The 144,179-nt window shown below is 34.1% G+C and overlaps 1 protein-coding gene and 3 long non-coding RNA genes across 7 annotated transcripts; 1 reads left to right on the top strand and 3 right to left on the bottom strand.

Annotated features, from left to right (window-relative positions):
* Window positions 1-16,787: 16,787 nt before the first annotated feature.
* Window positions 16,788-32,779, bottom strand: LOC112670891 (uncharacterized). Its single transcript, XR_003143277.2, has 4 exons — window positions 32,610-32,779; window positions 18,845-18,913; window positions 18,126-18,276; window positions 16,788-17,104 (listed from the first exon to the last, which is right to left on the bottom strand). It is a non-coding gene; the product is annotated as an uncharacterized LOC112670891 (long non-coding RNA).
* A 449-nt stretch (window positions 32,780-33,228) lies between these two features.
* On the top strand, window positions 33,229-33,607 carry LOC112670842 (ubiquitin-40S ribosomal protein S27a-like; the record flags this gene model as incomplete). Its single annotated transcript, XM_035698430.1, has 1 exon — window positions 33,229-33,607. A coding segment is annotated over one exon (333 nt), but the record flags the coding sequence as incomplete, so codon positions are not given.
* Window positions 33,608-36,018: 2,411 nt separating this feature from the next.
* On the bottom strand, window positions 36,019-38,703 carry LOC118350525 (uncharacterized). The gene is made up of 3 exons (XR_004804484.2): window positions 38,183-38,703; window positions 37,242-37,373; window positions 36,019-36,092 (listed from the first exon to the last, which is right to left on the bottom strand). It is a non-coding gene; the product is annotated as an uncharacterized LOC118350525 (long non-coding RNA).
* Window positions 38,704-78,855: 40,152 nt separating this feature from the next.
* Window positions 78,856-135,163, bottom strand: LOC112670742 (uncharacterized). 4 transcript variants are annotated; one of them, XR_003143180.2, is made up of 6 exons: window positions 135,030-135,163; window positions 124,160-124,213; window positions 122,148-122,199; window positions 97,450-97,553; window positions 81,995-82,191; window positions 78,856-79,064 (listed from the first exon to the last, which is right to left on the bottom strand). It is a non-coding gene; the product is annotated as an uncharacterized LOC112670742 (long non-coding RNA). The 4 variants fall into 4 exon arrangements; XR_003143181.2 differs by having other exon boundaries at window positions 81,995-82,188; XR_007402119.1 differs by lacking the exon at window positions 81,995-82,191.
* Between the last annotated feature and the right edge of the window lie 9,016 nt (window positions 135,164-144,179).

The following is a 144,179-nucleotide window of genomic DNA, read 5'->3' as shown; positions in this document are numbered from 1 at the left end:
CTTAAAGAAAATCTTTGTAAACTGAAAATCTGAAACTCTGAAACAAAGCTTTTGGGAAACAAATGAAGATGAGCAATCAAGTTAGATACAGAATCTAATGAATTATAAAAGCAGTGAAACAATAACAGGAATAAGTAACTCTAAGGGCTATGTCTTTGTTAAATAATTAAATAGACAAATAATACTCAGAAGTCAATAAAAAATGAGATAACATGAGTACATATAAACCCAAGGTAGAATAGATGATATTTTAAGAAATTATTATGTGCAATTCTAAAACAAACAAGAAACTGGAGCATAATTTTTCCATGAGAAAAAAAAAATGGTCTAAAAAAGAAAATTCTAAAGCTATAAAATTCAAACTATTACAAATAAGACTAATTCCATACAGTTTTATTCAGGCGCATTTTAAATTGTTCACCTCCATAGAAAGAGCTTTCTTACATACTTAACAATCCTTACATTGAAAACAGCCAAATAAAAATCAGAGCATTCAAAAACATTGGAATAAACTTAAAATGATCATTGATTTACAGAATAAAAGAATCAATTAAATTTTAATAAAAATTATGAAGGAGAATTGAATAAATGTAAAAAACCTGCACCCTTTCATATGCAATTCATTAATGATGTTATTTTTCCAAGTTGATGCATATAACCAAAGCTATTTCAGCTTTATAATTTTTGAGATATTTTAAAACTTAAAAGAATTTCTTTTAAATGAGTAACAAAATGCAGAAACAGAAATATAGCCATTAAAGACATTATAGTTCTTTTCTGATAAAGTTGGAATTTAAATCAGTAGAAAGTTATTATTAACAACTGTAATTGGTGGCAAATTTGGTTAAATATTTTTGGAAAAATCATTTGATCCACATTTCTCAAAAACCAGGCAAACAATTCCAAAATGAAATAGAAATAGGTTTGCCTGGTAAAATACAGTACACACAACTTAGAATTTCTGATAACAAAAGTTTTTAATATAATATGTCCTATGCAATATACACTAAAATTATCAGCTTTTTATCTGGAGACTTATTACTATTTTTATTTTCTAAATCTGGCAGCCATAGAGATAAGTTAAAAAAAACAGACATTATAAAAGAATCAGAATAAGAAAATTAAAGAATAAAAGCAAGAGAATAATGCATGAAAGTAATATATTTGACCACATAATCATTTGATAAGAAACATCTTTAAGAGGTATATCCTATATTTACTGAGCAGAAAAGTTAATAATTTCAATAATTTTTAATGTCACTCTTTCAAATCATTAAGAAAACATATCCAAATAGACAAAAGAGATGAGAAAGTAATTCATTAAAAATATTAAATGCTAATAAATATCTGTCTTCCATTTCACTCATACCTATAGAAATGAAAATTTATTTTTAATAAAATATTATTTTTAATACAATTGTATTAATGAGGTAAAATTTACATACATTAAAATTCATTGATTTAAAAAAAATTCACTGATTTTTAATCGTATAATTTAACTAATTCTGACACAGAGTTATGCAACCACCACTACAATCATGACATAGAGCAGTTACATCACCCAAAAATTTCCCTATGTCATTTTATAGTAAGTCTCACCCTCCAGCTCTGATTTCTGGTAATCACCGAACTGCTTTCTATCATTGTGGCTGTATCTTTTCTAGAAATTCATATGAATGGAATCATATTTCATGTAGAATTGTATTTTTGGGTTCTTTCACGTAGCATAATTCTTTTGTAATTTAAAACATTTTGGAATGTATGTCTGCATATCATTCTTTTTTACTTCTGAGTAGTAGTCCCTTGCATGTAGAACAAATATGTATTGTTCTTTTAATTAATACAGAGCAATGAATGTTACAGAATGACCATTTCTGGGAATAAATTGCTCAACTACTCTTTTCATGTATTATAAATAAGGAATAATATCATGTAGCATGGTAATAAACTGCTATACATCAATAGTAGTACTTAGTATATTTAATTTTGTTATTTAAATAACAAAACAAGTAATAAAAATAATTCTGTTTCATGTTAAATTTTAATGAAATTGGCAAATCTATTCTAATAATCTATGTTACTAATAAGCTTATTTCATTCTGATCTCCAAACTTAGTATCTCTTACTTTTAAAATGAAAGGTTAAATTTCAGATTACCAGATAAGCCACTGAAAAGTCTTAATCATTTTCAACTCTTCAATTTGTGAATTAGTAGTATTTGGGTGTTGGGCAACTTAATTAGCTATAGAAATATAAAGGTTGTTATACCAAAATGGGACCACAACAGTCAACCCAAATCTTCCTTCTTAAGTTTAGGTTTATCAAAATAGCCTCATTATTTGTGTAGGTAGAAATTATAATAAGGTTTATCTCTAAATAACATACTACTATCTGAATTTAATTTTTTAAATTTTTTTTAAAGATCTATTTGAGAGAGAGAGAGAGAGAGTGAGCATGCAAACATGGGGAGGGGGAAAGGTGGAGGGAGAGAATCTCCTAGTAGACTCCTGCTGAGGGCAGAGCCCAACAATGCAGCCTCAATCTCATGATCCTGAGACCATGACCTGAGCCAAAATCAAGAGTCCATGCTTAGCCAACTGAGCCACCCATGGGCCCCTTCTCTTCACATTTTAAACTTCAATAACTTTGCATAGGTTTTCTAACAATAGCAACAAAACCATTACCATATGTTATAATCTTAGGATCCAATGAATCCATTAAATCTTAGCGACTCATATCCTTGCTTAGCAGGATCCTGTCTACATTAGTATCTATTTCTAATTCTGCCTTTATCTTTTTTTAAAATACAAATTCTTGTAACCTGACCAAAGATGTTTGAAAATAGGCTTGTCATCTCATTCTGAGTTGCCTGACAACTACCAAGCTGAGATCTGAGTAGCCCATGTGGTGGGGAATGCACGTCTAAGCTTCCCACACCATGGTGGTTTCTTCTTCTCATCACAACAGAAACATACCATCAGTCAGAATGTGCTGGGCAGCTAGCTGGTCCTTGCACAGAACATCTTTAAAGTGCCTCTCAGATCCAGGCTGCCAGTCTATTACTCCATTGTCATGGGCCTATCCCATTTGCATTCCACAAAGGAGAGGATTTGTCACCAGAACAGATACCCACTCTGTGAGCCAGAAGCACCCTGGGGAGGATGGTGCGGTGGCACTTTTATAATGCAGATGCCTAGGGGCACCTGGGTGGGTCATTTGGTTAAGCATCTGCCTTAGGCTCAGATCATGATCCCAGGATCCTGGGATGGAGCTCCAAGTCAGGCTCCTTTTCCCTTTGCCTGCTGCTCCCTCTGCTTGTGCTATCTCTCTCTCAAATAAATAAATAAAATATTTTTTAAAAAATAAATAAAATGCAGATGCCTAATCCCTCTTAGACCAATTAAGTCAGGATATATGGGAATGGGACCAGTGTTTTTAAAATCTTTCCTAATAATCCTAATGTGCAGTCAGTGTTGAGCTTCTGACATATAAAGAAAAATATAAAAAACTTTCACAAGGTGCCTTATGAAACATCACATAACATGTATGAGAAAAAGAGTGATGGATGTGAGCATATGAAAATTGTCAAGTTTTATATTATAAAATATTCTGGAAAAATTTCTAGTGATCTACACTGTAGAAAGTGTTGAAAAAATATTTAAAGACAGGGGACTTGGGTGGCTCTGTCGGTTAAGCATCCAGCTCTTGATTTTAGTTCAGGTCATGATCTTAGGGTCGTGAGATCAAGTCCTTCATCGGGCTCCACGATGAACATGGAATAGGCTTTGTCTCTCTCTCTCTCTTCCTCTGCCCCTCTTCCCCACTCCCTCTCTCTAAAAAAGAAATATATATGTATATGTTTTTTGAATAATTATCTTAAAATAGTAAATATAAATATATATTTAAAGACAAAGGGTCAAGGATCTTACTTTGAAATAATTTCTATAACATTTTAAGTAGGAAAAGAAAAACAATTTAATAGAAAAACAGCAAATGGTCTGAATGAAAAATTTGCCAAACAAAATATGCCCAATGAACACCATATCTCAACAATAATTCAGAAAATGTAAATTAAAATGAGGAAAGTTTTTGCCTTATAAAGAGATTAATAATATTCAGGGTAAGTATCCTGAAATATTGTTAGTTAATGTATAAACTGTGTCTTTTCCAGGCGAATTTAACACTTTCTACACAGCTTAAATATTTGTACCAGTAGTTCATGTGTACAAAAACAAATATAGAGTGATAGTCACTGAAACAGTGCAAGAGTAAAAATTTGGAAATGAAATAAACGGCACACAAGAAATGCAATGACTGATAAACAACTACAGTTTTCATTGTGTCTGGCCAGGAAAGTCTATGGTGTAGTAAGAAACATCTCCAAACCTTAGTGGCTTTTATTTATTTATTTTTTAAAGAATTTTTTTTTTTTTTTTTTTTATGAGAGACACAGAAAGAAAGGCAGAGACACAGGCAGAGGGAGGAGAAGGAGGCTCCGAGCCCGATGTGGGACTTGATCCCGGAAATCTGGGATTAGGCCCTGAGCCAAAAGGTAGATGCTCAACCACTGAGCCACTCAGGTGTCCCAACTTAGTGGCTTTTAACACAAAGGTTTATTTCTTACTCATGCCTCATGTCTCCGTATCTCCTAGCTTCAGGGCCTTGCCTAATGGAGCACCTGTTATTTCGAACCTGCTAGTCTCTGAGACCTAGAGATCTGTCACCGGCAAATAAGTATCCTGGCTAGGGGTGCCTGGGTGGCTAACTGGCTTAAGCATCTGCTTTCAGCTCAGGTCATGATCAGGGTCCTGGGTTGGAACCCCATGTTGGGCTTCCTGCTCTGTGGGGAGTCTGGTTCTCCCTTTGTCTCTGCCCCTCCCCCTACGTGTGCTCTCTCTTTGTCTCTCTCAAAGAAATGGATAAAAATCTTTAAAAAAAATTATCTAGACCTATATCTAGATCTATCCTGGCTAGAAGGTGGCACATATTAATTCTACTAACAGAATGTGGTGGTATTTTATTTACAGTGAAGGAAACATTGATAAAATGTTAAACGATACCAATTTGTGCAACAAACAACAAAGTGGGAAGTAATATGCTATTGCACTTTGCATACCCCACTCAATGGGGGTGTGTCTGTGTGTGTCAATGTGTTTACATCTGTGGAACACTGTATTGGGTAGCTTGTTTCCTACTGCACCCCAAATGATGGCTAGGTCCAGACCCCTCTCTGAGGCTTACAAAGAGGAAAGAGAAAAATAACTCTGAAAATACTATCTCCTTTGAGCCATGCCACACCTGCTATAGAAGGAGCAGACCAGGGCTTTATGGGAAAGTTGGTTTTAGTGATGGGAGGTATTAGGAGTGAGAGGTTACTTTCTTCCCTCTTCATAGGGTGGGTGTTTGAGTCCTGCTTCCTTCACTCAAAGCCAAATGAAGGCATAGCTCTGAGAAACTGGCTGAGAGTGGTTTTCTACCCAACGAACACTTAACCTTCCTTCCCACCACATGCTTGCTCAGCTGCTGAAACAGGCCTCCCTGTTGTGGCAAAAACAGTAAAATGCGGTGACGAAGTTTTTACAAAAACTGGACCTCTGTTTCTGGAGTTTGGGATTAAGTATAGATTTTGAGACTGAAGACTACATTTTGTGTGAGGTGTCTGAAGGTAGAGGCTTTTGAAAGTAGCTATCAATAGGCTGAGAAACATCTTCAGGATAGTATGCCTGAGAGGACAACATACTCCCATGATCAATCTCTGTACTTCCTGGAGAAGAGGGTTTCATAAAAAAGCATGGAGTCTAATGTAGGATAAGAATTCTTCAAGTCCAGACACTGTAGAGAAGATACAGATGTTGGTCAGAGCCAGAAGGGACAGAGGTTGTTGGCCCTCAGGTGTTTCTACAGGACACTTATGACTGCAAGCGAAGTTAAAATTCATCCTAAGAATTTCTATGCATTGTAAACTCATAAGCCACAAACCAGTGGAGGCCACCAGTAAGGAGAAAACCTGAGGGAACAGGACAAACCAACATGAGCCTGGGGACCTCTCCTGCTACAGGTGGAGAGTTCCCATTCATAGGAAAAAATCCTAATTTCCACTTTTCCTCTTCCCAGTTCCATTCCCAGAGGGTCAAGACCCAGGCCACGATCTCTTTTCCTTCCAATTTTAAGTTATGCTCTGTATCTCTCTGCCCACTAAAAAAAGGGAAAGAAAATACAAGTGAGGAATGCTACAGAAAAGACGACTATTGAACTCGATATTAGAATCTTAATATGTACTAAATACTGACTTAAACTTTAATAAGTAAAAGCAGTCAGAAATTTAAGGGAAGAGGTACTTGACAGAGGGGATGTGAACACATTGTTTATGAAGGCAGAAGCCATAAAACTAAAACCACATTGTGTTTTATCAAATTAATTATGAGTCTTTCATAGGTTACCCATAGGTAAGATGATTACATGTTTATATGTTAATGAAAAATCTTTTGGCAAGTAATGTATTAAATTGTTAACAGTGGTTGGTCATCTCTAGGAAGCAAGACTGGAGAGAATGGTACTGTAAAGGGAAACTTCTGTATTTTCATATTGTAAGACTATTTTATAGACCTTTTTATAACAAAATATATTAATATTATAATTGAAGATTAATGGAAAATGACTTCACAAATTCAGTTGCATAATGTTCAAAACTATTATATGGCTATGGAGCGAATGGAATAAATTCTGTCCTACTTTTTTACAAATAATTGGCTTTCTTTACATTTAAATATTCATTAGTGTAGTAGAAAGAGGATAATTCTACAAACTAAAACTGGTCATGTCTTAGCTAATATATTTTGTTTCTATTGTTCGTAAAGCGTAAGGCTTTTTGCTTATAATTGCCTTGTCATGAATGGCCACTTCTCAATTATGTGTGGTAATGACAGACAAATATTGCATGGATGATTAAAAGCCACAAATAATACCCTAATGTAATTTTAGGTAGTATTTTCAATCTCTCTTTCCATGTAAGCTCTTAAAAGTACTATTAGCAATTACAAATACAAATTGGTTCAGGTTTTACAGCCTCTCTGTCATCCTCCTCCTGCACTGCGATGGACCTATTGACACGAAGTGAAAGGAGTGAAAGGTAGTCATCAACAGAAAGGAGGAGGAGAAGGGGGGTTTGCTCCAGGAGTCCAGTGCCATGTCGCCAGGATATGAAACCCAAAAGTGAAATCGGAAACGTTAATTGTCCTGAATTTATGTGACTCCATTTCTCATATAAATGGTATGCGGATGTCAATAGCTCACTTACCTTTTTTTACTGAGGAGGTCCTCTATTTATCCACAGCTTCTCAGATCCCTGTTGTCAATTATGGCATTATACTGCATGAAGATGTTTTAATGATGGCAAACTTGATAAATGGACACTATTTTTATTATTGTCTATTTCTTCCATCAGTTCAGTTATATCAATTCTGACCCATATAAAATCAACCATGGGGCTGTTAAAATAGCTTGTTGAGAGAGTGCCATATTCAGGGAAATGAAAACAGTGTCTTGATAATTGTCCCTTAGCACTAGGACATTCTTTTCTAGTGGTAGCAGCTGCTCTCTCCTTCTGTCTCTTATTGTGTTGACTGATTGGGCTTAACTATAGTGACTAATTCATCTATCCTCACTGGAATCTCTTCACCCCTTTCCAGTGCTGACTGGAATTCCCTGTCCTTTGTTTCTCATTCTCTTTTATCATGTCTTAGAAATATTGGAGTTCTATTTTCTTCAGTTCCTCATAGAAATAGTTAGAGTTCCTACTTTGGGTCTCCTTGGAACATATAAAAAGGCCACTCTCTTCCATTTGCTGTGCTTTCTTTTAGAAATCCCAGCCAACTAATTCTTATTCAACTCTCCAGTAAGGTTTTGATTCCCCTCACTGCAACCAAATGTCATTTTAAAAGATTATACTGCTGTCAGGATTAACTTAAAAGTCTTATCCTTAGATACTCTATGGAGCAAAATTTTAAAATACTGCTTTTCTCTTATTTCTTGTGCTGTCTTAAAAAATCTCAACCCCAACCTGAACTCTGTTGGTTCAAGGGTCCAATGTATTGCATTTTAATACCCTATCCCATTCAAATACCTTATACTTTCAAAAAATAACAAGTGACATTAAAAAATTACTGATATTTAAGGAATACATCTCTTATTATCCTATCAGTCACAAAATGAAATATTCTGATAAAGTGTGGTTTCCAGGAAGAGTGATCACCTGCTATAGTCCTTTCTAAATTTTGTTTTGTTTTATTTTTAATGACCTTTCTTGATCACCTGATGCATGAAACACAAGAGATAACTCTCCAAAGGTATATTTTATCCAAATAAACATTGGTGTAGCCATTTTGTTGAAAAAGTATACCCTATGGATGTAAACAAAACATAATTTTATTTTTAAATTTTATTCAGTAGAACGGCTTATTTTTCCACTGGATGAAAATGTGTGCTCTATGACTTTCGGGCTGAATCTAGAGTAATAAATTGTTCAAGATTTATCTCAAGTTATAAAACATGACCTCAATTTAGAGGTTAGAAGTGTTCAGTGTAAGATATTAATCAATATTTCAATCTTCATTCAAATCATGGCAAGAGTTCTTTATACACACACATGCATGCACACACAAACACACACACACACACCTTACAAAATTTTTTTGCCTTCTTCAAATCTGATACCTTTTTTTGCCCTTGCCTGAGGGGTTCCTGAGAATCCTGGATCCAAATCTTTTTTTTCATTCTGTTTGTAATAGTGACCTGATGCCTTCAGTGGCAATTACTGCTTCTTGAGAAGTGCATAAGTTGAAATTCCAGTTCTGACATCCTTTTACACTGACATTTATAATGGCTCAGAAAAACTCCCTCATAAGTGCACTGTTCATATCTCAAATATCAAGAGAAACTTTCCTTACCTTCCTTAATACAAATATATAACGCATGTCAACTTAGTAAAAGAGGTAAATGGTTTATGCAAGAAAATCTAAATTTTAATTCAGATATACCAAATCCTTCACAGATTGTTTAGAGTTATATTAGCTCCACATTCAAAAATGAAAACTACATATTTGGCCTGAGAACAAGCTGTAAAGAGGAAATGAACATCCAAATGTTGAAAGGAAGAAATTCAGATACATGGCTTATGGTACATCAAATATTAAATAAGAACATATAAGGAAAATTAGAGGGCTTGACTATCTAAAGTGTACAAAATATCCTCAAAACAGTCACAAATTCTAGGTGGACTACATTAATAAAAATGGTACAAAATTCAACTACCCTTTGAACTTGAAGTGCAGAGAAAATATAAAATAAATAATACATCCTTGAAATTAAAATAAAAATCAATGTTGATCAGTTGCAGATTAAATGAGATTTGCCTTACAACCAAGATTTAATAATCAATAACTCAGAAGTTTAGTAATGAGAAATATGTAGCTAAGAACTATGTAGATCAGTACAACTAAACCCAGATATATATTTTTCAGATGAAAATGAAGAGAATAACAATTTCCCAATTGTTACTGAAGCTTTTTTTTTTTTTTTAACATTAGATACTTGACAAACTGATGTGTTAATATTCTGGTACAAGATTGAAAACATTTTTAATGAATGAGCCTTTTTAGCCAAGGTCTTTTGGGTTGACAAAAAAAGAAATACCATCCAAAAAGGGTAAGGTAGTGTTTTTTAGTTTTATTTGTTTGTTTTAAGATAGAATCTCAGGGAATCTAGGAGGAGAAAGTTTGGGCTTCAATTAAACTAGAACTGAGGCATGGCAAGCCTGGTACCAAAGAATGACATAATAACTTGAATTTCTGATTTTCTTTTTAGGGGTGTGCCATTCTTCTTGCTCATCTAAATTACTGTCTTCTTTTGCCCTTTGCACATGGACCACTGTAACCACTGGTGCTGACGGTAAACTACTGTGCCTCTGCTGAGAGCCATTCGTCTCCCCTATAAACTATCTGGTAGGTTCATCCTAGCTCCTCTGGTCCCATCTGCTATTGGCAAAGAGACAGCTTTTGTGATACAGTTGTCCCTTCTAGGAATAGGTCTATTGCTTTGATTTTGAGCCAGAGGATATAGTAGTGTTTAATCAACTGTTATATTGACAGATTTGAGGAAGATCTTCCAATTTAATTATTTCAGTCCTTGTCTTTTACTACAATAGTCTGAGGATAACAGTTTCACAAATACATATTAAGGAATGGAAGACAAAAGACTTAACATGTCACTTGTTTTACCAATATCGCTCTCTGTTCTTTTCTAGAACAGCTCTGATTTTAAATGTGCATCACCTCTCACTCAGCTAGAGTTAACTAGGAAGACTACCTCTGGACACAGAAGTAGATTCTCCTTAATCCAAGAACTGTTCATGTAAAATAGTTCTTACAGAACCTATTGAAGGTATGAAAGGTTAGTCCTAATATGTTGTTACTTTTCTGCTCAAATTTAATACTTAGAATTCTCCTAGTTAAGTTGATATGGAAATGAGGAAATGCATAGGAGGGCCTCTACTACTTATATGGCTCATAATAGGTATTTAGAAGATGTAATTTGAATTAATATGCTTCTACATGACTTTGGACATATCTCACCTTCTCTTCAAACCTCAGTTTCTTAAATGATTTTTCCATATGGCCAATCCCCAGTATGTCCTTTTTTCCTGCTATCAATCTCTGTGTTTTTCCCTACGCGGCACGTTGGAATTTGAAGACACAATTCCATTTAGCTTCAGAGTCTATCTCTCTAGTCGGCATTGGGAAAAGATGAACTACTGGAGGAATAAAAAGAGAATTTATAAGTGCTAGGTCACTGAGCCTAGACCTCTCCCCTATCCCCTTCTATCTACTTTCCAAGCACCATGAACTTTCCTATAGACACCTGCACCCCAGTGTTTATAGCAGCAATGTCCACAATAGCCAAACTGTGAAGGGAGCCTCAATGTCCTTCGACAGATTAACGGATAAAGAAGATGTGGTCTGGGGCAGCCCAGGTGGCTCAGCAGTTTAGCGCCACCTTCAGCCCAGGGCCTGATCCTGGAGACCCAGGATTGAGTCCCACATCGGGCTCCCTGCATGGAGCCTGCTTCTCCCTCTGCCTGTGTCTCTACCTCTCTCTCATTTGCTCTCTGTCTCTCATGAATAAGTAAATAAAATCTTAAAAAAAAAAAAAAGATGTGGTCTATATATAAAATGGAATATTACTCAGCCATCAGAAAGGACAAATACCCACCATTTGCCTCAATGTGGATAGAACTGGAGGGTATCATGATGAGTGAAGTAAGTCAATCAGAGAAGGACAATCATCACATGGTTTCACTCATACGGGGAATATAATAAATAGTGAAAGGGATTATAAGGGAAAGGAGGAAAAACGAGTGGGAAAAATTAGAGAGGGTGACAAAATATGAGAGACTCCTAACTCTGGGAAACGAACAAAAGGGTAGTGGAAGGGGAGGTGGATGGGGGGATGGGGAGATGGGGAGATGGGGGGATGGGGTAACTGGGTGATGGGAACTGAGGAGGGCACGTGATGGAAGGAGCACTGGGTGTTATACCATATGTTGGCAAATTGAACTTCAATAAAAAAAAGGAACATCTGTTTTCTGGGTTCATTTCTCCTCTTTCACTCCCCTTCACTCACTTAGCAATAGTTCATGCCTCAAGCTCTGCAATTCTCCAATAATATCCCAATCACAGAGTCATAGCATTTCTAGAAATTATATTCAAGAGACTTTGATCCACTTAGGTTTTATTAAGTCTGTTTGTGTCATATGAAGGCTGAGAAGTATTGATTGATACTTCTAGAAACATATCTCCTCTCAAAACCATTCACTTATTATAAACAAAACACATCAGGCATCAGGACTTTGGGTTTAACAGACCAATGTTAATTTGCCCTCTTTTTTTGAGGGCTAAAGTTCCCATCATCTTAAAAGTTTCCAACAAAATATATTTATTCCTCTCTGTACTGATTCTGCCTTAAAAAATCCTACACTAATTAGGATCATTGATTCAACAAACATTTGAGTTTCTTGGAAGACCAGGGAGAAGGGAAAAATATGAGTAAAACATTTTCTCTGCATTCAAAAAATAGAGAGGACATGTAAACAAATAATGGCAATACAGAATAATATGTGCTAGAACAGAGTTTGTACTTGACAGTAAGTGGGAGTATAATGGATAAAGAGAAAGGTTCTATCCAAAGGCTTCTGATTAGAGTGTATAACAAGCAAATTAGATTACTCACAAGTACTTAAACTACTTTCTTTAAAATATGAGTTAAGTCTTCTCTGGATATGCTTTAATTACTTCAAGTCCCTGAGTAACAATCAATCATCAATTAAGTATTTATTATCTCCCACATGCATAGCATGGTTTTAGAAGCTATAGAAGACACAGAAAAATAAAGCACAATCTCTGTCCAAAAAAGCCTATATAGTCCAGCATGTTCAGTAAATCAAAATATAGTTCTATCAATTGAGAACAGGTTTTTCTAAATCTAATGTTTAGATTTCTTTGCTTAGGAAATGATTACAATAGGACATCATATTTAGATGATTTTAATTAGACTATTCCACTTAGCTTGCTGCCAGATACCTTGGCCATGCTTTACTTGAAGAACTTCCCCTGAAACCTCACAAATGCTTTTAAACCAAAGAAAAACCAAAAGAGGGCCAATAATCCAATGATCTAAACTACTCTGTACAATACCCAGCCCAAGCTAGTAAAGACTAAAGAACAGAGTGGTATACACAGAAAAATATCAGTAGAATTGCAGAATAAACTACAAAACAAGATGATTCCACTACTTTATGTGGGTAAGGATTTTTCAGTAATTTCAGGATATGGAGATTTAGAAAATTATATCTAAGACTCAAAGCATTTTATCTTTTATAATAATAGTAGTAGTCACAGCAACATTACTTACTAACTATGGAGTCCCTACTATATTGCAAACCCTGGGACTTAGCAGGCAGCTAATGTAATCAGAATCATGCTTTAGAAAGATCTGGTAGGAACCAGATTTCAGAAAGGCCAGGTTAAAGCCAGAAAAGTACATGAAGAACTTCTCATCAGTAAGAGCAAACAGTAGCATGGAGTAGAAGATAACTAACAGTTGAGTTGTAGGAAAGTGGACAAGTTCAAGAAATGGCTGAGAAGTAAAACTGAAAATATCTGAATTGATTAGTCACAGTTCCCCAGGGGATAGAAAGAGAAAAGATGGCCTTCCATACTTCTGTTTTGGGTAGCTGTGTAGATGACGGTGCTATGTCGTATTTTGGATATGTTAGGTATAAGGTTCTATGAGAAAGCTAAATGAGAAGTCAGCAGTTAGCTGGTACGTCCTCACCTCAGGACGTACTTTTGGAAAGGAGATGTGAAATTCCTCATTACTTAAATTATATTTGTTATTAGAAGAGTAGACCAGACCACTCAAGATGAAGATGCAAATAGAGTAAAAAGAGCTCATTTAATTTCATTTCATCTTTAAGGTAATATATAAAGTAGGTTTCTTAGACTTGCAGTTGACAAACCGAAGCTCTGTTAGATAGAGCTCATGAGTTAGTAAGTGGTTTGTCTGACTTGACCTCCATATATATTTGATTCCAAAGCTGACAATTTAATCCATAAATGGGACTATAATGCTTATAATTATGATTGTCAACTTACGGTGCATAACATGTATATCATCCTTATGTTATAGTTTACGGTCTATAAAGTTAGACTTGATTGTTTTCTTTTCACCACAAAGTTTTAAGTAACAACTCAGGTCTTATACAGCTAACTATTTGACCTGAGAATTTCTGCCTATTTCAAGAAAATTATTAGTGCTAAGATAGATATAACCACTATTACTTTAAAATGATTTATTCCATCTCTCTGTGTTGTACTCTACACATTAAGAATGTGCACACACACAGACACACACACACAGACACACACACCCCAACTCTGCTAAGATTAAAAAGAATGAAATATTTTTTGCGGAAGTCTTCACATAACTGGGAAGAAAGTGGTAACTCAAAGAAGTAGTGAGCAGACTCTAAAACAACTGACCAGAATGGTGTTAATGTTCCCCTCTGCCTGACAAAAGTTTATACAGAGGTTTCTTCCTGACTACAGGCCCCTGACTTCCCTTTTCTTAGTGCATTCACTTTATAAAAATGGCAATTGTGACATCTTTCTCTTCCTCTTTAAAATATATGTAGATCCTCTCCCAGGTTTTTTGACAGTTTTACAATCCACAAAATGTCTTTGTCAGGAACCTAGGAAACATCTAGGTTTAAACATCTGTTTAAAGCGTAAACACTGGGGGCACCGGAGCCACTCAGTCGGTTAAGCATCTGACTCTTGATTTTGGCTCAAGTCATGATCTCAGGGTCATGAGATAGAGACTTAGGTTGGGCTCCAATCTCAGTGTGGAGTCTGCTTGAGATCCTCTCCCTCTGCCTCTGCCCCTCCCTGCACTAGTATTCTCTCTCTCTCTCTCTCAAAATAAATAAAAAAATTTAAAAAATAAATAGAATAAAATAAAATAAAATGTAAACATTGAAGGAGAAAGCACCCCTCTCCTGTAGTCTCCTTGGATGGGTAGAATAGTAACTTTAATGGGTGCTAATTAGCGAATATAGATAACCTGATCACAGATAAAAACATTTACAAACTCAGGAGTAACTCAGTGTGCTCTACACCTCCCAACCACCACCCGCCCATCCTTGTCCAACTCCACTGCCTCAAGTATTTTTCTACTAGTTCATCCAGCACTTAACAACTCTTTTTCCTTTCATTTCAGTGGAATAAAATTTAGTTTCTCTTATTTCAATAATCTTGAATAAAGTCTTCTTACATGTTTAACTTTGGTGTAATTTTTACTTGGACTTGAAGTTGTAAACAGAAATGGAGACCAAGGATGACAGCCAGAAGAGTCACAGAAGCCCTAAAGGAGAGGGGAAGACTGCTACAGCCCTCAAATACCAGTTGAGATTTAGCTTCTCAAACAAAAATAGAAAGCACTTCCTAATTAATGAAAAAGATCAAAGTAAAAGTACAAAGGGATAAATGAGCAAGCCAAATCCATAGTACAGTGAAAAGAAAAGGTCTTCTGAAGTAGAGAGGAACATCTCCACTCACTAGATGTCAGTAGCACTCCCCCAGATGTGGAAATCAAAAATGTGTCCAGCCTGCCAAATATTCCTAGTGCAGCAAAATCACCCTGCTTGAGAATGCCTGGAATAGACAAAATAAAACCCATATATGTACATAATTATTGTGTTCCCTCCAAAGGTTCCAATTTTCATATTGAAATGTTTATACATCACAAAGCCTAGTATTCCTCCAAATGATCTATTTCTGTAAGTAATATATGGCCCATGGAACACATACGTGTGAAGTACAACAATAACTTAATTGAAGTTTATTAACCAGCTGGCACAGTCAAGAAAAACAGAGACCTGCCAGTTATTCCATTCACTCATCCCTGTGCTCATGAAAGCAGGTGACTGGGTCAAGTGAATATATTCACAAGTTCAATATGAACTGGGTTTTGTTTGATTCTGGGCCCACAGAGTTAGAAATACTTCCACATTTGAAATCTCATCAGAAAATATGTGTGTGCAAGAAGTGAGTTTATAGTTGTTGAAACTCTTCAAATTTTTTCATGGATTTTTAGTCACTTTTTCTGAGTCATTTTTACTTTTGAGATGTTCAGGCTCCATTCTTATCAAGTGTGGACTGATATTATTCCCCTAGGATACTTTCTTTCAAATTAGACAATCAGTCTGGTATACAGAGCATCCTAACAGTGATTTAACTTTGTCCATCATCTTTGTTGACCAGGATGGCTCAGAAAAGTCTCAATACCAAAAGGTTTGTCTCTGCTACTGTTTAATCTTCTTGCCCTGGAACACCGGTTTATCAGATAAAATATATCTATAAAATGGTTCTGTATTGCTTTAACAAAGTTTATCTGTAAACTTTTGAATGACATCAACATTTCAGTCAAGCTAGGAATATAAAACGTCAGATATCTGTAGTTCAAATTTCGATTTTAAAAGATCTCCTCTTGCTAAGTGTAGTCTACAATAATGTTTCACTCTGAATAATAGCCTAACCTTTGTCAGAAATTAATGTCGACGTCGTTAAATGGGCTGTACAGCTAACTGTGAAGGAGAACTGCTAATTATTACAAAAAAGGGGGAAGTAAATGCATAGAATATGGAAATGTTTGATCTCAGCTAGCAGAACTAAATATAATCCAACAGCCAAATAATACCACATCAGCAGCTCTTAGGATTGGTTTTTGGCTTCTACTACAAATGCACTTTGAAATTTTTCATATGTAGTTCATCGGATGATACAATTTCAGGACCTATAAGGTCCTTTGCACTTAGGGAAATGATAAGCTTTGAAAAATAACAAGTGCATTGTTTTGTTTCCTGCTACTTATGTATAAATTTTTTGTTACACTTCTTTTGAAAGAGAGCATTTAGGGATAGAATTGAGAGAGTACTGAACATTGTTTTTCAGGGAAAATGAAAATTCATGTCTGCCATAGTGGCCTCTTAAGTCTTCATATACCATAGCAGGAACAATTAGTCTTCTCCCATGCAATGGAAAAGGAAGTTTCCATGAAAAAAAAAAAAATCACTTATAGAGAGCAGGTTCATTGTGCATGTTCTGAAATGATTGACCTTGAATCCAATTTATTAAAATAATTGTAAAGAGAAGGTTTTATATTTTTAATTACTGGGGATATCATAGAAATGGATAAAATAGCACATAGCACATTTAATTATCAAAATTATATTCCTTAAGAATTCATGGGAAAAAGTCATATACCAAAAATATGAAAAGCCACTCAATCTTTCAATAATTAGAAAGACTGAGGTACCTGGGTGGCTCAGTTGTTTGAAAGTCTGACTCTTGGTTTTGGACCAGGTCGTGATCTCATGGGTTGTGGCACTGAGCCCCGTGCTCAGTGGGGAGTCTGCTTGAAGATTCTTTTCTTTTGTCCCTCCCTTTTGCAGTTGTGCACTCTCGTTTGCGCTCTTTCTCTAAGATAAATAAATCTTTAAAAAAAAATCAGAAAGGCAAATTAAAATTTCTCACCTCGAAGTGGAAAATACTTTAAAACTACTATGTGGGGCAGCCCCGGTGGCGCAGCGGTTTAGTGCCGCCTGCAGCCCAGGGCGTGATCCTGGAGACCCTGGATCCAGCCCCACGTCAGGCTCTCTGCATGGAGCCTGCTTCTACCTCTGCCTGTGTCTCTGCCTCTCATTCTCTCTCTGTGTCTCTATGAATAAATAAATAAATAATCTTTAAAAAAAAAACAAAACTACTATGTGGAGAATGTTCAGAGATGGCCTTTTCTTTTTGGCTTGCCATTGTAGAAATCTACACTAACCTCCTGATCAGAGATGCTATTTCATATACATTATTGGAAACCAATCAGGTTTAGGCAACAATTCTTATAAAAGATGATGGTGACAGCATTATTATTCACAGAATACTGAAATACATTTAGTTCATGTTTTGGTAGTTTATTAATTACCCATTAAAGTCATGCATTCAGAGTATACTTAGTAACATATGAAAATGTTAATGACATAAATTTAACTGAAAAACCTGAATAAAGGCCTATGAGTCCAAATTTTAAAAAGGAAATTCATTAACATTTTATGGACAATAACAACAAAGAAAATAAAAAGAAATACATTTGAATGCTAGCAGTATTTATATTTGGTTAATGAGATAAGAGGTGGTTTGTGGTTCTTGTACACTTAATTTCTAAAAGTTAGAAAATGGACTTATTTTTAAGGGTAAAACTAAACATTTGATAAGAAAATTGTGTCACTGAAAGTCTATTTTTTATGAAGTAAAATTATACAATTCTCTAGGAGAGGTTTAAACTTGTGTTTTTATAGCAGTTAATTTCAAAGTCTTTTGAGAATTGAAGGCTACATTCCTAAAAAGAGCAGTTTCCAAGAATAAACAAACAAAAATAACCACCTACTTGAATGTATACCAGTTTTTATTTATATATTTGTATCTATAAAATGTACCTGAGGAGTATATATAGAGTCTCCTTACCTGTGACATTTCCACGTCTAAAGCTGATATGCTGTTATTGCTTGTGCACATGTGCATGCTGAATAACACACCTTGCAAAAATAAGCAGTTGAAAACAGAAGACAGTGTTATAGTATTGTCATTCAGTTGCTGTCTATGACTTCTTAGTTGCCTGCCAAAAATTAGGTATTTTTCATGAAAAAAATGCTTTTAATGATCGATCAGCTAACAAATTGATTAAGCCTTTTCTTAATATTGCTAAACAAAGAATGAGAAGTCAGATAAATATAAACAACTGGATTGTCAAATTAGAGTTACCTGAATCACAGGTCTTATTCAATATCAAGTCTTCCGCATAATTTCAAGAACAGATCCCATACACAAAGCGGAGGAGGTCCTGAACCCCTGGAGCAATTTCCTAGACTTCTGGATCTGGCATTCTCTGGCACAGATTAACGTATGAGGTTTATCGGTAAGGTTTATGGTTTTTTATGGTTTAACATAAAAAAATAGGTGGTTCGTGCAACATTTCCACTTTATACTCAATGCATACAGTTAATGTGCCATATTTCTAGACAGCTCTGTTCCATAAACCCATGGGTTGCTGGTTTGTTTGTCATAAGGAATCCTAGATAACCAGGAATATTCTGCTATAGGCATTCCACAGTTAAGAGTGCTGCTAACAACACATGTTGAGTTAAAGTTACTAGTATGTTCATAAAAAAATCAGAATGGGTTACCTGCTTTCTGTATTTCCAAGACTCATCCACCCTAGCTCTGTAAAGGATGTGAACAGACTTCAGACTGTGCTGCAAAAGTGAGAAAATGTCTCATATGTCACATCATGGTAAAGGCCAGTCCTCAAAGAATCAGTCAAATTATACTTCCTCTCAGAAAAAAAAAAAAAAAAAGTTTTACTTCTTTTTTCAAACGTGTTAAAAGCATTCACTTTCATTCTCTTTTTTAAAAATTTTTTAAAAAGATTTTCACTTATTTATTCATGAGAGACACACACAGAGAGAGAAGCAGAGATACAGGCAAAGGGAGAAGCAGGCTCCATGCAGGGAGCCAGATACAGGACTTGATCCTGGGTGTCTGGGATCATGGCCTGGGCCAAAGGCAGGCACTAAACCACTTAGCCACCCAGGGATCCCTCTCATTCTCTTTTCTACCATCTCATTTTTTAAAAAAGATTTTATTCATATATTTATAAAAGACACAAATAGAGAGGCAGAGACACAAGCAGAGGAAGAAGCAAGCTCCCTGCAGGGAGCCCAATGCAGGACTTGATCCCAGGACACCAGGATCACCACCTGAGCCAAAGGCAGATGCTCAACCACTGAGCTACCCAGGTGCCCCTCCACCATCTCATTTCTAAATGCATTTTATAAAGATGCAACTTTAAGGTCCTATATTTTTTTTTTAAAGATTTTATTTATTTATTCATGATAGTCACAGAGAGAGAGAGAGGCTCAGAGACACAGGCAGAGGGAGAAGCAGGCCCCGTGCACCGGGAGCCCGACGTGGGATTCGATCCCGGGTCTCCAGGATCGCGCCCTGGGCCAAAGGCAGGCGCCAAACCGCTGCGCCACCCAGGGATCCCTAAGGTCCTATATTTAATCACATTTGCCATTTTAAGGGAATATCCAAAACTCATGTTAATCTGGACTTAGTTTTTTGCAATTGACCAGTTTCCAAATTGTAATAGAATTTAAAATGTGAATATCTTAATAAAGCTACTTTAGGGTCTCATCACTGTAGCATCCTCATCTTTGGAGATAAAATATCCAAAGCTTCGAAAATCCTCTCATCAACCACATTTGCAGGAGGTCCTCCAAAGTACATGATAGATATGATGGTTTCTTTAAATAGAGAATAGTATTAAAAAAAAAATCACTAACTGGCTGTGATAGGAAATACTCATGAATTGATCAAATTAAAAGATCTATATTTTCTATACCTCCAAATCTATAACGATCTGTCATACAATCTGTAAATTTAGGGACTCCATGAAGCACAGTGGTGTCATTAGGGAATATGTAATAGATAAGGAAAGACATAGAACCCTAGCCTGGTGTCTTACTCTCTTAGTATAAAAGGCTCAGCTGGCATAGATATTTTGAGTTATCTTTCTTTTGTGTACTATGGAAATTTATACCATTCAGGGAAATGCATCACAGTACTATTAAAGATAGATGAAAGTATGCTTTTTTTTTAAATGAGAGAAAAAAAGAATATAAAAGGGAAGATAGAAAAAGAGTATGGTCAAAATATCTCCATCCTTTGTATTAGGTAGGGCAGTTTTAGAAAGAAAATATAGGGAAGTTGATAAAAATCTGTCCACAACTATGTAATCTGTGCTAGGACACAGTCAGATGACAACTGTATTAAAGTATTAGATTATCTAACAGATAACAAAATATTTAAAAAATGTATGAGTAGATAATACATGATGGTTAGCATCTAAACAAATATCACTCTGCTAGTTATCTCTGATGGAGCTCCGATGTCACTTTAAGTATCTATAATGCAAGGGAAAAGGACCCAAAGAGTGAGGAAAAGTACCTGTAAAGAAGTTGTATCACCTAAATTATAAATTTACTCTATTTTTGGTCTTTTTTTTTTTTCAAAGACTAAAGCTAGTGGAGACTTCAACATTTTTTGAATGAAGTTCGATCTTGGAGCTCTTAATCTCAGTGTCCAATAACACACAACATAAAAGTGCTAGTATTTGAACTTTTGATTACTGCCCAATGTTCAATTAAACAATATCCAATAGAAATGTGAAATACTCTTTTATATATATCCTATGGACAATTTCTAGATATTTTGGTATCTGTGTAGGACAATTTCACTTAAGATTTTTGTCTAATTTCCTCTCTCTCCCCCAAAGGGCTTATATTATTGGATATATAAACATAATTAACAGGCAACATTTCTATTTATAGTATCAAGGTTAAGCCAAGATTAAAATATGTATCCCAGGAATACCTGGGTGGCTCAGCAGTTGAGCATCTGCCGTTGACTCAGGGAGTTATCTTGGGGTCTGGGATCGAGTCCCACATTGGGCTCCTGCGGGGAGCCTGCTTCTCCCTCTTCCTATGTCTCTGCTTCTCTCTGTGTGTCTCTCATGAATAAACAAAACCTTTAAAAAATGTATTCCAATACCTTTAATTTAAGAAAAAATCACATATTAAATTAAGTGATCTAGATTGTTGCCCACTTTAAACGATTTGTATTTATATTGCATGTTACAAAGACTAAAATTAAAATTGTCAAAAGAAGAAAAATTCCCATTTTCTATGCTAACAGTCATTATTTTGTTTCTAATAAAACTTTCAAAGAAAAAGTTTGCTTTTCACATTTTTGAAGGATTCCTCTATTTCCTCTACCAACAAAAAAGAAGGATTTTTGTGTTCACAATCATTGATTGAAAGGGACTGGCTTATGCTCTCTTCAGATTAATCTTACAATAGTTATTTCCTTGAGCAGCCATCAAATACATAATATTAGCATAAAACCATAATTTTGCTTTTCACTTTTGCCAATATTAAGATTATGCTGCCATCTGATTCATAGGCAGGTTTACAGGCATCCATCAAGTTAAATATATTTTAGACTATAAAATAAATTACTCATCAGCTTTTTATTAACTCTATGTCATGTATATATATGTAGGCAAACAGACACGTGACCAAGACAGACATTGCTGAATCTTACAGGAGTATGGGGAATTTAGATAGAATTTGTATAAGATTTGCAATTACTAAGAAACTGTTTATAGGATTAAAATACAATCCTGAAAATAGAAGAAAATATGGCTAAGGGGATAAAAATTTAAACATCCACACTTTTTGTAGGTAAAAAGTTGATATGTGATTGCATTGGTGGATAAACTATTTAACTTATGATGAAAATGGACCCATATATATTTATTATATGCACATAATGAAAAGAAATGGAAACACACTTAGGAGTTTTCTGAAATCTGAGAGTGTCTTAACCTTTCCTAAGCTATGAGGTTGCTTCCTTTCACACATCCTTCAATGATAATAAAAGTATCATGGTAACTCTCACTTTTGAATAACAACATTATTATTACTAAATACACTAGTTAAAAAGAGAAATTTTGTAAAAAATAATCATTTTTAAAATAGTATTGTTTTATGTAAGTTGGTAGATACATCGCTTTGTCAGGAAATCTACCTGATTTAAACTATGCTGTCATATTTTCCTCATCTGAAAAGGTAAAGGAGAGTATATGAAGGAATTAATTCATTTGTTAATTTAATAACATCCATCTGGTGTCCACCAGGCACTCTTCTAAATCCTGGAGATATACTCAGGTACAGATAGATAAGACTGACATCACTTGGTACCTACATTCCAGTGGACAAAAGAGATGATAGACAATGGAATTCCAAGTAATGATAAGTGCTATAAAGAAAAATTTAAAAAGGCAAGGAAAGGAGAATTAAAAGAGGTGCAATTTTAATAGATGGTCAGGGAGGACTCTCTGAGAAGGCAGCATTTTGACAGAAAATTAAAAGACATGCTAAAAGGAAGTCATGCTATATTTGGAAAGATTTCCGAAAAAGCATCAAAGGCTTTGTGAGGAGAAGTATGTTTGAGGAGTAGCAAGGAGATGAGTATAATTGAAGAACATAAAGACAAAGAGAAAAAGGAAGAAAATGTGGTAAGAGCTGTAGCCAAGGGTAAGACTATAAAGAGTATTATAAGCCATGGGAAGGACTTCATTTTTTTTAAAGATTTATTTATTTGTTTATTCATGATAGACACAAGAGAGAGAGAGACAGAGACACAGGCAGAGGGAGAAGTAGGCTCCATGCCAGGAGCCCGACGTGGGACTCGATCCCAGGACTCCAGGATCACGCCCTGGGCCAAAGGCAGGTGCCAAACCGCTGAGCCACCCAGGGATCCCCAAGAACTTCAATTTTTAAGAGATCCTAGGAAGATCTTATGTCTCAAAGATGAAAGGTAATCGCCAAATAAAAAAAAAAATTTCAAAATAAAATGCAATAACTATTTTAAAATAACTTTCATTTAATGCCCTACTCATTCACATGATGTTGAGTTGATTTTGTAGATTTTTATGACCAGATTGATCCATAGCTATTTAATACGTGGAGGTATATAGTGAATAGGATAGTCAGTCACATCTTTAAATGAAACATAGCATTTAAAGAAAAGCCAATCAAAAGGAATTTGCCAAAAACCAATACAATTTTATAAAGATTAATCAGTTGTTTTAAACTGACTTAATTACACAGAATCCTAGACACTACTAAAAGAACGGCTGGCTAAAAAGCATGGCAGACCATAAGTTCCATAAGGAGAGGGAGCAGTTCTAAAACAGCTGCCCACCCTTCTGAAAATTACTATGAAGTTCAGAGAGTAATCACACAGAATCAGTATATGTGAGCGCAATCCGCCATCAGTAATAAAACAGCAACTTACTGTGCTGAGGAAGCTGTTGTTTTGAAAGTGCCCCAAATTCTTAAGAAATATTCAAAAGTAAATACACTCTGGAAACAGTAAGAATCTACCCCCAAAGCTGTAATCACCAAAATGGTCCCACTCAACAAAAAAGTGAAAGGACAATTAACATCAGCATTGTATCTTGTGTCTAAAATATAAATTTTAACTGCTATTTTTATATCAAGTCAAACTATGACATATGTAAATTCTTTAGAAAAAAATGGCTTTCCATTTTACACCTTGAAAAACTGGAACAAAAACACATTGGTAACCCAACTCCTAATATAGATGTGAACACCAAAATGTCACGTTTTGGACTCATCTGAAGGATTCATAAACCTGATTGCTGTCGGTAGTATGTTACCATTACATGATTGTATCTCAACAATCAGCCCAGATTACATAATATTACTAACCCAATAAGATCTTTGAAAATACTTTGATAAATGCTATTCTAGGCTACAATCCTACATTTTTTTTAAATCAGAACATTGCTTTAGTAACCAAGAAACATAAAGTCAAATTAGTTGCTCGAATATGGTCATTAGTTATTCTCAGATGTTTTATGGAAGGAAGTTCCTTATTTTCTGTATTCCATTTTAATCTCAGTTTGTGGCCTCTATCCATTTTGTTTAGTTTATTGAATACCCAAATCTTTTAGAAGACAATTATAAATGATAGGTACTATTAGCCTGTCTTAAGAAATCTAATTTGAAAAAAAAAAAAAAAAGAAAAGAAATCTCATGTGTGCTAATGCACTGCCCTAAAAACATTGCCCAGGATTCTTTTTCTTTTCTTTCCAGTTTTTATTTAAATACCAGTTAGTTAACATATATATAGTGTAGCATTACCTTCAGGAATAGAATTTAGTGATTCATCACTTAACGTACAACACCAAGTGCTCATCACAACAAATGCCCTCCTTAATCCCCATCACCCACCCACCTCCCCTCCAACAATCCTGTTTGTTCTCTATAGTCAAGAGAGTTTGTTTTATTGTTTGACTCTCTCTTTCCCCCCATTATGTTTATTTGTTCTGTTTCTTAAATTCCACATATGAGTGAAATCATATGTTGTCTTTCTCTAACTTATTTCACTTAGCATAATACATTCCAGCTCCATCCATGTCATTACAAATGGCAAAATTTCTTTCTTTTTATGGCAGAGTTATATTCTACTGTGTGTATTTGTATATATAGATATACACACAAATGTCCACTATGGACATATGGGCTCTTTCCTTAATCTGGCTATTGCTGATAATGTTACTATAAACTTTGGGTGCATTGTCTCTCTGAATCAGTTTCTGTATCCTTTGGGTAAATACCTGATAGTGTACTTCCTGAGTCATAGGGTAGTTCTATTTTTTAACTTTTTGAGGAACCACCATATTGTTTCCCAAAGTGGCTGCCCTAGTTTGCATTTCCACCAGCATTGTAAGAGGGTTCCCATTTCTCTGAAATTGTGCAGGATTCTTGTAAAATCTTTGCAGCTACAATGTGAATTATAACACTATCATTGTCTTCATCTAACAGATGAGAAAACTGAGGCCAAAAAGGACAAATAACTTGCTGATGGTCAGAAAAATCAGAGTGTATGGTCACAGGATACAAACCCTGGTGTTCTGAATTCTAGAGCCAAAGCTTCTGATTGGCATCTTAAACTGCTTTTCAGGGGAAAAGGGGAGAGACCCTGGGTGGTAAGGTTGGTAAATGTTTGAATCTCCATCATGACAGCACAGAAGTTACTCTCAGTAGACACATACAATTTATTTGAGCAATGAACTAATTGCTTTGATGATGAATTAGCTAACTCCCAAGCTCATTATGATATAATTATATTAAATTAATGGATTATAAAAATAAAAATGAGTGTTGCCATAGAAAACTGCATATATTTTACTTGGGTCAAAGATATCAGAGATCTTATTTCTGCACATGAAGATTAATAAATGAATATTAAATAAATTATTAGAATAAGTAAGAGCAATGAATGAAAATTAGGATGAAATTTTTCACTGTTTAGGTTGTTTGTTACCTAAATAAATATTTAGACTCTGCAATATTAGAGACAGTGGTTCCTTAGTGATTAACTATGTTCCCTTTACAAATCCACCCATGATTAAGGGTTAATAAATTTCTTGGTTTTGAAAAATCTCTCCTTAAGAGTATTCTATAGAAAATATGTAAGAACATCTTCACAAAATTAATATCATTGAGGAATCCAAAACAGAGGTAATTATATGTTTAATGTTTAACTTGGTTTTAATTGAAGTGCTTCTTATCACACAGCTGGGTGCTATTAAGAAGGAGCTCTTATATCTGAGTCCATTCACTCTGTAGTATACAACTTTAATTCTATTAATTTTAAACACCAGTTGTACAGTGGTTTTAAAGAATGTTGAGTGTGAAGAATTACTCTACTATCAAGTCTCATTCTATAAAGCTGTCATACTTATTTCAGAAACAACAAAGGGTATCAAAGACTAGAAGCCTATGTTGGTAGACACCAGTTAGATCCATTCTTTCCATATCTAACCATGTTATCTATTTCAAAGCAAAAGGCCAAATGATACATTGAGGAAATGTAATTATCATCACAATACAAAATTATGTGGTATGATTTTGATTTTATTATATTAGTATAGCTTTGAGTCTTCATATCTCATCATGAAGATCAGCCATTTTTAATATTCCTATTGTTCCATATAAAATATAATATTTTAATGGGTGCTATCTCTTATTTCAGTACAGTAAAATTATAGCACCAGAGATTACAACCAGAGCAGTAAAACAATTCACTGAAGAGTAGGTCCAACTACACATGTAAATGTGTGATTTGAAGAAAATTAAAGCATACCGATGTTAATATCATCAAATGCAATAGGGCTTTAGCTTTTATGCAGAAAACTATGTTAATGTATAGACACTTTCACTGAGTCACATAAAATCAATTGCTGCATCAACATGTTATAAAAGGATGAAAGTAAATAAAACCTGGCCAGATTTTAAAGCATCTGAACAGGATTTAAATACAAATCAAAATTATACATTAGGCACATAATAAGTGTTTGGTAAATGAATAAATATGAAAGATAAGAACATATATAATTATTTCTCTCAGTCACTGAACAATATTGTTACTTCAGGGACTGAGGCCTAGAGGTTAACTCCCAAGAGGCCTCACAGGGGCCCTTTATTGCCTTAGTGAATTCCCTTTGGTATAGGACCTAACAGTCAGCTTTGAAGATTCTGCAGTCTAAATGGTACAAGGCACTTAATGCCATCAATCTCCTCTAAAACCAATTCCCTTTAACTAAGATAATGGCACCTCTTTATAAAAAACAGAATGCTGATTTATTCACTTCAAAGGGGGCATTTCATCCCATAATCTTTACATTTTCTCCCTTTTACATAGATCTACACAGGAATCCAAAAATTAAAATGAAGGCTGATTGGTGGACCTTGAACGGAAGAAGCAATCTTTAATGGCTTTGGTCTACAACAGTATGATATGTCCATTTTATAAGCAGGATTCTCTGGCTTAAGGGATTGATGGTTGAGAACTATGTCAGCAAAACACCCTCTCTTGAATATTACTAGTGACTGCTACTACAAGTTGTTGTTGTTTTTAAGATTCGAATTACTACTCCCTTTCTGATTAATACATTTTTCTTTAACTGTCTAATGAGCAGTATCAGGGGTGTTTATCTCATTACTCAACAAGAGGTTTGTTCAGATCTATTATCTGTTGTACCTACAACTTGAATTTAAAGTGTTAGCTACATTGACTCTAAAATACATCTTAAGGAAACTCTTATCTTTATCAGATTACCATATCTATCTAAAAATGTAACATTTCTACCATGGCACCATGTGGAATAATTTGCTCACTTAAAGGGCCTAAAACTTTCTGCTTCAACTTCTAAAGACATAAACATAATGGGACGGAGAGAATACATTATTTTAGGATTCACTGACATCTAAAATTCTTGCATCACTGGGTGCTTTAGAATGATTTCTGCATATTCCCATCTTCTCTTCAATTCCAACAGCTTTGGAAAAAAGAAAAAGAAAACTATCTCTTCCCAGTCACCAATACCCAGGGAAGAAATGGAAGGAGTGTTGATCACTCCCTAACAGATTGCTATATACATTATTCTCCTTTGGTATAAGTGTCATTAATATTTTATAAATTATATTAGGTTGGGGGTTAGATTATCCACAATGAGGTCTTTCATATCTCTGTCAATAGTTAGTTGTGTAGCATTTTGCACATTATCTAATCTCATTTGTAAGTGGGGTTACAGAGTTATCAGAAGTTCTTAACGTCATCATGTTTGTGGCATTGACACAATCCTATCGGTAATTATGGCTAATTAACCCAGTGACTCTTGAATGTGTAGTGGGAACACAGATCAAGAAAAGGAAGAAATGTATTAGAATGCATTAGATTTTCAAAGTAGAGAAAACGCATGTATTTATGATAAACCATTAACTGAGGAAGACTAAGATAGATTCCCAACTTTTCACAAATACTAACAATTGCTAGAACTCTCTTAGGTCATAGAATTCATAATGTCTTTTATATCTGAAAGGTAAATATATATATATATATTATTTGTATATATATTTGCAACTATAGCCACAGCATTCATAGGTTACGTCCTACCATGAGGACAAATATCCTTCTGAAGGAGTAACTGTTATCACAAGCTTACTCTCAGCAATTCCTTATATTGAAACCAATCTGGTCGAATGAATCTGAGGCGGCTTCTCAGTTGACAAAGCAACCCTAACATGATTCTTCGCGTCTCATTTTATCCTCCCATTCATCATTACAGCTTTGGCCATAGTCCATCTTCTATTCCTACACGAAACAGGATCTAACAACTCCTTAGGAATTTCATCCGACTCAGACAAAATCCCATTCTACCCTTACTACACAACCAAGAACATCCTAGGAGTAATGTTCTTAATCCTAACATTAATATAACTGGTCCTATTTACACCTGACCTACTAGGAGACCCGGACAACTATATCCCTGCAAACCCCCTCGATACTCCCCCACATATCAAACCTGAATGATACTTCCTATTCACCTATGCCATCCTACGATCAATTCCCAACAAACTAGATGTACTCGCTTGTATATATATATATATATATATATATATATATAGAGAGAGAGAGAGAGAGAGAGAGAGAGAGAGAGAGACAGAGAGAGACAGAGAGAGAGAGCTCTTCTTTCTGACAGTCCCAGTTCTCGGTAATGGTATAAATTTTTTCTGTCACTCAAGATTAAAACCTCAGGTTTACATTTGTTTGTTTTTTTTCTTTACTTCAGCACATTCAATTACATGCAAGCCCATAATAATTTCTTTGAATTATACCTACTATCCTTTCTGATGCACATCAACTATTCAATTCTAGCTCTGGCTTTCTCTGACATGGACTTTTTTTAAAATTTATTCATGAGAGACACAGAGAAAGAGGCAGATATATATATATATATACCGATAGATGATAGATAGATGATAGATAGATAGATAGATAGATAGATGATAGATAGATTAGATAGATATCAAGAACCAGTAGATTGTAGTAGCTTTGGAGTCTCCATTTTTCCCCTATATTACACTTCTGCTTAAAAGTTGCTGAATACAGAAATGATTGCTTGATGTGAAATCACAGCTTCTTATAATTCATGGGCTAAATATGTGGGGGTATGAAACAATGTAGGTGTAATGATTCGACATTAAATTTAATTTGGGTTAAAATTCCACTGAAAATTTTTTTTTGCTAAGGTATTCTCATTCTTAGGATAAATAGCTGAATTGATATACACTCATAAACACTTTATTGGGAAAAAACAAGCATTTAGCTATGTCTCTGGCCAGAACTAGAACAGCTTTCCATTATTACACTTATGACTGACTTCAAACATTAAAGAGAGAGAGTCACATATGAGGCAATGTGGAGTTCAAGTCACAGAGCAAATATTTTCCATTTTTTTTACATCAAAGTTCAATCAATAACTTCATATCAAACCTGAATGATACTTCTTATTCGCCTATACCATTCTACGATCAATTCCCAACAAACTAGAAGATGTACTCGCTTGTATATATGTATACTCGCTTATATATATATAGCTCTTGACCTTTGTTTATGCATTAGTCAAATATAGAAAAATTAACAAATACACAGGAAATGTGATGCTTTCTTAATTTAATTAATATTCATAATATTCATTATGTGTATGAATAATGGTTAGCAGACAACCACAATGGGGGAGGGGATTCTTTCCTTCCTCCTTCACTTCTTCCTCTCCTCCTTTCTTTCTTCTCTTCTTTCTCTCTTCCTTCTCCATATTATTTTTAAAGTCTAGTATACCAAAATGAGAATTTGGTGGGAGGAAGAAATTAAACTCTAATTTACACCCTAATGTCTCTACACATGTGCCAGTTTGATAGGAAATGGTAGTCCTAATTAAACTAAGTAGTCCCATCTGGATAAATAATAATAAGTGAATAATGAAAAGCATATTGTGCATCATTGACTTGCATATATAAAAATATCTTTCTTTCCAAATTAGCTCTTCTTTCTGACAGTCCACTTCTGGGTAATGGCATAAAATTTATCTGTCACTCAGGATTAAAACCTCAGGTTTACATTTGTTTGTTTTTTTCTTTACTTCAGCACATTCAATTACACGGAAGCCCATAATAATGTTTTTGAATTATACCTACTATCCTTTCTGATCCACATCGACTATTCGATTCTAGCTTGGCTTTCTCTGACATGGACTTTTTTTTTTTTTAATTTATTCATGAGAGACACAGGGAGAGAGGCAGAGACATAGGCAGAGAGAGAAGTAGGCTCCATGCAGGGAACTAGGGAACTAGGACTCCAGGATCACACCCTGGGCCAAAGTCAGACACTCAACCACTGAGCCACCCAGGCGTCCCTGACATGGACTTTTGTAACAGCTTCCGAAATATGCTGGGTTTAATAAGCATTGATATCCTCATTTCACATCCTTGTGACAGACAAATCTGAACTGGACAATAATTCAAAATGATAGATTGGTAAGAGATGAAAAGACCAGACAAATAGAATGCTAATAGTTAATTAGGGCTTCCTGCATGCTAGGAATTATTGTTTTTAATCCTTAGTAAAACTTGGAGGATTTCTAGTAGTTTAGTATACATGGCTAATTTTTATGAAAGAATTTTGTGGCATTAAAAAAATTGCTAAAAAAAAAAAAAAAAAAAAAAAAAAAAAAAAAAAAAAAAAAAAAAAAAAAATTGCTAAAGATTAGTGATGCCAAATAAGTTTTTGATCAGTGTCAAAGAGAACTTGTACTATTAATCTGTGCAAACATTCATTCATGTTTTCTTTTTTTTTTTTTTCATTCATGTTTTCAATTTTTATATCTACTTTGTCCTTGGCTCTTAATTTCCTCTATTACTATTTTACACTATATTCCAAGTTCTACTTATTTTAATGGCATCAGAAAGATAGAAAGTGAAAAGATATTACTTTGCTGGATAGCTAGGTGAATCAATGATTGACAAATAAGGGTAAAAGCCCATAAGATTTATTTTCCATTGCATTTCTTAGATTTCAACAGCAGCAAGTATTCATAACTAAAATATTCACCTAATTTCAAAGGACTTTAAATTATTCAAATAGCTAGAATTTTAAACTTGTATTCTATCTACTTTTAAAAATGTTTGAAACATACTGCAAAAAGTAAAATCTACAGTATGGTTTTTTTAAAAAATAGTAAATTATGTACCAGATGGGAATAATCTGATTAGCATCATAGAGTAGCTAGCTAGTTCAATAAAACTTGAATATTGACTCGGTAACTGAACACCTACTATGTATTGGGCTCTTTGATATAAAAAAAGAATAAAATAGACCCTTTGTCTTCTAATTTATATGGTTTAATTCAGGAGACAAACATATGTAAGAATTATAATGCAATATATTACCACAGGTATTAATTTAGACTTCCTAAGAAACAACTTCAGATTGTTAGTGGCTTAGAAAGTAAACTATTGCTTGCACACAGGTTTAGCTGAACTAGCCTTGGCTGGACTTGATGGCACAGCTTCAGCCTTTGCAGCATCTGGGCCTGTCTCTAAGCCATGGATTGGAATGAGATCTGCTCTGTTTCTACCATCTTCTTTTTACTAGTGGCCACATGGGGCATATTCATTTCATGGAAAATGATACTGGTACAACAAAACAAGCCAAACTATGCAGGCACATTTAAAACCTTTGTTTGCTTCAAATCTGCTCATATCCCTTTGGCCAAAACAAGTGACATGGCTAAGCTCATGCATTTCAGGAGTGTATACAAACCTCAAGAACGATACAGAGACAAGTAAGTATCTGCCAAACAACTCCGTTCATGACTGCACTATGTAAGAAAGGAAACTCTTAAGTGGGCTTCCAGTCTGAGGCTGGACTTTATTGTACAATCAAATGGGAAACTTTTGAAGGTACTTGTCTTTCTTCCTCCCAAGTTACCTCTCTTGGGTTGGCTTCTGCTTTAAATGATAAGAAGTAATAAGAATCAGATGAGGTTTATTCCAGGACACTGATTAATGACACTGATTAAGCTCCATTTACTGGTATGTATTTTAGTAGACACATGAAGTGGCTCCCTCAGTCACCCACATCTTATTCAGTCTAACCCAGCTCCCACATTGTTGCTGATGCTCTTCTACTCCTTGACAAACTGACCCAGGAAGAACTGGCTAATAGCAGGTTATGTCATTTTAATCATCCTCTACCTTATCATCCATTGAATAGGCCCATGTTTGGGGCTCAACAAATGGCTTATGTTAAGATTTTAAGATCTGATCTTAGAGGACAAAGAGTATTCTTTCCTCCATACACAAAAGCCTATGAAAGTATAAAATTACATCAAAGCTAAAAAGGCAAGGAAAAATTTAGTAAAGACTATTACCATAGGGAAGAGAGACTGACCTCAATGCCCTCTGGAAAAGGGCTGGAGAATGGGGCGCCTAGCTCAGTCAGGTAAGTGTCTGCCTTTGACTCAGATCATGATCCCAAGGTCCTGGGATGGAGTCCTGAGTTGGGCTGGGCTCCCTGCTCAACAGGGAGTCTGCTTCTTCCTCTGCTTCTCACACAGCTCATGTTCTCTCTCTCTCTCTCTCTTAAATAAATAAATAAATAAATAAATAAATAAATAAATAAATAAATAAATAAAATATTTTTAGTAAGAAAAAAAGGCTGGAGAGTTCTTAAGATCTAAGGTCTTAGGCCATCTAAGACTAATTTTGCTAATTGAGCTTACTCAAAGGAAAAGTAAACTTTTCCTTTCATCACAGGAGGTAGTTTTACAACCATGTTATAACAAAGATTCCCAAGTAATTCATATGTTATCATGATATGAAATTTTCTATTCTTCATATGATATAATTTCTTGACCCTCTACCACCAACCTAGCTCTTCCTCTGTTTATACTCCAGTGCTGCAGTTTTGGGTTTTTTTTTGTAAAAGGATGTCTGAAATTAAATTGTTGATTTCTAATATATATATAATATTTTATATAATATAATATATAATATTATATATATATATATCCGGCAAGCAACTGGAGGATGGCCATACTTTGTCTGACTACAACATTCAAAAGGAGTCTACTCTTCATCTTGTGTTGAGACTTCATGATGGTGCAAAGAAAAGGAAGAAGTCTTACACCACTCCCAAGAAGAATAAGCATAAGAGAAAGAAGGTTAAACTGGCCGTCCTGAAATACTACAAGGTGGACAAGAATGGCAAAATCAGTCGCCTTCATCGAGAGTGCCCTTCAGATGAATGTGGTGTTGGAGTTTTTATGGCTAGCCACTTCGACATACAATATTGTGGCAAATGTTGTCTGACCTATTGCTTCAACAAACCAGAAGACAAGTAATTGTATATGGATTGATAATAAAAGAAGTGAACTGATAACAAAAAAATTAATATATAATTTAATATTTTATATTTAACTAATATAATTAATTTACAATCAGCTGAGGCCTCTTCTGCTCTAAATTAAATTGCTGGTCTTAGCTTTAAGTCAACTATAATTTTTATAAAATTTTTTACATAAAATAGTTTAGTTTTTTCTCCAGAAACCTCTAACAGGTTTTTCTTCCTCATTAGCATCAGTGAACATTCCTTCTCCTATGGGTTTGAAATGATTTAGTGACTATTTCTTCTGAAGGTTTAGTTGAATGTTCTATAAATGGAACCTCATTTTTGTTTTAATCTCAGTCTTTAGTTTGTCTCCTCATTCTCTTCAGGGTATCTTGTTAATCTAAAAACTGCTAAACACTGCTCAAAACATTTTAAATTCCAGATTTTGTTGTTTTGTCCATCTTATTTACTAAATTTTAATCCTCTCTAGTCAGCCAAATGTAGAATGCCATTTCTCAAATTACTGCATATTTTTCTTTAGACAATTGATGGCTTGTATATATGACACTTATGCTTGTTTACTAACAAACACCATAGATCCCACAGGCTGTTCACATGAGTAGACATTTTCTGAGATTTTTAGATTCTTATTTTTTCCTTTTCATTCTTCAGCATAGACTTTTTGTTGTTTGGATGTTTCTGAGAAAGCTGTCTTTCATTAATTTATTCATCCTTCTATTCTTATATTGTATATTCTGTCCTAACCACAAAATGCTAGAAGGTGGCACAGAGAGATATTGAGGAACAGACTTTACACTATGGGAGACCACTTCTTAACAGAACAGGGAATTTATATAATAGTAAGTCTACTGTTAAATGTTACAAGAGAGATACATACAAGAGAAAAACAACAGGGTCAACAAAAGCTTCTCAGCAGAGGAGGCCATTGCCTCTAAAAAACAAGTCTGTGGAGCCACAGAAGGAAACAAAGTTTAGGCAAGTTAATCTGCATTTGCTGAGTGTTAGTTTTTTTTCATTGGTGCACTACAGACTTTTAAAATAATAATCTAAATGCCTTGCTCTCTTGCTTTGTATTTTGTTATAACAGCTCTGGCCCATTTCTTGAGTGGCCTATCTTCTTATACTCAAGCAAATGGTCAGGAACACTTTGGTGAATTTACTTAATTTACTTTATATCACCTAACTCAGAATATCATAAAGATGCTTGTCATATCAAAGATAAGCGTGAAAGATGTTCAACTTGTTTTGAAGAGAGGAATTAATTTTAGTTTGGCCATCATTCGGACAATGTAGTGTAAAGAAGGAAAGACATTAGGGCAGTGATGTTAGCAAGATGGTGGAACAGGAATTTTCAGTGCTGGTTCCTCACAGAAAAATGATTTTTGACAACCACCCACAGATGAGAGTACCATTTTGGTCACTGGGGAATTTAGCAGAAAGGCCGCAGCACTCTGTTGAATAAAAAAAATCTGAGAATAGATGCATTGAAGAGGGTAAGAAGAACAGTTTCAGTTTACATGCCTCACTTCTCCTCCAAGAAGAGAAAGGTGTGAAGAGAGATTCCATCAACCTGAGATTTTTCCAATAGGGGAAAGTGAGAGTGTAGTGAGTGTCCAGATTCTCCAGCCAAAGGGGGCACTGTTCAAGAGACCCACTTCATTATTGCCCTGCCCAGAAAACTGGAGAGATCAGCAGGGTGAACAGTCTAGGAGTAGCTAGGTGCAGGGAAAAGGGGTAGGAGCTCACAGCAGCTGGGGTACAAAACTCAACAGAGTTTTGGTTTTTACTAATTGCCTTATGGACTCCATCAAGAGGGCTTCCTATGAACTTAGTAGGACATAGTAGATCCCCAGCATTCTGTGTGCCTCCCCAAGCTGTAATAAATACCCCAGCAGAAGGCATTTGCAAACATCAATAGACTATATGCAAACACATGCAGATAGCTGCTTGACTTTGCTAGACTTGGGGAAAACACAACACCTTCAACACTTGAGGACAGTGACCAAGGAAAATTACATTTAAGGTTCTCAGCCCCTAGAATGGCTTTATGGGATTTAGAGAAGGTATATAATTCTACATAATCTACTTCTGTACATATATCCAAAGGAAATGAAATTAGGATCTTAAAGAGGTATTTGTACCCCGTTGTTTATTGCAGCACTATTCACAAAAGCCAAATACGGGAATAATTTAAATATCCATTGCAGATGAATGGATTAAAAAATGTGAGATATACACCTTCCAGATCTATATAGATATATAATGGAATATTATTCAGCCTTTAAAAAGAAAAAAAATTAGCAATTTGCAACAACATGGATGAACTTTGAAGATATTATGCTAAATGAAATAAGCCAGTCACAGAAAGGCAAATACTGCATGATCTCACTTACGTGTATAGTTTTAAGAAGTCAAACTCATAAAAGCACAGCGTAGAATTGATATTTACCAGGTGCTGAGAGTTAGGGGACAAAGGAAGGTGTCAGTCACGAGGTTCAGAGCTTCCATTATGTCAGATAAGTGCTGGAGAAATGATGTATAGCATGATGACTCTTGTTAATAATGGCATATTGTATACTTGAAATATGCTAAGAGAGTAGATATTAAGTGTTCTCACCTCCCTCCCCTCACACACGGTAACTCGTAAGGTGATTGACGTGTAATTAGCTTGATTTACAATCATTTACAATGTATACATATGTCAAAATATTATGCTGTACACCCTAAATATATATATATATTTCTAATTTGTCGATTATACCTCAATTAAACTGTGGGGCAAAGCAAGAAAAGAGAGTAAGACATTGCAAAAAGTTTATCTACTTTTTAAAATAAATATTTCCAAAGTACTTGATCCTCCTTTTGAAAGTCTATGCTGAGGTACACATTTCTTTTATTTTTAATGTAGTTGTTTCTTTGTGGATGAATTATATCTGGGAAGCTGAGTCTACTTAACTGAGTTGTTCCCACACCATAATGAAAGAAAGGGATGCCAGTATCCTGGAACTAAAAAGCCTGCCTTTGAATGTTCATGACAAAACAAAAGCAACCAGAAAGCAGCATCAGCAGAACATACAAAAGCAGCAAAAAAGAATTGCCAATCATTCCATAACCTTACGAAAATTTACTCATTGAAAATAAAATGAAAATTTATCCTTCATGCTTACTGAAAAGAACAGTGGTGCTCAAATTTGGTCCCCCATTGGAATGAATGCTTTACTCGACAGGATAACAAATGAAAATTGGATCAGGGACACATTTTCAATGAAAAAGACACACTGCCAGATGGCTTCTTGGCAAAGGAAAGGGAAGAGTTGATTAAACTGTCATGTGATGACTTCAAATTCAGCAAAGTGCAGTTTAGCAACTTTTTGTTGAGAAGGATAAAGGAGGACATTCAGGTACTAGGCTTGGTTTTGACAATAAGGTTTAAGATTCCTTTGCGGTTTTACTGGTTTTCTGCCATTGCTTGCAATAAGGGAAAACACAAAATTAATCTCAACCGAGAACAAAATTTCTGCTGAAGAGAACTTGAGTTTCTCTAGAACTAATTCTTTGAAACCTTGGTGTCAAACACACTCTTCATAAGGCATGTTTTACTTTTCAAGAAAAACATAATGTGCATGTTCATTTACAGGTGCTGCTACCTCAAGGTGAATTAGAATTTCGTACCTTTCAGATAAGAGGGGTATTATAAAACTTCCACCAAAATACAAATATGTTCCCTAAGGACTTGTTATCCAGTTCATGTACGGGAGAAAAATAATTTTCCTTCTACTTCTCTGGGCTCTCGGCTGAGAATCCCTGTAACAAAAGACAGATTAATAGAACAACAAACAGAAACTTAATAACATGTATACCTCCCGTATATATGGGATAAACCCAGAAAACTGAGTAACTCTTGAAAATGGCCCAAATCACCACCTTTTTACTTTATTTTTTAAATATTTTATCTATTTATTTGAGAGAGAAAGAGAAAGAGAGCAAGCACAGTGGGGAGGAGGGTGCAGAGGGAGAGGGAGAAGCAGACTCCCGCTGAGCAGGGAGCCCAATGTAGGGTTTTATCCCAGGACCCTGAAACCATGACCTGAGCCGAAGGCAGAGGCTTAACTGACTGAACCACCCAGGCGCCCCCAAGTCACCACCTTAAATACCATTTCCAGATAAAGATAAAAGATGTTGGAGTGAGGGAGACCAGGTACAGAAGGTTACCAGAAAAGGCACAGTAAATGAGGTTATGGCTTCTATGTAGACTTAAGTCCATGCCTTCTCCAATGATGAGAGTTTCTAGAGATGTATCATTATTCTCTTCCTACTATGGAGAAAGGCACACACTACAAATGGATATTTCCCTTATAAATGTAAATCTCTGTTACAAAATGGTAACTTCCACTCCTGGTTTTCAGAGCTCTTCTTGCATCTGCAGCCTCTCAAAAATAATCAGCCCCAAATAATTCAAATGCCAAAAAGTATATTTGAAGATGGTAAGTGCTGCCCCCCTTCATTTGTGAATCATCTTTCTCCTTTCCTCTAATAGGAGATTCCTAGTTTGCTTTCCTAACTGTACTGGCCCCCATACACAAGAGTTGTCAACTAGATGGTTTTTCACCCACCTGGCTTGGGGGGGCCAACAACACACGCACTTGGATTCTGTGCTTGGTGCAGGGTTGGGCATATAACTCAAGGAGAGCAGTCCGCATCAATTTTGGAACTAGAATGGATGCTGAGAGATGACTCTTCTCCTGATGCTCCTGGATACTAAAAACATGGTAGACAATTGCTGCCACATAGTGAAAGCCTGCCTAAGAATAAAAGAACACCCAGAAAGTAGAGACAATTATGAGAGGAAAAGCCAGACATATTTCTGATGGCACTGATTCCATGCCAGGCTCCTGCTTTGCTAAAAAGTACCTCCGATCTTATAATTTTCAATTGTAAGCCACTATTATTAAGCTACTTTAATTATTGAGATTCTGTCTTAAAAAAAAAATAAAAGAGTGTCTTGACTAAAACACTAAGAATCTGCGTTTGGGAGGTGGATGATCTCTATATTTGTTTAAGAGAAAAGATATTCACATCAAACTAAGAACAAAGCATCCCAGAACAATTTCTGGAATAGAGCAATATCCACAGAGTCTGCAGAGCCACAGATCTTTGAGGTAAGACATTATATCATACATAAATTCTTATGTCCTCATAGTATAGGACTCATAAGATTTTTTAATCTAATTGAATACTAGATTCCTTGCCTATAAAATATTATATATGAACTCATCAGAGAATACAGTTTGTACCTATTAAATTCATGAGTAAATTATTTCTTATCTTACTTCAGTTTATTTTTGCCTTAAGTGTTTTTGTTTGTTCTCATGTTCTTGTCTGACTCCATAATAGCTGACATTGGTAAAATAATAATTAGATATTCAATTAGAGAGTGTCCACAAATTTAAATTCTTCTATTTATATTCTTCTAGAGAAAATTCCATAAAAACATAAATGAGCATTTTCATTCATAATTGAGATAATTCATGAACATTATCATAACACCATGTTTTTTTTTTTTAGCATCTTTTCACTGCTTAAAGCACTTTTATGTGTATTATTTCATTTGCTCTCTGTACCTCCTTTTCAAGGAACTTACTACGTTATTACATAGCTGATAGAACATCACTGGGCCACAAGCCCATCAACAAACAAACACTAATCAAATAAAAAATGCCCTCACTGTTGCTGTTTTGGTATTCCCCAGAAGTATCAGCAAGACATGTGTTACTGAAGTTTTCGTAGCAGAGATGGAGAGAAAATTTACATCGTATGACACTGAAATTTTAAATTAAGAAAACCTAATTAGACATCTTTTCAATTTTCAATTTTCTGTTTTGAAGTCATAGTCTGTTCCCCCCTTACCGGGCCTACTTTCCTTACCTCTTGCATCACTCTGTCACCTCTCGTTCATACTTAAACAGAGAAACTTGGCTCTATCCCCACCCCTACATCCTTCACCTCACTCATCAAAAGGATCCAAATGTCTTAAAACATACTCCTCAAAGCTTAATATGCACATCCATCACCTGGAAATCTTGTTAAAATGTCAACTATGATTCAGTGGTTTGGGGAGGGAAACTGTCTGGGATTTTGCATTCCTAGAAGACCAGATGACACAGATATCATAAATCTGAGGATGACCCTTTGAGTAGCTAGGTTAGAAAACTGAGGATGATATTAACATAACCTGTTTTCTCCATTTCTACCATCAGTTTGTGCCAGTCTGTTTTTATGAAGCACAATTTGCTTGTCTATAAAATGGATATACGTACACTCATTTGTATACAGTGATTGTGAAGATTAAATAAGCTTTTGTACTGAAGGTGCTTTGGAAACTGTAAGCAATGACATAAATGTAAGGTATTCAAATTCTACATATGTATCTGTGGCATGAAATACCAAATAATTATAGAGAGTCTACTAGTGCAAGGTCTTGTGTTAGGTAATGAAATCACATCAATGAACTATCAAGACAGTCTTTCCTGTTATGAAATTTAAAATCTCTTAGGAAAGCAAGATGTTAGGATATTATAAAATGAGTAAGTTAATTACAAATGGTGATCTCTTCTAATAAGAAAGAGTGTATGACAGCACATGAAAGTGACCCCCAACCTACTCTAGGAGTCACATTTGCTTTATTTTAGACATTTCAGTAATAATTAACAAAGAAAAGAATAGGAAGTAACTGGCCAGGAGAAATTAAACAGGCAAAATACTATGCAATAGAAATCACATGGTTTGTTCATGGATACCACCACCAGGTAAAATTATTAAACTAGCTTTTCCCATTCATCTGAAGCAACACATTGTTTTTACATGTGTCTCCATATTTATTTAGACTCTTTTATGAACTTTTACTTATAGACTTGAAAATTATTTCTAACCCAGATTCATACTGTATTATTCATAGTCACCTTATATTAAATTGTAAGTTAATAGTTATATATCAAGTTTCCACTCAATACTTATTTTTTAACAGCATGTAACAGAAAGAAGAAGTTCAAAAATCCCTTCCCCTCAAAAAAGCTATAAAATTGGGCAAAATCTGCAAAAAATAGCTCTGGACGCTACTAAAAGCAGACCATAAGTAAGAGAGAGTGTTTAGTCATGAAAAGTTGCCGAACACTAGATAAAGTCCATGGGAGATAGTGGCTTTTTTTGCCTAGACCTATTTTCGTAGCCATGCCCAGCTCAGTTAGTGGGTGCTGACCGCGTAAAGCCAGAGCTCTTCTGCATGCGGAGTGTTGTCATGTGACCTGCAGCTGAGGCTAAAGCACAGGCTGAGTGGCACTGTCAGCAAAGTAGCACATTCAATAAAAATGAATGGGTTCTGCCATTCTCCGACTGTAGTCTCATTTGGGGCTATCAGTAGACCTGTCATATATTTTACAAAGAAAGTAAAGGAATGAAAGAGCATTGGAAGAGTGAGACAAACTCTGGATTCATCCCTGGCTGGCTCTCAGGCTACCTGTACATGCAGGAGATATCCAAGAGGACACAGTGGAAAGCAAATGTCAAAAGAGACTTGAAGCTATCTGAACTTTACATGAGCTCCCTAACTAAACTATCTACAGAAGGCAGAAATCATACACGTTCCCAATGTTTGAGCACACCCTAGAACCTACCCTAGTTGATCACTGGGGTATGTGGATGCAGAAACCCCAGGAAGCCAGGCTAAAACATCAAAAATAAGAAAAAATCTAAACTAAACTGAGCAGAGCCATTGGCTACTGCAGAAACCACACTAGGTACAATATATTATCTAATATGCTAATTTTCAACAAAAGACTATGAAATATAACAAAGAAACAGAAAATGTGACATACACTCAAGAAGTAAAGAAGACAATAAGAACTGTCCCTGAGTGGGTACAGATGTTGACCATAACAAAGACTTTAAGGTAGAAATCATAAACGTATTCAAGAATTAAAAGAAGCCATGTTTAAAGATTACAGAAATGTATGTAGTCAATAAGAAACACATAGAGAATCTCAATAAAGAAACAGAAACTATTTAAAAGGAACCAAATAGATATTCTAAAGTTCAAAAGTACTATAACCAAAATAAATAGTTTTCCCCATAGCATTTTAGATGGCAGAAGAAGAATCAAACTCAAAGATGGATCGATTTCAATTATCCAATCTAAAGCCAAAAAAAAAAAAAAAAAGATTTTTAAAAGGGGAATAGTGCCTCAAAAACCTATGGAATAACATGACACACACCAACTTACATGTAATAGGAGTCCCAGAAGTAAAGGGAAGAAAACTATTTTAACAATAACAGCCTAAAAACTTCCAAATTTGATGATAAATATTAATTTACAGAGCCAACAAGCTAAAAAAAAATTCACATGGGACAAAGATAGATATATGTCTGGACAAATAATAGTCAAACTGCTAAAAGACAAAGATTAAAAAGTTGTGAAAGCAAAAAGAGAAAAATAACTAATCATGTACAAGGAAACAACAACATGATTAACTGCTAACTTCTTAGCAGAAACAATGAAATCCAAGAAGGTGGTGAGCTGCTTTTTCCAAAGTGCTGAAAGAAAAAATTAAAACCTATCACTGCAAAATGTATACTAATAAAACTTTCATAAAAAAGAAAGAAAATAGGACAGTCACAAATAAACAAAGATTAAGTAAATTTATACCTAGCAGATATGCTTTAAAATATATTAAAGGAAGTCTCTCAGTTTTAAAGTGCATGACATCAGGTAGTAACTCAAATCTACAATAAATAAATAAATAAATAAATAAATAAATAAATAAATACCAGTATCAATGATGAAAACATGGATAAATATGAGTGCAAATATATTTTTCTCTCTCTCCTTAAATAAAGAAAATATTACTCAAAAAGCCAATAATATAAGACTATATTGTTGGGTTTATTGCATACATAAATGAGATACAAGAAAATAACAGTGCCAAAGAAGGAATAAAAATGTAAGCATACTGGATAAAAGCTGCTATTGATGTCCAGAATTAACTAAGTATTAACCTGAAATTGATGACGATAATTTAAGATTTATATTGTAATTTCTAGGACAATCACTAAGAAAATAACTAAAAAAAAAAAGTGCTAAAAAACAATAGAGGAATTAAAATGGTAAAATTAAGCTTTATAATAATCACAAAATAAGATAGTAAAGAAAAAAACAAACAATAGGCATGACACATACATAAATAGCAAAATGGCAGAGGTTAATCCAGTAATATCAGTCGTATCTTAAAAGTGTGCATAGATTAAAACTCTAATCAAAAGATAGAGATTGTTAAACTCAACTGAGGACACTATTCAGTTATAGCCTATCTGTAGATCTATAGATAGATTGAAATTTAAAGGATGGAAAAAGTTGCATTATGCAAGCAGTAACAATAAAAGAGTTTCAGTGAACATATTAATAGCAGACAGAACAGATATAAAACAGAAGATATTACTAGAGAGAATGAGGGACATTTCATGATGACAAAAGGATTAATATATCAGGAAAGTATAATGCTATATATATATATATATATATATATATATATACACCTAAAAACTGAGCCACAAGAGACAATGGAGCAAAATCTAGGCAAACTGAAGGTATAAGTAGGCAACTTAAAAATCATAGGTATAGATATCAGTACCTTTATATCAAAAATAGATTGTTTTAAAAATTAGGTAGAACATTAGTAAGAATATACATGATCTGACCAACACTAACAGCCTAGTCAACTTAATTCATATTTATAGACTCTTCTATCAATTCTTTTCATGTATACATGCATTTGCAGGATACATCTTAGGCTAGACCACAAATCAAAAGTCAATAATTTTAAAGGACTGAAATATTTAAAAATACTGAATCAGAAATAATAGAAAGAGGTTGGGAAACTCCTAAATACTTCTAAAAAATAACACATGCATCAAAGAAGAAACTGTGAAGGAAATTTAAAAAAATATTTTTAATTAAATGAAAAACACAACATGTGAAAAGTTACAAGCATAGATAAATCAGTTTTTGGAAGGAAACATGTAGTTCTAAATGCCTATTTTGGGGAAAAAAGGTCTTAATCCAATGTCCACTGTAGAAAACTAGAAAATAATTAAACAGAATAATAGTAAATCATGCATAAAAAAAGATAATAAAACTCAAACAGAAATAAATGAAATGGAAACAGGGAAACAACAAAGAAAACCCAATGAAACCAACAGCTGAGTCTTTGATAGGATCAACCAAATTGACAAAATTGTAGCTATGCTGATGGCATCTCCCAGGCTCCGTCCTTGATCAAACTTTAGTGAGGTTCCCCTGAGCCTGTGGAAGGCTCCACACAGCATCCTTATCTGCCACTGACACTTCAAGCACCACTGGATGAGTCATGTGGTCCAAGAGGCAGAGCAGCTTGCAGAGAAGCCTGGACTAATGGTAAAGTCCTCAGCTTTGGGCTCCATGCAAAACTAGCAGCATTTCAGGTCACTCAACAAACGAGCCAGAGTAATACACCCAAATGAGAAATATATTGCCTCCAAAATCTAAAGAGTACACTAGGCATTGGTACCTTTTTATTTTTTGGTTGTAGGAGGGGCCAGGTATAAGAATTTATCTTTCACTTTGGAAGGGATATCTCAACGTGCCTCCCAGCACTCAGGTGGCAACTACTGAGTAAGTAGTATTCGTGAACAAAAAGTCAATTGCAGGTATATACTTTTAAATATAAAAGGCATGCCTCAAATTTAATTAACAATAATGATTTAAGTTCATATTTTCAGAAGATATTTTATAGGTCAAGTCTGATGGTGGGAAGAGAAAAATCCCCAAAATGCTAAAAGGCAGAACTTTATAGAGTACATGGTGTCCTTCCTAACCACAAAAATGATGGGCACCATGAGCCTCAAGGATTCAAAAGAAGTCAAGTTAAAGATGTGGGTCAAATCTGCGATGGGACTTACCTACTCTTGCCTGCCACAGGAATGGAGACACCTTCCCATGGTGTTAACAGGGAGAGAGAAGTACATGAAATACTCAGACTATTTTGAGCAGTATGGCTCTGTCTTCAAATAGGTCATTTGTTCAATATTTGTTCAATATTTGTTCAATATTTGATGGAAAGAATGGAAGCTGCTCTCACAGACATGGGGGAGATAACAGAAGTTCAGATACCTCTCAGGCATTCGTCTGCCTTTCTCTTGTGCAGCTGCCAAGACACCTTCACAAAACTCACCGTTTGCTCCTCCTATAGCTTTCCTGTTATGATATGTCTGCTAGTTATATTAGAATTCTTATATTTTTCCCCTTAGGTGCAAACACCAAATATTATTAAAAGTAGAATTAAAAAGGGGGTGCCTGGGTGGCTCAATTGGGTAAGCATCTGTCTTCAGCTCAGGTCATGATCCCAGGGCTCTCTGCTCTGTGGGGAGCCTGCTTCTCCCTCTCCCTCTGCTGCTCCCCCTCTGCTCATTCTCTCTCTCTGTCTAAATAAATAAATAAATAAATAAATAAATAAATAAATAAATAAATAAATAAAATAGAGTTAAAAACTTTGTGTTGTTGACAATGCTCCACAAGTTTAAGTGATTCTTGAATTTAGATGCAAGACAGACATTAATCACAATTATTATAAACAGGTGAATATTGTCATTCCCAGAAATGATTGCTATTCTTTGTAGACTTAAGTTTTCTGCAGTTGCTGTTAGGCCTGAGCACTGTGTTTGAACCTGTTACCAGACAGCCTTACTATCTTTAGGTTGTAATTATCTTTTTTTCTGACTAGGGAATTAATCTTATTTAAATTTCTGTCTCCTCTCCTAGCCTGTGAATTCCATGCAAGTAGAATAAGTATTTATGTATTTCTTGTACCCTAGTGCCTAGCAAAATGTCTGGTATGAAGTAAGTGCTCAATCAATATTTTTCACTAAGATTGAAGCCCACAAAAGATATTTTCCCTCTCTCCATAAAAGTAAAGCCGGTAATTTTACGGACATATTTTTGAAATCTTATTTTTTATGATTGTGACAGTTACTGCATATGTCCTATAATTTTGTTCTTTTTTTTACAGAGGGAGAAATAGCTAACTGGTCTTATTATATAAAATATTTTGCCATAAAAAATTGAAAGTAAATTGATTTTCTTAAATTCTCAGGGCTTGCTCCAGGCATGGGAGCACATATTTTTAAATAAAACACAATTAGTGATTTTCATAAAGGCAGAAACCATTGACTTCATTTTATTCTCCTGTGTGAGCTGATGCTTGGTGACAGTTCCAATCCTCCATGGACTTGTCTAACAATTCTGACTAGGCAACTCTATATTGGAACAGGGTAGGAATATAATTGTGCTCTTGTTAAAACATGCTGTAATGTCAGGCACACTGAATCTTAATTCCCATGGTGGATCCAGATAATCAGGAAATTCTCCAGCTGCAGGAAGATTTTGAAATAGCATGTGACATTTTTACAGCTGGCCATAATTTCATGCTTTGCCACCTTTGATCAAAGTGTCACCTTAAATGAAAGCAAGAAGACAGAAAATGGTACTGTGAAATCCACAATGTACCCAATCCACCTGAATCTAAAGGTAAAACCTACATACAGTAACCATGCTCTCCCCAAAACTCACATACTGAGGGAAGCCAATTAAGTTAGAGAGCTCCTATAGCTAACAATATATTTTAAACTATCTCTAATATTATTTTATAATTTAAATCTATCACAAGTAAATTCAAAGTATGAATTGAATTGTAGAGAAAGCATCAAATTAATGGAAAGATACAAATTATTTATATACTGAATTACTCTCATAAGGCATAAGAAAATACAGTTTCTGTAATAAATAATATATAAGTAAGCATTCCCCAAACTACAACTGTTACCTAACAAGCCAACACATGAGGATCAAGCAGTATGTATTGACTCCTTCCTGCATACAAGTCGTTCTCACTGGGAAATGATCACGGGTTAGTTTAGGAGGATGAAATATTTAGGAATATTAAATATTGAAGATACTATACTACTCGGTGTTAGGGAGGACTTCATCTGCTCGCAAACCTCCTAGGTCTGGTACCATAAATTTAGTTGTGACTCAAATATTTGCAACCTATCTTAGTCTGTTTTGGCTGCTAAAACAAAACGACAAACTGGGTAGCTTACCACAAACAGAAATCTATTTCTTACAGTTCTGGAGGCTGGAAGTCTGAGATCACTGTGCCAGCCAGCATGGTTGAGTAGAGGGCCTCTTCCAGGTGGCAAGACTTCTCCTTGTATCTTCACGTGGTGGAAGGGGCCAGGCAGCTCTGTGAGATCTTTTTTTCATAGGAGCAAATCCCATTCACAAGGGCTCCACCGTGATGACCTACGCACCTCACAAAGCCCCCACCTGCTAATATCATCAAGCTAGGCATTAGGATTTTGACATATGATTTCTAGGGGGACACAAATGTACAGACTATCACACGATCTAATAACTGTAGTGTAAGTTTTAAAACTTCATATATCCCTGCTGCCTCAACATCTCCCAAAATAGACTGTGAACACCCCATCCAAGTGACCAAGTCTACCCACATGATGAGGCAACCCCCGCTGCAAGTTCTTCTTCTTATATTCCCCTTGCTGTGATCTAGTACCATTAAATGATATCCCATCATGCTTTTTGCCTCTCTGTGTACTCCACCATGACCCCCACTTGTCCATGGGTCTTGTGCTTTCTCTGCTCCCCACCAGCTTGTTTGAGCCCACTCCCTTTGTGCTCCCCCCCATATGGCCCGTCATGACTATGCCTCTCTAGAAACTGTGAGTATATTTAACTCAATTTTCTTGTACTTCTCCTTTGTCCCCTCTTGTGGGTGCATCTCACTGGCCATCTCATTAAAGAATACAATGCAATGATAAAATAGGAACTTAGAGATTCTTCAAAGAGAGCTGTAAGCTACGTATGGATAGGCAATCTGATGAGTTAATTTTATAGATGAAGAATTTAAGATCTACAAAGGCAGTGACTTGTTCAAAGTCTCCAGGCTCATGAGTAGTAGAGTAAATATCTTATTTTTTTTAATAGAAAATCCAGTATTCTCTTCTATAAAAACAATATGCTGCTGCTCTAAATATCACATTTTCCTGCAAATTTTCATGATTTTTACAACAGGTTGGCTCTATAAATTAAAATAGTAAAGACCAATAATTATTGCAAAGATTGTCCACACATTAATTAAACTCTGGGTCAGTTAATCTGCTCAAATAAACAAGTTTGTATAAATTATTTTAGGATGACTATTTTTACAGTTAATATGTTAAAACCAATGAAGCGGTTGTGTATGCAACTGCAAATGGCAAGGAACTCTTCCCTCACTTCTGCATTTTTTTGTTGTTATCCATTATGGTGTAAATAGCTACCATAAACTTAATATTTGAAAACAAAAACCACATTATTATAATTCATGATTTGCTGGATCAGGAATTTGAGTAGGGCTCATATGTGGGTTTTGTTTGTTTGTTTGTTTGTTTGTTTTTGCTTTAAATGGCAGCATTTACCAGAGACATTCTAGGGTATTCAAAGTGGTAGATAGATGATGGGAATGTTGGTCTCAACTGGGTCACTTTCTATACGTAGCCTCAGAGTCTCTTCATGTGTTTCAGCAGAGTCACTGGATTTCTTACATGGTGTCCTAGACCTCCTAGAGACTTAATTGGAAGCTGCCTGTCCTGCTAAAGGCTAAGCCCAGAATTGGCATAGTGTCATTGCTATCACACTCCAACAAGGTAGTAGAAGGGAAAGTAATGCTGCTAGGAAGACTGCCTTGCTAATGTCTTTACAATTATCCTTAATCTTACACAATACATTATCGGCAAAAATGTTATATTCAAGTAGCTTTAATAATTGCATTCTTTTCCTTATACTTCTGATTTAGAATTTCTAAGTTTTCTTAATAAATGTTTATTAGGAATTTATACATGTTTTATGACATTCTAAGTTAGCCACGTTGAACTATCACTAAAGCTGCCCTTTTAATCTATGTTTGCAAACTATCAGATACACTTTAGTTTTGTTTTTTTTTTTAAGATTTTATTTATTTTTTCATGAGAGACACAGAGAGAAAGAGAGAGAGAGAGGCAGAGACACAGAGAGAGGGAGAAGCAGGCTCCATGCAGGGAGCCTGATGCAGAACTCGATCCTGGGACTCCAGGATCAGGCCCTGGGCTGAGGGCAGGAGCTAAACTGCTGAGTGACCCAGGGATCCCCACACTTTAGTTTTATTTAAACTTCCTATTTTTAGCAAGCTTCACATTTTTGGGTTTTGCTGTCTCTTGTTATATTGTAGGGTTTTGATATCATTGAGACTCAAATTCAGTTAAATTTGACCTGAAAGCTTTTTTTCCCCACAACTCCTTGAGTTTAATGTATCTTTTAAAAGTGATTTTATGCGAAAACTATAGACAGTACAAATATATCATCTCAGATTGAAATTGACAAGAAAGGGAAGACAAAGCAACTATCCAATACTAGGTATATGGATAGAAATGTAGTAATCACTAGCAGGTAATATATTTTATTTAACTGTTGTCACAGGAATAATTGGTATTAAATAAGTATAATTAGCTAGATTTTTACCGATAAAAGAATGCAGTCTAAGTTGGGAGAATGATTGCCAAATCTGGGAAGGTACGCCTCCAAATTCATTGTTTTTTTTGCTTTATGACATTAGTGTATAATCTTGATTGGATATTTATATGTACTTGAGTACATATAAATTCACTTCACCATGAAAATATTATGGAAAGTTCACATACTCCATAATCTATATGTAAAATTGAGGTAAAATAGGAGTAGAGTTCTGCTTATATTATACAGTGGTTTGGATTGGTAAATGAAATAGAAAGATCAAATATTGCAAACAAGCTTCAATGTGGTTTTACTTTTCAAATGCATAGACAGTTTTTAATTAGTGGATATGTAACAAAATGTCTATTTAGATATTTTATTACAAAAACTCAAAGTCTATGTATGATATTTCTCTGACAGAAGAGAACCCTGGAAGCAGTTGTAGCCAAAATCATATTTTCTCACATGGAAAAATGTGAAACCCCCAGAGATACTAATAATATCTAAGAAAGGAGCCAGGTGATTACCAAGGCTAATCAGGATTTCCAAGGACTCAGATAAATTTGAGACTATAATAGGATTACATTCTCTGCTACTCAAGCCATTGATATTTGCATATTACACTGGTAGGGTTTAGAAACTGGGATGGCTCTACTAAGCCCAGATTTGTGCCAGTAACAGAAGACAGAACTTTTCTTGACTTCCCTTTCTGCAAAGAAATAACAGAGGAAAAAATAAGCCACCTTCTAGGTAATTACTTTGAAATCTCATGATTCAATGAGATAGTCTGTTATCAAATCAGAGTGGGGGAAGAGAAAGTAATTTCAAGTGCTAATTATGGGAGATTAAAAATTCAGAAAGCAAAGAATATTTTTATAAAACTTACCTTTTAAAAAAATTCCACTGTTGAGAAGTTACATGAGGCAAAACTTGGGTAAAAGAAATGTTGTTCTCTCTTAAATAGTGGGAAAGAAAGATGTTATATTACAACCCATCAAAACAACACATATTATGAAATTAAAATTACATATCTTATGAAACATATGCATACATAAAAGCAACAAGGAAAAAAGCATGAATTCAATATTACAAACCATTTTCTTAGAGTTAACCAATTAAATTATAGTAGAGCAGAATCATGTACTATTTTTGACTGAAAAGCATCTAAATGCTAAGTATGATTGTAAGACAGTTGATTGATTTGACCTGCCAAAATAGATCAAGGTGACTGATGGTGTTGAGTCACTCTCTAACCAGTTCTTCAGTAGCACATACACACTGTTCACACAAAAATAACCATTTCACTTTATTTTTTAAACCACATCCCCCCCAACCCCCAGAGAATCAATTCTAAATACCTGAAAGAATGGTAGCCTACTCTCTCTATTAAAAGAGTCACTAGTTACACGTGGCTATTTCAATTTAAATATAAATAAATTTAAAATGAAAGAAAATCATGTCTGTAGTTCCTCAGTCACATTAACATTAGTTCCATTTCAAGCACCTACAGTCACATGTGGCCATGGCTACCATATTGGTCACTGCAGATATAGATCTTTTCCATAATAGTAGAAAGTTCTGTTGGAGAACACTGATCTTGATAATTTCTTTAGTTGGAATTGAGTTTCTATGTATAATATTAATGGCTAATTAGTCTTGAAAGACCTTTCCAAGACACAGAAATTTTGGACAAAAGATTACTGATATTACCATAGTTATTACTTTCTCCAAATGGATGAGTAAAATACAAATAATAGAATTTTTTTCTTAATAGGCAAGGAATAAAAACAGAAGTCATAGACTAGCATATGAAAATAAACACAACATAATTAATAGTCAAAAAAATTGTTGCAATAATAATGACTGTTTTTAAAAATCTGTAAGATTAGCCAAACAAAAAAAGTGGCCCTCTTCATTCATGGCTGGTATGAATATAAATTCAGCAAGAGATCTGATAGCATCTTGTATTGTTAAAAAATACATGTTATGATCTACCTTTATGAATCTATCCGATAGAAATTAAGGCCTTGTGGTTTATTTAAAATTATTTATGGTGGCAAAACTTGGAGACAACATTAAATCAATGTACATCAATAAAGGGATAGTTTGATAAGTTATGGTACACTCATATAAAAATTATACAGTGGTTTTTAAAAATGTGTTAGATTTTCCTTCTTTCATATGCAGAGATCATACTTTAACTACACAAACCTGATATATTTTTAAGTAAGAAACTGAATGGAAGAACAAATATAGAAAAATAAGAATCATGTATTAGGAGAAGAATAAGAGGAAAAACAAAAATAATTACCAAATATAAAACCAAAAGCTGAATATATGTGCACACACATGCATGAGTACATGAACACATGAACATGAAAAGTTGTGGAAGGTTAGAGACTAGGCTTTTTTATTATTATTATTATTAATGAGAGACACAGAAAGAGAGGCAGAGACATAGGCAGAGGGAGAAGCTGGCTCCCCGGTGTAGGACTCGATCCCAGATCCAGGATCAGGACCTGAGCCAAAGGCAGATGCTCAACCACTGAGCCACCCAGGCATTCTACACCGGGCTTTTAATATTAATATTTCTGAGAGTTAAGAAAGGAGTTTAAAAGAAAGTTATCAATTTTGTCCTTACATATTCTTTCATTGTCTCTCTTCTTCAAAGGAGCATACATTATTTTGCAATTTTAAAATGTTTAATTAAAAATATTCACTGTGGGGATCCCTGGGTGGCGCAGCGGTTTGGCGCCTGCCTTTGGCCCAGGGCGCGATCCTGGAGACCCGGGATCGAATCCCATGTCGGGCTCCCGGTGCATGGAGCCTGCTTCTCCCTCTGCCTGTGTCTCTGCCTCTCTCTCTCACTGTGTGCCTATCATAAATAAAAAAAGAAAAGAAAAAAAAAATATTCACTGTGTATCTGCTATAAATAAGCCTACTCTGCAAATCAGGAATATAGCAATAAATACTAATAGATTAGACTTAGATGGTACTTTGTAAATTATAAAGTACTTTCAGGGATGCCTAGGTGGCTCAGTGGTTTAGCACCTGCCTTTGACCCAGGGCGTGATCCTGGAGTCCTGGGATCGAGTCCCATGTCAGGTTCCCTGTAGGGAGCCTGCTTCTCCCTCTGCCTCCTGTGCCTCTGCTTCTCTCTCTCCCTCTCTCTCTCTCTGCATCTCTCATGAATAAATAAATAAATAATTAATTTAAAAAAATAAAGTACTTTCATGCATATTTGATCCTTACAAGGACCCCACTAAGGTGGTTGGGCAGAAAAAATGTATTCCTTTTGGAAAATACACTCAGTTAATAAGTGGTGGAGGCAGACTTAGCACCCAGGGTTCTGAATTTCTATTTCATCCTCTTCCTACAGTATCATAGCACCTGCAAGGAACATCCCCAGAGAATGAATTTCATATATGGAGAAACTGAGTCCTAAAATAGTTCATACATGTCAAGTCTTTCCAATTCTACTATTTTAGTACTTGTCTTGAGCATCATCCTGTCTTCTGCAACTAAAATCATTTTAAACATTTCCTCAAAAAGACAAGTTTATAATTAGGATAAAAAGTTTGTGTGTGAAGAATCATAACTTGCTTATATCAAAGATATACTTTATGTATAAAAGAATACTTAAATGTTGGAAAATTATTTTTAACTGAAGTACAATGTTCCTGATTTTAGTTACTTGTAACAAAGAGTAACACCTTTTTGAAGAGATGGTGCACAGATAAATGCTTGTGTGCTGTTAAAGCTGGGGATATCCTTAGATATCAAGTATTGAGGAAAACACAGCATCTTTTTCAAATAATAAAGATAAAAAGGGAAATGGTAAGCACTGGCAAAGCCAGAAAGGCAGAGGTACAGAAAGAAGGGGGCTAGGGGGTGGTGGTGAACAGGATGGCTTCATTTTCGCCTTTATTTTTCAGGTTAGGAAATCTTGTCCACGCTAAGTGCATTTCATTTGCAAATAATGTGGTATAAATGCATGAGGTGCTATTTTGTTATAATGATGAGTAAACTGAGGTCGATTAATGTAACATTTATCTGGAATGAATCAATTCGCATTTTAAAATAGTAATTCATGAACAGCAGCAGAGGCACCTATACTCTCACATGGAATGAATCAATTGGGACATCAGAGAGCTTGGTTGTACGGTACGCTACGCTGCACAGGGGCTTGTGAGGTCTGTTTGCAGTATTGATGAATATTGTGATTTTTTTTTTTTTTTTAAACTGGCATCTTTGCAAACAAAGGACACCGCAGATCCTGGTGTGAACTTCAGTTGGAAAGGCCTGCAGAGGAAGGCTGCCTGCTTCCCCACCCAAGCCTGCACTTCAGTTCAGCCTCTGTCCATTTTTCTGCTCAGGTTCCCATTTGCTTTTGGTCTCCACAGTAACGAGGCATATCAGGGAGCTCAGACACTTAGAAATATCATAAGCCAGCTGCTCTCTTACCCATAGGATTTCTGAAAAACTTCCAATGGGATAAATGGGCTAGAGTCCAGAGCCAAAATCCCCAAGTCTGAAAGGACAGAAATAGAAACTAAGAGCAGAGAGGGAAAGAAAAATAACATATTTCATTAACAACTGTTGGTGACTACTGTATCTGGCATCTTTGATTTTTTTTTCCCCAGGTGATTGGTACCATTTGACGCTCGATGCATGAGTTTTGGTATAAACTTTCGTTTGTGTTATTTTGTTCATACATCTGTTTTCAGAGATGGAGATAACTCACATAAGGCATTTTAAAGGAAGTTACATCTGTTGGAGTTGAACATATAATGCCTTTTGAAAGATAAAAAGGGAGAAATGGTGATCTCATGAATAAGAAAGGAAAAAGAAAGTAATTTGCCAAAAGGAACATCTGATTAAACTCTAAAGAGTGCAAGAAGATCTGAGAATATCACATATGTATAGATAAACCAGTGTGGGCTCTTCAACTATAAGGACACATTTAGAAGAATGGCTTATCTGCAATTCCAAGGAACCCAGTATCTTGTCCTGTGGAGTTGGGTAACTAGCTACTACAGATTTCTGAATTCAGAGGGGAACTCTGCAGACACCAGTAGCCAAGTAGAAAAGACATGGAAACTTTCCCTACAAGTTTTATAAAAAGTCATTTACAGATGTCATTTAAAATGCAAGAGAGGTGCGGCACCAGTGCTCGGCCAGTAAGGAGGCAGCTGCAGTGGGAAGCGCCAAGAAAAAGAAAAAAAAAATGCAAGAAAAAAGGTAAATTTCAGTATCTCATGTGCTGAGTTCACTGTCAAATTTTTTATTTCTATAAGCATGGAAGATAAGTCGTAAGGCTTTACAAAAGCACACAAATATCTGGCTAAAAGTTTGATATCTACAGAATTGTCAGTTAACGCATACAATGCATATGGAAAGAGCATTAGATACTTATTAAAACTATGGAAAAATTTTATCAACATCTTTGGCTTTAACAATTAGAGCTGAAACAATCTACACTCTAATCTAATATTTAATGTAATTCTACAATAACTTCTTAGTGCTCATTGTTATAGATGTAAGGGTCCATTCTCCCTATTTCAACTTTTATTGGGTCCTGGATATAATGTGTCACCCCAGGATAGAATCTGTCAGTTTCAGCTTAAATACTCTGAGCAGATTCTGTGGCTAGTTAGACTCTTCTGGACTGTGGTTGCAATACTAAGAATTTTCCAAGTAGTGGGATCTGTGCCCCTGGAGGATAGTGGAGACACAGCTATCCTCTGCCTCTCTGCTCACTGAGAGTGAGATGTTGGTCAGTTCCATGACAAGAGACACGTCTCACTTTTCCTCCAAGTCATTTATCTTACTCACCTTCAAAGTGAATAGAAGAATGCCTGCCTCCTTGGGACACTTGGGTGGCTCAGTGGTTGAGCATCTGCCTTTGGCTCAGGGGATCCTGGAACCGAGTCCTGCATCAAGGTCTCCGCAGGGAACCTCCTTCTCCCTCAGCCTATGGCCTGTGTCTCTGCCTCTCTCTGTGTCTCTCATGAATAAATAAAATCTTTAAAAAAAAAAAGAATGCCTATCTCCTATTGAAAAATATAGAGTAGGGGGAACACAAGAGTCAATCTGTCAATAATGATAATTTATGTTATCATGAGGCTTTAATGTGTTTACATACCTGGCAATTGTAGGTCACTTTATGAGAAGAAGCAGCAAAGTTTGAATTGCTTTCTTAGTTCCTACTGCACTGCTACTTCTATTGCAGATATGAATTAATTCAGTCTTTTAATTTTATGCTTTAATTATGAAAGCAGGCTATATACATATGGATAAAATAACAATCTAATGCACAGTATCTAAATGTGCCATAGATTGGAATTAACAGTTATTGGAATTAACCTTATTGATAAGGTCTGTTAAACTAGTCTGATTACTCTAATTTCCCTTAGTATTATCATCAACATTTAAAAATGCTTTTTTTAAGTTATGCTTATTATTTAATTATTCCCTATGCCCTGTACTATTCTACAATGACAGAGGTTTTGTTTGTCTAATTCACTTGCCTGGTAATATTATGTATTTGAGAAATATTTGTTGTGGTGCCTGAGTGGCTTAGTCAGTAAAGTGTCTACCTTTGGCTCAGGTCACGGGGTCGGGCTCTGTGCTCAGCAGGGAGTTTGCTTCTCCCTCTCTCTCTCTGCCCTTCCTCTCTGCTTGTGCTCTCTCTCTCTCACTCTAATAAATACAATCTTTACTAAAAAAGAAATATTTGTTGAATGAATAAAAGAAGGGAAATATGAGTGTGTATTCTACAATAAGAGGGTAGAATGTTGTAGTAAAAGCAACACTTGTGGAAAAAAAGAATGAAACTTATTTTAACTGGAGGAATGTTTGAACAGTAAAGATAGAAAGACAGAAATGCGGGGCACCTGGGTGGCTCAGTGGTTGAGCATCTGCCTTTGGCCCAAGGTGTGATCCTGGGGTCTTGGGATAAAGTCCTGAATTGGGCTCCCTACAGGGTGCCTGCTTTTCCCTCTGCCCATGCCCCTGTTTTTTTCTCTGGGTCTCTCTTGAATAAATAAATAAATAAAATAAATAAATAAAATAAATAAATAAAATCTTAAAAAAAAAAAAAAGGAAGATAGAAATGCTCATATGTTCAAAAGACCATAAGGAGATCAATCTGATTTGAGTAGAAGATTCTGGAAGACAGCATAAGGAGATAGAGTTGAAGAATCAATACAGAGCCAGATTACCAAGGGCTTTAAATAATTCAGATTATTATTATTCTGTAGAATTAAGAGTAAAGGGAGCATATGGGTCAAAAGAAACATACCTCTCAGTTTGGGTAAAATGATTACTATATATATATAACACTGCTTATGAAGTAGATTAAGAAAAATAACTTTTGTATGTGATCCACACCTTTATTAAATCCTCTGAATAATTTGGAGCCATAAATCCAAATTCACAAAAAGTCAAGACCTTGAACAAATTTTCAATATCTGCAGAAGTAAAGGCAAAACTCCTGGGGAAAAAAAAGAAAGAACTGCATCATTAATATTTTCCTATCATATTCCATGGTTCACTATATACTTTTCAAAACCATCTCAGAAGTTCAGAAACCCCCATAGGCATTGGAATCTGGGGCTCACCAGGCTAGGGATGGTTATGACCTGGAGACAAGGCATTCGGGGAGGGTGTCACCAGCATAGGGGCAAAAGACAGAGTCTAATATTTACTGAAGGACTGCTATGTGCAAAGCCCTGGGCTTCAAAACACCACCTCATTAACAGACATTTGATGAAGTCTAGGCAAACAGGAACTATGCTACAAGGGTAGGAGTAATGGAGACCCTTAGACATTTCTACTAATTAAATCAAGACTTGAACTATAGAAGTCTCAAGGGTATAGCATGAGAGAAGACCACAATAAAACAATCTTAAGAGAAAATGGGCAGCTACTATCTGCCTAACATTTTTATTGAGGACAAACTATTGTCCTTCAGTTACTTCTTTTTTTTTTTTTTCAAATAATACTGCACATTTTCTCCAAGTTGTCTTATCTCTACATTTGGGGTGACTGTTGAGTCTTTCAAGTCACTCTCAGCCATGTGGCGGTGTGACATATTAGTCAACTGTACTTGAGTGAACACAGTTGTTACATGAAAGTTTCACTAGACAATTGTGATTAATAGTGGAATCAAAAATCATGTAGGAATCAGTTTAAAGAAAGAATGTTAGCCATAGTTATAATTCTGTTAACTACTGATAATTTTTAAAATTTTATTTCTAGTGCCCAAACTGGAAAAATAAGTCACTAGCTGGAAAAATAAACATACTAATCCAATCGCTGCACATTCTTTTTAGCAATGCTTGTATCACAATGCTGGTGGAACAGAAGATGAAATTATGATTTGCAAAGGTATTAAGAGCCAATCTCAGAGTGTAATAAGTGCTTCTCTTAATTTATTTTGCTTATATTTTCTTCTAATGTATGCAAATAATGCTACAGGATTTTAGGTATGTGTATATATATCTGTTTAAAAGAATTCTTTCAAAATGTATAAAGTAAAATGTCTGAGTGGTTACTTACTAGAGTCATAGTGCAATTCTTCTTCTTCCCATAAATTAAGTAATCATATATCTTTAAACTGATGGCATTAGATTTGATGAAATACAGTGTTTCAGGAGTTGTGCTAAGACCTCTGGAAGTAAAACTTTACTATACCCTCACATCGTGTCTATTCTACAATCTATACTATACTCCAGATGTATACAATGAACCATACATGCTAAATCCATTTCCATAATCCTACATATAGTAGATGGCAGTTTCCTTAGAACCTATTAGCATCAAAAACAGAGATCAGCCTTGAACATTCCCTGAGCAGACAAAGCTAGTTTTTTTTTTTTTTTTCATTTAAACAAAGCTTATTTTGTAAGATTAACTTAACCTGGGTCATTTCTTCCTTATGTCTCTGAAAATCATAAGAAAACCTTAATGTTTCCCGAGACTAAAAGGCAATAAACACTGACCAATTCCCTATCATCTATGAAACTTTGAATATTATAACCAATTACTGAGAAGAACAGCCACTGCCTTCTCAGTATAATAGGCTTCTTTATAACAATACACTCCTGAGTCTCATTCTATGTTTTGATTTAAGTGATTCCTGTTTATAAACTGTCTTCTTGGTGTGTACACAATAAATGTTCACTAATTATTATTTGAATGATTCACTGGTTTTACTTCAGCTATTTCTGAACTTTTTACAAACCCCTATCCATCTAATTCCAAGATTTCCTCTAAATTCTGGTGGCAGAGGACCTCAAATTTCAGTATGCTTAACCATCAACCAGTGAGTTTGGTAAATATTTAGATTTCTGAATGGGAGAAGATATTTGCAAATGACCTATCAGATAAAGGTCTAGTATCCAAGATCTATAAAGAACTTATTAAACTCAACAGAAAAGAAACAAACAATCCAATCATGAAATGGGCAAAAGACATGAACAGAAATTTCACAGAGGAAGACATAGACATGGCCAACAAGCACATGAGAAAATGCTCCGCATCACTTGCCATCAGGGAAATACAAATCAAAACCACAATGAGATACCACCTCACACCAGTGAGAATGGCGAAAATTAACAAGACAGGAAACAACAAATGTTGGAGAGGATGTGGAGAAAGGGGAACCCTCTTGCACTCTTGGTGGGAATGTGAACTGGTGCAGCCACTCTGGAAAACTGTGTGGAGGTTCCTCAAAGAGTTAAAAATAGATCTGCCCTATGACCCAGCAATTGCACTGTTGGGGATTTACCCAAAGATATAGATGCAATGAAATGCTGGAACACCTGCACCCCGATGTTTATAGCAGCAATGTCCACAATAGCCAAACTGGGGAAGGAGCCTCGGTGTCCATCGAAAGATGAGTGGATAAAGAAGATGTGGTCTATGTATACAATGGAATATTAGTCATTAGAAACGACAAATACCCACTATTTGCTTCGATATGGAGGGAACTGGAGGGTATTATGCTGAGTGAAATAAGTCATTTGGAAAAGGACAAACATTATATGGTCTCATTCATTAGGGGAGTATAAAAATTAGTGAAAGGGAATAAAGGAAAAGGAGAGAAAATGAGTGAAAATATCAGTGAGAGTGACAAAACATGAGAGACACCTAACTCTGGGAAATGAACAAGGGGTAGTGGAAGGGGAAGTGGGCGGGGGTTTGCGGTGACTGGGTGATGGGCAATGAGGGGGGCACTTGGCGGGATGAGCACTGGGTGTTATCTGTATGTTGGCAAATTGAACTCCAATAAAAAAAATTAAAAATATTTAGAAATTTTAGAAATAACATCAGTTTGTTTTGTTCATGTTTATTTTAATGTTTGCAAAGATTCAATATGATTGTATATATATGCATATATGTATATATGTGTACATATATATGTTCATATGTATATATAGATTTTAAAAGCTTTTTCAACATTCAACAGTATTAAAAAATGTCTAAGTTTCCAAAGATGGAACTGATGACACCTAATTTCCTTCAAAAAGCAATAACTCTATTACTTTGATATGTTAAATCTTCATGTTAAACAACAGTGATGCTTAAAAAATACTGTAAATTTTCAGATAACACCTGAACACACGTACCTAATTTCACTGGCTCTACTTCTTTTTAAAATTTTTAAAAAAGATTTTATTTATTTATTTGAGAGAGAGTGTGCATTAGCATGGGGGCTTGTGGAGGGGCAGAGGGAGGAAAACACTCCCCACTGAGCAGGAAGCCCTATGGGATGAGATGTCCAGTTGGATCCTGGGCCCTGAGATCAAGACCTGAGCAAAGGCAGACACTTAACCAACTGAGCCACTCAGGCACCCCCTCGTTGGCTCTACTTCTTAAACAAACAAACAAAAACCTTTGTTCATTAAAATATATTTTAATAAATTCAAAAGATTATCAGTGATATCCACAGAATAAGAATATTAACTATTTTCTCCCAGAAATAGTATGGACATAATCAGATGAAAGAAAAGAGATACCCTATTTCCTTCCCTGATAATATGGAAATAAGTGAAAGGAAACATGGAAAGACTTTACTTAGAACCCTTACCAATTAATAAGAGCAGGAATCAGAAACAGATTCTGGGACATGTACAAATACCTCCCTCAGTCACCTTTGGGAATCACACCAAACAAAGACAGTCACATTGAATTTAGCTTTTGTAGTAGTACTTATGTTTGGCATGGATAGAAACACGCATCCCTTGCTACCACATAAAATGCAAAATACAAAGTTAATTGACACAGAAGTCAAGCTAATATTGGCTTCTACTCTTTTCCCAACAAGTTTCTGTGTTTCTAAATTAGCAATGTAAAGTTATGACCAACCTAAATATTTCTACTTTTCTTTCGTTAGGACTGAACTATTTGAACATGTTAAAACAGACACTTGGACAGAATACAAGCAATTGGACAGAAATTATCTCAAACTTCAAATGGAAAAAAAATGCTCTTAAAAATGTTTAATGCCTTACTAAACGTGAGAAAACATACTCTAAATTAAAATGAGCCTTTTTATAAACTCTCAAAATTATTTCCTATGAAACAGAATAAAAAAAGAACAAAATAAATTGTAGAATATTTGTAATTTTATTCTCAGTGATACTCAAGAAGAAACTACACAATTTTATAAAGAAATGTTGATTAGGAACCATTTCACCAAGTGAAATGAAAAATTGAGTGGAATTTTTAAGAGAAGTTAAAACTTAAATGGAATTAAAAAGTAACAAATTGAAATAATAATAATAATAATAAAGCTAGTGTGAAATAGCAGCCAAACTTAAAACTTTTTCCATAAGAGAAGGGGGAAAAATGATGAGAGAAGATTTAAGAAGCATTTTTGTCTTCATTCATATAATATGGTTACCAGTAGAGGAGTAAGACAAAAATCTTTAAAGCATTGAAGAAATGGAAATTAGAATTTATTTGGCCAAAGTCTAGTGTGGAGCTGTAAGGACAAAAAATGAAGATAATTTTTCCCTGATGGCATTTACCAAATACTGACTGTCAGATTTTTTTCATTTTTATGGGGCAACAGGTATTAAAAATATCCACTTTTTTTTTTGTCTACTATAACTTCCTTACTCCTTCCATTTATCTATAAAAGTCTTTTGTTTGATATAGCTTGGTTATTACAAGGTTATTTTCCTTTAGGGGATGACAGGAGTCTATTAGGCAGATCATCTAACTAGTGCTGATCAGGCGATTCCTGATTGACTGGTTTAAGATTCCATTTCCAGCAGAGCCAATATTAATTAAGTCTTGGATTGGTGATGTGGGGCCTAGCATATGGCATTCGATTTGGGACCTGTTGTTTTGCTTTTAACAGATTCTAGGGCGGGGAGAAAAGTCATCCCAGATATGAGGGTGGAGATATAGGAAGGACTGGGCAATGAGTGCTTTCTATTCCAGGAATAATGGGACAAGTCATAAAACAAGTGAACAAAATATTTAAAACTATCTCATTTAAGCCATCTAAGAGTTTCTTTAAAAAAGATGAATTTTTAAGCCAATATTTAGGAGAAATTGGAAGTCAGAGAGGGAAAAATGATATTGGGGGCTGTTTTCCACCATGTTGACTAGCAATATCAGATGCTATGATGGACAACAGAACTTCCATAGTCTAATGGGTTGGGGGGCAGGACTTGCCAGACTGAGGTTTGGGAACCTAAAGGACCTCAAAGTATAATTAAAGCTGAATTGAAAATAAGCCAGAGAGTAAAGACCAGCTGTGATCATTTCAAGGGCTGATTGTATTAATTAGAATCGTCATCTGCCTGCGAGAAGAAAAAGCCAGTCCTCTCTGAAGAAAATATTATCCAGAGCTGAAATGATCCTGAGAATCATTTTTTATGCAATGTTTTACTTACAAACAAAATCCACTAGGTATATAATGAGACACAATTTGAATACAAACAATAAAAACAGCAACAGAAAATAAAAGCACCGTAGAAGCATGAAGCATTTTACCTTTCAAAACAAAGGATGAGTAATATAGTCAAGATATAAATACACAAGACAGAAGAATTTTGGCAGAGAATTGGCAATATACACAAAAATCAAATAAGTATATAACAAATGATGACCAAATCTCATTGAAGGGGTAGGGAGAAAAGGGGTTAGCCTAAGTAACTTTGGACATAAGTAGAGTCTATGAGACTAAAGGCAATGAAACTTTGCATAGCATTGTACTCTAGCTGGTATTTTTTTTTTAAGATTTCATTTATTTATTTGAGAGAGAGAGAGAGAGAGAAAGAGAGAGAGAGCACAAGCAGGGGGAGGTAGAAGGAGAGGGAGAAATGGGCTCCCTGCTCAGTAGGTAGCCCGATGATGCCGATGCCTGGGCTTGATGCCAGGACCTTGGAATCATGATTTGGGCCAAAGTCAGACACTTAACCCACTGAGCCACCTCCATGTCCTGTTAAATTTGTTTTCCTGGGGATATAGGTTAACAAGTCTAAAACCACAATATGTTTATAGTGATATTAAACAATTAAGTAAATGGATGGTGGATATGAGAGCCAGGTTTCTCAATGTTGTAGTGAGCAATCACAGGTAAACAAAGAAACATTATATGTGATAAAAGAGTAAAAGTTGGAGACATCAAAATGAACTAATGACTTAGCTTAATGCAGGTGCAGATGTTACATAGAGAAATATTTATAAATGCGTGTTAGTACACAGAGGTTAGTATCCATGCATATATTTCTTTGTTCTGTCAGCTAACGGGGCTAGAAGCAAGGGCACATCCACTGCATAGACCTTCATTTTTAATGCTGTTCTCCAAAAAAGAACTAGGACTTGTTGGAAAAGTGGCTAATTCTAGGACTAAGCAGGAAATATACAAGACGATCGTGGAAGCATGTTATAGTGCCAGAAAGTATGGCTATGCATCCTTTCCCCAAAAACACGATGTACATAATGACAGGGATTTGTCAAAGAGACATAGGAGCCAACTGAAAGATCTACCAATAGCTAAAGCTGGAACAATCTGGACAGGAAAATAAATAAATCAGAGTTGAATTATATTCTATGGTATAAAATATCTGTAGGCCTCACAATGATATAAATAAGGGATTGAACTAAATAAATAAATGTGAGCAAACAGATAAGTTTCCCAAACAGAAGAATTCTAAGTAATTTTTTGTCAGTACTCTGCTCTGAGGGAGGTGGTCACTTCCTACTCATTATGCTGTACATAGTGACTTCCTTCCAAAGAGATCAATATGGAAACAGGAAAAAAGTAACTTTACAATAGAAACATCTAACAAAACTACCTCAGCCTTAAGGTTAACATCATAAGTAATAAGCTGCTGATATGATGCATGAGAATGGCAATTTTCCTTTCTGGCCTTCCAACCCAAAACATGCAACCACACTCTAACTATTGGAAAAGTACCTGGCAAATCCCTCTTGAGGGGCACTCTACAAATTTACTGACCAGTACTCTCCAAAATGTAAAGGTCATCAAAAACAAGAAAATTCTGAAAAATTGTCACAGACAAGAGGAATCTAAAGAAACACAATGAGTAAATGTAATACAATATCCTATAACAGAAAAAAAATGGTAAAGACTATGGAAATCTGAAATAAGTATAGATTTAATTAATAATGTATCACTACTGTTTCATTGATTGTTTCATATTTAGCATTCTATTAGGATCATAACAATGGAGGGTATAAGGGAGCTTTCTGGACCATCTTTACAATTTCTCTGTAGATCTAAAACTGTTCTAAAAGTTTTTTTTAAGTTTACTGAAAAATAGAATATATGTGACACCATTTACATTAGCACCACAAAAGAAAAAAAATACTTATGTATAAATATAACAAAATACATATGAGATCTATAAAAGGAAAATTGCAAAACACTGATGAAAGAAATGAGACAATGTAGTTAATAATGAAATGAATAATGAATAAATGAAAGAAATCATGCAGTCATATACAAATGCAAAAAAGCATCTACTTATGAATAAAAATTTCTCAGCCAACTAGAATTATAATATCAATTCTAAAAAACAGGAACGAAACCATACCTAATAGTTAGATGTTGAAAACTTCTCTAAGATTGAGAATGAGACAGTGATATCCACTCTCATCATAATTCAATGTTATAGTTGAGGTCATGAAAAAGAAAACATTGTTGAAAAATAAAGATTGCTTAGGGATGATATAATTATGTAGATAGAATACCTAAAGGAAATTATAGATCGTGTATTAAACTGTAAATGTATTTGGCAGTGTTGTATGGAAAGTCAACCAATCTGTAACTTTTTTTGTAATTACTCTAACCACAAAGATTGTGATGTATCTTTAAATAGCAGCACTGCAAAAGTGAAAAATAAATTTGGTTTTATTAGGGAGTCAATAAGTTAGGGAACATGTTAAAGGTTTAATTATTTTGAGACCAGAACTAGACAGATTGATCCTGTTTCTGTTTTGCTTTGTTTTGTTTAATCTTGAGGGAAAGTGTTTTTGTTTGCTTGCTTCTCTTTTGATTATGAGATATATGTACTCATAAAGTCAGAACTAAGTGTCAGTTTTGATTCTACAAGGAAAAAGGTGTTCATATAACAGAACAGAAACAATCTCCCCAATAAACAAAAAAACAACAAACCCAAAGAAAAATATGGGCAAAGGGAAAAAGAAAATAGCAGTCAATTCTCAGAAGAGAAAATCCAAACTGGTAAATCAATACTTGAACTATATTAAACTTCATTAGTAATTATATGTGTTCAAATCAAAGCTATAGTGAGATACTCTTCACACTAAGATTGACAACACTTAAAAATAAGGAATATCAAATGTGGTGAGAATATAAAGCAATGAGGGCTCTAATATGCTGCTTGGGGAGGGCAATTTGACTATTTATAAAGATGAAATAATAAAACAATTATTCAGAAATGTCTCCTCTAGATATATCTCCCATTAAAAGTCTCACATATTTGCATAAAAGACATATAAGAGTGTTTTTAGCCTCACTGTTTGCAGTCAAAAAATAAAATTCTTGGCAATACATAGTAAGATATATTCATAAAATAAGTTTATATAGAAATTTAAGTAAGAATACTAGAACAAGAGATGGGTGGATAAATAGACGAATAGATGTATAGATCACAAAACATGAATTTAAAAAGTAGAAGAATACACAGACTATAATACCATTCATAAAAATTAATGAGTGCAGGGGTACCTGGGTGGCTCAGTCAGGTGTGTCTGCCTTTGGCTCAGGTCATGATCGTAGGGTCCTGGAAGGACCCCCATATCCGGCTCCCTAAATAGTGGGGAGCCTTCTTTTCCCTCTCCCCTCTGCTGTGTTCTCTCTCTCTGTCAAATAAATAAATAAAATATTTTAAAACATTTATAAGTGCAAAATATATACATACATACATACATGCATATATACGTATGTATATATACACATACTGTGTAGGGTATATTTTGCTGGTTTGAAAATATGCCTACAAATTCTCTGACACTTCAACAGGTGGAGCCTAATTTATCTCCCTTTAAATATGGGTAGATTTATTGATCTGTTTCTAACAAATGGAATGTAGAGGAAGTGGCAGTATATGATCTCCAGTGCTAGATGAAGGGGCCATCTTGGCTTCTGCCTTAAACTTGACTCACTTAATCTAGGGGAATCTGGCCACCATATCATGGGGACATTCAATCTGCCCTATGGAGAAATCAACTTGGAAAGGATGTTGAAAGGATCTGAAGGTCGCCCCAACCACCAATATCAGCTTACCAGGCATCTAAGTGAATCAAATAAGAACATTAGAAAAAAATTAGAAAATATATTTACGTAAAGTGATACATTAAGAATTATAATTCAACTCTCTAGATATAATCTTAAAATTAGTAATATAGAATTAAAAGGTAACTTTATTAATTAATACATCAATATTGGGATGCAGAATCCAAAGCTGCAATTATTGGGAACATTTTGTACTCTGTTGGGAATGCAAATTATTGCAACCACTAATGAATAAACAGTATGGATGTACTTCAAAAAATTAAAAATCGAACTACCGTATGATCCAGCTATTCTTTATCTGGGTATCTACCTTAAGAACATAAAAACACTTATTTGTAGCCAAAATATGGAAACAACCTAAGTGCCCATCAATGGATACATGAGTATATATAACCAAGACCATCATAAATAAAGGTCATAAATGACACAAATAGATGAAATGTTTATAATACATAACAGATATCAACATCCTTAATATATACAAAAGCCCCATAAACTAAAAACAACCAGTGGAAAATGTTTCAATTAGAAAGAAATAATATACACAACAAATTGGCAATATAAAAGAAAAATCCTAAAAATCTATCCTTAACATTACAAGAAAACTGTGTAATAAAAGTTTTTAAAATAACAATCAACTTTTGACTGATCATATGAGAGAAAAAAGGAAATTATCATGAATAATGTTGATAATTGATAAGGGTCGATAAGGGTAAGAAACTTGGTATTTCCCTACAACATTAAAATAGAACCATTACATGCATATATTTGGAGGTCCATTTGGTAAAAACTATCACAATTTAATGTTTTTATAACTTTTAAACTAGTACTTCTCAGGGTTTCTAAGCAAAGATATGTGTGCAATGATATTCACTGGTGCATGGCTTGTGAAAACAAAACACTAGAAACCATTCCAAAGTCCATTAATGAAGGAATTGCTAAATAAACCATGGTACCTCAGTACCATAGATTACCATGCAGTAATTAGAGACAAAATAGAACCATACATATATACAGAAATATACATCATAAAGTTATATTCTCAAGTGAATCCCTTAGGAGAAAATAGTGAACGCACACGCAAAGGTCTTCTGTGGAAGAAGAAATCATGGTGGTTAACAGCACTGGCTCTGGAGCTAGATTATTTAGGTGTGAATCTTACATTTACTACTTACTTTAAAAGTGGTCTTTGGTGAGCCACTTTAACTTTCCATGTCTAGTCTTTTAATCTGTAAGCCCTGAGGGAAAGTCTTTAGCCCTAAATACTAGTATTTCTTTTTGGCTCATTTTAGAATGTATGATGAGTACTGAAGAACCTTTATTCTAAGCCATGGACACTGGACAAAGTTCATGGACCAAAAGCAAAGACCTACAGGGTGGGGAAAAAAAAAAAGTCTTGAAACATATTACAAACCGTTTTAAACTGTTATAAGGGGTTATCAGTGGAAAGAAGTTTCAGATTAGAAGATACTTTTAAAGAGATACCTAATTGTTATTTTCTTAAATCTGCTGTTTTTGGATTTAAAGTATGCATAATCAAATACTGTGTAATTTACATAGATCTTCCTAATCAAGGAAGAAAAACAAATCATAAAAATATAACAGGAAGTAAACAATATAGTTTCCTACTGTAAGAAGTTTTTGTTTTGTTTTGTTAGCACACCACTTTTTTGTTTGTTTTAAGTAATGTACCACATGGCTCCTCCTATATGCAGATGCTTCATTCATTCTGTTGCAAAATGATGTATAAGCAGGACTTCAAAGTCCATTTCAAGCTTACCTAATCCACTAAACAAATTTTGGTTAATTAATTCATCATTTCTCCAGTCTACAAAATTTAACATTTAGAGTTGAATTATTTGTTCTAAATGAAGAGGGCTCATGATTTTATATATATTTGGAAATCCAACTTAAAAGATTGCTCGCTAGTTGTCTTTTATATCTATAAAGGGTCAAATTATTAAAAAAAACCTAAATATTCTCAAAAAAATTTCAAAGGACCAACAAGTAAATTTTATTAGTGCTCATTTTAAAATATTTTTTTGTAAATCTAGACATTTTTATGTTTTAAACACTCAGTTTTCTGATAAAGGTGATCAATACATGTATTATCCAATTACACTTATATAGGCATGTACTAGGGACTTAGTGGATCAGAAATATAAAACACTTCCTATTATATACTGAATATTATTACATGTTTAAGTCAAAATTTTAAGCTGTCTAATGAAAAATAATTTTTAAGGTATCACTGCTTTTAAAATTGCTTTTGAAAAAAATTAAAGTTACAGCAGAGACTATCAGTAGAAACACATTAGTACACATTAATGTATTTTAAAAAGCCCAATATAATATGGTCTATGTTTTGTTTCATGCAGTCCCTGGGTACAGCAAAGCAATGTAAAATCCTAAGATATCAGAGAAGTTTCATAAAAGCATCTGAAACTGAAAATTGGAGATTAGTGAGGATTACAATTAATGGCATAAAGATGATTACATCTTTATGTTAAAATAAAAATTTATCATAAAAAATTATGATAAATTACAAATGAATTATTGTTCCTGACTGCACTGGTAATAAAGTTCTTTATTACACTAGAAACATGTTCTTCATCTCTTCTGCAAAATAAGTATTTCCTCTACATGTAGTGTAGATGACTGTACTAAGTCATCTTGCCAAAATGTTTACCAAATTGATGGTGGTTAGATATGATTAATAAAATAATAAACTAATCATACAAGGGCATTTGGTTTCCTACTAAAATAATGAATATGAATGTAAAGATGCTAAAATATTTCATCACTTTATGTTAATGCATCTAGTATTATAGTTTTATATATCCTGTCTTTCTGTAATATAACATATTATTTGAAAATTTATTATTTTTATTCATTTCTATCCACCACTTTAATTCCACTTACCTACAACCTTCATGAAGGCAGAAGTCTTATCTCTCTTCTTCACATTATCTCTAATGTCTGCCATTACCAATGTGCTATGTAGTCAAGATATATTAATTGCATGAATAAATCTTTTTTCTCACTTTTATTCTTTTCCTATATATTTTATTTCTATTCACATATTTCACTTATTTTGTTTTCCTCATTCCCCTAATATTCAAATTTGTTAATAAGTGATCTGACCCTAATTTACCATCAGTGCTGCTTATTTCAGCAATGTTAATCTTTAAAGTCCATGTCTATTATTGATGCAGTAGAATTTTTTTAGTCATTCTCCACTAAATCAAATGTCTACACTAACCCACAGCACCCATTCCATCCATGAAACATATTGACATATGTCTGTGGCCAGTCCTCCAGAACATTTCTTCTCCCATCATTTCCCTGAAGTCAGTTACATTTGTTCTCAAAGAAATTATGTCATATTCTTATTAGAATTCTCTAATGTAATTTTATATTGTATTAACCATGAGTGTAAAACAGGGAATTTTTTCCCCTAGTTAAACCATACTTTGATGTGCTTTGAAAGCATCAATAAAGAATTGCTAAAAATAATTTGCTGTTGAGTTACGGTTGAGAGAGTGTAAGACAAAAATAATGATCAAAGAAGATTTTGCAAAAAAAAAAAAAAAAAAAAAAAGAAGATTTTGCATACAATTTACATCACATACTGTCATTTTTCTTTTCTTTAAAGAAAAACAAATTTGAAAATCACAAATAATGTATTTTAGATAGGATTTATGAAAGCAAAATAATAAAAAATTCTAATCACCTTATCCATCATTAAAGAACTTTCCTATTTATTTAAACACTTTATGAATGTGTACAACACTATATGCATAATTTTTGTACTTCCAACTTTTCCAATATTTAAAAAAATTATGATAAATTACAAATGAATTATTGTTCCTGACTGCATTGGTAATAAAATTCTTTATTACACTGGAAACATGTTCTTCATCTCTTCTACAAAATAAGTATTTCCTCTACATGTAGTGTTGTTAGTGATGACATTTAATTAAATAGCCTATGTTTTTATTTGCTAGGCTCATCCCCTTCAACTCCATTATCAATACTAATGCAAAAGCATTAGGTCTATTCTATTAAATGTTTTAAAATAAACTTTTTAAGTTACATTTAATCAATAAAAATTGATTAAAATGTAAAAAATCAAGGAGGCATTCAAATCCCTGAGAAAATCTTGCCAGTTGCCTACTAACTATAAAAAAAATATGTACAATAATGAAACACTGTAGCATTGGCAAAATAGTAGACATATGTCAATATAAATGAACTTTCATTCTGAAATAAATTCAAATGTATTTACTATTTAATATACAGTAATGCTGGATTTTCAAGACAGTTAAAAATAAGGATAATTGAATAAATATTCTTTGGGACAACTATCCATGGAAGCAAAATAAACAGTTAATCTGAAAATTAAACTACATGGAGAACTCCAGAATCTGAACAGATACTCAATTTCACTATCAATCAAATACATGAGACATAAAACAACCATAAAGCACTTCTTGTGCACTTATGTTGGGAGTCCCCAAGGCTACCACCACCAAGCTCAGGGCTTTTCTAGGAAGAGTTAACAGAACTCAGCATATAAAGTCATACCACAGCTATGATTTATTTCAGAGAAAAGGATAAACAACAAAATCAACCACATTGGGTACACGGGGAGGGGGGGAACCCAGAGGAAACCAGGTGCAAGGTCTCAAGAGTCCTCTCCTATAGAAGTTACATGGGCATGCTTAATTCTCCCAGCAAAAATTTGTAACAATTTATGTGAAATACTGTCTACTGGGGAAGCTATATACACAGGGTTTTCACTGGGAGCTGGTCACATAGGTACTGTCTGCCCAACACATATCAAAATTCCAGACTCCCAGGAGGAAAGCAGGTGTTTGGTATAAACCACATAGTTTTTACAAAACAGTTTAGACACAGTGGATCATTCTTCTCCTTACAGGTTGGGAACCCAGCCAAAATAGACGTTTCTAGACACCAGCCAAGGGTCAACCTTGTCATTATACAAAGATATAATGTTATTATTCACATAGTGAAAATGAAATGTATGTATTTCTAAACTTTAGGGGATGCATGCCAATGTTTCAGGAGCAGTCTCTCACCCCTCTTGGGTCCACACTATTTCTGGTGTTCAGCAAGCTTTTATCCACAGAACAATATACATACCAATGTCTCTTCCTTACAGGCTTTGACAATCTGGATATCGGATCCTCTTTAACATTGCCCCAAGCCCTTTCCCACCCCAAACACATGTACTTGACTTCCAGGGCAAAGAAGAACATCTATTTAAAACAAATAAAATATAATTTTTAATATACACTTCACTGTTGTACAAAACTGTTCAGTTCAAGTCAGCTAGATGCTTTTCAATGAGGACTGTATTGGTGAGACCTTATTTAATGTTGGACAATGTGATAAATCAAGGTGATTAAGATTTATTTCCTCCTCCCAGAAATTTACAGTTCAACAACCATCATCAGAGTAAGACAGCCTTTCTCTAGAAATGTTCTGGTGAAAACAATGGTTACTATGCCAAGAAGCAAACATTGTTGATGCAATGTTCATTTTTCTCTCTAGCAAGACAAGGTATTTTCTTTATTTAGTCTATCTCACTCCTCATTTTGAATGTCTTTGTGTTTCCACAATTAACAGTGGAAATTTAGGACAATCACTTCAGTTTTGTATGCTTTAATATTCCTGTTTGTGCCTTCCTTTTTATTTTTTTTTATTGAGATATAAGTGACATATAACATTATATTAGTTTCAGGTACAAAATGTAATGATTTGATATTTGTATATATTGCAAAATAATTGCTATAATTAAAATAGTAACATTCATCACTACACAGTTCAAATTGTTTTTCTTGTGATGAGAAATTTTTAGACTTTCTTAGAAGTTTTCAAATATAATATTATTAATCATAGTCAATATGCTGTACAGTATGTATCCAGGACTTATTTACTTTATAACTAAAAATGTGTACCTTTTGATCAACCTCAACCATTATGCCCAATCCTCAATCCTTGGCAACCACTGGTATTTTCTCTGTATCGATAAGCTTGGAGTTTTGTTCTAGATTCCACATAAAAGTGAGATTTTATGTAATTTGTCTTTTTCTGTCTGATTTATTTCGCTTAGCATAATACCCTCAAGGTCCATCTATGTTGTTGCAAATGGCAAGATTTCCTTCTTTTTTATGGCTAAATAATATTCCATTATAGTATATACCACATTTTCTTTATTCATCAGTTGATGGATACTTAGGTTCCTTTCATAGCTTCGTTACCATAAATAATGCTGCAATGAACACGGGTGTACATATGTATTTTTGAGTCAGTCTTTTCATTTCTTCCAGATAAATTCCCACAAGTGGAGTTCCTGGATCACATGGTAGTACTGTTGTTTTAATTTTTTCAGGAACCTCCACATTGTTTTCCATAGTCGCTGTACCAATTATTACATTCATACCGGTTCCCTTTTCCCCACCTCCTTGCCAACACCTGTTATTTCTTGTCTCTTTGATACCAGCCATCAAAAAGTTGACACCTCACTGTGGTTTTGATTTGCATTTCCCTGATAATTGGGGACATTCCTCATCCTTTCATATACCTACTGGCCATCTGTATTTCTTTAGAACAAAGTCTATACAGATCCTCTGCCCATTTTTTCATTAGATTGCTTGGGTTTTTTGGCTATTGAGTTGCAGGAGTTCTTTATATATTTTGGATATTAACTCCTTATCAGATATATGCAAATGTTTTCTCCCATTTCATAGGTGCCTTTTCATTTTTTTCTTATGGTTTCCTTGGCTGTACAAAAACATTTTAGTTTTATGCAGTCTCATTTGTTTATTTTTGCTATTGTTGCCTTTCCTTATGGTGTCAGATCCAAAAAAATTATCACCAAGACCAATGTCAAGGAGCTTATTGCCTGTTTTCTTCAGGGAGTTTTATGGTTTCAGGTTTTACATTTAAATATTTAACCCATTCAGAGATGATTTTTGTGTGTGGTGTAAGACAGGAATCCAGTTTCATTCTCTTGCATATGACTTTTCTATTTTCCCAACACCTTTTATTCAATAGGCTATCCTTTCCCTATCGTACATACTTGGTTCCTTTGTTGTAAATTAATTGTCCATATATGCACTAGTTTATCTCTGGGCTTACTGTTCTAATGATCTATGTGACTTTTTATGCCAATACCATACTGTTTGATTACTACAGATTTTTAACATAGTTTGAAATCAGAAAGCATTATGTCTTCAACTTCATTCTTTCTCCAGATGTCTCTGGCTATTTGGGAACTCTTGTGATTCCATACAAATTCTAGGGCTGTTTTCCTAGTTCTGTGATGAAAAATGTCATCAGAATTTAGATGGGGATTGTATTGAACATGTATATTAGTTTAGATAACTAATGGAAATTTTGAACCTGTATATTAGTTCCGATAACTAATGGAAATTTCAATAGTAATTCTTTCAATGCATGACCTCAAAATATCTTTCCATTTATTTGTGTCTTTTTCAATTTCTTTCATCAATGTCTTATAGTTTTCTATGTGTAACTCTTTTACTTCATTGGTTAAATTTATTCCTAGGTGTTTTAATTTTTTTGATGTAACTGTAAATATGATTGTTTTCTTAATTTCTTTTTCTGATAGTTTGTTATTAGTGTATAGAGATATAACTGATTTTTGTGTATGAATTTGGTATCTTGCAACCTTACTGACTTAATTTATACATCTAACAGATTTTTAGTGGAGTTGCCAGGATTCTCCAAATATAATATGTCATCTGCAAATAGAAACAGTTCTATTTTTCCCTTTCCAATTTAGATGTCTTTTATTTCTTTTTCTTGCCTAGTTGCTCTAGCTAGCATTTCTAGTACTTTGTTGAGTAAAAGTGGTAAGAGCAAGCATCTTTGTCCTGTTCCGATCTTAGAGAAAAGCCTTTAAGCATTCACAATTGAGTATGATATTAGCTTTGGGTCCATCATATTTGGCCTTTACAATGTTGAAGTACTATTTCTTCTACTATTCCCTCAGTTTGTTGAGAGCTTTTATCATGAAAGGATATTGTATTTGGTTGAATTATTTTTCTGCATCTGTCAAGATGATCTTATGAACTTCATCTTTTAGTTTCTTAATGTGGTATATCACAATGTTCAATTTGAAGATGCTCAATCATCCTTGAATCACTGTAATATCACTTGATCATGGTACATGATCCTTTTCATGTACTGCTGAATTTGGTTTGCTTATATTTTGTGGAAGATTTTTGTGTCTATGTTCATCAGGAATGTTGGCTTGTAATCTTATTTTCTGGTAGTGTCTTTGTCTGATTTTAGTATCAGGGTAATGCATGCCCCATTAAATAGGTTTGGAAGTGTTTCCTATTTTTGAAAGAGTTTGAGTAGGATTGGTATCAATTCTTCCTTAATGATTTGGTGAAATTCACCAGTGAGGTTATCTGGTTCTGGACTGTTGGGGGTTTTTGATTACTGTTGAAATCTCCTTATCAATAATTAATAACCTCTTTACTAGTTGGTCTGTTCAGGTTTTCTATTTCTTCATGATTCAGTCTTGGTAGGTTGCATGTTTCTAGACATTTATCTACTTCTTGTAAGATTGCCAAATTTTTAGAATATAATTCTTATTTATCATAGTCTTTTGTGACTCTTTGTATTTGTGTAGCATTGCCTGTAATGTCTCTCATTTCATTTTCAATATTGTTTATTTAAGCCCCCTCTCTTTTTTCTTGGTAAGGCTAGTGAGAAGTTTGCCTATTTTATTTATCTTTCCTAAGAAATAGCTATCACTATTCACTATCTTTTCTATTTTCCTTTTAATATTTATTTCATTTATTTCTGCTTTGATTTTGTTATTTCCTTCCTTCTGTTACCTTTGGGCTTAGTTGTTGTTTTTTTTTTTTTTTTTTCTAGTTCCTTGACATGTAAAGTTAACAAGATGTCTCTTTTAATGGAGTTTAAGTTAATAGGGATGATAGATAATAAACATGCAAAGAAAACAAGCCCAGGGTGTGATCCTGGAGACCCGGGATCAAGTCCCATGTCAGGCTCCCTGCATGGAGCCTGCTTCTCCTCTGCCCTGTGTCTCTGCCTCTCTCTCTTTCTCTCTCTGTGTCTCTCATGAATAAATAAATAAAATATTTAAAAAAAGAAAACAAGAAAAATATCAAATAGTAACAAATGTGAAAGGATAATATAAAAGGAAGACAGAGTCAGGGAATAGCTTTCTAAATTAGTGGCAAAAATAATCAGATACATGAAATCCAACATAAAAAGCATTCTAGTAGATGGAACAATTGGTGTAAAAACACTAAGGTGAGTTTAAGCTGGGCATCTTTAAGAAACAGAAATAACCCAGGGACCCGGGTAGCTCAGCGGTTTAGGGCCACCTTCAGCCCAGGGCCTGATCCTAGAGACCTGGGATCGAGTCCCATGTCAGGCTCCCTGCATGGAGCCTGCTTCTCCCTCTGCCTGTGTTTCTGCCTCTCTCTCTCTCTGTCTCTGTCTCTGATAAGTAAATTAAAAAAAAAAAAAAAACTTAAAAAAAAAAAAGAAAAAGAAATAACAGCAGTGTTACAAAAGCAGGTTAGAGAAGAAATGCTATGCATGGCACCAGGGAGGTAGGCAAAGGCTATTATCACACAGAACTTCATATATGAAGGAAAATAACTTGCATTTTATTGTTACCATTGGAAACCCACTGGAAATTATTAATTTACTATTGTTCTTAGGAGAGAACAAAATTTCTTAAACAGATTTGATATTTATGGCTATTAAAATGTTAAAATGTGTTGTATTGTTATATTCTTCAGACTCTTTTTGCATCATATTCTTCTTTGCCTTGGGTACAGCACAGCTGGCTATCTATCAGTCTCCTGAACTTCCATGATTCCTTGGACTACAGGGCACTTGATCATACTGCTTCTTTTACCTGAGAACTTTGAATTTTAAGTAAATGAGTGGGTAAGATTTAGACATTGTAAGAAAACAACTAATACCTAGATTTATGAAATAGCAAAACAACTGAAAATGAATAAAATAGGAAACTTTCTCCCAACTCACTTTTCACTTCCACATTGAAGATTTAGTGCCTGTGCCACCAAAGTTTCTAGGTCAGCCTTCCTCCTGATGTAAGCCTCTAGGTGTGGCTAGGAACCACTTGCAACTCTAAGTCTCAGTGCTTATATATTACAAAATCAGACAATGTTCTGTAAGATAACATCATCTTAGAAGGGGATCTGTGATGATGTATTTTATTCTGAGTTAAGTGATGTAAAAACAAGAACACAGAAAGCTGTACATTCTGGAGAGGAGTGCTTACATACAAAAGAAGACCCATAGGTTGCTTTAAATTATGACAGGAACCAGGAATGAAAAATCAGGTAAAATTCTCACCTCAGGGCAGCAGAGCTGCATTACACAAGTACCTAATACAAAGGCCTATTCAAGAGTTACTGAAAACAATTTAACCTAAAATTTTAGAACTAAAGATCTATGGGAATAGAGAACATAGATACACTGTCAGTAACCTCTGGTCTGAATAGATCTCTACTGCTTCAAGACTGCATAAACTACGGGTAGAGGGAAATGAAAAAAAAATACTGAGGCCTATATAATACTTCATAATATAAAAGCATGGAACTAGTTTCTTAAAATAAGCAGAAGGAAAGTAAACCTACACAAATATTTACTTGAAGAAACAATAGGACATGTAAAACTATATTCATTTGAGTTTCCAGAAATATTAAAATAACAGTCCAAGTGAAATAAAGTATTAAAAATTTAAAAAAAAGGTAACTAGGACATATAAGCAACAAATGCTTAAAAATTATAGAGGATTAAAAATTAAATGAAAAGGTAACTAGGAGATATAAGCAACAAATGCTTAAAAATTATAGAGGAATGCAGAAAACATACATGAGTTAAAAGAATCAACCAAACACAAATTCAAATCTGCAACTGGAAATGAGACTAAAACTATACTTAAAACATAATAGCTATGAAAGACATGATGGTTATCAAAGGCAGAGAATATATAGTAAATACAGAGAGAATACAGTTCTTTCATGAATGAACTATGTTTCTAAAAAATTAACTAGAATAAATAAAATATTTAAAAAACAGAAAAAAATATTCAAAAATAATCTCAGCACACCATATGTTTGTGTGTATTTAAATTAACCTATTGACTACAAAAATTTACTACATTCCTGGTTCAAAGAATGCGAAAAGAATCTCAGTTTGACATATTCTAAGAAAGCTTTAAATCTTAATGATAAAGAAAATACAATCATAAACACCCATGCTTAAAAAAAATAAGTGACCATTTTTAGGGAAAGTAATGTAATTCTGCTTTATTAATACACTTGCAAAAGCTGCCATGAATGTGTAAAGACAATCTAAAGATATTTTTGAATATGCAAAATCGGAACACAAGGTAGAAGATGATCCTGCACCAGAAATGTATTAATTGAAAATAGGGACTATAGTGGAGGAAGTTAGATTGATATTATGTCATAAGCCCTGATTCTATCTCATATTATTACCTGTGTGATATATATTCTATATATTTAAAATTAAGTTTAGATTACTCATTAAATCAACATATATTTTTTCAGCACCAATACATCATGGACTATGCCAGGCAACAGACTGATGACAAAAAAATTGTGGCCAATAGAGTAACAAAATTGCCAAAGGAACAATATTGATACTTAAAAGATGACATAAAAATTAATAATAATTATACAAGTGTATGTATATACACAGATCTTAATGCATTGAGAGAAATTGGGGAGTGAGAGAGTATTATGCTAAGTTCTTCATTTTACATTAAGAGGGAGCCATAAGTAATGCAATTGCTCTTGCATACGACAATTTGAAAATCATAATGCTAATCACATGTATTATTTTAAATCTATTGTGTAAACTCTAAATAATTTCTAATATATGTAAAATAAAGATATGCATATAATTAATACTATAATTAATGAAAATAATTTAATAGCTTGAAATTAATATATAAAATGACATACCACATATTATCACATTTTTAAAAATTAAATTTCCCATTAAGAGAAAATATCTGTTTGATGGGATAAAAGCAATAGATTGCAAGAATATACTATTTATTTGAAAAGTAATTGCAAGAATATACTATTTATTTGAAAAGTATCTAAAGCACAAGAGTAAAAAGGTAAAAATATAAAATGATATATGAACATAGTTTTGAAGATAGAGGATTTCAAATGTTTTTATACATGACATATATGAGATGGGTACAGGTAAATCATATTCCCAAATACTTGTACTTGTTAGCATATAATGAATGTTATATGTATATAGGTTTTATATATAGGAATTATAGATTTTACAATTTGTAACTTGTATATTTCCAGTTTTTTTTTTTTTTCTTAAAAGGTATATACTTTAAATTGGGAAAAAGGAGGTGGAATTTTTATGAAAAAACAAAATCTTTTGTCTTATTTACTGTTTTGTTTTTTACAGAATATTTCTCATCTTCCCTGCCTAATTAACCAGCCAGGTCAGTACTTTGTTATTTTAGCAAAGATGAATAAATCTGGGAATTAATGGCTATCAACAGGGAATATTCTTAGATATCATGACCTTGATTTTAATGTCTCTAGAAATATGAGATATTAAATGAGCTGGAACTTGTTTATTTTTCATCATTTGAAGTAATATTTATTCTTACCTGACGCACCTGCCCCCAAAGCTCTTGAGATTAATCGTTCTACTTTCCTACCAATTGACAGCTTTGAAGTGTTTATTTCATTTGAAATGTTATGCATACACTGCAACTGTTTATTTTTTTTTTTATTTTTTTTTTTTATTTATTTATGATAGTCACACAGAGAGAGAGAGAGAGAGAGAGAGGCAGAGACACAGGCAGAGGGAGAAGCAGGCTCCATGCACCGGGAGCCCGACGTGGGACTCGATCCCGGGTCTCCAGGATCGCGCCCTGGGCCAAAGGCAGGCGCCAAACCGCTGCGCCACCCAGGGATCCCTGCAACTGTTTAAATAGAGAAAAAAACAACATCACGATTCCAATTTGAGGTACAATTTAAATTTTAAAATAGTTATTCTAATCATTTTTATAAGGCTACTTTAACCAATCATCAGCTCTCCACTTGTTCTAGGATTCCCATGTCCAGACAGCAGTATTTGTTATTCCTGCAAAGTACTCTCCTGTTCCAAAGCATTTCTGATTATTCCAGGCTCACATACCCAGGCTAATTTCTTAAAAATCCCTTACATATTTTCCTTTTGTTAAATCCCACCTTAAAATACCATTACTAGTGATTTACTTTTGCTTTTTCTCCCCTCTTTGTAAGAAAGTCTTCCTGCCTCTTTTCCCTTCCATTTATCCCTGAGATCTTTTAATCCTTCTTCTCTTTTTAATGCTGGCAGATTAAATTCAGCCCCAGTTTTTCTCCACAGACATGTATATCCTAATTTATGCCAAAGCTCAGCAGAGCAAAAGGGCTTCTAATAAACAGGACTCTCCTGAATTAGAAAGTATTCTATAAGCCTTCATTTTGAAGTCTTATTCCTTCCCCAAAATGAGTATTTCTTCCTAATACGAAGCATACTCTCCTCAAATGGAGGCAGTGAATTAAGATTTTTCTGTCTCCTTCCACTACCATAATATAGCTCATACCATTATAAAAATGTGGTCCCACAACCAGCCTCAGCAGCTCCTGTGACCATGTTAGCAATGCAGATTCCTGGGCCCTCATCTCTATCTACTGAATCAGAAATTTTACTTTTTCTGGTGATTCTGATACACACAAAAGTTAACAACCAATGAATATAGTCTGCAGTGACATTTAAAAAAGGTAACATGCATGCTCTCAAAATATATTTCTATGTGATCAGGTCATATTAAGAATGCCAGAATAGGGATGGGAATGGGGATGGAGCACTGAGGAGATACCTGTACATTCCAGAGTTCTGGGCATGCTACTCTGAGCTTGTCTCATCCCTACCTTCAATATTCAATAGCACCTTTGAGTCAGTTTACTCTGCTCCCACCTGATTCCTCCGTCACATTCCTCCAGTCTACACTAATTCATTGTTGGATTCGTATACTCCCAGCCTGGATCCTAAATGTTCCAAAACTTTCTCTGTGCTTTCCACTGACAGAGTTCACCATCTCTTCCAAGAGACTTAATGTCTGTTCAAGGGCTCTTTGTGTCCTTTCCCTAATTTCCTGTTTCTACAGACCTGAACCACTTGGTAATGTCAAAGGACTGGTATAATTTCACTAATCCTAATAAGGAATCGTATCAATGAAATAATTTACTGCACATTTGAAACTAGTCTCTTTTTGCCCATTTAATCATATAGAATTGGTCCAACCAATGAACAATATGGTATGACTCCAAAATATTTTTACTCCATTTTTAAAGTAATTATTGAAATTTTTAGTTTTTTTTTTCCTCCAAGCCTCTAATTATCATTACTGAATGGCAGACTTGTGACAGGTTTCAAAGACTTGAAGATATTTTGTCCTATACACAATGATAACAGGTGAGGATTTTGTTTGTTTGTTTGTTTTAAGATTTAATTTATTCATGAGAGAGAGAGAGAGAGAGAAAGAGACAGAGACACAGGCAGAGGGAGAAGCAGGCTCCATGCAGGGAGCCCGACATGGGACTCGATCCTGGATCTCCAGGACCACACCCTGGGCTGAAGGCAGAGCTAAACCACTGAGCTACCCAGGCTGCCCCAGGTGAGGATTTTAATGAGATTGGAGGTATCATGTCCTGAGGAGGGAAAGACAAGTACTACCTGCAGAGAAACAAGGTAGAAGCCTTTGATAAGTCTGAGTGAAGAATTATGATAATAATTTGGCTGAAAATTGGCATAATAAAGCTTCAGGCAAGCAGAAAAACTCAAGGAAAATATATAACACTTCGAAATAGCTAGAATAAAGAGGAGGTGAGAAAAAAGTACTAAAAATTATTCTCAGATTTCTGTCGTACATCAGTAGATGGTGAGGGAACCATTCAGTAAGTTAAGAAGTCCGAGAAAAGAAGCAGGGGATGGGGTGGGGATCTTGTCTTCTACAATAACCACCTAAGAGATCTTTTTGTTTCCTTTCTCACCTCTGTTTTGGAGACAGAGGCAGTCATAATAACCTTTACCAATTATTTATATGTAAAGTTTTGATTATCATATGTGAGAATATATATTGAGAATATATGTTCTCAATTCAATATATTCTCAATTTCACATAAGAGGAAACTGAAACAGAGAGGTGGACGGCTTATTCAGAATCACATAGTTAATAAGTGGTAGAAATCAAACTTTAGAGTTCAAACCTTGAGCTTTTGCACATTTGCCTACCCAAAACTGAGAAGTGATACATATTCATCCTTGATCAGCCTAACTCTTCCTGGAGTAACTCAGTCTAACTGTAATATTGGACCCTTTCCTGTGGCATACATTTTTTTCTAAGAATTGCTTCTTCTTAGCAGATTCCCAAATCAGGCCTATCTCTCTACAATGTTTGTTCTATTAAATTCCCTCATACTGTACCTCATCATAAACAGTATACACTTCTAAACCAAGATCTCTTAAAATTCATGGAATAAGAGAATCTTGGCATAATTTAATTGGCACACTATTTTTTCTTCTTAGTGGCACATGCAATTGGTACATCTTACAAATAAAGCCATCTTAGATTCTTTAAAAATTCTTTATGTCCTGATTTTGTATCTTTAGAGAAGCTCGTACAGACACTCATCCGTGGAGCCACCCAGGCGTCCCTATTCTGCTAATTTTTACTTGAATTATTTAAGGCTATAATATGCTTTTTAAATTTTTATATTCTTATGAATCAGAACATATCAAGTGTTTTATTTTTAGTAATTATTTATGTATATTTAATGTAATTGTTGATATGATTAGATTTTAATCCATCATCCTGTTACTTACTCTCTACTACCCTGATGCAAGGGGACCAGTTCTATGACCCTCGTTTCAGTGGGTCATTAAGTGGTCGCTTCCCCAGGCAATGGAGGTGGCCCATTTTGGGGTAGGATGTAGAACCTCCCAGGCAGGTTTGCTCTTACTGAGCTGACAGGAATTGTCCAGTGGAAGTTTTAAGCCTTTAGTTGTGAACATTCATCCTGCTGGTAAAAGAAACTGAAGTAAGATAGGGGGAAAAAAAGGACCCATTACACTCTTAGAAATCAAATAACTTTTGGATACAATGAATATAAATAGAGTCTAAATAAAGGCAGCGTTAGGACTTAGTTTTAGCTGCTTTTTATAAGAAGAAGCCTTGCCAGTTTTAGGCTTATCCTATAGAGTTGAGTTTGTTGAAAAAGTAGAGTGTTACCATATATCTTGCAAAATATATTTTTACAGGGCTGCCTATAAATCACATCTCTAGTTAGTCTCAGAACTTCTAAATTATTCAAGTTAAACCTGAATATTTTATCTTGGAATATCTGAAACATCTAATGTTTAATGTCAGTTACCTTTGTTAGATATCAAGAGAAGTTTTATATTTCTTTTTATTTAAATTGAATAAAGTTTTGAATTTGAATAATTTCCAATTCAGAGGTGAAAATCCCAGAAAAAAAAACTGATAACTTTGATACCTTAAAATTAGCAATTCAGATTTATACAAAGAGAGTAGAATCATCAATTTTGTTTAAATATAAACATGTATTCTCTTTGTAAAGAGAAAAATGAGCTCCAGAGAATTCTTTAAGTCATTTTGTGCCTTCTACAAGTGGTATATAACTTCCTTCCTATTAGTTTTGCCAATATGGTTATCATCTTTGTGCGTAATATTTACAATCATCTGCTTGTCTTCTCTCATGTATTTAGAATGCTTATGAGAGGAAGTCCTTTGTAATACAATTTGGTAATGAATATTTTTTTAAAATACCAAAGTTGAATTTTTATACCTGACATCACAACAATTAAAAATATTTATTCAAAACAACCTTCTTCTTGGTGTTTACTAGTCATTGAACATTCATTGTATTGCATGCAATGCTCTTTTGTTTTCTTTTCCTCCTCCAAAGAAATGGAAATCATTTTATTCAACTTTAGCCAGCAAAGAATTCTCACCAAAGACGTATGAATTTATACACACTTCTAATCTTCTGAGGGTGATCTATAATACCTGTTTTCAATTAAAGTGCAAGAAATACCCTGTATAATGCATGTTCTGTCAGAAAAGCAATATGGGAAATGAACACTAACATTTCATGAGGCTGCTACATCACTTCATATTTGAAAAGGGAAGTCAATCAGTATTTGAAATAAAATTGTTGATATGCATTTTATGTTAACTACTGCATTACATGGTTATAGAGGAAATATAATAGGGAACCCTACCTTTCAAAATTTTTGTATTATAACTGGTGGCATCCTAGCATGATAGGACCCAAAAAGAAGAAAAGAAATTCTGACCTTGGGCACCTGAGTGGGAAGAAATAGTACTGATGGGATACAAAATTAATGAGACTTGGAATAAAAGAAATAACACAAAAAGAAGAAGAGTTGCCTTTGCTTACATTCTACAAGCATTTGCTTCATGGAGCAAATAATTAATCAATCTGTTAATAATGGGAGGTGGAAAAGCCTTAAAATGGGTTTCACAAAATAAGCAAATCTTTGTACACCTCCTACCTTAGAAATAAAACCTTAGGATCTTTAAGAGAAAAATGTTGCAAACCTTCTAAGAGGATTCATAGTGTTAGCCTGACAGTCTCTGAGACTTATATTGAGAAGCTTTTGTGAACATTAATCTACTTCCCAATGAGTCATCTTGACAGATTCAAGAATAAAAATCAAGGATTGGTCAATTGTCATTCTCTCACCTTCCCTGGCAATTCATTTGGCATTGTGCAAACCTACACACAGAGCTTAGCATGAAAGACTCTGTGAAGAGCGCTTGAAATTGAAATGTTTGAAATTTCAAAGGACTTAAATGAAGTTGGGTTATCCTGGCCTCATTTTCCTGGTCAGTGAAGGCTTTTCAGGGAGTGAAAGCCTATATTTTAGCCGTGTATTCTATGTAATTAAAAGAATCTTCACATAAGACATCTGTTTTAATTAAAGCTGGAAAATGGAATGCTTCATTTGAAAAACAAAGCTATCTCTTTTCTCAGCTTTCTAGTCTGTAGGTACTTGCCTGAATTTAAAATCAGAAATGTTTAAATGGTAACAGCAATACATTGGCAGATCTCCCCAGCCCTCTGAAATATCAGAGAGTCATTTCCATTTGAGTGCACTTACATAATTAGTGTTCAACCCACCATCTACGGCACTGGAGTGTCTAATAATTCTGCCAGAAATAAAACAAAAACAAAATAAAAAAACAAACATCATCATGTGTTAGTTGTACTGTTTAATGCACTAACAACTAAAAACTGTCCCCATCTGGGGATTTGAGTAGACTCTAGCAGGGTCAATGACAGATAAAGAGAATGAACTGGAGCTGGTGAGAACTTCTGGAGCAAGGAGAAAACAGCAATGGTACTCAGTAGGCATCCTTAGAGAACACTAGCACTAATTCCAGAAACACAAAACCAACAAGGCTGCGAAAAGATGAGAAAAATTCAGATACAGCTCTCTGAAATAGAAGAAGGGTCGTGGGGTGAGTATGAAGCAAGGCTGACCCAAAACATCTACTGCAAGTGTGCCTGGTTACTGTTCTTTGCTGAGGCAGCAAGTTTCAAAAGGTGAGGTTGGAGCAAAGGTGTGAGATAGGATAAACAGGTTAAGAAGCAAGACTGAAATCTATAAAATGAGATAATGATACATTATGTATTTGAAATTTATTGTAGTGCCTGGTACAGAGAAGGTTTCAGGGCATTAAGTTGCTGTCATTAAAATTCTTGCTTGTCAAACTCTCAAAATATATATCAACTTGTTTTTGTTACTTCAGTTATATGTTTAATTTGAAAATAAATAGTATCCTCTGATATGCCCTACACTAATGCACCTTAGCCTAATCTCCAACAATACCCACTAGCATAGAGGGCATACCTGCTGAGATGACTGGCTTCTTGGATATGGTACCCACATTGCCATCTACTGGAAATTACTTCAAGTTACAGACAGAGATACAAAATGAGCAAGGATGCTGCTAAAAGAACTCAACTTTATGTACAGTGACATAATGGTGAAATTTCTGATGGATAAGAAAGGTAGAAATAAGCACTGTGTGATAACCCTGCTTTCATTTCTAAATGAACATGGTCTGCGTGAATTCCTTCATTCAACATGTCTTACAGGATTTCATTGGTGCTATCAACACCTCATCACCTGATTATTCTAAATGTTCTGTTTTTTATACATGGTGATATTACAAACTTTTATTAAGAAAGGAAAAAAAAAAAAAACAGGGATGTCCGGGTGACTCAGTGGTTGAGCGTCTGCCTTTGACCCAGGGCATGGTCCTGGGGTCCCAGGATGGAGTCCTACATCAGGCTCCCTGCATGGAGCCTGCTTCTTCTCCCTCTGCCTATGTCTCTGCTTCTCTCTCTCTGTCTGTGTCTCTCATGAATAAATAAATAAAATAAATAAAATCAAGAAAGAAAGAAAGAAAGAAAGAAAGAAAAGAAAGAAAGATTGAATTTATTCCATAAGGAAAATTATCAGTACTTCTTAAGTTCAATTTTTATTCTAAACACTGATATTTTGATATTGTATATTCTTAGTATTCTTTTCATCATGTTTACTCAAAGTAAATAGAAAAGAAATGCCATGTACCATAACAAGTATAATTTAAGGCAAATAGCACAGATATTTGAAAACCAAGGAAAATGTAATATAATGCATCAAAATATAGACTTTAAAATTTATAGCTAATAAATTAGGCACGGCAAGACTGGTCATAAAACCATAGCCATGTGATAGCAACACTTAGAGTGATACCAAGCTTGTGAGGGAGTATGATTTAATTTAATCATAACTAGACAAAGCCTCTTTAGAGGGTTCAATTTCCATTAATTTTTGAAAATGAGATCTTGAGGATCTGGAAATGATTTTTAAAAATCAAATTAAATTCTGAGGGTACCAACAATGTATGGTATTTGTCTAAACAAGAAGTGAGATTTCTTATTATTTCAAAAATGTGCTGATTCCAAATAAAATGTATCAAAAATTATGTCATTATTAGGAATTATTTTACATAATAAAGTACAACCATCAGAAAGCTTATTGTATGGGGAATTTTGCATTCTTCTTCACCAGGAATTAGCAAATGTTAAGAAATGAAAAAGTTCAGTATCTATCATTTATCAATATCTGTAAATATTGCAGAAGTGATTTGTATTTGCAACAATGTATGTATGTGTCTGCCTTCTGATCTTTGAATTACACTTCTTAAAATATATTGCATCAGTCTTGTAGAATTATATGACAGCAAAGATCCTTGAAAGCCTATCTTATTCATCCTGTTGACTTCAGTTGGAAATTGCATGAGAGTCATGCTAGACAGGTGAGTCCTATTATTCAATAACTACACAGTAGCAGAATCCATGATTCTCTCCCAAATAAGTCTATTCTTGAATTCAATGACCTTTGCTATCAAAACAGTCCTCAATATACGTGCCTGAATTTACGCTGCCTTAGGTTAAATCTATTTCTTCAGTGGAAAGAGAGAACAACATGACATTGTACACTTAGGATTTTATCAGTGAGTTCCACTGAATGACAGCTAATCACGGGAACCTTCGCTAAAAATCCCTTTCTTGTCAAAATTAATGTTTTAATATTAGATTTATATTATATGCTAGTCTCAGCTTTCTCTATTAAGGAATAAATTTGTTCATTTATCCACAGAGATCCCTTTCTATATTACAGGGTTATTGTTTTTAAGCTTAAGGGAAAGTTTCAGTATCCTGTTTTAGCTTTGACATTTCTGAGGAACAAATTATGAGTTCTTTACCTGGATTTCAGTATATTGATTTTCTTTAGTATTTTGGATTCAGTTTTTTTCTGTAGCAAGAGAACAATAGACTTATCATCCCAGGAGATTTACCCTTGGTCATACATTGGTTAGTATGACAGAGAAACACTATAGAAAGTAATATCCAGCCAAAAAGTTCGACTTAGAGAGAGAGGCTGTAATGCTTTTCCAAAGTCTCCACTCACCTTCCCTAAAGTCCTGAAGACAGTCTCTTAGATATTTCCCATTGCCACAGAACACTGATCCCAAATAGAAGCCTGGGTTTATCGATTGTAATGCCTCTCTCCACCTTAGGAGAGGGTTTTAGGCTTAATGACCTAGTTCAATTGAACTGAACCATCATCAGAGTTTGTGATGAAATCTAGGTACATCCAATCAAATCTCTCACTGGTGCTCGTGTCTACATCGGCTTTTATAGCCTTCTTCTTTTCTGATTTAGTGATTTCAGTCTAAGGAAAACGATGTATCTTCTCTAACTAAATCAAGACTCTGAGTCGGCGTAGCATATAGAAAGTCATTCCCAAAGATGATCTCTTTCAAGAGACCAATAATGTCATATAGTTTGTAACTGATTCCTTTTCATTTTATTCTTTCCTTTTCTATCCTCTTTGGTTTAAATACATCTACTCCAAAATAGAAAAGTGCTTAGGAAGAATAAATTTGGTTAATCTTGCAGATCATCCAATTAGAGTAACAAAAATCGCTCACTAGAACAATCCACAGATTCATCCGGTCTGCAAGCCTTTCTATAGCTATGTTGTATGTCGTGCACTTTGTTAGGTGTTACAATTTCATCAATAAATATGTTCCATTACGAGAAATGAGTATTTTGGAAAATAGTTTAATCTGAAATATGTACATGTTTGGCCTTTTCAATTTGGTCCTTTGAATCCTAAAATACAAAATGTATTTTATGTACCCACATGAAAGTCGAGTAGAATTTCAAAATCGTAGAAAGTTATCAATATAGCAAATGGTTTTCCAAAATAGTGATGCTAAATTTTACTTCACTAGAAGTGTGTGAGAGACCCTGTTGTTTCAAACTCTTGTGAAAATGGTACCGTCAATCTTTACAGGCATTTGGGAGAGTGTTTAGTGGTATACTGTAATGGTTTTGACTTGCATCCCCACAATGATTAATGAAGTTCTACACCTTTTCATATTTTTATTAGTCATTTTGATATCCTGTTTTATGAAGTGCCTATTCAAGTCTCCTTCCCAATTTCTTTTGGACTGTGTTCCTCCTTCTGATTTGTACATTTTCTATATTCTGGATGTCTTTTCTAATTATATGAATTGCAAATATTTTCATTCATTATGTCTTTTCTTGATGGTTATTTTTGATACACAATTTCAATGTAATCTGATTTATTGTTTTTATTGTTAATGCTTTAGGAAACCTATTCAAAAATATTTCTCTACCCAAGGTAAAGATGTTCTCCATGTTTTCTAAAATCTTTCATGTTTTGTCTTCCGAATTTTGCAATGTACATGCAATTGTTACTTAATGACATGAAAAAAGGTCAAGTTCTTTTTGTTTCTATACAGATATCCAGTTGGCACTGTCCCATTAGTTGAAACAACAATTTTTGCACACAAATTTATAGCATCACCCTTGCACTATATAAAGTTCCATATATTCACAATTCTGTTCTAATATGTTTGTTCTATTCTATTGATATATTTGTTAACTTAGCCAATACCAACTCTCATAATCATTGTTGCTATATGCTGGGACAAGTTCTATCACCTCTTATGTTTTCAACAGTGTCTTGGCTGGGAAATACTACTTGCGTTAGCAAATTGATATCACCTTACCAATATTCAGATAAAATGTGCTGTATTTTTCTGGAATAGTACTGAATACAAAAATCTATTTGGGGCAACTAACATCTTTAAGTTATTAAATCTCTTAATCCTTGGACCAGGTATATGCTTCCATTTATTTAGGTCTTTTGTTTTTTTCAAATTTTTATTTAAAGTCTAGTTATTTAACAGATAGTATAATACTGGTTTCAGGAGTAGAATTTAGTGATTTGTCACTTACATATAACATCCAGTACTTAACACAACAAATGCCCTCTTTAATTTTAAAATCTATCTTATTACTTTAAAATATATCTTAATAATATTTCTAGTGTTTTCTGCAGCAATTTTTCACACATTCCAATGTATTTGAAATATTTTGATGCTACTGCAAAGGCCATATATACATACATATAATTTCATTTCTACCCTTTGACATGGTATCCAACAAGTTTGTCAAATTTGAATATTAATTATAGCAATGTATTATGGATTCTTTCTTCCTTTTCTATGCTTTTGCCTTTTCTTTTTTTCTTGCTAATTACTCTGGCTAGGATTTCAGGTATGATGCTTATTAGAAGTACAAGATATCTCTGTTTTAGTATTAATCTCTGAAAGAAACATTCAATATTTCACTTAAATATAAAGCCTCTGCAATGTTTTCTATGCCTATCCATTATCAGATTAAGGAAGTTCTTTCTATTCATAATTTGTTAGAATTCTTAAGTCATAAATATATGTTTAATTTTACCAAGTACCTTCTCCATACTGATATGGGACATTATATATTTGTGCTTTATTCTGTTAATATGAGTACGTTAACTGGCTGATTATTGAAGGTTAAACCAACCCTATATTCCTGGAATAAACCTAATTTGATCGTGATACATCATCCTTTTTATATACTACTGAATTGATATGCTTTTATTTTGCTTATAATTTTTTAATCTGTGCTTAAAGTTGGCCTCCATTTTACCTTTCTTTCTTTCTTTCTTTCTTTCTTTCTTTCTTTCTTTCTTTCTTTCTTTTCTTTCTTCTTCTTCTTCTTTTTCTTTCTTTCTTTCTTTCTTTCTTTCTTTCTTTCTTTCTTCTTTCTTTCTTTCTTTCTTTTTTCTTTCTTCTTTTTCTTTCTTTCTCTTCTTTCTTTCTTTCTTTCTTTCTTTCTTTCTTTCTTCTTTCTTTCTTTTTTTCTTCTCTTTCTTTTCTGTTTAAATATTTTATCTATTTATTCATGAGAGACACAGAGAGAGAGAGGCAGAGACCTAGGCAGAGGAAGAAGCAGGCTCCATGCAGGGAGCCCGAGGTGGGACTGGATCCCAGGTCACCAGGATCATGCCTTGGGCTGAAGGTGGTGCTAAACCGCTGGGCCACCGGGGCTGCCCCTTATTTTTTAACTTTTCTTTAAAGTGGGTACCATTTTTTTGTTCCTGACTTTCCAAAGAAAATATTTTTTACAACATGTTTTCTTTTTCTATGTATTTTATTATCCTGTGTACATATATATGAACCTTAAGTAACATTTTTTTCAAAATAGCTAATATAGGAAGCACTTAGAAAGGCAATTTGAGAAATCTTATATTTAAATAAATATATTAACTGATAACTGTTCTCTAAAGTTTATGTTTCCAAATATTTTTTTCATATTGTCTCTCTAAAACAGTGTTTAAATGTATACATGATTCAGAACAGGTGATTTCCAACTTTCCTAAAAATTCAAAGCTCACATGATAGTTAAAAAGCTTTCTACCTTATCCATTTAATCATTTAAGTTCTACTCTTGAGAAACCCACTGTGTAATTTTATGTGGTATAAAGTTAACATTTATGGTAAGACTCAATGAAGCTATATTAAAGGTAAGTCAACCTTCAGAATCAGAGGTACCTTATTTCCATCATCCATTATGTGGATGATGGTCTTCTTTCTCCCTATAAAATGTGTGCTACATTTTCATTAACCATAAAAATACATTAAAAACTCATAATTATGGCAGTAATGATGCCTTTTAAATAGTGCTAAAAAGTTTAAAAGTACAAAACCTCTCAAAAGACTTATATAATATGCAAAATAAATTATTATGCCACTTCATTTAGTGAATATTAAGTAAGCTTCCTTAGCTACTTGTGCCATCAGTTTATTTCACTCAGCTGAATAGTCTAATAATATTTTCATTAAATATTTATATGAACAATCAAACACTGCAAATGAAGAGCATATCCCTTGACATTCAAGATGGTTTCCAGGCTGATATCAGCAGTTTGTTATGTTGGTAGGGCTCATTTGCTATGGCCGAGAATGATGTTTTCCATTAGCTTCAAGTATCTTATGTCTGACCTTAGAATAAAGGCTATTCATCATGTCTTCTAATTTCTAAATTTTATTTCTTCATTGAGAAAGTACTGCTGATAGAAAATTAAGTGCATTTAAAAGCCGGGGTCATGTTATACTAATTCAGCCAAAGAAATTGATTAGCACAGATTATTTCTCAAAGCAATACAAAATATACTCTTTGGTTTTATACGTTTAATACAATCCTGTTTAAACAACTTATATATCAATTAAGTAAAGGTGAATCTAGTACCTGACTTCCAATTTATGTGATTTTTTTATTTACAAATGCATGATAGCTAGTGACTGTTGTAATATTTAATTTGAAATCCTACAAAAGTCATCATATATAATTCTGTATATTTCTCCTCCTGAAATAGTTGTCTCATTTTCATGTATACTATTTAAGATTACTCGAAGTTAGTATCAAAATGATCCTGCATATGACAGAATATAAATCCAGAAATCAGATTCAAATAAACACAAAACTTTTGGGGTGGCTATTTTGAGTACTTAAAAAGTTATAACTAAAACTTAAAGAGGTAATAAATAATTATTAACTGTATCATACACTTCTATAAAATGTGATGTTAGAAATCTATAGCCATAAACTTGGATGTATACCAAAAAAAGTATTATATTTAAATCAAATTAAATATGACTTATTTTATCTCTTGAAATTAATGAAAAACCAAATCTTGATCATTACTAGGGCTGATGCACAAGCAATTCAGAGCATGTGAAGGCCTTAGGTGTGTTTCATAACTTCAGGCTTCAATATTCTCTGTTTGCTAATACCTAGCTTTGTCCAAACCTGCATAGCCCCAGTGGTCTGTTCTGTTATTTCCGTGATATATCTGGGTGTAGGGAATTTTGAAAAGAACAGGAATCCTGGTGTCTAGCATCTAGCTAGCCTTTTGTCACAGTAAACAGGCCAATCTCCCAAACTCTCCAGGGTATTCCAACAGTCTGAATCACTATTCCTACTTGTTCTGGAAACCACAAGTTTTAGACCAAACCCTATTGTTGAAACACCTCTTCCCTCTTATGCTTCCAATTTCCCATCCTACAGTCACTAACTCATCATCTTCTGTATATTTCTTGAGAACACAGTGCAATGTCCTCAATAAATTATGTGGTGTTTTTTTGTTTTGTTTGGGGGGGTATATTTTTTATTTTGTTTTGTTTTTTAAAGATTTTATTTATTTACTTGAGAGAGACAGATAGCATGGGTGGGGGAGGAACAGAGGGAGAAAGGTAGGGACAAGCGGACTTTGCACTGAGCATGGAGCCTGACACAGGGCTATTACCCAGGACCCTGAGATCACGACCTGAGCTGAAACCCAGAGTTGGACGCTCAACTGATTGAGCCAGTCAGGGGCCCCTTTTGGTGTTTTTAATGACTAAAACAAGACAGATCTAATACCACAGCTTCTGCAAGAAACATTTATGTTTTTATAATAGCTTGAATGACCATATAATTTGTCATTCAAACCAGAACATTTTGAGAATGGATTAATAACCACAGTAAGGCAAAAGATTTAGCTAGTTGTCTGAGATGAGGCTCCCTGGAAGTGGAACCCTGATTCATATTAGAGAGATTTCTTTCTTTTTTAAAAAAAGATTTTATTTATTTATTCATGAGAGACATGCACAGACAGAAAGGCAGAGACACAGGCAGAGGGAGAAGCAGACTCCATACAGAGAGCCCAATGTGGGACTCGATCCCGAGTCTTCAGGATCAGGCCCTGGGCCGAAGGCAGTGCTAAACCACTGAGCCACCTAGGCTGCCCATATATTAGAGTGATTTCCTAGGATATATTCCCAAGAAAACCTGGTAGATGAGTGGGGAGGTAGAACTCTGATAGCAAAGAAGCCAAGCAGGAATGCCACATCCAGTGAAGTCTCACAAAAATAGGGGGTACCGAATCATGTACAAAACATCCAGCTACATTGGATTTCAAATTGAACAAAAATTAATTTTTTGGTATGTTTATAATATTGCATGGGACATACTTATATTGAAAACAATTTCTTCCTGGGCATCCTGTATCTTTATTTGCTCTATTTGGCAACCCTATCTAAGAGGTCTCTGGAGAGAAAAAAAAGTCTGGGTGGCACTTAAGAGAGCCAAGGGACAAGTTGGCTAGGATATTTAAACCCATGCACCCAGCAGTCATTAAGTGCAGCTCTAGATGAACATAAATTCCCTGGTACGTTCAGCTCTCTAAGTGCTGCCAGAGTGGGTCAAAGGAGTCCTAGAGTAGCCCTCCCACAAGAAGACACAAATGCTCCCTACTGGGATAGAAACCACACTTCCATGAAAAAAAAAAAATCTGAGGAAGTATTGGGCATCTGCTGCCCTTATATTAACCCAGGAAAACAGAGATATGTGGCCATCCTAACATAGCTAGCAATCTACAGTTAGAGCTTAAAAGAGCTCCTAAAACAGGAAGAAACACTTCTTTTTTGGAATCAAATGGTAAGGGGTCCTTCCAAAACACTGGAAAAAGTAGCATACCCTCCCACATACTCACAAATTTACATCTCAATAAATTGCCTTGCCACAAGCATTAATTGGGACATATAATTTCTATTTTTCCAGATATGGAAATCAATTTATTCCCTGAAGACTACTTTAACTTGACAGAAATTAAAAGGTCATGAAATGAAGCTTCTTGCTTTATTTTCACACAAGTTTAGCCATTTGTGATATATTAGTATTCCATAAATGGAGCTAGCACGCGCATTATTTACACTCTACCTGAAGATTTATTAGAACCTCATGTGGCAATGCCTTCCCCAATTAAAAGTGAAGAAAATCAGGCTATAAGACATAACTTTGAAAAAGCTTCCATTTCCTCTTAGGTTCTGATGGTAATTTCATATCCTAAACTTAATGTATAGGCATCCTAGATAATTAGGATGCTAATTACTATTGGAGTTTTCCTCTTACCCAAAGGATTTGTACAGTTAAATTATTCTAAAAGTTAACTACAGTTTTCTGACTCCTTGGGGTAAGTCAGGAAGTCGCATAATGAAAATTTGCCTCAAGGTTAAAGAAGGCCTTCTCCTGTAATATATATTGCCTAATTATTCAAGATAGAAACATTACCGTTTCACACAGACAATTCATAGTTTCTCTTCTACTGCTGGACTTGGTCCTTAATTACCTTATTGAATCTGTTACTACACACATAAGTATGAATGTAGTAGGTAATGGTACATGAAATGGTTAAATGGTAGGTAATTAGGTTGACATTCTAGAGATAGTGCTTAATAGCACTACATAGCCCATCATGGCGTAGTTTAAGCAAATATGAAGAGTAACTTTAAGTCCAGAACCCTAACCGGGATGTGTATATATACTTTCTGGCAAGCCACATTATATAGATCCTCCTCTCTTCAGAGCAATGAGACCAAAAGTATGCAGTATAGGCTACTGAATGCCTTTGTACAGAGAAATATGGAACAAATTGTTCCTTAAGCAGAAAAAATCTTGGCCCCTCCTGCCTAATTTGATTACATCCATGTTCCTTAGTTAGCCTCCACGGTCCACCTTTACCTTGCCCCTGCCTCCTTCCTAATCTCGCCTCTTTGTGGTCCCCTCTATTACATGGCATTATAGACATACACAAAATTAACACTCTATTTTCCCCTCTTCTTCTTCAATGAATGGGCGCCATCTTACTGGAATGTGGTCACTACATCCCCTCCTTGCTTTCCTTAGCTACTTACCCTTTAATATTCTATTCAGAGGACACACTTCAAGAAACCTTCTCTGTTCTTTCATATACTTCGTTAAGTATTTGAGTCAGTCTCCCATAAAGTACAGTATATACACTATCTTCACGACTTGATGCAGTGGTGTACTTTACCTATTTATTTATCCTATTCCCTGGAAAGGAAATTTTTTAGAGGAGAAGATGAGACCTCTCTGCATTCTCTAAATTTAGCAGAACATCTAGAACACATAGGAGGGTTTCAATAGTAGTCTGCCAAATGAATGAATAATAGAGAAATAAATGACAAAGACTCTGGCTGAGTATGAAAACTGAAAATCAATAAGCATGAATGCAGGGTAAGAAGATGTCAAGACTTCTGTTTAAATATAAGACTAGTTCATTCTAAGTTGACCCTTAAATAGGGCTATAATGCAGGTAATTATTAGCTGGTAGATTTATGGAATAATTATTAATTCAACTGTTAAATGAAAACATGAAATTCATCATAGAATATTTATCGGTCTATCATTAACAAAGAATGACAAAATACATGCAACTTTTTAATCCTCTTTTAAATAATTGTATTTGTGCATATATACAATATAAATTATATATATAAAAGTGATTATAGTAATTTTACTCTGATGATAAAATAGTAATTATCCATGTACATATGTCCACATCATCTTATGCCTTAAGAGCTGAAGAAGACAAGAATTAACTTTTTAAGAAAGAAGACAATTGATTAGTACTATCAAAATCAATTAATAATGATATTTAAAATGTCAGATCAACTGCAAACCCTCTCATTTTAATTTTTTTTATTCCCATGAAAAGGAAAATGTCATTTAGTCTCATCAGAAGAAACAGAGATTGCCTAACACCAACAAACTTAGAACTAGATTCTAGTAATCAAGGGTTCTGCCTATCATCAAAGCATTAGACCATTACTCTCTCTTACTATTTAATTGGAATCTAGTAATTGTCATTTTGCACATAAATTAAATTCTTTGAGGCACATTAGATGATACCCTAACATTTAAATAGTGCTTTTCATCTTTAATATAATTTATAAACATGAATTAAGTAATCTTCCAAAGTGGCTATTTGAAAATTTTATCTCCCTTGAAAGTAATTATGCCTAAAATTTCTACTTAGTGGCATTGTACTTAATTTTGCAACCATTACACTTCATAACTAAACTAATCCATCACTTTCTCCCCAATTACCATTTACTTTGATACTAAATGAGATAAGCATTAGACACTTAAATGGTAATTTTATCAAGGACTTAGACCAGTGAACAGTTTTATCCTTCATATTCTAGCTCTTGTGCTTCTAGGGCAACTCTCAATGGTGCAGTTCTATTCCTTGGAAGTAAAGTGGACAATGGTCTTTTATACCTGGTTCTTTAGGAAGAAAAAATATTCACCACTAAAAATATCACTTAGGTGCCATATTACTGGTGAAATGAGAGGGAGAACTGTGTTCTATATTATCTACCTGTTTGCACTGAATGAACAGAGACACATTCAGTAATGTGAGTAATATAAAATCATTAAGAGGATAGAGGAGGAAATAGGAAAGAAGAAACATGTCTGAGGATTTCACATTCAAAATTCTCCAAAAAAAGGGCTATAAACAGCCCTTTGTGCTCTTAGTGTATCCCTACATTAAGCCATAGGCTTACTAGCTCTTTGCTCAGTCAACTGGTTATAGACTGATTAAGTGCTGGTCAAAATGGCAGGGTCAGGTAATACATATTCATATAAAGATTTTCACCGTAGAGAGATGAATAGCCATCACGTTCTCAACAAGTACCCAAAGGGGACAAAGTAAGTAGCAGGTACCTGAGGTTTATCAGAAGAAATGCAATGCATCTATAAGTGACGGTGAAGATTCAGTTTTTCTGTTATAAAAATGATCATTTGTGGAGTGAGTACTTCGCGTGATATGCACTGCATCTATCAAATTATTTTATTTAGTCATTATAACAACACAGGAAGGTAAATATTGTTAGCCTCATGTTACAGATAAGGCCCAGAAATTGAAGGAACTCGATTAAGTTTACACAACTAATAAGCACTAAAAAGAAAACATCAACTCAGGCGTGGCTGATAGTAAATCTAGTTCTCTCCTCAATTAAACCACACTGCCTTTCACGGTAATTATTATAAAATCAATTAATGATTATAGGTTGATTCTCATGCTGATTAGACATATGCATACACAATAATTTCTCATTCTCACTAACTTGAAGCATATTTCTCTCCTGTTTGGGAGAGGGAAAACAAAAGTTATACATGTTCATGGATATGAAAAACACTATTATTATTTTTTGGCTCAGAATTAATGGGAGGCAAAATTCAGGTGCACTCAACAAAAACAAGAATCAGGGACGCCTGGGTGGTTCAGCGGTTGAGTGTCTGCCTTCAGCTCAGGGCGTGATCCCGAGACTGGGGATCAAGTCCCATAGGGGCTCCCTGCGGAAAGCCTGTTTCTCTCTCTGCCTCTCTCTCTCTCTGTCTCATGAATAAATAAAATCTTTAAAAAAAAAAAAAGAAAAAACAAGATCATTAGGAATAGTCAGGGAGTACCTTATCCCTTGTCCTCTGTCTCCCAGGCTGGTGCTTCCTGAATGGTGCCATGTTACCCCTTTGCCGGTGTCCTTTTTACTGGGCAGCCAGCATTCTTTTTATAGCTAGAAGAAAAATATTAATAGTTCAAATCATGGGTAAATGAAATATACCCTGATGTTCTGCACATAGTATTTTGTTCTCTACAGAACAAATTCCGTGTTCATAAATAACTCTTTAAAACCACATGTAAACCACAATGACACCAAGAAGAATTTAGACCTTTGATCCTAGAACAGAATATTTTGAATATTAAAATAGGTTTCTCACTAGAACTCAGCAAAACAGTAGTAAAATAATAATAAAGGAAACCTTTGATTTTTCTTATTGAGAAAAATCTATGAATTTTCCATATTGCAATCAAATTGTTATTCCATATGAACCATGAAAATGGTGGTGATAAAACTTAAGAAAAAACTAAATAGCAAAATATTTCTGAAGCATATCATGTTCTTCTTTTACTGATACAAATTTTGAGAAATATCTTTGAACCTATAAATTGAACTATTTGGAAAAAAGACTCCAAATTATACAATGACAATAATGTGATTTGTGAGCATTAAAGCTTTCAAATCGCTCTCTATCCCTAAAAAAGCCCTGCTTCATGTATTTATTATCTAAAAAAGAGGAAGCACTTCTAAAGGAGTTTTTACTTCTATTTAAATGGATATATATATATATATATATATATATATATATATATATCCTGAGAGAATACTCATAAAATTCAAAAGACTGTTGGAAGTGCTTGCTCTCATATAGGCACTAGGAATTCCTGTTTTGCCCTAAGGCTACAGCAAATCTCGTTCTTTTTAAGAAATCTTGCTTTCTTGGCCTATTGAGATCTATTTAAAATGTGTTTTGCCTTATGAGTAATACAGTTTCATCTACTACTTGTATCTATATAAGCCACTTTACTCCTGTGATGCTAAACAGCAGTATTAGTCACTCGAGATTTTCAAGCCTATCATCTCTCTGCATTCCTCTGGCTAATACCATTCTCCTTTCCTCTCTTCCTCCCCTAGAAAATAGAGTTTCTATTCAAACAAAACCATAAAGTCATATAAATAATTTACTCATTTCTAAGAAGGAAGTTAAATGCAACTATGTCTCCCTTGCACTAGGTGAGGGGTTAAATGTAAGATAATTCTAGCAATACCTCAACTATGAGAAGGTCTTGAGTGGAGTCTACTAGCTCAGCAGCATCACATAGCTGGATGGCTGACACAGACATTTCTTCTGCTTCCACACCACATAGGCAAAGGGAAACCCTGGGATCTTGCTACATTCTTGGCCCCATTAGACAACAGTGGTATAAGCCTCTTCTGATCGAGTTGCCACAGGGGTTCTACAATCCCTTTTCTGGGAACTCCAAGACATACTAGCTTTTAATCTTTAGACTTTCCCTTCATTCTCTGCTCTCTTTCATCCCAGACAGGGCAGGAATTTCAACCCCGGGAACAGAAAAAACGGACGCTGACTGTTCAAAGAAATATAATCCTTCTGCCATATGGAATAGTTGGAAATATCAAAAAAAGAAGCCTCCATCTGTTTACGTCTCAAAACATTAACCTCATATACTTATTCAAATTGATGTCTTTTCAGCAGATATCTTTGCCTGCTAAAGACAAAAATGTCACAGAAATTGGGAACATTTGACATCTCCATATACTGTAGATGCTTTACAAAATCATGGCTTCAATCTTTTAAAGCACAATATAAAGAACCCGGTGCAGTTCCTAAGACATGGTAAATATTCAATTAATGATACTTATTTTTTGTTATTATTGTAACACTAGGTTTATAAATATTTTGAATAGGACCTGCTATGAGGGGAATGTGACTCAACTTCAAATTCTGTTTAGGTTGACCCACTTCCCAAGGTATCCCACCTCCAAAGTTACCATTCTTTCATTGTTTCTAGTCTTTTAAACTGAACTGTAATTTTCTTACTCCTTTATTCGCAGTCTTCATTCAGCAAATATTCAGTGAGGTGGCAAGCACTATACTAAATAAAGAGAACAAAATATTTCCATAGTATCATGTTAATAATAGCTAACACCACCCTGCCTTCATAGGACTGTAGTCTAGTGACAGGGATAGGTAGTCAACAAATAATTACCCAAATTACTATTATGATATGTGCTAAGAAGGAAAACTACAACAGATCATATCTGTCAGGGAGCTCAGGGAAGGCTGCTGTGCTTGCTCTGAAGCCCAAGAAATGTCTCAGACTCCTTAGTCAGTCAGGAACTGGATGAGAAGGGAAGAAATTATGCTCCAGGCCATCAAGATGACATATACAAAGACCCTTGGGTAGAAAAGAACATGACAGGAACTATGGACTGTAAGAAGGTAGAATGGAAAGGCCAGGAGAATGTGCAAGATGAGTTTGGGGAGTTAAATATGGGTGGGGCCATTCAGGCTCCTAGACTTTCCTGGAATTTCGCTTGACATTCATGGTACAACTGAGGGCTGAAAACATGAGAGTGACATGGACATAATAGAAGATAAATTGAGGAGGGAACAAGTGGAAGTAAATTGACCTGGGAAGTAGTACTTTTTGCTGGTACTAAAAAGGTGCATGAACAAGGATGTCAGCTTCCAAGAGGAGCAGAATGGCAGCAGACAAAAATGATGGAATCTGGAATATCTAGGAAGTGAAGTCAACATCACTGCTAATAGATTGCATGAGAGGGAGGTGTTAAGGATGACTAACAGACTTCTAGTTCTGAACTGCAGGGAAGACGTTGGGAAGAATTGTTTTAAAACAAGAGAATGATGTAGGCAGTGCCTTTTTTCTTCAGGGCTTGTTTTACTCATGTGTGTAAAACAGCTACTACCCTGATGGCAGGTTGCCTATGATTTTCTATATATTTATAATTATGTCTCTGCTAGAAAAAGAACAAAGTTTAGTTTGACTTGGTTTTCTCTTCCCACCTCATATGATTACTTTATTATAGAGGAGTAAGCCAATTCATTCAATAAAATCATATAATGTTAGCAATATAAAGGATTTGGGGAAACTAGTGCCATTTTGAAAAAAGAAAAACTTGAAATAGGTCTACGAATATCAGTAAATTCTTAATGTATGCCAGATTGTCTCTTTTTAACATGAACAATAAAGATAAATGACCTATCAGTACCTGGAAGATAGGAATACACTAGAATGCATGGCAGTAGTAGAAATTCATCATTTATTTCTACAAATCCAATGCATACAGTTTAATAAGCATATAATCATCCTCAAGCTTCTAACAGGACTGGATTTCTATTAGTATTGTACTCTAACTCAAGTCCAACCCTCCATAAAAGCATAACAAATTTTAAGTCATTTCTTCCATTCATTGTCATGGCATATGCTGTAAAAAACGAAATGTGGCCCTATATCCAATATCATAATCCTATATAAATATATGTAACTTATTTCAAAGTAATAAAGATGCCTTTTACTAGGAAACAGCAAGCCTAAGTGATTCCTTCTAAAATATGTTAATCGCTAAATAACAAATAATGCTGTTTTGAAAATCAATAAATACATATTCTACATATATTCATAACTTTACAATAGTGTAATCCAAGTTAAACTCTATCTCCAAGTCTCACCAAGCATACGTTCTTGCTTTATGAGCATACACATGACAGTTAAATTATGTGTTTATCATTTTTATTGAGAATATTTGACATTTATAGGTTGTGGTAAAAACAAATTGGGTAATTTTGCTGCCTTTAAAAGACAAACCCACCACAAAAACTGGATGATCTCTGCTTTCAAAGGAGAACAGATTCTCTTACAAATGGGGTTTTTACATTTTTCTTTTATGTACATAAAATAAAAGGAATTGCAGACATTGACAAGCTTTTCAACCAAATTTTTGTAAGTGGGATACATTAGCTCCTGGCTAATAGCAATTTAAGGGACAAGTCATTCATTGACTTAAATGAAATAAAATCATTAGAATGGTTCTCTTGTGCACAATCTGTGTTGTTCTGCTGAAGCAGACTTATTTTGTATCATATCTTATGATCAAGGTTAGAGGTGTTCTCTGAAAGTACAACCACAGTAGAATTTTGTGTGAGGGTAATTGCTATCAGGAAGGTCTAGAAGGTGTAGTTTTCTCCTTGCATTATAGGCCAAAGAGAACAGTTTGACTTTCAGGTCACCACTTACTCTTTGGGAAAGCGAGGCATGAATTAGATTCCACAGAATCTTCTACTCACAGCATTTAAGCTACAGTACTATAGAATTCTTGCTAGAGATTCAGGTTCTGAATTGCAAGACAGAATATCTATAAGCTCTTCTGTGCATTCTCAAGGAAATAACCCAAGCTTAAAAGAGAGAGGGGGTTTCTCAGTTACAAATGAAATTATGGGAAAAAAATGAAATTATGTTTGTAATTTTGCATTTTTTAGTATTCATCCTATAAATCAGAGAAGCCATAAATGATACCTTCTCTTCAATGGATCACTAAGAGTTGTGACAGTATTATTTAGTGTCCAATTTTCAGGTTCCATCCCATCATGATGTAAGACATTTAAATGGGGAAATATAAAAAAACAAAATGGTAACTAACAAGAATAGCAGTTTTAAGGCAAGATGACATTGTTTGTGACTCAGGGCAAGAAGATCTGAAAAAGCACTGATGCATCTAATACAGCAGGGTCTCCTGTTAAACTTGTCTCCACAAATTCCAGTATTTCCACTGCCATCTCTTATTCCTTTCAAGCTGAATATCCCATCAAAAGAGTGGATAAGGCTACTTTTGCTGGGACCTCAGGCCCTTGTGGCTCATTTAATCACATCCTTTCACTTACAAATTATATACATTAATTCTTTTTATATGTACCTCAAAAAAGAAATGATTGACATATGGAAGATGTAGGCTTAATTTTAACTTTCACCCTCATTTTTTCCATGATGTATCCTGCTTCTTAAATACTGTAGGATCCCTTTGCATTGTTCAAAATATGGATTTAAAGGTATACTTCTCAGGTTTATTATAAGAATGAAATGAGTCAGCAGAACATATTAATGGAATGTCCATAACATTATAAATCTCATAAAAGGAGAGTAAAAAAAATGTTGTCAAAACTATAAAATAAAAAAAAAAAAAATCTCTCAAGTAGTTTTTGGTTCAAAACCAATACAAAAAGAAAAAAAAATACAGACTGCCCTAAAATGAGCAATAATGAAAATATTATATTGGATAGCTGATTTAACACATCTAAAGCAGTGCTCAGAGAAATATTGAATAGTCTAATGATTTATATTACTAAGCAGAGAAAAAAATTTAATGAATACCCAACCTAAAAAGCTAAAGCAATAAGGAAAGAGAATAAATATTTTGAAAAAGTAATAAATAGCATATATTGAACTAAAAAGTAGAATATAGTTAAATTTCTGAGAAAGGAGTCTATAGGTAAAATAAAGAATAAAATAGATAAATCCTTAACTTTTTTAAAAAGGGGAAAAACCAAATACACCAAACAAAAATAAAAGATGCAGATTTTCATAGAAGATGGTATTAAGGAATTATAAACTATGAAGATTAATTTGCAGATGCAGGTAAAATAATCTAAGATAATCCATTTAAGATACCATACTCATGAAACATACAGACTACCACAGAAGAGAGACATTTGTCAAAGAACAACCTTTCACCTCCCACATCTCCAGACACACAAGCCCATAAAAATAAAATACTAATCACAGATATTTCAGTAAACTCAGGGAATTCTACCAATTACTTAGGCAACATAAAACTTACACTATTTAAATTGTTCAAGAGCACCTTTAACGGATCTAAATGAAGGTGGAAGACAAGCCAAGGAAATAATACATTTTCACTTCTTAGACATAAATCCTGAATTAAGCATTAGCAAGCAGAATAAAGGAGCATAACACAGTGATAATCTATTATTAACTAAAATCTTACTGGATTTGAGTATAACTCAATATTGAAGGAATACAGTTTGCACAATATTGATTCAAATATAAAATGCTTGTGATCACTTCTTAAGTGTTAAAAAAAGTTTATGATAAAAATTCAACATCCATGTTTGATTTAAATAGTACATAATAAGTTTAAATCATGGATATTTATTTGACATTAGAAAATGTAGATATAAGTTTAATCATATTTGGATATAAGTCTAGAACTTATTGTATTAATATGGATATAGATTTTCATGTACAAATCAGTGCTTTTGTTAAATTTAGAAACATGCAAGGCAGGACACCTGGGTGGCTCAGTCAGTGAAGTATCTGCCTTTGGCTCAGGTTATGATCTTAGGGTGCTGGGATTGAGCCCCACATAGGGGCTCCCTATTCAGGGGGACTCTGCTCCTCCCTCTTCCCCCACCCCTTCAGATCCCCACTCATGCTCTCTCTCTCTCATATAAATAAAATATTAAAAAAAAAAAAGAAAAAGAAACAGTGCAAGGATATTCACTATCACCACTCTTGTTTAACACTATTTTGGACATAACAGCTTATATGATTTGACAAAAGAGAGAAATAAGGTAAAAAACAAGCAAAACCATCGTTATTTATCCAAAACAATATCGTGTGCCTGGGAAACTAAAGTAAATCAACTGAAAAACTATTTTAAAAAATAAGGGCAATCTCTTGGAGGTTGAAATTTAAATTGCCTTCCTCTATCAAAAACTAAAGCAATTTGACAGGCCTCCATTTACAATAGCAACAAGAAAAGATTAAGCCTACAGAAATACATTTAAAAAGTAATGTTCAAGATTCATATGAAATAAATTTTAAAACTCTCTTGTGGAACATAAAAATAAAATTTGAATCAATTAAAAGGCAATATGCTGTTCTGGCTAGAACTGCTCAGTAAGATAAAATGTTAAATTTTCTAAATTAATATTTAAAGCATAATCTGTTACCAATAAAAACCACAATGTAATTTTTTAAAACAAGTGAATTATAAAGTTTCTACATATAGACATTAAAAACAAGAAGAAAAAGAATAACAACAGTAACAATAAACTTCTGGATATCCTATTATTCTAGGACTGGTGCAAGATTAGACAGAGAAACCATACGGAAGGAGAAAATAAATAGTCCTAAATTAGCCCTTCAATACCATATGTACACACACACACACACACACACACACAGGGCTTTTGCATAAAACATCACTGATTTTCATCAGTGAAAATAATAGATTATTCAATGAACAGTCGTAGAAAAATTCATATGTCTTGAGAATACATAAAACTACTATCTCATAGCTTACACTAGAATTAATTCCTGATAGGTTCAAGATTTAAATATGAAAAATAAACTGCAACTGTACTAGAAGAATATATATCTTTAGTGTAAAAAAGATCTTCTTAAATTTCATATGAAACATGAGAAGCCATAAAAAAGGTATGTAAATTAGAATAAAGCAGTCTCCTTGGCAATATATACTATTCCAGAGTCAAGAGCAAAAGCAAACATCAAAGAGAAACAAAGCAAAACAACAAAAAAAGAAACATCACCAAAATTTTTTGGTAACAAAGGGGTGGTTTCCTATAGAGTTCCTTCAAGGCTGTAAAAAAACAAAACAACAGAAATTAATTGATAATTTGTAAAGGTTACAGTGACAGTTCATGGAAAAAATGTATGGAAATATATGGGAATAATAAAAATAAGTTATCCTTGCCTTTTATTCCAGTATCATAGTGTTCTATTGCCCCCCCCCAAAAGAAAAATTTGGGGAAATCCCAAAAAACCTACTTAGAGTTAACAGAAAAAAAAAAAAAAAAGCAAATAGTAAAGAAGGGGCAAATATCCAAATCGGAAAACCAGATGCATAACTCTCAAAGCTCTTGTTAAAGGGCCATTTGGGAAAAAAGAAACTATTCTTGGATAATGAGGAGTGAGAGCCCCAGACCCTCCAACAGTGAGGTGCAAATGGACTTTCCATGTGTGTTTTATAGCTGTGCTACCAATACAATAGCCACTAGCCACATGAGGCTATCGAGCACTTAAAATATGTCTAGTGCAGCTGAAGATTTTAAAGTTTATTTAAGTTTAATTTACCCTTTTTTTGTTTTGTTTTTTTAAGTAGGTTCTATGGCCAACATGAGGCTAAAACTAGCAACCCAGAGATCAAGTGTTGCATGCTTTATCTAATTTAAATATCAAAAGCCCCACACAGCTAGGACCTATGGTGTTAGACAGAACAGCTAAGAGGCCTTGACACCAATAATAGACTGGGCTACTCAAAGCTTTCTTTCCATGCAAAATGGAACTAACAATGAAATTGAAACTTGATTGTCTTTAGAACAACACTGTATAGAAAAAGAGAAAAAAATATTGGGTTAAATATATATTATTTATTGGTTATGGGAATTCCAAGTCAATATATTAAATTAGACATATTTTTAAATTAAAAATAAACTCACAAGAACTAAATAGCTGGACGTTAAGTCCATGTGAATGGGAGGGTGTATGTGTATGTGCGTGTGATCAAAATGAAAACATTCTAAATTCACTGAAATATTTGAAAAGAAGTTTGACATTGATTAACTCAAGAAATATAATAAAATTCATAGCTGTATTTCAAGTATAATTAAGAATATAAGTAGAAACAAAAATTTCAAATCTAGTACAAGGGAGAAAAACTGAATGGGAAAAAAATGTTGATAAAGGAAGTAAGTGGAAAAGAAAAAAGATGACAAGAAAGTATAAAATAAGACGGTTGAAATACGTTAAAATATATTCAAAATTATCTTAATAAATTATTGATAAAATTATCTTAATAAAAATGAATCAACTGAAAGAGACTATTGAGTTTGATTAAAGATCCACCCCAACTTTCTTTGATCATAATAAGATGTTTGTTCCAAACATAAGAACACAGAAAGACTGCAAGGGATGGTCTGGAAATACATATAGGAAAATGGCAACTGAAAGAATGGTGAAGTAGTTGTGATTAGGATAAAACAGAGATTTTAAGCTGAGAAGAATTACTAGAGATAAAAATGGTGACTGTAAAAACATAATTTTAGTCTTAGAAGATAATAAAATTCTAAATTTATTTATTTATTTAAAGATTTTATTTATATATTCATGAGAGACACAGAGAGAGAGAGAGAGGCAGAAACACAGGCAGAGGGAGAAGCAGGCTCCATGCAGGGAGCCCAATGTGGGACTCAACCCCTGCACTCTGGGATCACGCCCTCAGCCAAAGGCTGAGACACTCAACTGCTGGGCCCCCCAGGCTTTCCTAAAATTCTAAATTTAAATGCATTAAATAAACATCTTATTTTATACAGAGAATAACAGAAATTGATAAACCTATGATCACAATGGGTATTAAAACACACCACTCACAAATTTCTAAGAATACAGTGTTTAATGAATGTACACAGAATTGTACTACCAATAATTACAGAAAAAACACAAACAGAAACTTCATTAAAAATTAATCTCCTAAAGTTTCAAAAATATTTTATAGATTATGAAACCTTTCACCAATGCAATGAAATTAGAAATCAATTACAAAAGATAACACTTTTTAAATGCAAAAATCTATTCCATGTGCATTAAAATAAAAAATACAGGGGATCCCTGGGTGGCGCAGCGGTTTAGCGCCTGCCTTTGGCCCAGGGCGCGATCCTGGAGACCCGGGATCGAATCCCACGTCGGGCTCCCGGTGCATGGAGCCTGCTTCTCCCTCTGCCTGTGTCTCTGCCTCTCTCTCTCTCTGTGACTATCATAAATAAATAAATAAATAAAAAATAAAATAAAATAAAATAAAATAAAATAAAAAATACAAAGTTTTAGAAATAAATATCAGGCACATCTTATTTATCTATAAATAGTAAAATATTTCTTAAAGTAATCCCTGAAATGTATACACAATTTAAAAAAATTGAAAAATCTGATTACACTAAAATTAAGAACTGCTTAATAAAAGACACTCAAATAAGAAAATATGTATAACAAAAATAAAAAACTATTTCTATCCAAATTACATAACTTTCATTAAATATAAGAAAAATGTGCAACTCAATAGAAAAATACATATATGTGAGTATTTATATTATTGTTTCCCAGAAGAGAACACTAAAGGACCAATAAATAAAAAAAGTTTAAAAATGCCAACTTTTGGTAAAAATATGGAGTAAAGATCACTCTCACAAATCGTTGATATTATATATAAATACACACTCACACACACACACACAGTTTAGAAACACCATGGCAGTATCTAATAACATCCAAATAGACTGCAAGGTATTGCCTATTGATAAAAATAATCGTAAACACATTGGAAATATCCTGATTAAGACTTTTATTCTCATCTCTATGATTAAGTTCTATAAGACTAGAAGTAGATTAAACGTAAGTCAAGTGAAAAAGTCACTAATGAAAATGATATTAACAAAAAATAAATAAAATTGAACACATGACTTGATTAAAAGGTCAAATGTAATCATTCAAGTTTTACCATCCGTAAGAATTACACTACCAATTACTTGAATCATATTTTAAATTAGTAACAGACTTGGCCTCATTTGTTCAAAGACTGAACTATTAAGATAATAATTAAACATGAAATTGAATTTTTTATTAATAACCTTTCTATAGTGAAAAAAGTTTTAATGTCTATTTTAGAAATTTAGCTCACTGAAGCTCAAGTATTACAAAGAAAATGTTTTTTTTTCCAGTAATCCAATTGGATAAAAATATTTGCCAATATATGCAGAGAGATAGCAGGTTCACTAATAAAAGGTTATGAAAGTCCTTGAACTTATTCTCAAATGTAGGTTTAACTTTGTTTTGTTTTTAGCATTAAACAAAAAAAAATAAAATAAACATATGAAGATAACTTAATGAACAAGCTGTACTCCTGAAATGCTGAGTCCATAATTCTTTCTCAATTATCAAGAACCTGTCCATATAAAGTAATTTCTGTACTGTTTCAGTATCCTTTTTCAAATTACTATTGTTATCAGAAACATCAGGTTGATATCAATTCTCTAACACTTGTAAATATGAGTAAATTAAGTATTCTGGTACAAAATTATGACTGAAAACACACACTCTCTGTCTCTCTCTCTCACACACACACACATTCTCAAAAAGCTTGCCATATAATACATTTTAGAAAAATTTAATGACTTTTCATTCCTTCCTTCTCCTAAGTCTGCCTTTGTCTGTAGTGCTTTGAAAACACTTCTCAAATATGACATTTCCAGCAGCAGTTAATTTTCTCTTTTAATTATATAGTGCATATGTACCAAACGGGCGTTCAACTTTCTGACATTCATCCCATCTATACTTGATGAATGTCTTTATTTGCAAATGGTCACTAGGTTTCTTTATTTAGCACTGTATTTCATGGAAGATTAAATTTTCCCACTGCCCTGAAGTTACTGCTCTGAAGTTTGATTAGTGATGCTGTCGATGAAGATTTTTCAGACAACCTGTTTTCCTTTTCATATTAAAGCAGCAATCCAAAAAAATAAAAATAAAAAAAAAATAAAGCAGCAATCCGAGGTCATATAATGGTTAGAAAAGCCTCTTCTAGTTAGAAACTCAAGTTTAGAATGTTTAGATCCAGTTAACTATTGCGCATAAAGTTTTGGTGACTAGAACAGGCAGATGAAGTAATCAATGCTCATTAATAAGTATTTCTGTATATTTTTGTTTTATTTGACACTTAGAAGAATTCTATGGTATAGGACTCAATTATTCTAGAAACATCTTACCCTTTTGGTTTGCTGACAATTCTGCCCTCTGCTAATACTGCTTTATTGCCCATCACTCCGTACTTGTCTGTTTGGTCTTCTCCTTCTTTACCTAACCTATGAATTCTGCAGTTTCTTTTTTATTTTCTATCTGAAATGCCCCCCCTACTGATTAATATATGAATTAACAAATGTTGATTAAAGACCTCCTATAAGCTACATAGGATCTCATTGAGTCTATTTATAGACTAATTATGCTTAATTTCATATTTTAACTTAGTATTTCCATTTGAATTCCTTTTCTGTAGTTTGCCGCCTAAATAATATCTCTACTTTGATATATGATAGATTTCTCATTCTCAGTATATCAAACTAGCATCACACCAAACAAAATATAAATCAAAAAAGAGAGAATTTATCAATGGAAGATGATAATTTTAGTGACTGACAACCTTAGATCTGAAATGTTTATTTCTTTCACAACCTGTTCATGTATTCATCTATTTGTATTACCATCCATTCATTGGTACTGACCAAATGTTGACTAAAAATTGTACTAGAAGATTATATATCACTTCAAAAACACAAAGAACAAGTATAAATAATAACTACATAGTAGGGTCCAAATAAATAACCAAAATACTAAAAAACAAGCTACACAGATCTTATTCCCTAATCAAAATCACGAAAGCCAGGAATATCTAACTAAAAGACAAAAGAAAAATGGTAGAAATATTGTAAATAATTATGTGTCCCAGAAAAAATTATATGTAATTTAGAAATATTTACTATAGAACAATAATAAAGGCATTACATATAAAGGTTGATAAATGAACACAAAATATTGCTTATAAGAAAATGATCAGCAGTAAATAATTATACTAGAAAATAAGAAAATGGAATTAGCCCAGTATCCAACTTGCAAAGTTAAGTATAATTAAAATGAGAGTAAACCCATAGGAAGTAGAAGACATTAAAAAAAAAAAAAAAAAAAAGAGCAAAAAATTAATGTAATGAAAACGAAGAAACTTTACAGAGAACAAACTGATAAATGGTCTTTTGAAGATACTACATTCCTAGACAAACATAATAGATGAAAGAAAGGAAGGAAGAGAGGAATTAAAAATAAGCAATAATACCAATGAAAAAGGTCATATATTTACAGTAAAGTTTTAAAATTATAATAGTACTTTAAGAAAGTTAATAACTTCATATTTAAAATCATAAAAATGAGAATTTTTATAAAAATAGAAATTATTAAAATTGATTCAATAAGAAAGAAAGACCTAAAATAGATTAAAGAAATTATGTTAGTAGTCAAACCTTCAGTTGAAAACTACTAGATTTACATTTTTATATAAATATAAAATTTTTGTCAAAATTTGTCAAAATTTTGTTTTGTCAAAATTTTTGTTTTTGTCAAAATTTCAAGAAATAGAAATTCTTAGATGATAAGGGAAAGACAGAAATTCTTTAATTCAATTTTATCTAGTAAATTTGGAGATACACTTACCTATGACCCAGAAATTCTATGCTTAGGTATATGCTCTTTTTCATAAAAGTCCAAGTAGTAAATATTTTAGGATATGAGGGCTCTGTTGTCTTTGTTGTAATTACTTAACTGCCATTGTAGTATGAAAACAGTCAAAATATAAGTCAAAAGATAAATAAATGGGAATGGCTGTGTTTTAATAAAACTTTATAAAACCAGGAGGTAGACTGGATTTGGTCAGTAGGCAATAGTCTGTCAACCTCTGTACTAGAGGATGAGTTTCATTCAACCAAAATATGACAGGGAAATTTCAAGAAAAGAAATAAGCATGTTAAAATATGTAAATGTACTTATAAAACAAAGGTGTAGGGTAAAGACAGATGAGTAATACAGAAATGTTGCATATTGTATTTAAACATCAGGCAGTACAATTAGACAATAAAAATCAAGTAGAGCCACAAGAATAACTAAAAAGGAAGTTAAACAATATATATTTATAGATATAATAGCATACTTAAGAAGATCCCAGAGAATCAATGAAAAAACTTATTCAAAAGGTAATTAAATTCAAAGAAATACCAGCGTATATAATCAATGCAGAGAATTAAAAAATTCTTCTTTTACACAAACAAGAAACACAATATAAGGGTAAAGAAACCATTTTTACAATAACAACACAGAAATCAGTACTTAGAAATAAATTTCAGGAGAAACATAAGAACCTTTACAAGTACATTCTAAAGCATTCTTGAAAGACACCAAATAAAAAAAAAAAAAAAAAAAAAAGAAAGACACCAAATAAGATTTGGACAAACAGAGGTAGGAGAATCCCTGATTCTTGGATAGAGTCAATTATACACAAATATATGTGGCAACTTGGTACATGACAATTAAGGTACTTCAAAGCACTACTGTGAGGCTAATCTTTTTAAATAAATGGTGCTCTTGGCAACAGGATAATAATTTAGAAAAAAAGATAAAATTAGAATCGTATCTTAATAATAAACTCTAAAAAGATTAAGGATCTAAATTTTTTAAATGAAGTAAAATAAAATTACATGAGTAGCTTACTCTTTAACTTTGATATAGAGAATGGTTACTCACCTATGACATAACATTGAGATGAAATAAAATGAAATAAAACTACATGAATGTTTTGCTCTTTAACTTTGGTGTAGAGAACGGCTACTCACCTATGACATAACACTGAGATGTGATAAATGAAAAGACCAATCAATTTGACTAAGCACGAAATTAAAAGTACATTTTATTATATGAAACAAAATTTAAAAACTGGGGGGGGGGGGGTTTTACAATAAATAACATAAACAAAGAGTTACTATTCTCATATATAAAGAACTCTTTAAATTGAGGATAAAATGTCAAAAAAATTTAATAAAAATTAGGAAAAAGTATGAATAGAAAAGTCACCAAAAAAACCCCATAAAAATAAATGATTGTCAAACACACAAAAAGACCTTCAAAACTCACTCGTAACTAGAGAATGAAAAGTAAAACAATATTGAAATACCATTTCTCAGCTATCAGACTGACAATAATTTAAGACCCTGACAATACTTTCTGTTCATGGGATTGAGGAGAAACAGACACATTCATTTGTAGCTAATGCCAATGGAAATCAATACAATCTTTCCAAGGAAATATTTTGGCAAGGCAGCAATAGATCTTCAGGTACACTTACTTTTTGACTCAGTAATTACACTCCTAGAAATCGTATTGTTAAATTCACCTCTAATGATATGAGCATAAGCACAAGGTTATCACTGCAGCACTGTAACTACTAAGGTGTTGGAAACCATCTGCTCATACACAGGAGGACGGCTGAGTAACTGGGGGAAGGCCACACAAGGCTGCAGCAGGGCGCCCAAGCAGAGCTCAGGAGATCTCCTAGTATCAGAACATGAAGGTGAAGAGACTGGGAGATCAAAGGAGGCAGGGCTCCCAGGACAGAGTACTGGAGAAAAGAGAGCTGCCTGGAGACCTGCAGATGGGACCCCTGAGCACTGATCAACACGTGTGTGAGGAAACTACCCAAAGTCAGGGAAAGAATCACCCAGAAGTCTGGAACCAGAGGTGTTGGAACTCACGTAAGGCTGGAGGGAATAGTGCCCGGTCCCACTGACCCAGCTGGAAAGCCTCATCATGATTCCTGGGGCCCTGGAATATGCACAAGAGTCTTACCTCTGTGGTAGAGGAATAATCAGTCCTAAATTGAGCACTGCTCTGATCCCCCCTAACAAATCTTAAAAGGAAGGATGGATCTATTCCCAAGCAATTTATTTGCATCCCGTAATGAAGCTCAAGTATATTTATAGGAGTTATAGGGGAGGAAAAATCTCTTTCTCTATCCAACCTAGTTTCTTCCAGCTGGGGCCCTGTAAATTAGATGGGCCTAAAACAGATTAACAAAAGAAAAACAAACGTATTTATTAACATGCATTGTGCATGCAACGCAAGGGAGTAGACGAGATGAGTAACTCAGAGGTTTGGTTAGAACTTGGGCTTAGGTAGCATCTTAGCAAAGGGATGATACATTTTTAGAGAAGCGATAGGACAAGCAAAAAGGACTCTGGGTCTCCAGGGCTGGCAAATTGTGGGGAGGCAAATACATGGGAGATTAACGGCAAATGAGGTTAGTTAATAAAGTTTGTTTTATCAGTTCCTCTGATGCTGTCTCTAAGCTGATAAAGGTCATAAATTGTCTGCAGTGATTAACCTTTGTCCTTCCTCATAGAAAAGGAAAAGAGGGCATCTTTGTAAATTTGCATCCTGCTTTCAGGCACATGGGGGAGGGCAGACAGCTTTTCTTGTATCTGCTTTTTTTCTTGCATCTGCTTCTTCCCAATAGCTTTCAGCTCAACCTAAGCTTTATGCCAAAATAGTATATGTTGGGGTGCCATGCTCTGCTACCCTACGAAACACAAAAATAATGAGCACCCCGCAAGGTGGGGTGTCTCATATTAGAGAGCAGCAGCTCTGCCAAACCGTAGGGTAGGCCAACGAGAGAGAAAAAGTCTAGTTTTAAGGTTTCTGCTTAAGCCATTTGCTTCATGTTATGGATTTAACTGTGCCCCTCAGTAAAATATATTGAAATCAAAACTTCTAAACCTGTGGAGATGACCTTCCTTTGAAATGGTCTTTATAGATATAATTAAGTTAAAACGCGGTCATACTGGATTAGGGCCTCCTTGAATTCAGCGACTGATGTCCTTATAAGAAAAGGGAAATTACACAGACAAGGGGGGAAGAAGGCCCCTGTGAAGAGGAAGGCAAGGATTGAAGTGACACATCCATAGTCGAGGAACACCGAGGATTGGTGCAAACCGTCAGAAGCCAGGAGAGAGGCAAACAACAGATTCTACCTCAGAAATTCAGGGAAGATTCAAATCAATGCTGCCAGCATCTCAGTTTTTCACTTCAAGCCTCCAGAACTATGAGAGAATAAATATCTGCTGTTTTAAGGCTCATACTTTTTGGTCTTTGGTACCTTGCTAAGGCAGCGCTAGGAAACTAACACAATTGGCAAGCGTGGAATTCTGGAACTGCTCCTTGGCCCTTTGTTTAATAGATCACTCTCATAAATTTTGTCAATGCAGAGGAGACACGCCGTTCACTCGGAGGGAACTGAATTGTTCTCCACTGTAGAGAGAGGGGAGATTTTTGACTTAGGGAGAGACAACCAAGATGAATGAGAATAAGAAGCCTACAAAGATGAGGCTCTTCAAGGAGAGGCAGATTTTTAAACCCAGAGATTAGGTACAGCTCCTGAGTGACCTTCACGTTCCGTACTGTTCTGTGCTCTGCTCTAACTGCTACTACCCACACCACAATCCTTGGAATGTTGGTCACAGTTTTATATTGTTATGCACTTATTCTCATTTGGGTGGTTCTGTGGGAAGGCTTAATAAGGGCCTGGTAGGGATGAAGAAGAATGACAGTTCAGCAGGAGACAAAATGGAGATTCATGTAAGAGCTGAGTTACAGACAAATATTTGAAACAGCCCTTTTACCCCTAAATCCCTGGAGATTTGAAAAAGAAAACAGGGCTCCCATGGTATATTAAATGAAACTAGAATGAATTTTAATTAAATAGTAACTGAATTTAAAGGTCATGGTAAACCATCAAACTGGAGTCAAATGAGAGTTCATAGAGTTGATAATTGAATTTCCTAAGTGTCTTTGCTACCAACAACTTTTATGAATTAGCTGGTTTTTAACCATGTTTTATTTTTGAGCTGTCTGATTATATTATTTCAATTAATTCCTATCATGTCTAATGAGAGTCATTCTATATTTTTGATGATTGTGCTTAGTAGTGCTTTGCAACACTGATTTTATGATTTGACTCTCAAGGAAAAATATCTAATTTCTAAATAATCATGGCTTTTTTAACTTACCTTTTTTTTTTCTTCCCACCCATATACCCCCACCTCTGGCAACCAGTGATCTGTTCTATGAATTTGGTTGTTGTTTTTTTGTTTTTTCCCCTTCAGGTTCTACATATAAATGAGATCATACAGATTTGTCTTACTTTGACTTATTTCACTTAGTATATAATGCCTTCAAAGTCCAATCATACTATTACAAATGGCAGGATTTCCTTCTTTTTATGACTAAAGAATATTTGTGAGTGAGTCAGTGTGTGTGTGTGTGTGTGTGAGTGTGTGTGTGTGTACCACATTTTCTTTTATCTATCCATCAATTGACACTTAGGTTATTTCTATATTTTGGCTATTGTGAATAATGTTACAATGAAAAGGGGGTGCAGATATTTCTTTAAAACACTGATGTCATTTTCTTCAGATACATGCCTAAGACTGGAATTCCTGAACCATACGATACCTCTATCTTTAATATTTTGAGGAACCACCATACCGTTTTCCATAGTGGCTGTACCAATTTACATTCCCAAAGACTGCTTTATCTCTGATTCTACATATTAACAGAGATCTGTATGGGATTTTATGGTTCATTCATATGTTCATCTACATAATTTTACTTGTTGCTTAGAAAAATATTATTTTTAAATGAGATTACCTTTTTCCTACAGACTTTTTTTTTTTTTTAAAACAGAGATTCAGAGAATGATTTGCTGTTCTCAAAATGCTGGAATGTGCCAAAATTAGAATTCAGATTCATGTTTATTGGCACCACTTTCCTTAGTCTTTCAATATTTTATATATATATTAAATTCATATATATATATATATATATATATATATATATATAAAACCTCTTGCAAAATTTACCCATGATTTTCACCTGCAAGCATACAGTTAATATGGTTAAATTGGCTAGCCAATGATGTTTCGAACCCTAAAATTCATTTGCTTTCAGGATGGAAAGAAAAGCAAAGAGAAAAAAATGTATTTTTCTAATTTGAAGTAAGGTAATTGGGGGGAATCAATGATGATAGTACTAATCAAAATAATTCCCCACACAGATCATTTCAAATTTCCATTCCATTAAAGACAGTAAAAAACTGAATTTCAAGGGTAAGTTATCCTTGAAACTGCAATTGTTATACTTCTGTGTTGTTATACATTTTGACAGACATTTCATTAATGTTGACAATATACATCAATTGTATAAATATAACTTTAAAGAGTAAATAGAAGGAAATGTCTTTGTGTTGGAAAGCTACATTTGCTTGTAAGAGAAAACAAGAAAGTAAATGCAATGTTTCTCTAATCTTTGATTCATTTCTTATTAAAACGGTAGCTTACATATCTGAATGTCTGATTTCACAGACAGTACAATTGTTTTGAATTATAAAAGCCTACAGAGTGTCTTGATTAAATCAAGATGTTTTTCAGGACTGGGCAAACGTGCTACTGATTTTTGTCCTTCTAATGTGCTAAACTGTCGGAAAATTTAAAAGTGATCTTTTATGCTATAACTCGTTAGCCTTTTTGTGGCAATTTCATATTTTTTTTAGCTTAAAGGGTTATATACACCATGTAACTTTCTACGAGAATAAGTGTGTCATTTTAAAAAATCATAATATTTTTAAGGTTGAATGAGAGCAGCTATATATATTGAACTATATATATTAAAATGGTAGATGAAAAACTCTGTTTTTTTAAATATTAGTTATTTGAAATATGTGAAAATTTTTAAAAAATATTTTATAATAAAGAGAAGCATTTCAGATCTTTATACCCATCATATAAGTGAACATATGGAGCTGAATTATTTTTTCACAAGCAAAATACACTTTCATTAGTGTAGAGAACTATACACACAATTTATTGCAGAAAACCAGATGAATTAGCAAAAGTGAGGCTGTGTTCTGGATATTTTGATTGTTCTGTGGGAAATGGAATTGGTTTGGGTAAATGCCATAAACATTAACTACCATTCTGTTCCATAAACAGCTCAAGAACAGAGCACCTGACTTAAAAATAATAATGGAAATATTAGAAATAGTGGAAAATAATAATCAGTATTTGAATGAGAAATTCAACATTACCTTAACAATGTAATCAATGTGGTCAAAGTTGGCCTTCAGGACAATTATAATGTTAAGCACATTTGATTAATCCTCCCATAAATAAAGAAACATTATAACACTACTGCCTTAAAATCACCTCAAAGTTGAGCCATTTAGAAAATAATAAACACAAGAGAGAATGAGGAGTCAGGTATGCAAGCGGTGAAGCATTTTTTTTCCACAGTGGAATTGTATTCAAGATTAGAGTGTGAAAATATATTACAGACTCAAATATGTGGCCTATTGCTGGGCATCATTTCTCCCCTCTGGTTTCTCTGCCTCCTTTTGTAATTCACTAGTGCTCTAAATCTGTCTGACAGACAAAAGAGGCCCCAAAAAAGACAGACTGAAGAAAAGGAAAAGAAAAGGAAAAGAAGGGGAAGGGGAGGGAAAGTAGAGGGGAGGGAAGGGAAGAGAGAAAGAAAGTGGGGTATCTATATTTTTTTTACAACTAGTCCAACACAAATTTCTCTGGCATCTAGGAACTTTTATGTACAATTAGGAGGTTAGAGAAAGGATCTTAAAAGGAAATCTAATAGGTATTCATTTTATAGAAGTCTAATAATTCTTACCATTAAAAAAGAAATTTGCTTTCAAGCAGAGGAGTACTAAAACAGCTTTGCTCTGCTCCTGTATTCACTCCTCTTTAGGGGTTTTTGAAAAGTATGATGCTTCTATATGATACAGAGAGTGTGGTTAGGCAATGAGTTTTTGGACTTAGGTCTTCTAATGGGCCTATCCCTATGTGCAAATGGGAAAGAAATCTGAGATTTCACAAAGTTGCTCAAGCACAAGCACCAGCAACTGCCATCCAATAAATTGCTGCCTTACCCCCATTTCAACTCAAAATTAATTCCTATAGCCTCCCGGACTCGTTACTATCATTGGTTTTGAATAAAGACAGTATTATATAGCATCTTATGTCTTCTAATACTTTCCTCAATAGAAACTTAGTATATTTTGCTGGTATTTGCTTCTAAAAACATTTTTTTACACAAGCTTCTGTCTCTTGACAAGCTTTTGCTATCTCATCTGTACTTTTCCAGTTTTATGGGCTCTCTGGTTTCATCACTCTTCCTGATTGGCAAAACTCTTTGAGAACAGAACACTCCAAAAATCACAGCCTAAGTTCAAGCAGCGGGAATGGGATAGGTTAAGTGAAAACGTGAGCTTTCTATTTTGTCACTTCTTTCTATTGTTCCTCTGCCTTCCCATGGTCTTTCATTTGTCCCCTGGCTTCAGAAGAAAGGATTTCCTAGACATCTCCTTTACCCCTCCTATTTATGAAAATTTGTTTTCAGTTGGCTAGTTGTCATTTTGCAAAGTAACTGACAAATGATTTAATCCTCAAAAGTCTGACTTTGCTTAATTAAAATACTCCCTGCCATCACGAACAATGCAAGTACTAGCTGAATTATAGCAGTTGATAATTCTGGTACCTAAAGGGATCATTTCTTTAATGGCTATAATGAATTCTATTTAGAAGACCAGTGCCTTCTTACAAGCACAAGCATGCATCACATCACAGAAATACCTCCTCTAGTTACATCGAAAGTTGGGTTTTCTAATTTTACTTTAACAAGCTTTTACCCACTTTCCAGACTTTTCACCAATATGGAATAAAGTATGCAGATGTGCGGACCTGCCAGAATTTAAATACATACTGGGAATTGGCTGGAAGTCAGTTATGCTTAGATGCAAACTTCTGAGGTTGTCTTATTTTGCATCTCTTAAAAATCAAGGGGAAGATGGTCATATTTTCTTCTTCATTTTTTTTTAATATTCTATTTATTTATTCATGACAGACACACAGAGAGAGAGAGGCAGAGACACAGGCAGAGGGAGAAGCAGGCTCCATGCAGGGAGCCCAATGTGGGACTCGATCCTGGGTCTCCAAGATCACGCCATGAGCCAAAGGCAGACGCTAAACCACTGAGTCACCCAGGGATCCCCCTCTTTTCAATTTTGAATTGCACATTCCTTTGAAAGAGAATATGCTTGCTATCTTAGAGCACAGTAAACAAAATCCAGAGTAAGTCTATAAGCTATCTTAGGTTAGGGGCCATAATAGCACAGTTCAGCGCTACAGCCCCTAACATAGGTCATGTATATGTATATGACAGATGATGAAGATGTATTTGTTAACTGTCAAATGTAATATCAAATGATGATGACAATGAGGTTGAAAGTGGATTATTGACTTAGAATAACTATGCCTAAAAAAAGATCCCAGAACACACAGGATACTTCCTGAAAAGAAGCACCAGTAAGGGGTTGACAAAAAATTACCTCATTAGCAAGCAAATGGTTATTATAATTTAGACAGTATGATGCTGGCACAAAGTCAGACAAATTCAACAATGGAACTAAGTAGAAATCTCGCCAACAACTCCACATTTGGAAACTGGATATATGTAGAGATGGCATTATTTAACAGATTCCTTTGGAATCTCCTGGGTGATAGGAGTGTCTTTTGTTCTTATGGAGCAATGGTGGGTGGGCTCCTGAATGGAGGCTGGCCACCAGGAGGACTAAGCTATGATTAGAAGCTTGGAAATTTCAGCCCCATCTTTTAAATTTTTAAGGTGTGATGTATGGCCCAGAATGTACTCTACCTTGGTAAATGTCCCATGTGAGCATGAACAGAATGTGTATTCTGCTGTTGTTTGATGAATTCTCAATAGATGTCAACTATATCCAGTTAATTGATGGCATTGTTGAATTCAACTATGTCCCTACTAATTTTTTGCCTCCTGGATCTGTCCATTTCTGATGGAGAAGCATTCAAGTCTTCAATCATGATGGTAGGTTCATCTATTTCTCCGTGTAGTCCTATCAGCTTTTGCTTCACATATTTTGATACTGTATTGTTAAATACATATTTATTAAGAATTTTTATGTTTTCTGAACTACTGACCTCTTTATCATTATGCAATTCCTTCTTTATCTATGATAGCTTCCCCTGCTCTGAAGTCTGCTCTGGCTGAAATTAATATAGATCCCCACTCTTTTGATTAATGTTAGCATGATCTATATTTCAGCATCCCTTTACTATCAGTCTGTCTTTTTATTCAAATTCAGTTTCTTGTAGAATATACATTGAGATCTTGTTCTTTTATCAGCTTTGACTACCAGTGTATTTTTTTTTTAAAGATTTTATTTATGGGACACCTAGGTGGCTCAGTGGTTGAATGTCTGCTCAGGTTCCTTGTGGGGAGCCTGCTTCTCCCTCTGCCTATGTCTCTGCCTCTTTCTCTGTATCTTTCTTGAATAAATAAATAAAACCTTAAAAAAAATCACAGAGAGAGATCCTGAGCAGGGAGCCTGATGCAGGGCTCAGTCCCAGGACATTGAGATCATGACCTGAGCTGAAAGCAGATGCCCAACCTACTGAACCACCAGGCACCCACCAGGCATTAAAAGACTACCTCTGTCTTTTAATTGGTGCATATAAGACCATCAACATTTAAAATGATTGATATAGTTGGATCAATATCTACCATATTTGTTACTTTTTTCTTCTTCTTGCCCATTTTCCTGACTTTTGTCTTCCACACTTTTTCTGCCTTTTGTGGTTTTAACTGAGCATTTTATGTAATTACATTTTCTTTCCTTAAGAATATCAATTATAGTTTTAAAAAAAACCTTTTGAAAAGCATATGAAGTGTTTCTTCTTTATGCTGATGCTTATCCCTGTGTCTTCTTTCCTTCTATTTTAGGATCTCTGATTATGAGCATTTCTTTTCTAGATCTTACTCTGTGGGAATCCTAAGTGCCTAAAAGTATGATACTTTAAGCTATAAAGGATTTCTGTTTGCTTCTGCTATGATCTAAGAGATTCTGGTAACTACTTGGGGCTCCTGCTTAAGCTCCTACACACTGTGATACATTCTCATAACAGCATTTAATCTCAGGGTTAGCATGGGCATTTACACCTTGGACCAACTCAGCTTTAAGGTTAACTTATTCTTCACTGCTTTCTGTTAAATTTTCAACTTACATCTTTGCTGTTTGATTGTTGGGCCTTTAAAGGTTTTGCTTATTTCTTCAAACTCAACAAAGCATTTTTAATGTAAGATTTAGTTGTTTTGTAGGAGGAGAGCTCTTCTGAGTATCTAAACCACTACTCTGCTGGTAACGGACATGTTTGAAATATGTTTTTAGTTCTATGAAATTTTAAATGTTATTTTTTCAGTCAAAAGGATTACATGCATCTCCCTGAAATATTCTTTAGATTTAGTAAGAATATACTACCATCAGCATTTTAAATTTGTAACTCCTAAATAAGTTCAAATCCCTGTGACTGAGAATGTATTATTTAAAATGTGTCATACTGATGATTTAAGCCATTCCCTAATCACAAAAATTATAAGAGTAAAGTAACATAAGTACAAACTATGTAAAAATAACTTTCAACACGTAGCCAGTCTACAAGGAAAAAAAGAAAAGAAGAGTATCTCAATCATATATCTGTACCTTTCCAATTAGGTAGCATTCCATTGATTACCTGCATTTTCAATGTTGGGCATTTGGCACCATAAATATACAATTTATTTTTGCTACAATAATAATGCCTTCTTCAAAAAAAAACAAGATTTACAAACTTACATGATTTAATATTAGCTTAGCTATTTCTATTCCATTCTATTACACACTTCCTGGATATTAACAGAATTTGCAAACACCAGAGTCTGAGTATCACTATCAATTTGCATTAACATAAAACTCTTCTTCATACTGTCTGTAATTATTTCATGCCTCATAAATTCAACTTGGTCCCTGTGTATTAATTTACCCATAACTCTTCCAAGTCTTGTCGCCAAAATCTTGGCATATATCTTTATAGCACATTTAGTTATTTAAATGTGCCTATAATTTTCCAGACTGTTATCCCTCCCTTTTATAAATTAGTAATAGGTACTTTGCTCATAGCTGGGGAAAACTCACCTTGTCCTGTTTGCTCCACAGAAACTTATCATACAAGGTGGTCAACTTCATCCTGAAATTATAAAATGACTCATTGGATAGCCATATTCTTCTGTTCTTTGCCCTTAGCAAGTTTTCAAATGTCATTTAGAGAAAATTAATTTGTCTCCACAGGACGTTCTAATCTGTGACATTGAAGATATATTTTCAAGCATTTCTTAGCTTTTAAAGTTAGCAGGAAATAAATCCACTAGAGTTATGACACTGTTTTTTTTCCCCTTTATATAAAACCGATGGAAATGAGAAACTATTCTCTGCCATCACAGCACTCTGAGTCTGTTTTCCCTGGGGCAAAACATACTTAGATATAGGACAGAAACTAGGGTGAAACACTATGTTTGAGTGTTAAGGAAATTGTTCCTTAGAGGCCTGAAAAGTTAATGTGTCTCATTAAATTACGACCATGGAACAGTACCAGGTCTCACAGAAAGTCAGAACTAGAAGAGCCTGAAGAAATCACCTAATACTACAAAATCAATTTCTAGGTAAGAAATTGAGGACCAGGAAAGTTATGAGATTTGGTGAACTAATTAATAAAAAATAGAAGATTAGAACTTAGGTTTCTAATTTTTTGTTAAAGGTATTACTCTATATAACTTTGAGCAGATATCAATATTTTTACTTTGATTAACCTTGATAATCCATTTAATTAATATTTTTACTTTGATTAACCTTGATAATCCATTTAATTAAATAATTAACACTTCGTGAACATTTTCCAGATGTGGGACATTTTTCTAGGATTTAGAGCTCAGGAGATACTTCAGAGACCTCATCATCAAGGGACTTATAATTCAAAAGAAGAAATAAATATGTAAATAATCATAGAGTTCTATGTAGCGGGGTAATAAGAATAGATGGACAATAGCCACCTCTGAAAGGTTTCTTATTCCATGTTAAGTAATTCTGGCTTTATCTTAAGGGCCAAGAAAAGACACTGAAGGATTCCAAGCAGACAAGAGGTAGAATAATTTCACTGTTGCAGAAACCTATAGCTATGTCAACATTTTAGATGGTGGGTAGGGGTGAAGAACAAGAGACTAGTCAGTAGGCCATTATATCATTAACACCAAAATACAAAGGCTAGTTCACAGTCATAATAATGAATTTAAAGGGTAAAGAACAGCTTAAGACTTTTTTTTAAGTAGGTAAAATTGATAGAAGGTAAAGACTTAGGCAAGTAGTACCAGATGCAGTGATAAGGAATACTCTGGGAGAAACATCTTTGTGTTGGAAGGCTAAAGTGGTTTGGTTTGCCTTAGTTTACATTGGTTAAATTTGAGGTATCTGCTGGATATTCAGATGAATGTCTGTTGTGTATGTGGTAAAATAGAACCTAAAAAATATTTGGTCCAATGATAGAGATTCATGAATACAAGAATAAATGGAAATTGAACTTATGAGATATGGATGAAATTGTATAGCTTTAAGTACAGTTAAAGAAAGACTGAATCAGGGTTTGTGGAATACCAATATTAAGAAAGAAAAAAAAAAAGAGTGGCTAGGGAAGTTTGAAAAAAAAGTGAAAAGAAGATATTATGAAAAACCATGATGGAGAGAACTTCAAAAAGAGAAAGCTCCCAAAAGATCATGTCCTGCAGAGAGGTTAAGGGAGATAAAAATTCATATTCTTATCTTGAGTTAGTAACACAAAGGTCTTCAGTGGATGATCTAAAAAATAATCTGTTAAATGGTAAGAGAAATGCTGTATCATAGAGTTGAGATATTAGTGAATCAGAGTTTTACATGTACAAAAAATGGAAATCTATTCCTTCAGAAGCTTCTCTCTGAAGGAAAGGAAAAGAAAATTAGAAAACCAGAGATGGAACATACAATAATGAGAAACATGGGACATGTGGGTGGTTCAGTGCATTAGCCTCCAACTCTTCATTGTCCCACATTGGCCTAATTAAATAACAATGGAAAGAATGAAGTTCAGAAATTCTATTACAATATGAAAGTAAAACACTCACCAAACATTCAAGGTGGAAGACATTTTAGAGGCTTATTCCAACTTGCTCACACATCTAAAATCCAAAGAGGACAAGTTATTTAGATAAGTAACCACTGCCGATCAGTAACTGATCCAGGACCAAAACTGATGTTTCCACAACAAAACACAGTATTGCTGTGTGTTCTACTCAAACAGTTGGTAAAGTTTTGTTTTGCTTTGTTTTGTTTTGCTTTGTTTTACAAGAACTTCTATTACTGAAGCAACACCAATATTTCTGTTCAAATATGGAAGGAGAACTTGAGTAGATGTGTTCCTTACCATTGGCAAACACTGGAAAATGATCAGTCCTGCCAATTTAGAGTACAAATCAGGATACAAGTAGACTATTATTTGAAGTGATTCTGAGGAAGAAAAGGAATAGATACCCTAAAAATCTCTTTCAACTGATTTTAAGGAACCTTAACTATAACAATGTTATTGTTTTTTGTTTTCTAGTTTCTGTCTCTGACATTTCCATCACTGTCCAGTTACATTTTTTCTTGAACTACTTGCTGTGATAAACATTTTGACTTTCAAAGAGATTCCCACAGATGAGTGACTTTATTCAATCTATTACTTGTTATCTCTTTAAAGATGTTCCTATACTTTACTAGTTCTTCTCTGAAGATAAGCACTAAAAGGAATCAGTTGAAAAGCATCAGGCATTTGGAAACATAGATTTTCCTTTAAATTCTGTTATTTTTAAAATCAGTTTTATTACAAAGTTCTACCTATTTAGGCTACAGTTTATGTGTGCTACATTCTAAATTTACTTATAGTTTGTGTGTGCTGCATTCTAAAACATTTGAAATGCCATAAAATGCTAATACGTCTATTAAACAAGAAAGCTTGAGATGAATGCTCTGAAAATGGACCTGGTGGGGTCTGTTTCCTTCAGTGATGAGCTCCAGCAACCTAGCTCCCATCCCAGAACTCTGTAAGTACAAATGAATGAAATAATGACAAAAGTTCCCCCTGCCCAAAGTGAAAATATACACATTAGAATATGGGAAATTTTAGCTAGCACATTTTGCAATAAATTTACAGGATCTGTGTTTGTAAATTTACAGGATCTGGTGAATTATTTATCAGTAATATGAATATTTGTCTTACTTTGCCCAGGAGAGCCTCAGTTATTTCATATAGTTATCCCTTTGTCCTGGTTAGTACCTCCTTTCATTTTCAGAAATATCTATGTTTTGACAGTTATTTATATTATTTATGTAGTCATCATATTTACTAGCTATACTCTCCAACTTACTCATTACCTACATTCTTTCTTCTTATACACTGAATGAAGTGAAAATTAGAATAATTATTTGAATTAGTCTGAAAATATATACTTTTGCTTTATCTGAATAGCTCAAGAAAATGTTTTGAGTTTTAAGTGTTGTAGAAATGAAGTTTCTCTAAATCATATACTTGTTAGAAAACAGTAAGCTAAAAAATATAGACAAGTGCAAGTATGGAGAACTTAGAATTCAGACTGTCTTTCTAAAGGCATTTTAAGAGAAGGGAACATAGATTTTGGGGAAGGAAAGCTAATTGTTTCCCTATAACATATTTCGAAAATGATTATGTAAGCTGAGGCAACTTATTTTATAAACATAAATTTATTAAGTTTATAATATAGATCACTGATTAATTAAGAGTAAAGTTTTTAGAAATAAACCACATTGCTAATTTACAACTAATAGCTTTTAATTCTATAATACAGGAATGTTTTTTTAAAAGATTTTATGTATTTATTCATGAGAGACACAGAGAAAGAGGCGAAGACATAGACAGAGGGAGAAACAGGTTCCCTGTGGAGAGCCTGATGTGGGACTCGATCCCAGGACTCCAAGATCAAGACCCAAGCTGAAGGCAGAAGCTTAACCACTGAGCTACCCAGGTGCCCAATAGGAACCTTTAATAACTGTTCATTTGTACTTTGAATTTGTTTATTCCATTTGACTAAAAATATATATTGTTGGACACAGAGAAGTATAGTTCATGCTTTCAACCTCAGAAGCTTCCAAAATTAGGGTAAGTATAAATCAACAACAAAGTTTAGTTTCTATTTACCCAATAATCTGGAAATGAAGTAAAAAGCCACAACAATTATTTTAGCAAAGCCCTATGCTTTTGATCAGGAAACATAATTCTAACTTAAGAATCTGCCCTTCCCTTTCAAATATCATCTCTTGGGGAAAGATAAATAATTTAAACAAATAGTAGCCAATCCAATAATGCCACTGTGAAGAATTGCTAAAAATCATTACATAGCTTACTGAAAAGATGAAATTCAGCTACATTTTAAGATATATATATATATATATTTTTACTTTATTTTCCAAAATGACAAAATATTATAATAGGTATGAGAAAAGCACTGCATGGCTATAAACTGCTGCCTTCAAGTGGCTTACATTCCACTGGTATGAGGAGGGGTCAGAAGAAACTAACAAATATGTAGAATAGAGTAGATGCCGGATGATCATAATATTAAATTAATGACTGTTCAGTGACTAAATGTGCCAACAATTACAACAGATCTATCAATAAGGCACAGAAAACTACTGACTTTCTCCAATAAGTCCATAAGTAGAAAATACTGGCTGGCAAAGAACAAGAAAAATCAAGTAACTACAGATAAAGATAAAATATAGTTAAGATATATATATATATATATGTATATATATGTGTATATATATATGTATATATATATTATAGATTAAGATATATATATATATATATATATATAATAGATAAGATAAAAATTAGCCTAATTCCAAATATATTTTTTTAATGGGCAACTTTTACTTTTTACCACTTCACTGATAGAAAATACTTTAAACCTCATGCAACTAAAAAGGCTTTTGAATAAATGAGGAAAGCTAGTAAAAAAAAAAAAAAGCATAAGTAGTAAAAAATTATAACTGAGAAACAAGCGCTTTACTAAAGTATGTGGTCTGAAAGTTGTTCAGGCTATTATTGGTTCATGCTCCTTTGAGTAAAACAACTTACAATGTCTTTGTGAAGACAGATTTTCCAGTGTTGCTTTTTACTCTTCTCATGTGTCTACTCTACCGCAATGACCTATTCTCTCCCCTGCCACCCCCCAAAAAATCTGATAATCAAGAACAGAAAACTTTCTAGACTGGCAAAAGAGTCACCCTGATTTTTTTTTTAATCTTTATTTATTACTTATGATAGTCACACACACAGAGAGAGAGAGAGAGAGAAAGAGAGAGGCAGAGACACAGGCAGAGGGAGAAGCAGGCTCCATGCACTGGGAGCCCGATGTGGGATTCGATCCCGGGTCTCCAGGATCGCGCCCTGGGCCAAAGGCAGGTGCCAAACCGCTGTGCCACCCAGGGATCCCTCACCCTGATGTTTTGCTAACTAGAGTGCTGGACCAAATCACAGCTATGCTGTCTCTGAATCGCTAGGGCACTCTCAGTAGTCAGCGTTATTAAATCCATGATTAAGTTCTTCAAATGATATGAGTGATATTTTTAACCATTGCTCTTTAAAATAGGAAGAAGCTCGGAATGCCTGGGTGGCTCAGCGGTTGAGCGTCTGCCTTTGGCTCAGGGCATGATCCTGGTCCTGGGATCCAGTCCCACATCAGACTCCCTGCATGGAGCCTGCTTCTCTCTCTGCCTATGTCTCTACCTCTCTCTGTGTGTCTCTCATAAATAAATAAATAAATAAATAAATAAATAAATAAATAAATCTTTAAAAATAAAATAAAATAAGAAATTCATTGACATGACAATTAAATAATTAGATTTGATAGGATATACTGACTCGTTGACTACTGTATCAAAGAAACAGAAGAAATGAATATTTTTAAAAATCTCTACAGCTGAACTTTCTTTTAGTCTCATTCTTTCCTAGACAATCTTCCAAAACTCTACAGTTAACCGTGTAGAAAATATATTTTCCTTAAGGAGGAAGATCATAAAATCATCAAGTCCAGAAAGGAAGTGCATTTTAATCCTCAACCACATTTTAATGATAGTTCATTGCCTCCTTCTTTATTTATGTTTTATCTTTCTCATATAGAATTATTGATGTCTGACATGAAAAAAAATCGGGATGGGGCACCTGGGTGGCTCAGCCAGTTAAGTGTCTCACTGTGGATTTCAGTCATGTCATGCTCTCAGGGACTCCCCACTTAGCAGGGACTCTGCTTATCTCCTTATCCCTCTGCCCCTCCCTGTACTCACATGCACATGCTCACTCACTTTCTCTCTCTCTGATAAACAAGAGAAAGAAGGAAAGAAGAAAGAAGGAAAGAAGAACGAAGAAAGAAAGAAAGAAAGAAAGAAAGAAAGAAAGAAAGAAAGAAAGAAAGAAAGAAAGAGAAAGAAGAAAGAAAGAAAGAAAGAAAGAAAGAAAGAAAGAAAGAGAAAGAAAGAAAGAAAGAAAGAAAGAAAGAAAGAAAGAAAGAAGAGAAAAGAAAGAAAGAAAGAAAGAAAGAAAGAAAGAAAGAAAGAAAGAAAGAAAGAAAAGAAGAAAAAAGAAAGAAAGAAAGAAAGAAAGAAAGAAAGAAAGAAAGAAAAGAAAGAGAAAAAGAAAGAAAGAAAGAAAGAAAAGAAAGAAAGAAAGAAAGAAGAAAGAAAGAAAAGAAGGAAGGAAGGAAGGAAGGAAGGAAGGAAGGAAGGAAGGAAGGAAGGAAGGAAGGAAGGAAGGAAGGAAGGGAGAAGGAAGGAAAGAATCAGGATCTTTTTGGCCCTGATTTACATATATGACCTCTCAATGCTCTGCTAATTACTTCAAGCCCTGCACATATTTTATTCTTTGTGGTCATCTTACTTTGTGGCCCAGCCTCTAGTTGCATACCAGGTATCCATTTACCCGCTCTTTCATAGAAGAATCCTATCTTTTGTTCAGGAGAGATCGTTAGCCAAGATCAATTCTTTAGCCTCCCACTAGGTGTATACATTACCAAGTTCTTAAAAAGTAATGGTATATGAGTGGGGATCCTGAGAAAGCTCCTTAAAAGGAACTGACTCCTCTGAGGCATCTGACCTGTTCTCTTTCCTTCTTCATCCCTTATGTTGCTCAGGACATAAACACGTTAGCTAGAGCATCGGAAGCTATGTTGGGCCACAGAAGAACCTCAGGAATGGAAACCCTACACTAAACATGAAGAAAATTAAACTCAGAAGCAGGATACACCCCAAATAACACTGCTGAATCACCATGCTAGACATGAACTATCTACATCCAGTTTTTTTTTTCATAGGAGAGAGAATATTTTATTTTATCCACTGTCTTCAAATTCCTGTCACTGACATCTCTATAATTTCTCACTGATTTGCTTGCTTTATGTAACTTGGGTGAATTCTGATCAATGACTCAGATGTACAGTAAGAAATTATTGCTCCAACCCTGACATTCTATCTTTCTAGTCTATAACAGCAAAAGTATATTTTAATCTTCATAATAGGTTCTTTGACTATCTTCTGGGAAAGGAGAGTTGAGGAATTGAGATTTATTTTTTTCTCTATCTTGATCATTTTCTATGGCCAAATATTTTCTATCACACAGTAGTTGGCCAATGTTCTAAAGTCTGACAAAACTGGAGTTTGTCTCTGGCTTGGTGTTTCTGGTCACCCATCCTTGCACTATTACACTAAAGATGCCCCTTACTCTCCATGCCTGCTGAGAATCTTGGTAGGGTAAGGCGAGCCTTTTACGCAGATGCTCCCTAGGCTTTGAATGTATGATGCATGTGAATCTCCTCATTTTTCAATCTTTTCCTCACTTCCTGGAGCCCATTTAGGTTTACTCCTTACCCTCCTGGTGTTCTGTCTTTCTATAGAAATAATCTAATTTTTTGTGACTCTTTTTTGACATGCATGTTTCATACCTTCATAAGCCAAATTTCAGTAACTTTCATCCCAGCCCAAGACCTGCTGTGCTACCTCAAAGAAAGAAGAAGGAACTATCAGGGACTTTTGAATACCTAAAATAAAGTCCAGTCTGGAGGATACAGAAAGGAAGAAAAAGTGAACTTCTACTTTCTCTCCAAGTTTAGGAAAAATATGACCTCTGAAGGATAAACAGATATAAACTTGGGGGATCCCTGGGTGGCGCAGCGGTTTGGCACCTGCCTTTGGCCCAGGGCCCGATCCTGGAGACCCAGGATCGAATCCCACGTCGGGCTCCCGGTGCATGGAGCCTGCTTCTCCCTTTGCCTATGTCTCTGCCTCTCTCTCTCTCTCTCTGTGACTATCATAAATAAATAAAAAATTAAAAAAAAAATAAAAATAAAAATAAACTACAAATTTACTTTTTTTCTTTCTGAAATGTTCTCATCACATCTGGAAAAATTTCCTGTGGCTACATATTTAGGCACTCTCTAGAAATTCTAGAAAATGATGGCTTTCTACTTGACCTTATGACCATTATATTATGTCTAATTACCATAAAATCTCTAGCTCAATCAAAATATGTTTAATCTTTAAGCATTTTTTACAGAGAATTTATTTTATAATTTGGTAAGCAATATTATAGCTTAGCCACAGATTCCCAATATCATATAGCCAACAATTTACCCAACTATATTATATATCCATAGGTATTAAATTTTGTTTTTATTCTCCTCTTGAAGAAATTAGCAGTGCAGTATAATAGAAACCACAACATAATAATTCATTTTAAAAGTGAGTAATCTTTCTTTTCTTCAACCTTTCTTTCTCTGGATTACTATATATTGATAAATAATTTACTCCTCTGTATCAACAGACTACTTAATTTAAATTTAAAAGCTATATAAAAATAAGTGCTACAATCATACCACCATTGTTAATGATTCATAGCAAACTCTGTATTAAATTATGCCCAGAAAGAATCTTTTAAAGGGCTCATTCCATCATATGTTGCTCAATATAGGAGGAAAATGCATCCAACTGTGACTTTTGGCTAAGATAATAACAAAGAGGCAGTTTAACATTTGTTAATTATCGTTATGATGTCTTCTATAAATAATAATAATTTTAGAGCTCCATCATCATTAAAATGTAAACAGTTCTTATAGATTGGCCTGAATTATATCAAGCCAATGAATTAAATTTTTAGCCAGTCAAACACTCCTCTGGGAGGTTAAGGAAACAGAGCTTCTTTCTGCCTTCCTTTCAGCTCTGTTCCTGCTACTTTCACGTTGTTGGACAATCGAGGTATGGTCACAGTTATCCACCATTCCCCAACTTCCACTTCCATATACAAATAAACAAAAATTATTGAAGTGACTATCTTATTTCTCCTATGAATTATTATGAGGAGCAAAGGAAGAGGAATGTTCTCTAGTTGTTAACTCAGCCTACACAGATATCCAGACCCCATGTTGATAAATGTAGATCACAATAATAGTATGCAGAATCAGTTCACTAAGTGGGATAGATTTCTCCCCATGACTTAAATGCTTATGCATGTAGTCAAAAATAATAAATGCTTACTGAAGAATGAATGATTAAAACAATATAAAACCTATAATGACGTGTAAGCAATCACACTATACATTAAGCTACTCTTCTAGATTCAAGACAGGAATGTAAAGAGAGGTTGCCTCAAAGAATTAAATCCAATATTCATGATACTGAACTGAGTTAATAAATAAAATGTTTTAAGAACGTTAGATTTCATTTTTAGATATCTCAAAGAAACTTCTTTTTCACCTTTCTTAAAACATCTTCTTCTTCAGTCTGACAAATCTTTGACCATTTTGACCCTGTTTTCTCTTTACTGTCATTCATGTTTTCCCTGTAGATTTCAAATATTCATAACCAAGGGCAATTCTGATGGATATTGCTTAAAAATCAGGAAGTAAGATGATAAAAGTTGTGATTTTTACATTTTCCTTCAGGATGGATCCAAAGAAGGCACAGTATGATACATCTTTCAAGACTTAGATGAAGGTTTACAATCTACATTATGGGAAATTAAAGCTTTTAGATAGAAAGTGAGCATTTCTAACCTGAATAGCACAAAGTTACACAACAAAATCATGAAAAGGCAATAAAAGATTTAGAAATTAGTTATTTGTCCCATACAACATGGAGAGTTCTATTGACTAGACATGGCCACTGGATGATATTTGTTTGCTTTGATCTTATTCAAAATCTACTTGACATCAGACACATAACGAACAACAGTTTACAAGCTTTGTATCTTTTGGTGAAGAACATGAAGAAAGTATGAACTGAGAAAGAAAGGTTGTATAAATTCTTTGGCATATTTATAGTTGTACAATCTTGACAAACATCCTATACTCAAGCAGGATTAAGAATTAATACTTTCTGCCATAAACTAGATCTCAGATTACAGGGAAGTAATACACTGATGAATACTAACTTGGCATTTTCAACACAGTTAATATTAGTTCTTTGTAATATCAAATGTACATCTCTACTCCCTCATACTGTATCACTGATATTAAGCAACTTTTTTCTTAAATGAGAAGAGCTTGTTAACTTAGCGAGCAATAACACCCAAACTATCATGCCCCCTTTACTTTTAGAAAGGCAAACTTTTAGGGGGCACCTGAGTGGCTCAGCAGTTGAGCAGGGCGTGATTCCGGGGTCCTGGGATCGAGTACTGCATCGGGCTCCTCACACGGAGCCTATGTTTCTGCCTCTGTGTCTGTGTCTCTCATGAATTAAAAAAAAAAAAAAAAAATCTCTCTAAAAAAAGAAAGAGAGAGAGAGAGAGAAAGAGAGAGAGGCAAACTTTTATCTGCTTTACCTGTTTGTGAGTATGTCTTTCCTTCCTTCCTGCCTCCCTCACATTCTTAATAACAACCACTATTAAGCATCTTCTTCATGCCAGATGATTTTCTATGTACTAAGAGATTAAATCTGTCTCTGTAAGCATAGCTTTAATTCTACTAGAGGAAGATTGATGGCAAACAAATGAATTTGCCATCTTTTAGATGATGACGAGTGCTAGGGTGAAATCTAAAGTAAGACAAAGGGAACATACAGTGTTCTTGGCTGGAGAAGGGCAGATGCTATTTTATATACAGCAGTTAGGAAAGGCCTCTGACAAAATGATCTTTAACCAATGACCTGATCAAAGAAAAGGGATGCAACACAGACACACTGCTCTCTGGAAGAATATCCAAAGCAGAGGGAACAATAGATTTAAAGGCCTTGAGGCAGGAGAAGGCCCAGTTTATTCACCTTTCAAGTTGAACAAAGGTTTACAAGGATGAAATTGGGAAGATAGAGTTCTGAGAGGTGGTAGAAAATTCCTTTGCTATTTCCCTGTGGCAGCTGGGGTGGAGTTTTTCCGGGTTACATTTCACAGTATGTGCCTGTGGTTCCTGGCCTTCTCATGGCAATTCAATTTCTGCTTCCTATACTTCTTGTGTGCTTCAGTGGTCAGGATTATTAAAATATATCAGTAGTATAGAGCCCTAAGCTAAAGCGCATATCTGGTCCCAGTTTCCCTATGGGCATTTGGCTTGGTGTCTATTCAGTATTCTTTCTTTGCTTTTCTGCTTCATTTCAAATGCTTGTGGATTCTTCAATTCTTGATTTCAAGCTTAGCTACACATTTAATTTCTTCACCTATATATTCTATATGCTTGAGGCATAAAGTGGATTTCCCGTGATATTACATACCATCATATTTACCTAAAAATGACTGATCAGTGGGCCCAATTGTTTGACAAAATTGACTATCTTCATAAAAATACATTTTTAAATGTTTCAAATTCTCATATCTAAAGAAAATGAAGATATTTGATAAATTCATAGTTTAAGCTTACAGAAGACACCTTTTGTGTTCTGGCTGTTTCCATGTTGATATTCCATAAAATGTTAAAATTTATTTAATATGGGGCAGTATAATATGAGGAAGATAAAATGTTTAGCAGCCAGATGACCCAACTTTTTAGACTAAAGCATAGAATATATTTGACCATGGCAATAAATATATAAAACAGGGAACAAAAAACAAAAACAAAAACAAAACAAAAAAAATTAGGGCATGAAGTATAAGAAGTTTTAAATATAAACTATAAGGACCATTTAAAAAGAAACTAACTGAAATGTATGCCACCATTTTATAGTGAAAATACAGTTTCCTATTTTATTGAAAATATAATAGTTATAACTACATTTTCAAAGTCCACAATAAAAGAAAATGGGTAAATAAATCAATACAGCTCAGACTATGTCCTCATAATTCATTGAATTAAATGTCTAATTTCCTCCACCAGACTCCACAGAAAATGAAATCTAATTTCATCAGAAACATTTACAGATTCATCTAGCTAATTCATTTAATAGTGAAGACTGGATTATACTCCAATAATTGGGACTGGAGGAATATAAATTTGGGGATCACTAAAGAAATGAAAACATTCACGAGTAACAAGTATTGACTTGCTGTCAGGTAGCAATCACACAAATAGCTGGTAAACAATATACTAAGTGGTTGTAAAAACACTGTGCTATTTATGCCCTTACATGAGGGCATGAGAAAGTAATAACAAACTAAAATCATGCTTTTATCTGGCAAAACAAAGGCTCATTTAGCCAATATCCATCCATCCAAATTTCTAATTACTCAAGAGGTAGTCTTCTCAATGACAAACTCCTGATTTGCTACTTATTTGCTACTGACTCAGGGCAAATTATTTAACCTGTCTCTTGGTATCTTCAACTACAAAATGCATATATTATTATAGTACCCCTTCATGGCTTATTTATAGGGAACAAATAATCTAAAATATATAAAGTCTAAAACCAGTTCCTGATACAGAGTAGGAATTATAAAAGTGCTTCTTACATTATCGACCGCCTTATGTGATACGAACTAGATTGTTTGGAGGCAGTATAACTACTTACGTAGGCGTTGTGTAAGAAAGATGACAGAGGGCTTCTCAAGCCAAGTATCATTACCTGGAAATTGTATATAAAGAAAACATGTGAAGATCGCAGACTAGAGACATGGGTTCACTAAAAGACTGAGATTTAATAAATTATTAAATATTTTGTCTCCAACATACCTTATCACCATACCAATAGGCTATAGTGAAGTCATAATGCCTTTTGGCTGAAAAAGCTGCAAAATGCAAATGCTCTCTGGAAAGCAGAACTTTAAAAAGCCCAAAGCTAAGAAGAGACAAGACCAAGGACACTAGAGGAATTTGGAATATCTGGCAACTACATCCACAACAAAATATTTTAAATACATCAAACATCTACCCATATTAACATAAAACTTCACACTAGAGGCCCATTTATGTCAGCTCCTACTACCCAAAACAACATGTCTAATCTTTAACAAAAAATTAAAAGACAAGAAAAAACATGGACTACAGAAAACAAACAAACAAACATCATAACCAGATTCAGGTATGATATAGATGTGAGAATTATCAGACAAGGAATACAAATTAACTATGCTAAACATGTTAAGAGTGCTAATGAAAAAAATAGATTAACATACAACCATAGATGGATATTATAAGCAGTGGTATGAAAATTTGAATTTAGAATTAAAAGAAAATACTGAAACCAAATTTTAAAAACACGATCCAGAAATGAAAAAATCTTTAATGGATTCATCGATAAACTTGAAATGGCTGAGGAAAGAGTCAGTAAGCTTAAAAATATAGCAATAGAAAAATCCAAAGCTGAAATGGAAATAAAGGGAAAAAAAGAATGAAAAAAAAATCCATGAATTTTGAGGACAGTTTCAAAAGATGTACCATACAAATATTGGAAAAGCAGGAGAAAATAAAACAGAGAGAGCAGAAGAAATATTTGAAGTAGCAATGGCTAAGAGCTTTCTAAATTTAATGATGCACATCAAACCACAGATAGAGGAAAATCGCAAAACACCTAGCAGATAAATAGCACGAAAACAAAAACAAAAACAAAACAAAACAAAAAAAAAACCCACAACAGGATATATTCAAACAACAGAACATCAAAGACAAAGGGATCATTTTAAAAGGACTAGGAGCTGGAGAGATTACCTACAGAAAAGCAAGGTTAAGAATTACAGTGGACTTCTCTGAAAACACACAAGCATGAGGATAGTGGGATGAAATTTTAAAGTGTCAGAAAAAAATCAAGTTATAATTCGGTATTGAGCAAAATTATCCTCAAAGGTGAAGGAAAAACAAAGACTCTCACACAAACAAAAGCAGAGAATTTATCACTAGCTGACCTGCCTTGTAAGATCTAGTCAAAGAAGTTATTCGGAGAGAAGGAAAATTAGGTCAGAAACTCAGATATACATAAACAAAAGAAGAACAGTGGTCAAGGAATAAATGAAAGTAAAATACAATATTTTTCTTATTTTTTCTAGCTTTATTGAGATATAATTGACAAAACATTGGATTAGTTTAACGTGTATAATGGGGTGATTTGATGTTAGAATTTCATGAAAAGATTATCATAATAAGGTTAGTTAACACATCCATCAGCTCAGTTACCTTTTGTGTTCGTGTCTGTTGAGAACTTTTAAGATCTACACTCTTAGCAACTTTCCCAGTATACCATATAGTATTGTTAATTATAGTTATCATTTTGTACATTATATCCCCAGTACTTATTTATTGTATAACTAGAAGTTTGTATCATTTGAACACCTTCATCCATTTCATCCATTTTCCTGGCCCTAGCAAGCACTAAGCACTAATCTACTCTCTGTTTATGTTTAGTTTTATTAGATTCCACGTATAAGTGAGATCATATATTTGTCTTGCACTGTCTGACTTATTTCGATTAACTTAATGCCCTCAAAGTTTATCCATTTTGTAACAAGATTGTGGCAAGATTTACTTCCTTTTAATGGCTGAATAATCACCCATATAGGTCACATTTTCTTCATCCATTCATCCACTGGTGAACACTTAAGTTGTTTCTATGCCTTAGCTATGATAACAATACTGTGATGAACTAGAGATGTACACATCTCTTCAAGATAGTGATTTCATTTCCTTCAGATAATACCCAGAAGTGGAATTGCTGAGTCATATGGTGTTTTTAATATTTTGAGGATCAACATCCTGTTTTCCATAGTGGCTGTACCAATTTACATTCCCACAAAAAGTGCACAGGGCTCTTTTCTCCATATCCTCATCAGCACTCATTATCTTTTGTCTTTTTGATTATAGCCATTCTAACAGGTGTGAGATGATATCTCACCATGGTCTTGATTTGCATTTCCCTGATGATTAGCAACACAAAGCATACCTTTCATGTACCATTGGCTATTTGTATATCTTCTCTGGAAAAATGTCTATTCAGGTCCTTTGCCCATTTTTAATTGGATTATTTGGGGTTTTGCTATTGTATTATATGAGCTCCTTATATATTTTGGTTATTAACCTCTTATCATATGTACATTTTGCAAATATTCCCTCCCATTTTGTAGGTTTACTTTTCATGTTGTTGATCATTTCTTTAGCTGTGCAGAAACTTTTTAATTAGACATAGTCGGACTTGTTAATGTCCAATGACAAGGAGCTTTTCCTCCTGTCTTCTTTTAGGATTTTAACAGTTTCAGGTCTTAATACACTTTGAGTTCATTTTTGTGAGTGCTGTAAGATAAAAGCCCTATTTTTCTTATTTTTAACTGATCTAAAGTTAGTTTGATTTAAAGTAATAATAGCAACAAGGCATTGGGTGATAGTAACATATATATAAGCAAAGTGAAATGACAGCAATGTTAAAAGAGGCAGGAACAAGAGACTATGAACACATGGTTTTGGAATATTTGAAGGAAGGAGAATATTTGGGGAAGGAGAATAGTGTTATTTGAAGGTAGATTTATGTTAATAAAAAATGCATATTGTAAACTCTAAGGTAACCTAAAATATTTGTAAAGATGTATATTTGACATTAGCAGAATAAATAAAATGGAGCCATATAATGTGCTCAACTGAAATAAAAAAAGTATGAAAAAAGAAATCCCTAACAAGAAATAAAAAATATTTAACATGATTACTATTAATCCAAACATATCAATAATTACTTTCAATTAAAATGTTCTACATACATCAATGAAAAAATAAAAATTTTCAGATTGGATGAAAAAAAAAAACAACCCAACATTTTTATCTAAAACAAAAACATTTCAAATATAAAGATTCTGATAGGATAAATGCAAAGGAATAAGAATAATCATGCTAAGACTCATCAAAAGAATACTGGAAGAATAGTTGTTTATTGTTTTTAGTTAATACAATCCTAAAGGGATATGAATCTAATGATAGAATATCCAAATACATGAGGCAAAAACCAATAGCACTGAAAAGAAAAATAGGCAAATCCATTATTATAGCTGGAAATTTAAACATCCTCCTTTGATAAGGCCAAATAGGTAGAAAATCAAAGAGGAGAGAATGGACCTGAACAGCAATATCAATCATCTTGTTCTAATTGATAATTTTAGAATACTCTCTTCATTAATAGATGAATATTCATTCTTCTCAAGTTCATATAGAATATGTACCAAAATAGACCACATTCTGGGCCATAGAACAATGTTAACAAATTAAAAGGAACTTAAATAATGCGAAGTATGTTCTCCAACTACATTGGTTTTTAAACTAGAAATTAAAACCAGCAACGTAGCTGGAAAAAATCACCAAATATTTGGAAATTAAATGGTAAATTTCTAAATAACACATGGGTCAAATAATATGTCTCAAAAGGAATTAAAACATATTTTGAACTAAAGGAAAATGACAATACAACTTATCAAAATTATTTTCATGTTGTGAAAACAGTGCAGTGCCTAAGGGGAATGTATGACATTTACTACATATGATACAAAAGAAAGATCTAAAAATCAATAAGGTAAGCTTCCATTTTAAAAGACTAAAAAAAGACTATTAGTTTATTTATTTATTTTTATTTTTTTAAGGACTATTAGTTTAATTCTAAAGCAAGCAGAGGGGAAAAAATAAATTAGAGCACTAAGCATAAAATTGAAAACAAGAAAACAACAGAGAAAATAAATATAACTAAAAGGTAGTTCTTTGAAAATAACCATAAAATTTATAAACTTCTAGCCAGGCTAACCAATAAAAAAAGAAAGAAGAAACAAACTACTAATATGAAAATTGAAAGGGAATCATCACTGCTAATTCCATGAATTAAAATGATATAAAACAATAATATGAATAGCTCTATGGTCACTAATGTGAAAATTTAAATAAAATAGACCAACCTACCAAAATTCATACTAAAAAAAAAAAAAAAAACAAAAAACAAACTATCTGAAAAATTCTATATCTGTTAAAAAAGTTGAATTATAACCAATAGCCTTCCAGACCAATAAATTGTCAAACTCAGATTATTTCACTGATAAATTCCAACAAACATTTAAGGAAAAAATGGCACCAATTCCCTAAAATCTCTCCCAGAAGAAGAGGTAGAGGGAAACTTCCTAACACTTGAGAATAGCACTGCCCCAATACCAAAACAAATAAAGACTTTACAAGAAAGGAAAACCATAATCAATGTCTCTCATGAACATAGGCACAAAAATCCCCAGAAAAAAAATCATCAAACTGAACATATCAATGTATAAAAAGTGTCATGCATCATAACCAAGTGAAACATATTCCAAGTGTGTAAGGCTAGCTTAACATTTGAGAATTAATCAATATAATCAACATGAATAGAAAAATCATACAATCATATCAATTGATTCAGAAAAGCATTTAACAAAGTCCAATATCCACTCAAGATAAAAAAAAAAAAAAACATAAAAGCTAGGAATCAAAAGAAATTATTCAATTTGATAAAGAACATTTACATAAAACCTACAGCTAGCCAACATCATAGTAAATCGTGAAAAACTGGATACTTGCCCCCTAAGATCAGGAATAAAAGAAAAATTGCTTTTCCGCCTTTTGGCTAAGATCAAGTGCAGGAATAAAAGAAGAACGTTTTTTCTCTCCATTCGTACTAAATATTGTACTGGAAGTCAAAAAACACCAATACAAGGAAAAGAATAATACAAGAAGATAAAAAATAAATAAAAGATATACAGATTGAAGAAGAAATAAAACTGTCTCTATTTGCAGATGTTATAAATATCTATATAGAAAATTCCACAGAATTCATTCTTCCTAGCAACAACAACAAAAAATCTTCCCAGAACATTTTTTTAAAAAAGTAAGCACATCAAAACCACAAGTTACGGTTATATATCATGTTGTATATTATTACTCTATCATAAAATATTATATTATATAATATAAATATTATAGCACATCAAATGAAGAGATATTTTGTGGTCACAGAAGACTCAATATTTTTAACATGTCAATTCTTTTGAAATTGATCTACATATGCAACACAATCCAAATTAGAATCAGAAGCTATTCTATAGATCTCAACAAATGAATTCTAAAACTTACATGACAAAGTTCCTAGAATAGCCAATACAATACTGTATAAGAGGTACAACATTGGAGGACTCGTAATGCCCAATTTTTTTTTTTTATTTCTTTTTAGAAATAAAGAGTGTGAGGTAGAAATGGGGGAGCAGGAGAGGGGCAGAAGGAGAGGGAGAAACTTTATTTTTAAGATTTCATTTATTTATTCATGAGAGACACAGAGAGACAGAGGCAGAGACACAGGTGGAGGAAGAAGCAGGCTCCCATGGGGAGCCTGATGCAGAACTCGATCCCAAGACCCTGGACTACAGTAATCAAGGTAGCATGGTATTGCAAAAGAGTAGGCACATGTTAATGGATTGTGGGAACCCAAGAGATAGAAGATGTCTGTCTTAATCTCATTGAGTTTTAGGAGGCTGAATCACAGGAACAAAAGCAAATGCTGTGACTGTACCTTTCATTATAAGTTGAACAAAATCCACTTCTGAAGTAGGAAATAGTGAATAACAAATAGTAAGTAATGAATAAATTGAAAAAAAGAGTGGTAGGAGTTTACAGATACTGTGCTTATGTTAGCACCTGCAAAAATTTTTTCCTCTCCAATCTTATCTATAAAGTTACCAATTATTTTTTATTGGGGGGGGGGGCGGTTTGAGCATTTTTTTGTTGTTGCTTTTTCCTATTAGTGAGAAAGGTATATCCCTTTAGGACTAACAGTTGTACCTGATTCACACAGCAGACTTTTCTGCAGGTACTAGTTTCCCTTGTTCTGTCCCCTCACTCTTCCACCTAAAGGCAGGATAGGAGTTTGTGGAGGGTGGATTACAATGTAGTCCTGTAGTGAAATGGAAGTAAGTTGAAATCCATTTGTGTGCTATTTTTGTTTTAATAAACAAATAACTTTATTCCCTAAATCCCTGAGTGAAAAAATGCCACTGGTTCTTGTTAAATCAAACATATACTAAAATTCAACACATCTGACCCCAACTGATTATCCAACGTAATTTAGAATTTCCTTGACATGAAATATGATTCTTTAAGAAAACTCAAACATCTTGATTTAAAAGAATTTCTGGGTTATATATTCAATTAGTTATTCTAGTAAAACACTGATTCAATGAAAGTAGATTCTTCATTTCAGTAAAAAAGACTTCCAAAGACTTAAGATTCCTTCTCTTACTGATTCAGTAAGTTGTTGTTTTTCAGGCATTAAAAACATTCAATGCAAAGTTCACTGGAACTGCTGTACTTGAGGATTAAGCTGACACAAAGTTGACTGTTAAGTTGACTGTTACCTTTGAAGCAAAGGTAAATACTAATAAAAATGTTTTGAAATAATCTTAATGGTAATGTCACATTTATGAGAATCACTCTTTCACAATAACTGCAAAAAGAGCCAAAGGCAAATGAATGTCAGTAGAGATAGAGGTAATTTTTAATTGTAGAATATGAGAATATTAAATAATATTCAAAGCGAGATTTTAGCATTGATCACGTCCAAGAGATTCTTGTCAACATAAGTAACTGTGATGATACAAGAGAAAACACCTCATTAAAATATCCAGCTTCACATGTGGTAAGCAATTTGCCAAAACCCATGTTAAAATCTATTCTCTCCATGTTTTTTCCTGATATTTGAATATTAAACATTTTGAAATCATTTACAGCACAAGCATTCTACAATTCAAGGTCAAATGTAAAAGTTGAATAACCTCTTTGGACAAATTTCTGAACTTGTCTTACATGCCCACACGAATGTGTGTCAAAATTAATCCTCAGTAATTATTACTGTGCCAGTTACAACTGTCACAAGCAGGGAGCCCTATTCAAAGGGAACCAGCTCTCGTGGCAAGCTAACTATGTGCCATTTACAACAGAACCTTTTCCTATATTTTCCATGTAATCCTCTCAACATCCCTGTGTGGCAGCTATTAATAACTCCACTGAGAGAGGAGAAAATTGCCTGACTTGCCCAAAGTCAAATATCCAGTATCAGCAGCTTTGAATTCAAATGAGGCTGGTGCAAATTTAGAGTCAATAGGTACACAATATATTCATTTGCTGGAGAAATGAGAAATCTGGGGGTTAGGTTGTGTGACAAGAAAATAAAGAATTCACACTTCTCCTCTTTGTCTACTGAGGAGAATTCTAAATCCCTGCACAATTTCTGTCTCTTCATTGTTTTGAATCAGGGTGATGATTGACTGGGAAATTTTAGAGGCACACAATCAACTTCATTTCGTTGTGTTTTGTTTTGTTTTGATTTTTGTAAAACGGAAAGCCACCGGTGGGGTTGGTGCCCAAAAGGAAACTAAGGGAAGGAGAGAAGAGAAGATTTGACTCAGGCTGAGTAGATGAAGAATTTTCTGGAACTACAGCAAAAGAGAGGGTTCAAAGAAGTATCTGTCAGATGCTGAGGAAAGAGTTAGTTGAAGAAATAGAATTTTAAAGAACTTTTTCTTTGCATTAGGGACTTTTGCATTGCCTTGTTTTCTCAATTTAACATTCATGTTTTTAAGATTACTTTTAGATACAGAAATTTATTAGACTATATACTGGGTGAAAACTGGGTCACGTGGAAACTGACTTTGATTACAGTAGCCTCTAACTAGCATTGAGATGGAGCTCCACATTTTAAAATTCCCCTCTCTTCCTTTATATTACGACCAAAGCCTCTGGCAAATAGTATATGTCATTGAGCCTAAAAATGACTTTATCCTATTAAGGCCGCCTTCCCTGAGCACTCTCCTGAAAGCTGAAGACCTTTTTCTTTGGAAGTTTCTAACCATCAAATTGTCCTCCAAGCCTTAGAGATTTTATCCAAGAGGTCAGCTATCTGGCAACAGGTGACAGCAGTCTAAAGAAAAACTTGAAAGTCTCATTTCAGTCCAGCTGGAGATAGAGAAGTAGCCCTTTTGGAGGACTTTTACAGTATTACTTCTTATGCATAAGACAGGAAAATATTCAAGATGTTTTAACCGGGAATCTAAAGTATAATGGGACACTATCTCTGGGAATTATTTCTTAAGGTGAAATTTGCAGTGTATCCAATCTACTTAGAAACTAACTCAGATTGAATGAAGTGAGTGCCTGAGCTGTTGGTAAAACCTGGGATATGAATGTTCATCCAGTCTGGTAAGGTACCACACTACCTCCATGTGCTATGCATTTTTCTATTTTCAATTCTTCTTTCTTTTCTTTTTTTTTTTTTTAAAGATTTTATCTATTTATCTATTTATTCATGAGAGACACAGAGAGGGGGTGGGTAGAGGGAGAAGCAGGCTCCATGCAGGGAGCCCCATGCGGGACTCGATCCCAGGTCTCCAGGATCATGCCCTGGGCCGAAGGTGGCGCTAAACCACTGAGCCACCCAGGCTGCCCCCAATTCTCTTTCTTATTTTGACTTTTGCAGACAATATTTATTTATTTATTCAGTTTATTCTACTAATATTTTTAAATACCAACCTTTCACAAATAGTATCCCAAGCAATGGCAATAAAACAAAGATCAATAAAGACATGAAGCATGTATTTTAGCATGGGAGACAATATCAGGCAAATAACCACAAAATTATGTTTAATCAAAAATCTAAGTTAGGTCCCCTAAAGGAAAGAAACTCAGTTCTATAACA

This window comes from Canis lupus, chromosome 14 (assembly GCF_003254725.2).
Source record: "Canis lupus dingo isolate Sandy chromosome 14, ASM325472v2, whole genome shotgun sequence".
NCBI classification, from domain to species: domain Eukaryota; kingdom Metazoa; phylum Chordata; class Mammalia; order Carnivora; family Canidae; genus Canis; species Canis lupus.
Note: the sequence above shows the minus strand (reverse complement) of the source record. Positions and strands in the feature narration are given on the sequence as shown.